The 131,627-nt window shown below is 41.1% G+C and overlaps 2 protein-coding genes across 3 annotated transcripts; both read left to right on the top strand.

Moving 5' to 3' along the window:
- The first annotated feature begins 10,598 nt into the window (after positions 1-10,598).
- On the top strand, positions 10,599-82,840 carry adcy3a (adenylate cyclase 3a). 2 transcript variants are annotated; one of them, XM_076736190.1, is made up of 21 exons: positions 10,599-10,829; positions 11,781-13,022; positions 17,894-18,043; positions 21,314-21,444; positions 36,057-36,168; positions 40,441-40,568; positions 40,951-41,109; positions 42,097-42,262; positions 42,424-42,543; positions 42,993-43,135; positions 45,469-45,630; positions 45,918-46,005; positions 55,410-55,526; positions 55,820-56,088; positions 56,297-56,378; positions 59,943-60,101; positions 60,492-60,638; positions 60,878-60,991; positions 61,285-61,411; positions 71,624-71,748; positions 79,798-82,840. In XM_076736190.1, exons 2-21 carry the CDS (start codon positions 12,348-12,350, stop codon positions 79,975-79,977), a joined length of 3,354 nt encoding a protein of 1,117 aa, XP_076592305.1. In that variant the 5' UTR covers positions 10,599-10,829; positions 11,781-12,347; the 3' UTR covers positions 79,978-82,840. The 2 variants fall into 2 exon arrangements, with proteins under 2 accessions (XP_076592305.1, XP_076592304.1); XM_076736189.1 differs by having other exon boundaries at positions 42,097-42,271.
- A 2,090-nt stretch (positions 82,841-84,930) lies between these two features.
- Positions 84,931-120,339, top strand: wdr26a (WD repeat domain 26a). The gene is made up of 14 exons (XM_076736653.1): positions 84,931-85,604; positions 86,788-86,887; positions 87,060-87,116; positions 87,647-87,783; positions 97,241-97,338; positions 99,359-99,515; positions 99,812-99,950; positions 100,072-100,212; positions 101,850-101,969; positions 108,906-109,051; positions 111,797-111,875; positions 112,024-112,153; positions 112,630-112,824; positions 117,270-120,339. The coding sequence occupies exons 1-14, from the start codon at positions 85,312-85,314 to the stop codon at positions 117,290-117,292; spliced, it is 1,815 nt and encodes a 604-aa protein (XP_076592768.1). The 5' UTR covers positions 84,931-85,311; the 3' UTR covers positions 117,293-120,339.
- The last annotated feature ends 11,288 nt before the right edge of the window (positions 120,340-131,627 follow it).

Raw genomic sequence — 131,627 nt, 5'->3', positions numbered from 1 at the left:
GTATTGCTGAATGTTTTTCATGTTGCAGTCTGTTTTATTGATCACAGCAGAGTGTTTACATCTGAAGATGATAATCTGATCATCTGCTCTGTCTGCCGCTCTGCACTGATAAACACTCCTACTGAGCAACATAGCTCCCATTGGATTGATGCATGGTATATGTATCTGAAAAAAAGGAGTTCAATCACTATAATTCTTTTAATAAAATAATTTTGAGTCTATATGCATTGGGAGAACATCAAGCCTTTCCAAGTCAAAAGGCTAAATTCCAAGTGAAGAAAAGAGTCATTGGTATTAAAGTCAAAGTCAAGTTGTATGTCTTTTCTGACTTCAAATCAAGTCTGAAGTCATCAGATTCGTGACTAAAATCCTACTTGATTCCACGTTGCTCAAAATACACAGTGTATTAATTAATCCATTCATAAACGTTACTTCACTCCAGGATGCACAAGATGTTGGTGAGATAATACGGCAATTTTTCTCTGATGAAAAGTGAAGAAGAATCTTCCGTCGTGTTGGCAGTGCCAAAAAAAGTTGCTCTTGGAAAATTGTTCATGCTTCCCATAGAGTCAGCGACAGATTAGAAAGCAAGTTTTAATTTATTTCCTGATGTTGCAATCTAATTTGATTAGACTACTATGTCAGCACAAGCATGATGAAATATGACTTATCAATAATAAATGGGAGAAAAATCTGAAGGAATTGTTTAACTATTGCAGCATTTCTCTCCTCAAACACAAACCTGTCCAATCTGTTTGATTTTAAATGATGAAACGTAATTTAATCCAACAGGTGATCTGTCTTCACTGTTAGTAGTCCTGTCTTGTCATATTGAAGCATACAGTTTATTGATTATAGTGCAGGCAGTCCATCTCCCACAGTAACATCAAGCTGTAAATAAATTACTGATGGTGCATCCACAAGCCTGGCAATTCTCTGTGGAATACAGCATGTCTTGGACAAAGGTGTCGTCTAATCTATGAATCCACAAGCTCATAATGAAGTGTGTTTCTGTTTTTTTTTGCTCGTATCCTTGACAGTTGGTTTGGGACACTGAAACTGGGAGATGATGCTGATGAAAAGTTTCTGATCAATAGCCAATTGCATAATGATCAGAGGTTCACAGCAGGGTTTCAGTGGAACAATCAATACAGGCATAGCAATGTGGTGTCATTGAGGGGAGTTGGTGTCAGATAGGTTCCACATAGACACACCAATGTACTGGAAGTGTTTTACAGCATTCGCTACAAGGTTTAGGTCTGGAAACAGCCACTGGGGAATTGACTCAGCCAGGTCATAAACATGCAGGCAATCATTTATTTGTAAATAATTTAAGTGATGTATTTTTCAGAAATTTGACAGTGTCCAGAACTGCTATGTTTTTCCAGATGTTCGACAATCTTAAGCAAAGACTGATGACAGCCCAGGAAGTGATGTTTTTTAATTTGTTGTTTTTCATTTTAGCCACCCATTTGGCTTCATTTCACTTTTGCTTACAAATGAACAATATAAGTATTATTTACTGGAGGTTACAACAAGATTCATGTGCCTCTGTGGCACCTGCCTTATTAGGTGTCAAAAAATGGCAAAACAGTGACCATAATTTTGGATCAAGATGACTTTGAAAAATTTTTTAAAGCTTACTGAATGACTTGATGAGTATGAAAATGATGTGAATCACATGCTATGGCCTTCATTGTGTGCACATCTTTTTTTTTTTTTTGTTTTGGCAAATATCGAATCAACTGGGCAGGCTAAAAGTTGAACTGCCACCACCTTTAACCGAGTTGGTCCGGTGTCAGAGACCTGAGAACAAACACACGCACAATGCCACAACGTATGAAAAATAAGCTCTTTATTTAACAAGTAATTCATTAAGTCACAACAATTTCTCTGTGAGAAGGGCAAAGAACTGGCCGAACCTTAACACATCCCTCTCCACAACCCCCCCTCCACCAAACCAGCCAACCAACCACCACCCTCAGTACCACAGCACGCCAAATCACCAAATACAGATAAGCACACTATGACATGCAGGTGATGTCACATAAAAGGAGGCAAGTGCACCCTGAGCAAAACGTTGTTCATCACACAATTTCACTCTGGATTACTGCACACTTAATTTCACCCAACAAGGGGCCAGGTGATTAACTGGGCGGGACATGTATCACCACCTGCCTATCAGCTAACTTCTTCCCAGCTCCTCTCCCTCCCTCACAAACACACTGCTGTGGTGGTTCTATTAAAATGTATAAAAGTTAAATTTAATCAAAGGAAAACTAGGCAAGGACAATAATGCACAGGACAAATTACATAACACCAATTTTAACATTTAAAATATATCATCCACTTAACTTGCCGGTTGGCCAAGACCCTCCCCCGGGGTCGAGGCTTGTGGCGCTGGTCCAACCCGGCTTGTATGCAGGAAGAGCCCGTGGGGGAGTTGCCGGTCCAGCACTGGAACAATGGAGCGGCTGACGGCGTGGTAGACGCTCGCACTCAAAGCTGGGCAGCGGTAAGACACTCCTAATTCCCAGTTCCCAAGCTATCAACAGCCCTATCACAGGAACATCTATTGTCTACTCTACCTGTCTTCGCTGCCGGCAGCCCTAAGCAGCTACAAACGGCCCCCACCCTCCTACCGCGAGTGCAACAGTTGGATGGTCGGGAAAGCTGCCCCGATGTCCTCAAGCTCTGCTCCTCAGACACCCACTCCCGCTTCTTCTGCTCCCTCTTACCAGTTAACCTCCCTCCTAATCACCTACAGCTGAGAATCATCAGTTCACAGCCACTGACAGCAGCCACAGTTTGGAGCAGGTGAGACTCATCTGTATCTAATTGTTGTCCCCGTCTCCCAAGACAACCACAACCTCAGTTCACTACACTCGTCCCCCCCTTAATGGGGAGGACTTGCCCTCGAGTCGCCTTGAGCCCATCTCATAGTCCCGAGACCACACAGGTGGCCTTTGATGGCGTGCAGGGTGTATCTGTGGTGCTGATCCTCCAACTGCCCCTTCCTGATCCTCCTCCTCCTCCTCTGGTAGCTGGTTTCTGTCTGGGCTTGTGATTTTCCCATCTTGTTTTCTGTATATTTTTTTACTTTCCTTAAATTTGAAAGTTTTAATTTTTGGCTGAATTGGACATCTAAAAACATATTTTATGGAAAAATATTTAAAAGTTATGGATGACCCTTGCGACCTCTGATATTTCACGGATACACTCTGCTCTGGCCTACTGACAGAAAAAGCCTGCTACAGCCTACCAACAGAAAAAGCCTGCTGGCAGCTAAACCTAACTAACTAGCACCAGGATGCCTCCTTTCTCCACAGATGACCTCTACAAACTTCTGCAGCAGGTTGCAGTGTTGGAAACTAAAGTTCAGCGTCTGGAAATAAACACAGAACTGAACGGACCTTATGGAAATGACAGCACTTTGCCACTGACTCAAAACAGCGGACTGGAGAATGCTAACATCCAGCTAATTGGCTCTGATACAGCTGCCACGAAACTAAAAGGCTGTGTACCGGGTAATAAATCTGCCAGTATTAGTCCTCCCTGGAATGCTCTCGGGGAAAAGCCCAAGAGTAAATCAGCTGATATGGGGAGACGCCCAACAGGTAGAACCCAGCGCCCAGAGATCTGTGATGCGACAGGCTGGCCTGCGATATCATCCTCCTCAACACCTGTGCAGATTAAGACACAGCTGTGGATAAAAGCTAAAGGGAAGATGAGCAACAAAGCTCCCAAACCAGCTAGTGTGCAGTTACAAAATCGGTTTGCTCCACTACTGCATGACCCTGGATCTCCAACTGAAAACCTGGATAACTCCTCGGAAGTCAGAAGCTAGAAAGCTACAAGGAAAGCTACTGACTGGTCCTGAGACTCTGGTTGTTGGTGATTCTGCTATTAAAGATGTGGGAAGCATGCACAGCAGAAACACAAAAGTGTTGTGCTTTCCTGATGATACAGTCTCCAACATGACCGACAGAATCCTCAGTATTGTTGCAGAAATTCCAACTTTGAAATACCTTGTACTGCACACAGGGGCAAATGATATTGCGAGACGACAATCTGAAGTGCTCAAACGAGATTTAGGTAAACTGCTAAATGCAGTGAGCTCTCTGAATGCCGAGGTTTTCTTCAGTGGGCCTTCACCACCAGTCAGAGGAGGAGAATAGAGATTCAGCAGATTATTGGCAGTAAACAGATGGCTTTCAACTGCATGTGATGTCCACTCAGTGCATTTTATTGACAATTTCAACTTTTTCTGGGACCGCAGACATTTTTTCAAAGGAGACGGACTTTCCCTAAACAAGTCATTAGTAAAACTTTTTGCCTCCAACCTATCTTTCTTCCTGCATAACACTGTTCCAACTCCCAAGGACAAGAGACAAGAGGAATCCAAACAAAAGCAGCAAACAGCAAAACATGAAGGAGAACCAACTCTCCCCCCGCCTGTATGCTCTAACCATGAAGGACGCCAGAGCAAAAAAGGGGATGCCTCATGTCCTCCGCCAGGGGCCACTGCTCGTGAGGATTCACCGACTCCAACCATTAAAACTCCACCTAGGTCACCATCTCCAACTGCCCAAACGCCATCTAGCTCATCATCTTCACTGGGTATCCCATCACCCTCCTCCCCCCTACTGGAGTTTACTGACCAAATGAACAAACTTGTCAGTGCTGGTATCAGACTTACTCCTCGCCCATCTGAGATCCTGTCCCCAAAATTCCACCCCGCCCCCTACAACCACCCTGTCCCCCTCCACCACCACAGCGCCGACGGGCATCACCTCCACCCCCTCCACGGCTCGATCTGAACCTACTCCACTCCCCCAGTAAGAGCCCAGCACAGCCATTTATTTGTGTTGGTAACTGATGTGTTCCGGGTCCAGCTTTTAAGGCAAATGTTATGCCTGACTTTTCAAAGGAAAAGCCAGGGCCCATTGTGCCGGAAGCTTCATTGATTCATGTCTCAATAGGTAGGAGGAGAAGATCGGCCCATCTCTCCAGAAACATCACATCATCGAATTTAACATGTATTCCACGTCAGCCACAGTATGTTCTAAAACATGGGGATGTTGGACTTTTTAGCACATTTATGTTAGCTCTTTTAAATGTTAGGTCTTTGGCAGGCAAATCATTCTTAATCAATGACTTTATCATCAAGCACAAGCTTGATTTTATGTTTTTAACTGAAACTTGGTTAGGACAAGATAACAGCAGCATTTCTCAATGAGTCAGCCCCTCCGAATTTCAGTTTCATAAGTGAAGTAAGAATGCATAAGAGAGGAGGTGGAGTCGCCATTTTGTTTAATGATAGCATTCAATTCAGTAGAGTCTCTTATGGTCAGTTTGAATCTTTTGAATATGTTGCCATTCAATCTAAGTCTCCCTGTCGATCAGTCTTCATAACCATCTACAAGCCTCCAAAATATAATGCAAAGTTTTCCGATGAGTTTGCCAATCTACTGTCTGTTGTTTGTATTGATTTTGACTGTGTTGTGTTAGTGGGTGACTTCAACATTCATGTTGATAATCTCAAAGATGGATGTGCTAAAGAACTTTTAAACATCCTGGATCATTTTGGCCTATCTCAGCACATAACACATTCAACAGATAACAAAGGGCATATATTAGATTTGGTTATTTCCAAAGGGCTTAATATCTCTGTGGTTGTGGTGACGGATGTTGCTCTTTCCGATCATTACTGTGTGTCATTTAAAATGGCCACACCTGCTATTCTTAACAAAAGTGGAACAGAGGTAATCAAAAAGTGTTATATTAATGATAACACCTGTGCAGTCTTCACTCAGTACACCATCACCAACACTGCCTTCAGCTTCAACTGATGACCTTGTAAATAGTTTCAGTTCCAAAGTTATGACTATTATTGACTCCATCGCCCCAGTTAAGACAAAAGTTTTATCAGGAAGGAAAAAGACACCTTGGAGAAACACCACACTGGTCAAAGTCTAGAAAAGAGTCTGCAGACAGGCAGAGCGCAGGTGGCGAAAAACTAAACTCCAGGTTCATTATGAGATTTACAAAAACAGTCTCCACACCTATAACCATGAACTAAAGAAGGCAAGGCAAGCATTCTTCTCAGAGATTATCAACAGAAACTGTAATAATGTAATCTCTTCAGTCTGGTCACTTTCCCCAGGCCTTGAAAACTGCAGTAATAAAACCTCTCCTAAAAAGACTAATCTGGATGCTTCAGTAATAAGTAACTACAGGCCAATACCAAATCTTCCCTTTCTAGGAAAAATTATTGAAAGGGTTGTTTTTCAACAAATGCATGCTTTCATGATGCAGAACAATCTTTTTAATGCATTTCAGTCTGGATTTCGTCCACACCACAGCACTGAGACTGTACTTATCAAAGTTTTAAATGACATACATCTGAATAATGATGCTTCCAAAACCTCAGTCTTAGTATTATTAGATCTCAGTGCTGCCTTTGATACAGTTGATCATGACATACTTCTTGACAGACTGGAAAAGTGGGTGGGACTTACTGGCACTGTACTACACTGGTCCAAATCTTATTTACAAGATAGAAACTACTTTGTGTCAATTGGTGAGCATGTGTCTGAACGAAAAAAGATGATGTGTGGGGTGCCACAAGGGTCCATTCTCGGACCACTTCTTTTCAATATCTACATGTTGAGTGAGTGTATTCATCAAATCAATGAGTGGATGTGGCAGAATTTTCTTCAGCTTAATGCAGATAAGACAGAAGTGATTGTATTTGGCCCCAAAAATGAAAGGTCAAAGATCAGTGCTCACCTTAATTCCATGTCACTGACAACAACAGATAAAGCCAGAAATCTTGGTGTAATTATTGATTCTGACCTGAATTTTAACAACCATTTAAAGCTCATTACCAAATCAGCCTACTACCACCTGAAAAATATAACCAGAATTAAGGGATGTCTGTCCAAAGAAGACATGGAAAAACTGGTTCATGCATATATTTTCAGTAGGTTGGACTATTGCAATGGAGTCTTTACTGGCCTAAACAAAAAATCAATTAGGCAACTACAGCTGATTCAAAATGCTGCTGCATGAGTCCTTACAAACACCAGAAAAATGGACCATATCACACCAGTCCTCAGACCACTACATTGGCTTCCTGTGAGTCAAAGAATAGACTTCAAAATCTTACTGTTGGTCTACAAAGCATTAAATGGTCTACGACCGAAATATATTTTAGATTTATTAACTCCATATGAAGTATCCAGATCTCTCAGGTCATCAGGGACAGGTCTATTGTGTGTTCCCAGAATGAGAACCAAACAAGGTGAAGCAGCTTTCAGTTATTATGCTCCTCACCTGTGGAACACTCTCCCTGCACACCTGAGTTATGCACCAACTGTCAGCTCATTTAAATCAGGGTTGAAAACATTATTATTTGCTACAGCTTTTACTTAAAGTAAATATATTTGCTCAATGACTTTAATCATTCTTAATGCTAAATTATTGTCTTGTACTGGCTTCTGTTTTTAATTTTCCTTTAACTGTATTTTATTTTTATTTTTTATTCTCTTCTAATCTCTTTCTTTCTTTCTTTGAAATGTATGATTTTAATGTACTTTTATGTTTCTGTAAAGCACTTTGAATTGCCTGGTGTATGAATTGTGCTATACAAATAAATTTGCCTTGCCTTGCCTTGCCTTCCTTGGTGGGATTTTGTGCCAAGCCCCCTTGGCTCTGAGGAGGGGCTGGAGCATTCCCCGAGCCTGGGGCTAGCCGGGGCTGCGGCTGTATGCAGCCTCCAGATGGAACACTTCTAGTCGCCTCCATGGTCCTGGATGTAAGGGCAGCTGCAGAGTGGCACTGCCTTTCCGATGGCCCAGGGGCTGGGGGTTCCGCTCCTCTTCTCTCCACTTCCATCGGGGCAGGCTGTGCATGCCGATGATGGACCCAGGTTGAGCCAAAGGAGAGCTCAGATGGACCCTGGGAGTGGGATGGACCTTTTTGGGGTGCGCCATCTCCCTCCTGGGCTTCTGGCAAAGAACAAAGATATGGTTTGAGTCTGCTGAAATGCACAACTAGTTCTGGCCCTCCTTCAACCAGCACAACTCGATATAACACTTCTGTCACCCTTTCTAAAATCTTATAAGGGCATGGAGGAGTCGCTGGTCCAGTGCTGGAACAATGGAGTGGCTGACGGCATGGCAGACGCTCGCACTCATTTAATCAAAGGAAAATTAGGCGCGGACAATAACGCACAGGACAAATTACATAACACCAATTTTAACAATGGAGCGGCTGACAGCGTGGCAGACGCTCGCACTCAAAGCTGGGCAGCGGTAAGGCACTCCTAATTCCCTGTTCCCTAGCTATCAACAGTCCTATCACAAGAACACCTATTGCCTATTCTACCTGTCTTCACTGCCGGCAGCCATAAGTAGCTAAAAACGGTCCCCACCCTCCTACCGCGAGTGCAACAGTTGCTTGGTTGGGAAAGCTGCCTCGACATCCTCAAGCTCCGCAGACACCCACTTCCGCTTCCTCTTACCAGTTAACCTCCCTCCTAATCACCTGCAGCTGAGAGTCATCAGTTCACAGTCACCAGCAGCAGCCACAGTTTGGAGCAGGTGAGACTCATCAGTATCTAATTGTTGTCCCCGTCTCCCAAGGCAACCACAACCTCAGATCACCTCAGTATTTTAGACATTGCTCTCCAGCAGCATCACTAAAATGCCAACTGAGAGAATAGGAAGAATGCTGCTCATCCCTCCAGTAGAGCTTCCGAGACTTGTAGTTCTAGACTTGTAGTTCTTGTAGACTGTAGACTTGTAGTTCTACAAGAACACCAGAACAGCTGCTCTGGAGGCTTGTAGTGGAACAACACCCTACTATGTTTTACTTTCCTTTGTCATCCTCAGGTCCAAATGGAATCAAAAACAACTATGATGCAGTCAACTGAACTGCTTTTATGATGTCATCAAATTCACAATGATAAACATACTGTATGTACACAAATATCTCAAAATGAATGTGTTAACCTCTCATGTCAAATTGCCCCTGATTTCTCTTGGTCAAACACTTTGAATCGGACCTGTGTGTGTGTCTGTGCAGTCAGAGTCAACTTGTGAAGTCTTTAGTGCTAAGATAGGAAAGTACAATAGTATAATACACTGCAAAATTATACGCTGATTGAATTGTCTTATTGTGTATTTAACATATGTATGCAGGACTAATGGGGTATTTGCACATGATGTCACGTGACTCTTTTGTTGTTGGTGGATGGCCACAAGTTTCTGCACATGAAGCACTGTAACACACACTCAAAATGCCGATGTTTTGCATCGTTTACGGTTTCTCAGATCGATCAAACCGAGAAACCACACGGAGCTTTTGTCAGCACTAGAACTTGGGTGGAAAATGCAAGACATTGACCGGAAAACGCCGGATGGCTTGTTAACTAAACTCTCAGTTTAGTTGTAAAATCGCTCCTCTTCATAATCCAACATGCGTTCTGATTTTCTGTTCATAAACTTCTCTCGTGATTTCCTCTAAACTAGCCAAGTTAAGAACTTGACTTCATCTCGTCCATTGCAGTTTTCACTTCTGAATCTAACGTAACGTGACTGCAAACAACTATTAAACTTTTTTTTATAGTAAACAAATAAACTCAGAAATGACAAGAAATTAGCAAACCCTCACTTAGGAGTGGAGCTGCAGTGGCTACCACTGGTGGCTAGAACAGCTAACCAGTAAGCAGAGAGACTGCCATTCTTCTACACATGGACGTTATGCGTGTATTATTAATAATTAACTTCCCTACTTACACCACTGACGACAGGGAATTTGATCACAAAACACTTCTCGATCCGATTCTAACCTCCAGACGGAAGGAGGCGGACATGGTTGAAGGGGGCGGAAACCTGAGGAAGAAAATGTGGAAATGGATAGGTGTTCTGCTAAAGTTATAAAACAGAAAACGGGGGAGTAAATACGGAAGCTTTTCCATATTTTCCTTCAAAATAAGAGCACGATAGTTGGCATCAGTGAATTGAAACATCTATGGGTTAAGACTTTTATAGAAGGAGCATTAACTGTGATTTTATTGTAATTATGTGGAGGGGCTGTTTGCCACTGAAATGATGCAAAACAAAGGGCTATTAATAGAGTCATAAAATAGAGGCTATTAATGACGCACATTGAATGGTACATTACATAGACCTGTACTGAGAAGACCCCCACCTTCCAAAATCTTAACTCAACGTCCATTCACCACTGGATGAAGTTTGCTCACTTATCATGGACATGGCTCATTTGTCTTTATATCATCTCCATGACAAGTGAGCAAGCTCCAGCCACTACTAAAGGTCATAAGAGAATCATAAAAGATTAAGTCACTACATGTTAATTGTAACTGTAGCCTGTGGTATCCATCTTGCTATATTATGTGAAAGGGCATTTCTCAAGAAAATGATAGGTCTAATTCTGTTTTACCAATTCACTTTAAAGTATGTTTAAATTGATATTTATATGTCCCTTTACTCTACCCTAACTCAAAGGTTTTCAAGGGCACGTTAATAAAGGTTTTACTTTGAAAATGACCAGAAATCTTGTGTTTTAATGTCTGTGGCTTGACGGTGAATCCGTTCGCTGTCTTCTGCGGAAAACAGCTAAGTCCATGATGGACCGAAGCGGTGGTTTCTCTGCTCATCGAGGTGGCTTTCAGTGAGCCGTTTTTTTAATTTCATGGGTTGAATATGTGGGCTGCTGTGTTGCAGGCGGACTGAGGACACCCACATCTGTTTGAAGGGAATAATGTTAGCACCCAAAGGACAAATCCGGCTTTACACACGGTAAGCGATAAAGATGCATCAGTATAGATTTGTTCATGATTTTCACAGCATCGGAAAGAAAGGTGATAAAAGACCAGCTTCCACAGCACAGTAGATGAACGGAAACTAGACACTAGCCATTTGACAGAAAGAGTCTAAGTAAAAATCAAATTCAGATAAAAATCCAAAAGTCCAAAAATCTTAAAGATGCTAAAGAAGCCATTTAAATAGGTTTGTTAGATAACAAAGTGGCCGTCATTGATCCTCCGTATTACCCGGGAGCGGGTAACATTGTGGTTACTATGAAAGTGGAAATATCTTTTGACGACATGAGCGTAGTGTTTTGAATGTGGTTTTACAACCTGTGTATTTGACAAAGCGCAACATGTTGCTAGGTAGGCCTACAGCAGAGAGCCTGGCCCCATGTCGAGAGACCCAGACGCCAAATCCGCCAATTTAATGATGCTTTGCTTTATCGGTAAAAGTGCAAACCCTGCAAAATAGTACTCATGCATTTTTCAAAGCTTAGGAGCCTGTTTTCAATTCGGCATGCATATGACATACCAACTTCAAATTTTCAGCTTGATTTTATTTCATTCAACCAGCTGCTAGTCACCGCAGTAAAGGGATATCTTGATAAATGATGGTGAAAACGATACAAGGCAAACCCTTTCAAATTTCATGAAACAATGTTAGTGGGCTTGGATGTAGGTGAAATGTGTTAAAAAAAAAAAAAAAAAAAAAAAGTCTTATTCTGCCAGGAACAGAAAATTTGTAATAAAAAGCTAGTTTTTGACATGGATGATGACGGGGAGAGGAGAGAGCAGCCAGCAGCTGCCAGGTGCAGGAATTAGGGACAGTACCGTATCTTACGTACCCTCATCATCAGGTCTTGTTGAATAGAAAATAAATGCCTCTGTGTGTTTAGAGATTAAGCCATGGTTTCTTCCTCGTGTGTTCCTCTTTATTCAGGCCATGTGAGGTGGGACTGTAGAAGGCCAAAATGCAAAAAGCTGTCCAAACCAGTGGAATGATGGAAACAGAGGAAGTCAGGCATACATAAACTTATTTGATCCAATGTTAAAGAATCCAACCATTCTGACATGGTATACAGCCGTGGAGTACAAAGGTGGAAGGGAGCTGGCGAGCCAGTCACATTTATAAAGCTGAATGAGGAAACAAGAGGTGCACATTCTTTGGATCACGTTGCTAAAGAAGTGTGGGCGTGTTTGAATTGTGCATATGACACAGGACTAACTAAGTCAAATGACCGCATTGGATGGAGTGACCATGGATGCGGCTATGTAAGAGGACATCTCTCCAACGAACAGGTCCTGACAATCAACACACTGCTGTGATTCATGTCACATATGTGGGCTCTCAGTGGAAAAAAGTCGTTACTCAGTGGAAGAGAAACAAGCAGATGATGTATACCTGAGAGTTATCTCAGCATTTGCTTTACTCCTGTAGGGCAAGAAGCAGCTGTCTATTTTTTCATAGAAAGGAGAAGGAAGGAAGCAGAAGCTCTGCTTGTTCACCATGCCTCGGAACCGAGCCTTTTCAGAGCCAGAGTACTCTGCGGAGTATTCGGCGGACTGCTCAGTGACGCTGCCCTCTGACCCTGGGCAGGCAGTTGGCCGAACACATGAGGTCACCGTTCGGAGCTCAGGATGCTGCCTCTGCCTGCCTCGATTCATGCGCCTAACCTTCGCACCTGATTCTCTGGAGAACCTCTACCAGACCTATTTCAGACGGCAGAGACATGAAACCCTGCTGGTGCTTGTTGTGTTTGCCGCTCTCTTCGACAGCTACATCATCGTCATGTGTGCGGTGGTCTACACAACTGACAAGCTGCCTTCTGTTTTAGTGGCATCAGTGGGCCTGGCAGCAGATATTATCCTCTACTTGCTGTGCCGCTTCGGACTGCTGCCAGACCGCATCTCTAGACGGGTGGTACCCTACGCCCTGTGGGTGCTCATAGCAGCTCAGATATTCTGCTACTTGGGTCTGAACTATGCTCGCTTCCACCAGGCCAGTGACACAGTGGGCTGGCAGGCTTTTTTCAGCTTCTCCTTTTTTTTGACTCTGCCTCTGAGGCTGACACCCATTGTGCTCATCACTACTGTATCCTGCGGAGTCCACACCCTGGTTCTGGGAGTCACCATCGCCCAGCAGCAGCAGGAAGACATAAAAGGGGCAGCACTTGGCAGACAGGTAAGAGAAGGAAGAGATGAAGGGAGGTGAGATGGAGGGACAGGTAAATGGCTGTCCTGAAATTTATTTACTTAGATGTGTGGAATCTTATGTAGCCTGACCTCATCAAGCTTAAAGAATTCTTTTGGATGTTAAACACAACAATAGGTTCCTAAATGCAGTAGGACAAAAGCCAACCACAGCTGCTTTCAGTTTCCAGATGCAAATGTTTTCAAACTCACAACCAATCAAACTGCAACCTCAGGATTTCCAAAGGGCACGGTAGGACTACAGTCTAAGCTAGGGAATTGTTATTGCACATATGATACCTGAGTTTTGGTATTGATAAAAAACCACCTAGAGAACCATCCACATTGACCCCAAGTTTCGTCGGACAGTTAGTTCTTGACCCTGAAACCTTGGTCAACTCAAAATCCACCTATCATCCCATTTTGGGGCTTTTGACCATTATCACAAGTTCTTTATCAATCTTTTTTTTCATTCCTGACTTAAAGAAATGTTTTTTTATACATATATTTATAAATGGAACTATCTGATCAAAGAACAAGCAAGCAAAATGAAGGATTTGACCATACATTGATGCTGAAATTCTGTGCTTGACAGTATTCTATACTAATTTTTACAGGCACATTTCCATTTATATCAAAAAAGTAGTGCGGTTCAATACCCAACTCTTTTCAAAATATCTCAAATGGTAACAAAATATAGATTTCATTAGGATTATAGAGCAAAAATTCCATTCAGAAACTGTAATTTTGTTTATTGAATATACAGTCAGTTGCCAGCTAAATTAGCTTAACCTAATGCAGTGTAATCCAACAGTCTCGCAGTAAGGTTCAATATTCAGTTTGTGTTGAAATGATGCAACTGTGCCATCATTAGGGCTGTTATCCCAGACTTACATGGCAACTACATCAAAAGTAAGATGTGAGTACACACCTAAAGCATTAGTTCACTCAACACTTACTCCAACCTCTGTTCTGCCAACAGCATTGCTTGCATTTACTGATTCGTTGATTTTAATATCCCACCTACCATAGCAAGTATGGAAAATCTACCTTTCATGAAATCCCAAAGCTCAGAGCAGGTCTTGAACCGCATAACCTGCTGGTTGGTTAGAAGGCATGGTCTCTTTCAAAAATTACTCCATGTATCATTGCCAGACACTGTAAAAACATATATCCGATGGTCCTTGAACATATCATGCACTACAAATGCTTCCTTCAGGAAAAATAACCAAATCTAAACTTGAAATAATGATTTTTCATTAAGATCACTTTATTTTTCATGTGTCATTAATTTTTTTTTTAAAAAGTAACCATTTGTACTAACCAGATCCTGTAAAAACCACGAATGACTACACAGAGAGGTATGTGACTGCAATAGGTTGTTTGCAGTCATGTGACATTAAATCCAGATGGAAGGCAGGAAGTGATAACCGCAATGGAAGAGATGGAGGAAAGTTCTAACTGCACTAGCTTAGATTAAATTACGAGAGAAAGGTATAAATCCAAAATCAGAACTTTTTTTGGATGTGACCCTTACGGTATGAAGAGGAGTGGTTTTTCAGCTAAACTGAAACTGAACTGCTACTGAGGCAGTAGATATAACTAACTTCCTTGTCATTGAGATGTCGTTCTGCTCTGGAAACCAAATGAAAGCATACAATTCAAATTAGTCGTTTGACAGACACTTTTATCCAAAGTGACGTACATATGAATTCACACACCGATGGCACAGCATCGGGGGCAGTTTTGGGGTTCAGTATCTTTCCCAAGGATACTTTGATATGTGGACTTCCGAGGCCAGGGATCGAACCCCCAACTTCCTAATTGGTGGATGACTGCTCTTACTCCTGAGCCACAGCCTACAAAAGTATGGAGACAGACAACTTATTGTTAGTGGTTCGGTCCATGACCTGCGTACCAAAGTGCTCTGGGATGACCGTCGTTTGTTTTTTTCAAGGGTGCATAGCTTTTATTGTCCTGTGGATTAACCAAACAACAAATGTTCAGTGCCACGGTGCTGAATATTGACGTCACGGTTGTTTGCTAGGTTAACCACTCTCAAAGGTATGGTGAAACACAGCAAAACAAGACAGGGTATGTTATTTACATTCACCTTTCTTGTGCAAAACTGTTAATGCCGATTTACTAGTGTTAGTTGTGTTGCTTGTAGCTATTACTTTAAATCTATCACAATAGGTTTAAAACAATAGCTAATGTAGCGCCATTTCCACCATTATGCAACTCTGGTACTTTATAGAAGCTTCTCCTGGCTTCTCAGTTTGATTGATTTGAGCAACCGTAAATGACGCAAAACATGAGTGTTACAGTGTTTCTTATGCAGAATCACGTCCTGCCCTCCATCTGCAGTTCACACCACAACAAAAGAGTGACATGACGTCACATGCAAACAACCTATGCAGTGAAAAGTTGAAAAACTGAAATGCAAGAGGAGGAGGAGGCAAGAGTCAGAGGGAGAAAACAAGAGAGATGTTTTGTAGAGGCTGTAAAATCTAAATATTTTATTATGTATAGTGTGTGGAGCCCCCATTTGTTTTGGTAACACTTGTGGGCACTTGAGAAAAAATGTTGATTTCTAGATTCCACTGTTTTCAGTTTTTGGAAAACAGATGATCATGGAATGCAAATTGGATTTTTTTGTGGTTGGTTATAACTTTGTTATACTGCAAAAAAAAAAACCTTATGAGATCTCCCTACCTTAAGCCATTATTGCACCATCTCCATGGAGGTGGAGGACTTAAATATTGCAGCGGAAATGAGCCCACAGCAAAATTGTTACAGGCGCAAAAATTGCTCTTTGGTATTACAATTAACTGAACATACCAGAAAAAAACTAACTCGGAGCATAAAGGGTGTCTCTGAATCTGTTGCATATCTGTCTATGAATCAGGTGATTGTTGTGCAAAACAGATATTTTTATGAAGTTCCATCATCAGCTAGTTTAGATTTTTTGTTCATTCACTTTGTGTATACCTTAAATTGATTTAAATTAACTGATAAATGATGACTTGAGGGCGCAGCTTGGGCATTTGTTAATTAATAATATTTAATTGCAAAAGTCGATTCTGCTGGCGTAACTCAAACACAAGATTTTCATTAAGGAACCAAAATGAGAGATGTGGCTTTTTCACATTTATAATAATGTTATGATAAACTTAATTTATATTGCACATTTTGAAACAATGCATTTGTACGGTGACATGTATACATGCATCCAAAGCTTGATATATCTTATTCCTCTGTGCCATAGACCCCGATTGTTGTCCAAAAACTATTAAAAACACATCAGTTGGCCACACTGCACACTTGCACTTGGTGACATCTTCCTTCATTACCATGTACACACACACTGTAGTTTATATTGACTCAGTCCCACATATACCGTTCTATTGCCCAAAATACTAAAAAGATGTAACAAAATGTGGATTAATCCGCGCCTGAAAATAGTCGTTTAAGAAATGCCACAATGTTTTACCTGTGATGGTCAAGGACTCATGGGAAATGTTTGTTAATGCTAAAAAACAGAAATATAGGGTTGGGCTGGACTTGTAAGTTGTAAATTTTCCTTATTGCAGATGAAGATTTATTTTTGCTGGATCAGAACCCGGAAGATCCATTTCAACTTCAGCTCACTATTGAGAGACGGACTAACACATTGTGGCTTTTGATCTTTTCATGGGATTTGTTGACAGTAAGAAAAATGTCTCTAAAGGGGTTTAAAGGGGGTTTCAATAAAAACAGTGGAGGGGTGGGGGCAAGTACTTCCCATCTGAAAGCAGCTTAATGATTAATACTGAGTCATGATCCATAAACCTGTATATATGACAATAGATATCAGTAAGTATAGAGGGACTTTTCTCAAGTGTTTATACTGAGCAGGAAAAGAAACAATGGCTGTAGAAAAATCTTAATGGTAAGCAGAAAACACTGAGCCCTTGCCTGCTGTTAAACAGTTGTACTACATATCTAGAGTGGTCACTGTGTTCATGGCCATGCACTCATTGGACACTGGCATTTCAGGATTATTTCCAGCTCTCTCCCTCACAGTGTTCGGTTGTTAATAAGCTACAGTCCTTCTCATCACTGTTCAGCTTTTATCCTTGAGAAGCTCTTCAGTAAAAGGTCAGACATCCCATCTGAACTTCCTGCAGTCAGAAAATCAAAATGTTTACATCCACACAAGAAATCAGATTACTTTTAGAAATCAGAGTAAGGTGTTTAAGGTAGGTAATCAGATAACATGTTTGGACCAAGCGCAACAGTCACTTTATTGTAAAACCCTTGTTTTACTTTTACCTCCTTTACTGCTGATGACGCAGTGCTCTCCCAGTCCATGGTCTTCATCATAAAAATGCACACTTAATGGTGGCAATAAACTGGATAATCACAGTAAAAATAGTCCTAACCATGTCATTAGTTCTCATTTGTGGCTAACAAGATGAGCTTGTATAAGAAACTGTATAAGAAACGTCCCATATTTCCCATATTTCCCATATTTCCATCATGTTTTCCACATTTGTGCTTTGAGTAGAGCTCATTTAATTGGTGTCATCTCATTGTGTCCTCTTCTTCTGCCATGGTTTAATGGCAGCGACTGGAAAATTAGCATCACCGATTGCCATGAACCAAATGCTAATGTTCACATAACAGTAGTAGATGGAAACACACACTCATTTGCATTTTCTCTTGGTGCTTTTGCTCCAAATTTAGCTGGAACCTTGACTGCTATTCACTCTTTTAAAACTCCATGAACTCTATCAAAACTTTCTATAGTGCCCTATTATGCCTTTATAGTGCTTACATTCAATAAATATTGATCCATAACTGTCCTTTTTTGTTTTCAAGCTGCTGGCCAACATTGTGATTTATGTCTGTGCCATTGCCGTGGGAGTCATGTCATACTACATGGCTGACAGGAAGCATCGGAAGGCCTTTCTGGAAGCAAGACAGTCACTGGAGGTCAAACTCAACCTGGAGGAACAGAGCCAGCAACAGGTCAAACAGTACAACATTCTGTGTTTATATGACTGAGGTTAGGGCAACATTTTCACTTTTAGGGAAATATACTTGAGTGCCAGAGTAAGGACAGTGATTCCAAGTCATTACCATCTTAATTTGTCCTGTAGTGGTTGACTCATGGGTGAAACTGAAAAAAATACCAATTTTTAGAGAGCAGGGCTGCGGATAGCGATATATAATGTGTTTTGTTTTGTTGTTGTATTAGATAAAATACAGCAAATTGCTAATAATAACAAATGATACAACTGCTGAACTGATATTTATTTAACACAAATGTTATTGTCTGCATTGTCTGTTTCCTTAAGTAGCACTGCACTCATTGACTGTCTGCAGTACACTTATTTAAATTTAAAAAATTATGAACTAAATAAATGTCAACAGGTATTCAAAAAACTAAACTGTAAAAAAAAAAAAAATAACTGAAGCAAGAATAAATAAAGTTTTAGTGCACTTAACAGCATTTATCAGCAAGTAGCACCATCTCCTTGATTCAAAACATATGAGTATATTTTGTTCACTGGCGTATATGGCCACAGTAGTGCTGGTGCTAACAGGACTTTTTACATGTTTACACAGAAATATACAATTACTGTTTCACTTTCATTGAGCGACAGAGGTGTCAAAATACACTATGGAACGCTGTCACAACACAGACCTTGTTGCCAACATCACTGGTTTTGGTTTAGAACAAAAGAGGAAAAACCCTGGACTATGCATGCTATGCTATGCTTTAACTTACAGAAATACATAAAAAATAAATAAACAACATTAGTGCAAACAGTAGCACCCAACAACATCTCTTTGTTTTTGGTCCCAATGAACATTTATTTAACACTAATGTATTATTCACTTGAACACAAAAATATTTGAAAATAAGAAATGTGCACTGTCTCTGACATGTGTGCAGACTTGTGATTGCAGACTTTGGCTGATGCCAGATTAACTGGCCGACCAATTAATTGGTCTACCACTGGTACAGAGTTAGCTGAAGCCCAAATTGTGTGAAACATGGCAGATATGGCAATATTGGTCTGAAAGCCAAGCAGCAGCATGTATTTTAATCTGCCAGTTATTGTAACTCTGGCTAAGCCTGAGGTGAAGCTAAATCTGAAAACTAGCCTGACCAGGATGTCGAATTTTGAATCCTAGTATGGTGAAGGGATGACCTGCCTTACTCTGCCTCTGACTGGCTTGTACTCATTACCTTCATTAGTTGGTTTGGTTAGGTTTAGGCATGAGGAGTGATGATTGGTTAGGGTAAGGGTAAGGATATCAGGGTAAGGCAATCAGAGGCAGAGTAGGCCCAGTCATCCCTTCGCCATGGCAGGATTCGGAAGTTCATGACCAGGATCAGGCTAGTCTTGGGAGGTATGTTTCCATGGTAACTTTGGCCAGATTTATTTCAGTTTTCTTAATGAGATAGGATTACCTAAAAGTGAACTAGATTTAGTAAAGTAAGTGTGTTTGAACTGGTGGCCATTCTCATTTATGAACCACCTGTCAAAGAGGTCAGATGGTGCATCTGCAGTATAGTTTAGTTTAGTGCAGTGTAGTGTATGAGAGAGGGAGAGAGATAAAGAAGGACATAGAATAGAGTGAAGGTGTTGTAGGAAGTGGAAGAGGGGGAAAAAGAATCCAAGAGACAGAATAAAAACACGAGTGGACTAAACTCCTAGAATACTAATGGAGAAGCACTGGCTGCTGGGATACAGGGGCCCACCAACCAATCAAGGATCAACCGGTCGTTGCTGGGTACCATGGCAACTGGCCTCCTGAGATGGTGTCAGCTGTAATCACAGAGCAAGCCTCTCAGCTGTTTGTTGCCTGTCTGCCTCTCTGTCAGGTTTTGATAAGAATATTGAAAGCTGGCACACTGCCGCTCCCCCTCTTCTCCCTTCCCCCCTCTATCTACACTGTGTGTATATATGTGAAGGCCTGTTTTACTGTATTCAGAGGTCAAGTACGTGTGTCTATGTATAATGGAGGCTTTTTGTTTTCTTTGACACATCAGCGTTTGCCTGTCTGTGTGGGTTTGGGTCACTGTGTGCGCAATCTCTGCAGCCACACTGACTGATAGTTTGAGGCCATTTAGCTCCCTGCAAACAATGCTCTCTACAAAGACAGCTGTGTACACAATGTGTACTTTCTTCCTGTTGTAGGAAAGCTTTATTCATTTCCCCTATGTCCTACTTCTGATATACAAGTGTATGAGAAACATGGCCAGATGACCAGTAAGCAGTATCATTTCCAGTTGTCATCTTTTTTGCTCCTCATTCTAATCAATTGAACGGCAGAGGTAATATCTCTATCCAATAGGGTTTCTGCTACCTATTGTTAAGTCTGGTGGTCTTGGTGACAGCAAACTAAGCAAAGTAACCCAGGAGCCACCTCTCTAGCTGCATCCTCCAGCTTTACTGGCGGGCCTTGATGTAGTTTTATAAGCAAGTGCCTGTTTGCTTGTATGTCATGCAATGGGGTGCACATTCAAGCACGCAAGTGCCACAGTGCAACTTGCAGCCAAAAGTTTTAGGTGATCGCAATAAGAGGTCAAGAAATTCAACAATGTGCCAACCAAAGGCACGGAATGAGAAGACTGCTAATAATGACACAAAAATACTAATAACTGTGGGGGTTTTTTCCTTTGAATTTGGTGCTCATTGTTCTTGAATTGGTCCAAGAACTGCTTACTTTATCTGGAAAAGGTCTTCTGAATGAAGCTCAAACAACCAGTCACAAACCATTGCCTTAGTATGACATATCTTTGCCAGCTTGATGTTCAACTGTAAAATGGCTCAGCAGTCTCATAGCGAGTGCAGACTACCTTGATCCCTGACTGCATAATGATCCAAGGTGATGAACAACTTACAAAAGGTGATGAAATGCAAACCCTGTCATGATAATAGTACAGAAAGTATTTGCAATCATTGCCAACCCCCAAACCTCCAAATGTTTCAAATAAGAGTCAAATAGAATTCCTCTACTTCTCAGCAAGGCTAACCACGTCCTGATTCCAGCTCTGTACTGAACACACAAACATAAGAAAGATGTCCATCTGAATAATTTACTCACCAAAAAAGTTGATCTGCTTCTTTTTGTCAACCCTTGTACAATAGATTACAATAGTCATAATAAATCAAGTCCATCATATTCAACATATCAGTGACACTGACATGGCAGATCAGATCTAAGTATATCGATATAGTGGCTGTGTATAATGTCCTCTGCATCTGTCATTGTCCCCCACAGGAACGTCTACTACTCTCCATCCTTCCCAAGCACATAGCTGATGAGATGCTTCAGGACATGAAAAAGGAGCCCAGTCAGAAAGAGATGCAGCAGTTCAACACCATGTACATGTACAGACATGAAAACGTCAGGTAATTTGGTACCTCTGTTGGCTTTTGACATTCAGGGTGCTCTGTGCCTGTCTGATCTGTTTAACCGCCAGAACAGGTTAGTTTTTAGCTGTGCTTTCATATCTAACATGTCTTGCATGTTTTGATTTTTGTTCATCATGACAATTACAATTAGTCATTTTACGTTTTTATCCAAAGCAACATACATATGAATTCACAAACTGATGGCACAGCATCAGGGGCAGTTCTGGGGTTCAGTATCTTGCCCAAGGATACTTCGGCATATGGACTGCCAAGGCCAGGGATCGAACCACCGACCTTCTGATAGGTGGACAACCACTTTATTTCCTGAGCCACAGCCGCTATAGTGATTATGTATACAGCAAGGTGATTTCTGCAACTGGGGTCGAGCTATCTATGCGGATCCCTGAGAGCTTTTAATGTTAAACAAACAGAAATATATTTTCTAATTTGTTTTCAATTCTAAAAACAAACATTGATCACGATGGAGACATTTGCTCAGTTAAGAAAATTAGAATCTTTGATTTATTGTCGATGAGTTACATCACTTGAAAAAGTAATAACCCGTTCCTAAAACAAAAGCATAGGTATTTCTAACCAATCAAACCAAACACACCCGGGTTTGATTAGTGAACTAATCTGAACATATGCTATTGTTCATATATGAAAAATCAGATAGTTAGATGGGAGAGATGAGTGCTCCCTCTGGAGAAATTTGCTTGTGCTGGTACAGAAAGCGACTGCACTGGTAACAACTTTACTTGAAGGGGTGTGCATAATGCTCCATTCACATGGATTCAACCAGATGATAGACAGGAAATCGGATATCATTTTATTGGATGAGAGTAAGATGGTAAAATTAGATGAGGTACACAAGAGAACTGGTGATGGTAGATGGAATAGCTGTCCAAAGTTGAAATAGTTTAACTTTTTTTTATCCTGCATGACAGAATTTACAACTGGATTCTGCAGAGCTCCCTGCGCCATTGAATAAGAGAGTTGTAACACTTCCATAGACGTCTGTTGTAATAGGAGACTGTGGAAATGATGTGTTGTGGGGCAACCAATGGTTCCAAACACTGAATAGTTCCAGCAATGAACTTCAATTGTTAACATTGTTTCCCAGGCATGCCCACCGGTAAGTTGATGAAATGACCATTTTTTTTACATTTTAGCCCATTATCTGACCTCTCATGAATCTAGTCAATAGTGGTATTTTATGTAGCCAGCTTTAGTTAATGTTTATCAGAAGATAATAGCTAGTTAGATTCTAATTCAGTTAGTTAATGTGAGCAAAACTTAAGTAGCTACTATGACCACATGTCAGTCAGTTTATATCCTCCTGACTACCAGTAGTTCAAATTTGTCCTCTGTGGAGGACATTTGTAAACCTGAATATCTCCCACCCACTGCATACTACTGAATTAACTCCCTTTGCTATCTACAGAGAACTCTTTCTCATTAAGGAAAATGGCGTCCATCAGTGCAAGCGCATTTTATGGGAAGAGGAAAAGTAAGTGCAAAATGCTTTTGTTGAGTAAATTTTGGCTTGAAATGTTGTTGGCATGTTTTAGATAAGTCTCTCAACAACACATTAAAACGTTGTCTGAATTATTTTAATTGTATTTTAGCATAGTATTTAAGTGTTTTTTAAGTGTATATTTAGCAGTACTTTATTATAAAATTCAAGATATTACAAGACAACAGTATCAAACAGGATACAAACCAACACAGTCAGTAAAACAACATTTACAGAATCCAGGCCATCTCAGTACACTGCCAAAGATCAGCTCATCATCCACAACACCGCAAAGCACATCTTTATATCACCACTCAAACCTAAGTGAGCTCTCCATGGAGTGTCAGTTTTACTGTTTAATTTGTCCCTGTGCAAAATTGTAACAAATATATTATACACTGACTTATCCCCACATTTTAAAAAAGGTCCTGCACAATCCTTAAAATCTGCAGAAATGTTCACATGTCCATGTCCATGTTTGTACCTGCGAGCTGGACCACATGTCTAAGAGTCACCATGTTAGACACACACAACCATCTGAGCAGAGTCGGCCCCACCTGACAGACAACAAGGCAACCTAACCCTAACCCTGCACTGAAACCAGTCCCATATATGACTCCACGGTAGAATTCAGGTAGTCCACTGATGTTAAACTGGTTCATGTCCATCAGAAACAAAAGATCTGTCTAGTTCCACTCATCCTAGCTGATTCAGGATGGTACAAGCCAGTGGCCTCTACACTAAAGCAGCAGGACGACACAGAAGGCAAACTGAGTTCCTCCAGTGTACCTCCAACTCTGTGAGCTTCACTTTTGTCCCAGTTAACTTTGGCAGAAAATATTTAGCCAAACAGGATGACATTCTTTACCAAGACATCCTGCTGGCTGTTCACTTGAACAACCAAATTATCTGCATAAGCTGACAGTTTTAAAGGGACATTACAACCCATAACAGTCAGACCCTAAAGGTCAGATCTATGTTTACTAATAGCTGAAGAGTACAACATGATAGAGAGGTCACAGTCTTGTCTAACTCCCCTCTTGGATCTGAAAAGGAGCACTCATACCACCATTAATTTTCAGTACACTCTGAATGTCATAATACAAAACCTTTACTTTGTTAATGAAAGCCGGACTAAAACCAAAGGCACTCAATGTTTGCCATAAATATTCATCTTCAACGCAATCAAAAACTTTTTCTTCATCATTGATATGATACCAGGTTTGAGGCCTAACAGCATACAGATCTTTAAACAGTCTCAAATCAAAATAATATTAGCAGAAATCAACATGGCAGGTAGGGCGGCACTCTCAGATAGACATCTAGTGTAGGAATTTTTGCCTAAAGTCGTGTAATAGGAATTCAAAAGTTATTAAATGATAGTCTGATAACAGGATTCTATGTGACGGTGTCATGTGTATCTACGCTCTGACAGAAGCCAAAGTTGTAAGGTTGATTTGGGATTTGTGAAGATAGGTCAATATGTCTTGAACAATGACATAATTTTTGGTTATTTTTGGCTCTGTCCTTCGGAGTTTGAAGTGCAGACTTTCAGCTATAGTATGAGGGTATTTAATAGTTGGTCATCAAATTTAAAGATATCTGCAGCAAACACTAAATCTAAAAATTTTATTTAGGTTTATAGGAACTTGTACAATAACAGTTTACTTGCATCTTACATCTGAGAAGTCCACTGTCATTGTTAAATTTCAGATTCTGTGCTGGAGTGCGGAACCAGAATAACAAATCATTGCCTATGTCCAAACTGTGTACCTGTGTATTCTCAGTATTTTCAACCAACATGAAAATGTTTGGGAAGCATTGGCTTTCGATGTGTATTTAATATACATATACTTCAGTGTGTTAACCTTAACACTGTTTCTTGTTTCTTTCCCTCAGTTCTCTGGAGGAGCAATAAGCTCAGCTGGACTCAAGGTCCGGTCTCCTCTGGGGTCTTCGTGGCATGGTAGCAACAGTAGCATTACTTGTGCCGTGGAGTTTGAATGGTTTTTCTATCATTCTATGGATAAGCAGTTGGCTCTGTGATTCTTGCTTGTGTGTGGAGATGTTTTTAGCAGTGATCATCCTGTGAACTTCACTGAGTGCTCTCTGCCAGGTGTGCAGATCTCCTTTTATTCTGACTGTTGTGATGGAAGAATGCAATGGCTATTTTGAACACTTGTATGCCTTTTGCATCTCCCATCTTTCTCTCCCTGTAGCAGTCTGAATGAGTTTTGTTGACTACACATTCAAGAAAAAATGTGTCTGCCCTTTCCCTGGATATATTATATAATAAAATGTTTTATTGAATACAATTGGTTGCCTTGTTTGTACTTTGTACTTTTGACCAAATTTCTTTCTTGGCTTAAATTAAGCAGTTGCTTGCATTCATAGCGATTCACTTCTTGTGCATGTTTACATAAATGTCTCAACATTAGGATCTGAGTAATAATGACCATACAAGCACAAGAAAAAAATTAATGCATACATAAATCAGTGGTAATAGAATTGCTCGGATTTTTTAGCCAAAGTAACAATACCACAGTGTAGAGACACTGTTGTACATGTAAAAGTTCTCCATTCAAAATTGTACTTAATTAAAAATCTAAACGTAATAAAGCCGTAACCGGCTATTCTGAGTGTAAAAGTTATCTTTCTGTGCTGTCAGTGGCTCATTGAACATCTGATGTGGTGCACATTTAAACACAGGATCCAGGAAAGCCATTTCAGTGGTTTATTTGCCAGCAGAAATGATTGATGGATGATTTTGTCTGAACAGAGGATTAAAGGAGAAGTATTACTAATGATACAAATGATGTCATGAAAACAATTAATGGTCAAAAAAGGGATGGTAATTTAGGTTTTGCTGACTTACATCATTAATGCATCCACAATCTGGTGTTTCAGGAATAAATGAGGTATCTAACATAAGGGATATATAAAGTGTGAACAACATGCTGTGACAGCCAAATTTATAATTATTGAATGCAAAGTGTCCATGGAAACTCACATCAGGTGATCCTTTGTCCTGTCTGGAGTGGTTTGGAGGGAAAGAGGAAGACAGGCCTACAGGGTGGCGTTTTATAACCTTGGAGGGAGTGGTCAAAGCTTGAGTGGCAGGCTGTGCTGAAGGTGCAGCTGAGTCAGACTTTTAACACTGGGTTGAAGCGTTTTTGCGCTGAACAGAGCAAAGCTGCTCGATGGGCCAAGATTGAAGACGTGAGCAGCAACAATTGTGTTTCAGGGTTGGCAAAGGTGAGCAAATGTGAAGTTGATCTGATTAATTCTTTAGGAGCAATTTGTTCAATTACAATGTCTGTAAATGGCAAAAACAGTGTAAGAATTGCATAGTAGAATCAAAATGGCTTCCTTCGAAGTCTGGACATAATACAGGTGCCTACCAGATTTGGTACACTTAGGTGGAATGTACCATGTGTTGGGCTTTGCCTGAGAATTTTGTTAGGACCCAAAGATGCAGACCAGAGACAGAGATATAAGAAATCACACAATTTATTTTAACATAATGGACAAAATAGACAACGCACTCATAAGGAGTGGATGCAATAAACAAACAAAAGGCACACTCTAAAGGAGTGGGGAGAAACTAAGGGAGAAGCAGAAGACACTGAAACACAAAAAGCACACGTTAAGTGGCAGTCCAAAAATAGTTAGCATTAGCAACTCTACAGGAGAGGAGATAGTGTAGTGTAGTGTAGTGTAAAGTAGTACTCACAATGCACGAATGAAGACACCACCAGGGATTCAGAACAATCCAGCACAGGGGGGAGAGAGCTCTCCCCTTTTATCCTGTGCCTTAAAGGATCATGCGTGTCAGGTGTGCACCTGAGGAGGCGGAGCTGGCTGTGTGTAGGTGAACACCGAGCTAGACAGACAGAGGACAACAGACAGGCAACAATAATACTGGGGAACAGGAAAAAGGGGATATATTAGGGATAGAACAGGTCTGTAGGATCCTAACACCACTTGGGCTACTTCATTGAAATTTTGTAGGGTCACTATCAAATCATTCTGAGACACACACAATTCTGAGACCCATATCAGATATCAATTTGTGGCAATTACAATGCGTGTGCCAGTTTTACTGAGTTTTCGAGCAACTTCCTGTTTCATGGAGAAACATTGCAATTCACCGCACGGCCAGGACAATGTCGACAAAAACTTGCAATCTTCACAGTAAAGGATCATCGAGGTCTTAGGGCTTTTCTGACCACATTTGAGGTGGAATTGTTCAACTGCCTAGGAGGAGTGCATCATAGTATTAAACATGTCATTTCCTGTTGTTAGTTGGTGGTGCAATGACTACAAATGAATGTTGGGATGTAGACATCTTCAAGCCAGGACATTTACCACATTTGAAATTTAGGGTGGATTGGAAAATGTACATTCATGGTGAAATATCGTAATTTGCTGCACCACTGCCATGCTTTTAACAATTTTGATTCAAAGGTGTTAAGGTTGAACAGACCGAATTTGAAGTCCATCTGATTAATTCAGTAGGGGGAGTTTGTTAAAGTACAACACCTGTAAATGGCAAAAACTGCAAAAATTGCCAAGTAAATACAAAATGGCTTTTTTGTAAGTCTACACATGATACCATGTGTCTACCAAATTTGGTACATCTAGGTGAACTATACCATTACATTGTTGAAATTTTACAGGGAGGCTCTGTTGAGTTGCACATTCATGTGCAACATAAAGTATGTAATTTTGGGAAAGGTTTTGTGAGTTTTTGAGCACCTGTAGCCTCTCACAAATGCAATTCACTTTAGCATAGGATAATAAGTCCTTGCATTACAGTAGCGTCCTTGCACCAGTCAGTGCTTGAACCCGAATAAACTGGCACAAATATAATGGGGTTCTGACGTTTCTACGCTTGAACCATAATTAGCATCAAAATATATACAGTGCAAACAGTAAAAGAGCTCATTAGGCAGAATGGCCCGTTTCAGAATAATGTACATTATTGAATTCATTATTGATATATTAATTTGTACATTACTTTAATGTAGCAGCTGGTGAAGGTGGAGCTATCTTTTTTAATTAAATGTACTGCTGAGAATCTTGCAACTTTCACACTGGAGATCATCTAATTCATATCATTATATCATACTTTATTTGTTGGTTATTTTGTATTATTAATCCAAATCTGCAACTAAATATAGTAAGGTCAAATATCCAAAATATGTCTCTGAAATGTACAGTATTAGAATGTAGAAGTAGAATGTAGCAGAAAATGGAAATACTCAAATGAAGTACAGTGAAATTGCTCTTGAGTCCACCACTTGAGTAAATGTAGGTTACAGTTACTTTCCACCACTGTAATCTGTCACAATCTCGGTCTCTCACTCCCTCTGCTCCACTCTACCTGCCAGCCACGCCCACCTCATCAGCTCTACTCTGCTCACCTGCCGACACAGCTGCAGCTCATCACAATCAGCTCTGCATTTAAGTCTCTCCAGCACTCTCACCCGTTGCCAGATCGTTCCTCTGCAGCATGCGAGACTTTCCAGCGCTTTCCAAATTGATCACCCGTTGCCGACCTTGCCTGTCCCCGACCTGCTCTCCTCGTCTGCCTCCCGGTAAACTTACCTGCCTTCCGTCCCTGACCTCGTGCTCTGCCTCAGCGTTTCTGGTGTCTGACTGCTCTGCTGGTAACGGTTCATCCGCCTGGCTTCGGCTTTCCTCTTGCCTGCTCCCCCTCGGTACTTCTGCTTCCGTGGACTGCTCATCTGGCTTCGACCCCCCCGCCTGCCTCCGACCACCCCTCTGCTCTCTCCTCCCCGGCACCGCTGTCCGATCAGCTGTTTCTTCAGGCGGCGGAGCTCCCTCCTCGTCATCCGCGGCTGAAGAAGGTTACTCCGCTGCACGCCGGCTCGATCAGCTGTTTCTCCAGGCTGCGGAGCTTCCTCATCATCATCAGCGGCTGAAGAAAGATACTCCGCTGCGCGCCGGCTCGATCAGCTGTTTCTTCGGTGGCGGAGCTTCCTCCTCGTCATCAGCGGCTTTGGTAAGCCACTTCTCGTTCCCTCGCTTGAGCCCCAGAGACATTTTGAGAACGCTCAGCCCGGAGAACGAACTTACTCTGATCCATACCTTGTTTCTGGTGGTATTCAATAAAAGTCATTACCAACTGTGCCCGCTCTCCGTTGTACTGCATTTGGGTCCAAAACACACCCGTAACAGTACGATCTGGCCTGAAATGGACCCAGCAGATCCCGCCTCTCCTCAGTCTCGCCTAGCCCGGGTGGAGGGAATGCTCCAGCAGCATGAGGCTCAGCTCGCCTCCAGCGCGGCGGAGGCTCGTCAGTCAGCTTCGGCTCTGGAACAAGCGCTATCTGCGCTAGCCACGCAGGTTCAACAGATGGCCGCCTCCATGACTCAACACGCCGCCTCTGCTTCAGTTCCAGCCCCTCCTGCTCCTCCCCCGGGGCCATCTTCGAGCACCACATCCGAACCCCGGGTGGGGGCGCCAGAACGCTATGCCGGGGACCCTGAGGGCTGCAATCCTTTCCTGACTAACTGCTCTATTCTGTTTGCCCTGCAACCCCACACCTTCGCCACAGAGGGAGCCAGAGTCGCCTTCGCCATCAACCACCTCACTGGAAAGGCACGTTTGTGGGGAACGGCGGAGTGGGAGAGAGGCACGCCAGCCTGCGCCTCTTTCCAGGCTTTCGCAGGGGAGCTCCGCAAGGTTTTCGGACCCGTTTCCTCAGGTCCTGATGCTACTGGGGGACTCATGAGCCAGAGGCAGGGGGATCAGACTGTTGCTGACTATGCCATAGACTTCAGAACCCGGGCTCGTCTCAGTGACTGGAACACTGCTGCCCAGTGTGACGCTTTCCTCAACGGACTAGCTCCTTACATTAAGGATGAGCTGGTCTCGTTTGACCTCCCTAATTCCCTGGATGGACTCATTGAGTTGACCACGAGGCTGGACAGGCGTATACAGGTGAGGAGGAGGGAGCAACGACAAGAGGCAGCAGACCATCGACCTCCCATCCGTCAGCGTGGGTATCCTGTTGCCCCCATCCTTCCCTCAGAACCTGCTCACGGGGGGGTGGAGCCTATGCAGGTGGGACGCACCAGTCTAACGCCTGAGGAACGAGAGCGACGACGCCGAGGGAATCTCTGCCTCTATTGTGGCCAGGCCGGTCACTTCGTCTCCAGGTGTCCAGTAAAAGGGAGGGCTCAGCAGCAAAGAGGGACATCCTGCTGAGCCGATCCCAGAACTCTGTCCCCAACTCACGACCACAGTTCCATGTTCAGCTCCTGCTGGCAGGGGGATCCCATACCCTCGCCACCTTCATTGACTCTGGGGCAGACGTCAGCCTGATCGACGAGGAACTCGCCCGTCAGCTGGAGATTGAGCAGGACCCTCTTCCTCGTCCTGTGCCGGCCAGCGCCTTGGATGGTCATCTTCTGGGGACCGTCACCCATCAAACCACTCCTGTCACCATGCTCCTGTCTGGCATCCACCAAGAAACCATCCGCTTCCATATCCTGAGGTCTCCCAACCTTCCGCTGATCCTCGGCTACCCCTGGCTCCGCCGCCATAACCCCCATATTGATTGGGCTACGGGGTCCATCCTGGGATGGAGCCCCTCCTGTCGCCAGGTCTGCCTCAGACAGGCAGGGGCTCCTACTCTGCCTGCCAGTCCCTGTGCTACTCCAGACCTCTCCAGGGTACCCCCTGACTACCACGATTTCCAGGAGGTGTTCAGTAAGGCGAGGGCCACCTCTCTGCCCCCTCATCGGCCCTACGACTGCGCCGTCGACCTCCTGCCCGGCTCCACACCTCCCAAGGGTCGTCTCTACTCCCTGTCTGCACCTGAGAGGGAGGCCATGGAGACCTACATCAGCGACGCCTTGGCTGCTGGGATCATCCGACCCTCCTCGTCTCCTGCTGGTGCGGGGTTCTTCTTCGTCGACAAGAAGGACGGTTCCCTGAGGCCCTGCATCGACTACAGAGGCCTGAACGAAATCACGGTGAAGAACCGTTATCCTCTCCCCCTCATTGCCTCAGCTTTCGAACTGCTCCAAGGGGCTACCATCTACACCAAGTTGGACCTCCGCAACGCCTATCACCTGGTACGCATTCGCGAGGGGGACGAGTGGAAGACGGCCTTCAACACCCCCACAGGACACTATGAGTACCTGGTGATGCCGTTTGGACTCACCAACGCTCCAGCTGTTTTCCAGGCCCTCATCAATGACGTTCTAAGGGACATGCTCAACAAGTATGTGTTCGTCTACCTGGATGACATCCTGATCTTCTCCCGGTCCAAGCAAGAGCACATACATCACGTCCAGACTGTTCTGCAACGCCTGCTGGAGAACTCCCTGTTCGTCAAGGCAGAGAAGTGTGAGTTCCATGCCTCCTCTGTCTCCTTCCTGGGGTACATCATTGGCCAGAACCGCATGGAGATGGACCCCGCCAAAGTCTCAGCCGTCACCTCCTGGCCAGTCCCTGACTCCCGCAAGCAGCTGCAACGTTTTCTGGGGTTCGCCAATTTTTACAGAAGGTTCATCCGGGGTTACAGCGCGGTGGCTGCTCCCCTCTCTGCTCTCACCTCCTCGAAAGTTCACTTCCGATGGACCCCAGCCGCCGAAGAGGCGTTCCAGCACCTTAAGGGGCGGTTCAGCTCGGCCCCCATTCTCCTGATTCCTGACCCCGAGAGACAGTTTGTGGTGGAGGTGGACGCTTCTGATGTGGGGGTGGGGGCTGTCCTCTCTCAACGTTCTGCAGAGGATCAAAAACTGCATCCCTGCGCCTTCTTCTCCAGGCGTCTGTCCCCGGCGGAGAGGAACTACGACATCGGTAACCGTGAACTGTTGGCAGTGAAGCTGGCGTTGGAGGAATGGCGCCATTGGTTGGAAGGAACCAAGACCCCCTTTCTCGTATGGACCGATCACAAGAACCTGGAGTACATCCGCTCTGCAAAGAGACTGAACTCTCGCCAGGCCAGGTGGGCTCTGTTCTTTGCCAGGTTCAATTTCACCCTCTCCTACCGACCAGGCTCCCGCAACGTCAAGCCTGACGCCCTGTCCCGACAGTACATGGTCGGGGAGGAGAACCCCTCCCGTCCGGACAACATCCTTCCCACTTCCCGCCTGGTGGCCGCTCTTACCTGGGAGGTGGAGGAGCGGGTAAAGGCTGCCCTGGAGGATCAGCCGGGGCCCAGCTCTTGTCCCCAAGACCGCCTGTTCGTCCCTCAGGAATTGAGGTCTGAGGTCCTGCAGTGGGCCCACAGCTCCCGACTCACCTGTCACCCGGGGATTCAGCGTACCAAGGAGGTTCTGCAGCGACGGTTCTGGTGGGCCACACTAGACGAGGACACCAGAGACTTTGTTAATGCCTGCCCAGTCTGTAACCAGAGCAAGGCCCCACGTCGGGCCCCTGCCGGTCACCTGCAACCTCTGCCTGTTCCTCATCGACCCTGGTCCCACATCTCGCTGGACTTCGTCACCGGGCTGCCACGGTCAGGTGAGTATACTGCCATTCTGACCATAGTAGACCGGTTTAGCAAGATGGCTCACTTTGTGCCCCTGCCTAAGCTCCCATCGGCCAAGGAGACTGCTGAGCTGGTCTTGCAGCACGTGTTCCGGCTCCACGGCCTTCCATCTGACGTGGTCTCAGATCGAGGCCCCCAGTTCACCTCAGCATTCTGGAGGGAGTTCTGTCGTCTCATGGGAGCCTCCACCAGCCTGTCCTCTGGGTTTCATCCTCAATCCAACGGTCAGTCCGAGAGGATGAATCAGGAGTTGGAGACGGCACTCCGCTGCATGGCCTCCAAGCACCCTGCCACCTGGTCCAAGCAACTGCTGTGGGTCGAATACGCCCACAATACCCTCACCAGCTCTGCCACTGGGCTCTCTCCCTTCCAGTGTGCCTACGGCTTTCAGCCTCCCCTGTTCCCAGCCCAGGAGAGGGAGACCGCCTGCCCGTCTGTGGAAGCCTTCATCCGTCGCTGCCGCCGAACCTGGACACAGGCCAGGTCTGCACTCCTTCGGACCGCAGATCGGTATTCGACAGCCGCCAACCGTCGCCGCTCCCAGGCTCCCCCTTACCAGGTGGGCCAGAAGGTGTGGCTGTCGACACGGGACCTTCCGTTGAGGGTGGAGTCAAAGAAGTTGGCTCCCAAGTTCATTGGACCTTTCCCCATCGAGAGGGTCATCAACCCTGTGGCTGTTCGGCTCAAGTTGCCCCGTACCATGCGGATCCATCCCACCTTTCACGTCTCAAGGGTCAAACCCTTCCGGGAGAGTCCTCTGCTGCCTGCCTCTCGGCCACCCCCACCTCCTCGCATCATTGACGGGGCGCCTGCTTACACGGTACACCGCCTGCTGCGCTCCCGTCGTCGTGGAAGAGGCCTGCAGTACCTCGTTGACTGGGAGGGGTACGGTCCGGAGGAGCGGACATGGGTTCCGGCCCGTCAGATCCTGGATGCACGGCTCATTCGGGAGTTCCATCGCCAACACCCTGACCAGCCCTCTAACATCGCCTTGGCACAAGGGCGGCCCACCACCAACCCTCCTGTATCAGGGACATCTGGGTCTGAAGAGGAAGACGGGGAGTCAGCCTCGGAAGAGGACGATTCGCTCTTGGAGGGCGAGGAGGCTGGGACAGAGGCCTCTGAAGAATTTTAGCCCTCCTCCAGGCCCCCTCCACCCACCCGGCTCCACTAGCACTGGTTGGGACGTCAGGGGCCGTCCCTTGAGGGGGGGGTTCTGTCACAATCTCGGTCTCTCACTCCCTCTGCTCCACTCTACCTGCCAGCCACGCCCACCTCATCAGCTCTACTCTGCTCACCTGCCGACACAGCTGCAGCTCATCACAATCAGCTCTGCATTTAAGTCTCTCCAGCACTCTCACCCGTTGCCAGATCGTTCCTCTGCAGCATGCGAGACTTTCCAGCGCTTTCCAAATTGATCACCCGTTGCCGACCTTGCCTGTCCCCGACCTGCTCTCCTCGTCTGCCTCCCGGTAAACTTACCTGCCTTCCGTCCCTGACCTCGTGCTCTGCCTCAGCGTTTCTGGTGTCTGACTGCTCTGCTGGTAACGGTTCATCCGCCTGGCTTCGGCTTTCCTCTTGCCTGCTCCCCCTCGGTACTTCTGCTTCCGTGGACTGCTCATCTGGCTTCGACCCCCCCGCCTGCCTCCGACCACCCCTCTGCTCTCTCCTCCCCGGCACCGCTGTCCGATCAGCTGTTTCTTCAGGCGGCGGAGCTCCCTCCTCGTCATCCGCGGCTGAAGAAGGTTACTCCGCTGCACGCCGGCTCGATCAGCTGTTTCTCCAGGCTGCGGAGCTTCCTCATCATCATCAGCGGCTGAAGAAAGATACTCCGCTGCGCGCCGGCTCGATCAGCTGTTTCTTCGGTGGCGGAGCTTCCTCCTCGTCATCAGCGGCTTTGGTAAGCCACTTCTCGTTCCCTCGCTTGAGCCCCAGAGACATTTTGAGAACGCTCAGCCCGGAGAACGAACTTACTCTGATCCATACCTTGTTTCTGGTGGTATTCAATAAAAGTCATTACCAACTGTGCCCGCTCTCCGTTGTACTGCATTTGGGTCCAAAACACACCCGTAACAGTAATCTACATTAATAGAATATATTAGACACCTAAATATTGCTGCAGATATAGTTGCTGCTGGTGTGTGTCTGGCTTGAAACCATTACAAATTTAAAAAATACAATAATTTTGGTTATTTTTGTTGGAAATGAATGACCCTAACCTTTTGGAGGGAATTTAACATTCATTTAAAGTTTGCAATAGAACAGGCATGTCAAACCTATTCCACAAGGGGCCGTGTGGCTGCAGGTTTTTCCTCCAACCAGTCAAGAGCACGCAGTCTGACCAATCAGCTGTCTGAAGACTGAGATCAGCTAATGAAATGATTCAAGACTGGTGTGCTGCTGCTTGGTTGGAAAGAAAACCTTCAGCCACTCGGCCCTTTGTGGAATAGGTTTGACATGTGCAATAGAATATCAATGGAAAGCTCAATTTTATAGCTACATCCACGGATAAAATAGTTACATAAAATAAGACACAAAATGATTTTACTTAACATTATTTATTCCATTATTTGTAAACAATACAACATCACCTTAGCAACATATCATAGTGCATTTAATTTTGCTATGCTGCCATTCCGTCGAACTGTTTTTTTTTGTGCCATCCAAAAGTTGTGCTGTCTATCTGCTGTCAACTCTCTGCTTTAATCCATGTGAATGCAGCATCACATGCAGGAGTCTTTCTGATTGTTTATAACTGTTGTCATGAAGTGTCAATCAGTCAGTTTTGTCATTGTAATGCAAAGTTGACATTGTGTATGGCTGACAATATGCCTTTGTTATGAAAACTTATTCACCAAGACTTCGTTATTATGATGTGACATTAACCAAGACAACATAACCATAACCTTATCATTACGTCATAAACATACCAGTGCAGGCCAACAATGTCATTAAATGTTATAGGCAGGTTTGATGACAGAGAATACAGTAATGTTACTGAGGTGATTTACTTGTTGCTAAAGTAAGCTAACCGCTAAGTGCTGTCAACTGTACCAGGCTCAGTAGCCCCCAGTGAACATGGCCAGACCCGGAACAAGCACAGCCACTGAGACTGACAGAGGCCAGTTTGATGAGACGAAATACAGTACTGAGGTGATTTACAGGCTACCTGATGGGACAGATGGCTTTACTTACTATCAACTCGGTACTATGATCCCTGTTGTCAAACTGCCCTCTGCCTGTCTCTTAAGTACAACCATGTTCACAGGAGCTAGGAGAGCACAATTTGATTCTGCATGTTTCCTGTAGAAACATGGAGCTACGGAGGGACTTGTCACATTGATCAGCGTAGTCAGTGGTGCTGAATGTGTGTTATGTCCCCCGGCATGTAGCTTGCGGTCCTGTTTGCTGATTCTGTTCAGAGATAGACTCTAATTCTGACTGTAACAATCTGACATGTTGAAACAGCGAAAATGTGCATGGAGAATACTGTTAATGTGACTGCAGCATGATGTCAATACTAATCTGCTGTTTTGTATCTGTCTCTTGTTGTCGTACAGTATTTTGTTTGCAGACATCGTTGGCTTTACCCAGCTGTCCTCATCATGCAGTGCTCAGGAGCTGGTCAAACTGCTTAACGAGCTGTTTGCTCGCTTTGACAAACTGGCTGCAGTGAGTTTTACACTGTCACTGAACAACAGTGATCTCATGACATTTACTTGTTCAGTACAACTTTCATGATGATGTTGATCAGGAAATTGTCAAATATTCTGACTGTTAAATAGACATTTAGAATTAATATCCCTCTTTCATTTGAATTATTATCTCTGCCACGTGTAAGCCTGAAAGGGATCATGCATTTTGTCATGTGTGTCTATGAATGTGTTGCTATATGTATGTATATATGTCAGCAACTAGTACTACTGGACCCATCAACCTAATGTTTTTTCTGCAGATATATGACTGTATGGTCAAGAACCTCTCATGGTTGCAGTGATTCACATTTTTTGAAAAACGTATTTTATTGACTTGTTTTATACCACTTTAGACTGCTGTATGGACCCTTTCACAACATGCTAGGTGATCTGCTACAGGAAAACAAGCCTTACCTACTTTTACAGATCACCTTATGGCCTTTGTCTTGCCTCAAAAAATTATATACAAAGAAAAGTTAGGTCTCATCTTGAACCAGAGCATCTGCAGATAAATTTCATACATGTTATGATCCACTTAAGTCATTCACAAAAAGAGACAAATACGTTCTTGTTTTTGTTTGACACCATCTTGTAAGCCAGGAGAGACAATTGAGTGAGATTCAACTCTTTTTTTTGTTTTTGAGGGGAAAGGGAGGTGTGGAGGGCTTTATTTTCTGTTGGGTGTTACACCAAATGTTCTAAATAAATAACAATGTTATATAATATATATATATATATATATATATATATATATATATATATATATATATACACACACACACACACACACACACACACACACACACACAGTGCTCAGCATTAATGAGTAGACTCCCTTTGAAAAGTAAGGTTTTAACCAATATCTCATTGAACACAAGAACAATTTCCAAAATGTTGACAAAACCAAGTTTTATAGAACATTTGTTCAAACTCATAACATGAAAGAAGGTTAATAGTATAATTTAGATCACAAAATCTTCAGTTTTACTCAAATTAGTTGATGCATAAATGAATACACCCCACAACAAAAACTACTACATCTAGTATGTTGTATGACCTCCATGATTTTTAAGGACTGCACCAAGTCTTCTAGGCATGGAATGAACAAGTTGGTGACATATTGCAACATCTGTCTTTTTCCATTCTTCAAGAACGACCTCTTTTAGAGCCTGGATGCTGGATGGAGAGTGATGCTCAACTTGTCTCTTCGGAATTTCCCATAGGTATTCAATTGGGTTCAGATCAGGAGACATACAGTGCTCAGCATAAATGAGTACACCCCAACAGATTTGTCAGAAAGCCTTTAGTTTCCTTTCAGAGAAAAAAGCGCTTTCTGATGAGAAGTGTTGAAGAAAATTGACATGCAAGTTCACTGCAGTTACCTAAAGAAGTAGAATGACAAACTGGGGTGACTGTTTCCCATGACGCAGAACACTGCAGAGGAATGGCATGCATGGGTGTTGTCCATGAAGGAAGCCTCTTCTAAAGCCCATGCACAAAAAGCCCGCCTAGAATTTGCCAGGACTCATGCTGAAAAAGATGAAGAATACTGGGACTCTATACTCTGGAGTGATGATACCAAGATAAATGTTTTTGGAACTGATGGCTTCAAAACTGTATGGCGTCGCAAAGGTGAGGAGTACAAAGAAAAATCCATGGTGCCTACAGTGAAACTTGGTGGTGGCAGTGTCCTTATGTGGTGCTGCTGGTGTCGGGGAGCTGCATTTCATTGATGGTGTCATGAATTCACTGATGTACTGCTCTATATTGAAAGAGAAGATGCTACCATCACTCCATGCACTTGGTCGTTGTGCACTTTTCCAACATGACAATGATCCAAAACACACATCTAAGGCCACTGTTCCATCTCTGAAGAAGAACAGGGTGAAAGTGATTCAGTGGCCATGTCTCCTGATCTGAACCCAATTAAACACCTATGGGGAATTCTGAAGAGACAAGTTGAGCATCACTCTCCATCCAGCATCCAGGCTCTAAAAGAGGTCGTTCTTGAAGAATGGAAAAAGATAGATGTTGCAATATGTCACCAACTTGTTCATTCCATGCCTAGAAGACTTGGTGCAGTCCTTAAAAATCATGGAGGTCATACAAAATACTAGATGTAGTAGTTTTTGTTGTGGGGTGTATTCATTTTTGCATCAACTAATTTGAGTAAAACTGAAGATTTTGCGATCTAAGTTATATTATTAACCTTCTTTCATGTTATGAGTTGAGTTATGAACAAATGTTCTATAAAACTTGGTCTTGTCAAAATTTTGGAAATTGTTCTTGTGTTCAATGAGATATTGATTAAAATCTTACTTTTCAAAGGGGGTGTACCCCATTTATGCTGAGCACTGTATATAGAAAATTGAGAAGTTTGGACTAATTTCTTTAAATTTGTGTGGCCATCTTGTTTGTGTTGCGGACTGAGTTTTGATTATGACAAGTGGCTTTGGGTTTTTGTTTTAATGGCTACTGTATGAATGAACAGACTGCCATGTGACCATCTTATTTCAACTTTTTGTGCTGATGCTTGATGTCAGAATAACTTCAATTATTATATGAATAATTTAAAACACTGACTTCTTTGTTTCTATTCATCAACTAACATAGGTTATTTATCAAGTTTGGAAAGTGAACAAGCCTAATGGCTGCAAGAGATACACCAGTTGTTAGTGATTATGCCTTCTTTTCCCTTACCTGGAAAGTTCCAGTAGATGAGTTCCTTCACAGAAGTGCATAAGAATAGGTGTAAATGGCAAGTTTATTTCAAAAGTTTAAAATTTATATATACATGTAGTTGCCTACATGCAGCTGGACAGTGTCTTTTACAGAAAGATAGAAACCTAATACAGGTTTTTACAATTGCTGATTTTACAAGAGCTACAAGAGGCATAGCAAAATCACACATCCCGTTGAACAAATGCACAGCGGCACTAATTAGGCTACAGTTTCTGTATATATGCAAGCAGTAAATGGCTGGATTAAACTTTTTGTATTTTGACTCAGTGGGACGCTTAAGAGGACAGGGGAGGGGGCACGGGTGGAGATGCACCATGCAAGGTCCCCAGTGCCCTCGGCCTTGAACCCATTTTCCTAGTACAGCTGGTAGTGCAAACCATAATGCTTTTCATGCATTGCCCGCAGCCCCTGTGGGGCATGAATCTTAATGATAACAACAAGAACAACAAGAACAACAACAATAAATATAGCTGTAAGCAGTGATTTGCAAGTTCACTCAGTTAACCAAATTAACTTGAACCAATCAATATTGCATTTCAGATTTTGCTTAATACTTGCCCCATGAGCATGTAGACTTAAATTGGTGAAAGTTTGAAGTATGCATTTTTGAAATCTGTAGTGCCCCCTATTGATCAGGCTCAAATGGTTTGGAACTTTTACCAAACATGGCTTAAAAATATGTTCAAAGATTTATGATGACTAGACAAATCATTAATGAGTTATGGCCATTTTCCTGCAAAGCCCTGCCCATTGATGCTGGCCATGTTTTTAGACTGATCTCTGTCATTTATGACAGACAGGTATCTTAATTACAGCCACGAGCATCCACAAGTGGGTTTCAGGCTTCACAAAAGTGAGCAAAGTCACTTCAGCTAGTTTCATTTTGTCTAAACAAGGAGGGAGATCAATCACACATGCCATCATTACAAAATCTGCAACATTTCAGTAGTTGCACTCAAAGTTCTGCCATTCATCCCCCCTTCATTGCATTTGAAAGGAACTCAGTGGGAATGTTCAAGAGATAGCACAGAATTTCTCCTGGGAGTTCAGTCAGTATTTCTCAAAGACATCTTGAGTTATGAGGATATATGTGACAAGGCTGACTTGCACCAATCAATATGGTACTTCAGATTTTGGTAAATAATTGCCCCCAGAGTATGTATCCTTAAATTGGTAAAATTATGAATTCTCAATTCTTAGTAATTACCAGTAATAACAATAATAATATTTTTTCTGAATTTCTACTACATTTATTTGAAACAAGCTATATTTATGTGTGTTTATATTTATGTGTGTTTATATGTGTTTTTTATGTGTTTACTTATATGGTGATTTGTTTTGCATTCGTGTGCATTGAAAAGTATTTATGTGCAGAGACTTTTACTATGTATATGAATACCAAAATATATTTAGAAGTCTTAATGTGTGCATTCATTGATTTTGAGATTGATTTCACTCCATAGTTCCTTGGTCCATCTCTTTAATGAAACTTTATCAACCCCATCAGAAATATCACCAGCTGAGGATCAAGATCCTTGGAGACTGTTACTACTGTATCTGTGGACTGCCAGACTACAGGGAGGACCACGCTGCCTGCTCCATCATGATGGGCCTGGCCATGGTGGAGGCCATTTCGTAAGTACAGTGATGAGTGGGTCAGGAGCTTAACGGAGCAGCCTTAGGTAACTCTTGATGATGCTGGACTGTTCAGTCAGATCAGTTGGTGTCAGCTGCATTTGATGTGATGCTATTGAACACTGGTTGACAATGAGAGATCATTAAGCTCAAATCCATTCTGGTGCAACTTTTTGGTCAGACTGCAGGCAAGCATGCCTGGATTTACTTTAGTTTTGGAGTCCCTTAAATGAGATATATCAGAGACAGTGTATTAGTGGTTCATGATAGTGAGGGTTTTGAAACAGGAAAGAGACAGATTGAAGATTCTAAGAAAAGCAGAGGCTAGCTGTTGTTCGTGCTGCTTTTTATTTAATGCAATTGCTTTGTAAACTAACCACAGGTACGTCCGAGAGAAAACTCAGACAGATGTTGACATGCGGGTTGGAGTTCATAGTGGCACAGTCCTTGGGGGAGTGCTCGGTCAGAAGCGCTGGCAGTATGATGTCTGGTCCACAGACGTCACTGTGGCCAACAAAATGGAGGCTGGAGGGATACCAGGGTAAGAGCAGACATCAAGTCCATACACTACCTTTCTTTTGGTCAAGTTTTTAAAATGAAGTTACTTCTATCAGTTGTTATAATGTTTATGTCATTCTTTCTTTGCTTTCATTTTGTTTAAATTATAAAAAACATGCAATTTTAGACAAGATATACAGTTAAAGCATAAAATCTGGCCACATCAGCTGTAAACATCACAAACGTGTTATCAACCAGTTGTCTGTCTATACATACAGCAGACACAGAGCAACATTGGTATTCATTTAGAGGGGTGTCTTGTGTCCACCCAACGAATCTAGCACCAGTATTTACTCACTCATTCACAGTGTTTACCAGCTAGTCCGTAAGTGTGTCTCTGCTGTTTGCTGCTGAGCAGTTAGTGTACTATGGGTTTATCGGAGCTTTTTCACTGAAAACAACTGCCAGCTGCGATGAACGGTGTTTGTGGACCATAAAACCAATACATTTAAAGGTGAAAGAGGTGAAAGGCTCTGTAGATCTGAGGTGAACTTAATATGAAAAATTGTGCATTTAGTGCAGCATTAAAGAAAAAACCAATCCAAAACAAAATAACACATTTGATCATGGATGTTCATTGTACACCAGTTTGACAAAAAGAAAAAATCTTAATTCAGCATTTGTTTACCAGCCTTTTCCAGAGTTTTTCAACCACATTTACTGCCACAACCAAAAATTTCCACTCTGCTTTGTTCTTATGTCTAAAACATTAGCATTACTCTACTTTGCAGTGGTCATTAAGCAAAATATAGTCTACTGTTGCAATTTATCGCTGAGTATTATTAGAAATTCATCAACATGAATTTGATGATTTGAATACAGCAACAATATACCATATTTTCAAATGATTATGAAATGATGATGTTATAAAGACTATTCGCCTCTCAATACAGTTGAAAGTAACACTTCAGTGGTAGTTGGTAGATCAATGACCTGTCTTATCCTTGACCCCTCTCTGTGTGTGAAACAGTCGTGTCCACATCTCACAGAGCACCATGGAGTGTCTTCATGGTGAGTTTGATGTGGAGCCGGGGAACGGAGGTGACCGCTGTGACTACCTGAGGGAAAGGGGCATTGAGACCTACCTGGTCGTTGTTCCTAAAGGACCTGTGGGAAAGAATGGCATCAATGGTGTCGTACGTCAAGTGTGCCACACACCCACATTGCAAAATATTGAGATATTCAAATGTTGGTCTCACATTTAGCCAGCATTCAGAGTACATGGATATGTTCAGAAATGGAAGAAATAAAGCCTTTTTCACAGTAATCACTCAGTACTTTGCTTGTTTCATATTAGAAGCTATCTGTAACCTCTTCCAATGGAAACTCCCCACTGTTGATCAACACCACTGAGTGTAACGGCAGCGTTAATACAGCCTGCACCACACCAGAAGAACCAGAAGAATTGGATACAAGGGTAACCAAGAAATCATTGTTTAGACTTGTTCAGAAACATCTTTGTTATCTTTGGGCCTGGTCACAACAGCATTTACATGAGTGAAATTTCAGACCAAAAAAAAAAACATAAAGTAAATCTTTGTGGATTTTTGCATGGAGTTCTACGTTGGTGAAGTATGACACATGAATCTGCTCTGTTGACCTATTACAAACCGTTTTGGCAAGTGCTAGAATGTTCCTGTATAGCTAGCATGTTACCAGCTACAGTAGCTCACCAACTAATAGATACTTCACTTAGTTTTCACCATCATGTATTTCATGAGGACACGCAATTTTTTTTTTTCACTATATAGTCTCTCAAGCCACTTCAGTCATAGTAGAGCTAAAAATGCAAACTGACATTACAATTTCTGAGCACATTAATTACAACATATTAGACTGAGACAATTTTTCTTTGTGGGACTACAGGTGGTGAATCCATCTTTCCCTAACCCTCGCAGAAGGCTGCGACTGCGGGATTTGGCTGAAAGAGTGATTGATGCTCAGGAGAATGAACAGGAGCTCAACAAACTACTCAATGAGGCCCTGCTGGAGAGGGAGACAGTACAAGCGTAAGTGAACACCTGCACTGTTTGAACCATAAAGCACCACTTCTTTCTCGATGCAAAACACCTAATGATGCCACTTACCTCACTATTAGCAAGCACAAAGCCTGCTTGCTGAGCAAATTTTATTCTTGTCATGGGAGATTTCAACTTGTGCAGTCTCTCACATGAACTGTTGAGCTACAAACAACTGGTTATGTGCACCGCATGTGACAGTAAAATACATAAAAAACATATACCAATCCAATCCACATGGGCCCCTTGGACACTCAGATCACTGCATAATACAGATGGTCCCGAAATACAGACAGCAGCCAAGGAGGGCTAAACCATCATTCTTCAGGACTGCATGGAGTGCAATGACTGGAAATCTCCAAGAGGCCCTGAGAACAATGCTGATGCTGTATGGTCATATATCGACTTCTGTGAGCAGGTCTGCCTCCCAACCAAAACCATTATAAGGGACAATAATGACAAGCCCTGGTTCTCCAAACAGCTCAGAGAACGGCACAGGCACACAGGCAGGCACAGGCAACTATGAGAGGTGACGCGGATACATTCAGGCTGTATAGTAAAAACCTCAAGAAAATCATCAATTCTGCCAGAGAGGAATGCAAAGCCAGGTTGGAGTGTGATTTACACACCAACGACCCTCCAGCCATTTGGAACACACCCAGGACAAACACAAATTACAATAAGAAAAGTCCTGCTATGACCCAAACCCCTAAACTAGATGATGAACTCAACTCTTTTGACATGTTTGAAAGGTTGCCCACCACACACCCTGATGTCGCACAGTACCACAATAGCCAGTGACCTGAATTGGGAGACGCATTCATCTCATGTCATCTAGAGTCTCACCAGGTTGCTCACAGGACAGGATCAGATGCCTACGAGTCTTTGGTATGATATTAGGGCGACAAAGGACCTGTAGAATATTGGCAGTCCCATCACACTCACGCTCGCTGCCTCTTCAGAATGAGTCCATATGGCTGCGGGTTCAGCTGTATCACCCATCGTGCATCGTAGCCAATCCCAGCAAATGCACGCTCCCATATGCACTTAAACACAGACACACACACACACACGCACACACAGTTTGAGACAGTACATCCTCCTACTATGGACCGTGCAATATGTGCAGTATTTGCCAGGACTGTGTAATATGTTCAAATGTAGTATAATGCAGCATATTTGTTGTATTATTCCTTACATGTATAGAAATGCCAGCATACTGTGTATGTAGCTGAATGTAGCATATTTTCTAAATCTCCACTATATATAATTCTTGTTTTTAACTTTTAACTATATATTTTTTTTTTTTACTTTCTTCACGTTTTCATTCACTGCACTATGTCACCAAGTTAAATCCCTGTGCACATTGTACATTTGGCAGTTAAAGCAAATCTGATTATGGTTGTCTGAGGACCTGGCATTGACACTGACACACACACACTCCTTGTTTTCAGTTATGACACAATGACATACACTCATTACACAAAGGAATGAGACTATGGTGGAAATAGTCGATAACATACTGTATATTTCACACAATATTTTTGAAAATTTAACCCTCCACCTAATTACTTCCTCAGCAACCTTTCCGTTCCTCAGTCTTTTACGTAATTTAAGAGTTACATATTTTGGATCAGATAATCCTTATATCAGGTGACACGGTGGCGCAGTAGGTAGTGCACGTGCCTCACAGCAAGAAGGTCACCGGTTTGATCCCCGGGTCGGGCAGGGCCTTTCTGTGTGAAGTTTGCATGTTCTTGCGTGGGTTCTCTCCGGGCACTCCGGCTTCCTCCAACAGACCAAGAACATGCTCATTAGGTTGATTGGTGACTCTAAATTGTCCTTATGGTTGTTTGTCTGTATATGTTGCCCTGCAATCAACTGGCGACCGGTTCAGGGTGTACCCCGCCTCTCGCCCGTTGACAGCTGGGATAGGCTCCAGCCCCCCCCGCAACCCCGAAAGGGATAGTCGGGTATAGAAGATGAATGAATGAATGAATAATCCTTATATCCAGAATTTGTCAGTGCTGTACATACCGCAAGCTTTACTTTTGTTTGTTCTGGAAAAGCAGCACCATCTCTCTCTTGTGAACCTCAAATTAAGAGAGCTGGTTTTTGCTGGAAATTTTTTAGTGTTTGCGAGACTAAATCAATGTATGCTTATTATGGTAAATCACTTTGTGAAAGACAAAGTTTTTTCTCAAAACTGTAACAGTGTGTGTCTTGTTGCTTAAAAAAATATTACAATATCTGATAAACTGTAGATAATGTAATACTGATGTTTTACATCTGATGTGTGTGCTGATTTTCTCTCGTCTATTCAGTCTGAAGGGGAAACACACCAACAGACTATCTCTGAGGTTTGTGGATCCAGAGCTTGAGACCCGTTACTCAGTGGAGAAGGAGAAACAGAGCGGAGCGGCCTTCTGTTGCTCCTGTGTGGTCCTGCTCTTCACTACAGCTATGGAGGCACTCATAGACCCCTGGTCAGTTCAGACGTGCCAGTGTGCAATCAACTCACACTTTTTTATTCACACTGTGGCCTTTTTGATTTATGTCCCTCTCTTGCTTGAGAGACCTACACAAACAGTAGAAGAAAAGATTACAGTATTCATATAATCATTTACTCTGTACTGTGAGGGATCAGCACAGTTCACACAGTTCACTCATTGTAACATTGCTCTCTGGACGAATGAATCTGGACTTGTTGACTGCTGCCAGTGCTGTATATTTCTCTTAAGGTTTTTTTGTGTGTCCATGTGTTGTGGAGCAGGCTGATTGCAAACTACATCACCTGTGCAGTGGGAGAAGTCCTGCTGCTCATCCTGACAATCTGTTCTCTGGCTGCCATCTTCCCTAGAGTGAGTTGCAACACCTTTACACTAAAATGTTTTGTCATGTCTTCACTACCATGCTCTCAATAACCGATGGGACCAGGTACCAGGTCGCAGCACCTTCTCCAGATATGGCAACAGCCAACAACTGTGTCAGGTCAATCTGACCAAAGCCCAAAATCAGCAGAATGTGCATCCATTTTGCTGCTGAGTTTCCTTCTAGAGGGCCGGGAAACATGATTGTGAAGTCTTGTCATTACAGTCAGTTTATCAAGTTTGGTACCATTGTGCCTGTACAGCAACCAAACCAAAACCTGTGCTCACAGACCATATCTGGAAACCTGTACTATGGCTGGGTTGATATCAATCTCTTCATCCCATTTTTTGCGTTCATGTTCAACAATTGTATTTCAAATGCGTATATATTTGTTTAATGGTACACAAAAGTCACAGTTTGGTACAGTTGCTTATTGGTCAAAACTCTTTCAGTTCCAGTAAAGGCACTCATATACTGGCATATTGTGAAAAAAATATGAAAAAATAAGAAGTAGGAAAAAATAAATGACAAAAATAAATAACAATGTCAGTTATGCGCTATCATAAGACTCTGACTAGTTGATAATTCCTGAACAAATGCAGCTTGTGCTCATTTATACAGATCAGGCACAAAAGACAAGGCACATTGTAGCGGAGCTCTAACACTTTGACCATATGCTTTAGTCCTGTATTCTCTACAACCTAGTATGGTAACGATAAACACTCCTAGCATTAGTTATTGCTTTAGCTCAGTCAGCTGAGGCTGCTTGAACACTGTGGGGCAAGGAACTTGCCTTCCAGTCTGTTCTTGACTTGTTCTGGTAATTTAACACATTCAGGTGATGGCGTTGTAAATGACAAGTTTGAAGTGTTTCCACAGACATACCTTACTTCAGGTCTCTCATTTGTGTTTGCCATTCGAAAGGCAGCAACACTACATGATCTTGGCTAACTGGGCTAAGCCAACTGCTGTTACACAGCTGTTAGACATCAACTGGTGCACTGCAAAGACTTTTCTGTTCTGAGTTTCTAGAATTTCTGTTCTGTGCTTGTGAGTAGTTGACAGGCTATTTTGACATTAATTGTTTGGGCCACAGGGCACATGGAACCAAGGAAGTCACATACCAACCCAAACATCCTGGACTGAAGGGTTTAGGAAGAATACACATACAGTTACACCCCTAGTGTTTATATTGTTGACATTTAATCACAGGGCATTTATTGTGATAAAGGGTTGCATAGTGGTGTACAGCATGTGTACTTGTGTGTATGTGTGTGTGTTTGGCATGGAGCAATAATTTTGATTCCACTTCGTCATGGAAATTCAGATTTATTGATAACCAGCTGGCAGGCCAGTATTGACTTCTGCTGCCACGGGCGGCTCTCAGACTAAGTCAGTCAGCAACATGCACACAGTTAGTCAGTCACATGGACTGAGAAAATACAGAGTAGGTGAAAATAATGCTCAGGGCTCTTCAGTACTAATCAATATCACATGAAATATCACTATGCAAAAAGCCTACAGTACCATTACCATGAACACATCACAGTCCATTAACAGAGGCACATGTGTATGAATGTGATCATCCTCACTATATAAGGTTATCAGCCACAGAGCTTTGAAATGAATGATGAAAATAAAATTTGTTTTAATTTTTCTGAATCCTATGTTTTGTGATTTAGCCATATTTTGTCATCAGAAAGAGTGTCTAATCATATGGTGGATGAATAAAACTTCAACAATTCAATAGCAATATTCAAAATTGAATGAATATTAATGAATTTGATGTAACAACATTATATTTTATCAAATAGATCTTCTGCAGGACAGCCTTGATAAGCAGCTCCAATACACCGGGTAAGTGGGTCTGATGGAAGCTATTCACACGTTCAGGCGTTCGTAACAGAATATCTGACACCATATATACAGCCATCAAGTCTTCCACAAACTTGTGTCTTGCATCTGTTGATGAGAGTTTGTTAAAGTGTTGAGGTCCTTCAAACGCACTGCCTCTCTCTCTCTTCTGTCTGTATTTTCTGCATCACGGAAATCAATAACATAATGGCTGCATTCCTGAATCCATTTAGTTTTCCCATTCTGGTCTGGTGTAAGGGTACAGAGGCATCCAAATACTGTGGAGGCATCGTTCATGTTATTAGTGCTGCCTGTGCTTTCCATGCAAAGTTACGTCAAAATGTCTGCTGGAAAGAAGGCCTATATGTGCCATACACACTGAACAACCACAGGGAAGGCCGATCAAAAAGTAAATTAGTAAATAACCAAATAAAACTGCATCTTTTTAGTAAATAACCAAGTAAAACTGCATCTTTCTTTGTATGTATGCAAATACTGCGTGGTGAATACCAAGGTTTTTTGCTTCGGTATTGCTACCGTTTGTACTATTTGCATGCGAGTGACATATGTTGTGGCCAATGTGTATGTAAATACTGCCCCCTCAAGACTGTGCTGGTATGTTGTATGGTGGTTCTAATTTGTAGCAGAGCAGTGTTGCATTTGCTGTGGTTTGTGTCTATGTGTGGGAGACAACAGCAGCCAACATCACTAAAATTGAAATTACAAATTTTTCATTAAAAAAACAAGCACAATAAAAAGTGATTTTGGTGACACTCATGACGTTGATGGTATTCACTTCTGGGCACAAATGGGCGAAATCATAAATCGCAGCATGTAAGGTTTGACATATTAAATAGCAGCTGAGACTGTTTTTGCATTATGCTGTTTATTTGTCTTTTTTTGACGACATGTGTGTCTGTCACAGTAGAAGTAATATAAACAATGTTAATGTGGTTAAGGAATTGGTGGACTGTTAAACTTTTGACGGGTAATTTGAAGGATTTTAATTGTACCATACGTCCTAATTACAACAGTAATTACACTTAGTGAGAATGTGTATAATGTCTGATCAGATTTTGACACTATGCAAAAACATGCTTTATTGGATTTGAAGATGAATGTTAATGAGCTTAAATAATATGCAACATGCTGAAAGGTTTTTGTTTTTTGTTTTGTTTAACCATTACTGAGCACACATTTATGGCTGTCTTAAACAACAGAAACTGAACAGTTGTAAATTGACAAATTATAGAGCTATTCACAGTAAACAGTCAGTCAGCAAAGAGAATAGTGGACAGTAGTTCTCTTTTGTACAGTATAAGTATATGTTTAATGAGTTGCTTTGTATTTTTACTTACAAAAATTTTTACACCCGTACTTTTAATTTGGTAGAATATTGGCAAAGTAACAGTACTTGTACTTGAGTTGGAAATTCTCCTAGTCTTTCCACCACTGTCTACACTAATATATTAAACTATCAATTTGTCAAACCCATCTGTGCCAGATCTTTGTCGGACATAAAAAAAAATTTGGACTGTATTTTCTCTGAGATATTAAGTGGAACTATACATTCATATTCATAGGGTAGGTAGGTAACCCACAGAGAAGGAAAAAAGCAACTTGACACCTGAGATTGAATGGGTACATTAAATAGTAGGTTTAAATGTTAACGTCACTGTATTGATAGGTTCAAATGTCAGAATCAGAGCCAGAAATTCTTAATTGATTCCCAAGGGGAACTTGGGTCAAATTACATTTGCTTCATTATGTAACAGTATAGACAAATTCTAACATATATAGGAAATAGAGATTAAGAAAAATAAGGGTATGTAAAAAATATTTGCTGACTGAATATTTACTACAACATATAACAACATTTTATATAGAAAATAGAAAAACAATGTGTGCATCAAGTTACACTATATACAGTGTAAATAATGACTGAGTAATATTGGAAATGTACAGTATGAATGCCAGAATCTAGATTCTGGATTTATGGAGTCAGTGGCAGAAATTGTGGATTGTTCATCACAGCATGCTATTAACCAGCTTTAGCATGTGGTTACCGAGCCAGTAGCTGAATAGTGGACTGCTAGCCATGGCATGCTATTTACCAGCCTCAGCATGCAAAGTTAGGAGCCAAGCCAGTACCTGATCAAGTGGGTTGCTAGCTTTGGGCTGATAGGTACTGGCTTTGGAAAGCTAATGACCAGCCAAGTCAGTAGCTGATCCAATGGATTGCCAGCCTTGGGGTGTTAGCTCACCAGCTATTCTACACAATGTACCATCACAGTTTGGAGACAGTGGTAATCACTCTAGACACTGAAAAGGCCATTGACCATATCAAATGAAAATACGTGCTGTCTACTTTAAGGCATTTCAGTTTTTTTAATGAGTTTATTAATTGGATTGATATTACCTATGCCCAACCTTGAACTATTAGCAGCAGACTTCCTGCTCTCCTACAGATTAAATGCATCTCTTGCTTGCTGTCTGCTTTGTTAACATTCTTTTGCTGATATTCTTGTTTTTTTCTGACAAATGTTTCGGAAAAGTGGATCCTGAATGAAAGAAACAGAACCCTATATTTTAATCACTTCTATTATTTCTCACTAATGTGCAAGCGTGACCTCCAAACAACACAAGCCTTTTTGCTTTTTTGCCGTGTCTATGACTGGAAACCTAGGACCAGAACAGAGACAAGATGGAAAAATCTGTGAGCTGTGTAGAAAGTGACTGACGGATAGAATTGCACAACTTGAAAGGAGGATTGCATCAACGCTGCATCAGATATGTGAGAGTGGGCATTCACTGCTGAGACTTTTACACACAGACTTTTATAAACGGGATTACTTCAGCTGTTGAGCATTCTGGCATAGATTTGGCGGACATGCTGCCCTCAACATGTCCTAACACCACTGGATCAGATGTTGAGGCTTGCAAACTAGCTTTCCCTAATGACACTTCATACTGGCACAACACCGGCGCTAGGCCGAAAACTCCACCTCCCAGTTGTCCACTGCAATGGCAAATCTAACAGAGATCAAATAAGAGGGAACCAGTGTTTGCTTAACCACCCGAATTCTCTGTGCAAAACAGGTATGACCCACTGACCCACTAACAAAAGATATGATAATACTAACAATGTTGAAGCCAGGAAAACTAATCACACCACCTGCATTAAGGCTAGCCAAAAACCAAGAAATGGCCCCAAGACCACTGCTAGGCCAAGGACCAGGAGAAATATTGCTAATTCCCCATCTGATAAGATGAGGGCCAGATTAGCAAGACATTATTTTGATTGGGGACACTATAACCAAGTATGTAAGAATGGCAAAGACTAAAAATCTAATGATGAATGATGAATCTGTAAGGGAGCTAAGAGAGCTGTTGCCAGTTATACTCTCTACACATCTAAATGAATGGAAGATTATTGATCACATTGAATCTTTGACACTATGCGAAGGACAGCTGGCTCTGTGGTCCTGAAAAAGAGTTTCAGCTGCTACTGGAGAAACTGAGCAACTGTCAGTCACAACATGTATTCTTACCAGACCCCATTCCAACCTTGGGGAAAGGAATAGAATCTTTTAGCAGTCTCCTTGCCATGATCTTTTGTAACTGCAAAGACCACTTTAAGCCTGATGGGTACACCCGAACATTACCGCACCCATCTTGCCCCTCTTCATCACATTCTTAGTTTAAGCTCCCACACTGAAGCTCAGTCAAATTGGTAAACTGTTAACAGTAACCACAGCCAGCATCACTCAGGTGTCTATCAGAAATGAGACAGAAACCACACCACTTCCTTAAAAATACTGGTGATCTTAAACAGCTGGTGGCATGGTCAAATACATCACAATCACAGACCATCTGGCACCTGTCTCAGTAATCTTAAATTTGTCAGTGTTCAGCCACAGCTTGTCTGCTCTCCTCCCTGAATCTTTACTGCTGAAATGAGCTCTTTTGCAGAAAGAATTTGTATTTTATGTTTTTTGTTGGGATCTGGCTTAACAGCACTACTGGTGTGGCAGTGTGGTCGGTGTTTATGCAGGAATTCTCAGAGCTGATCAAACTTGGTATCACTATGTCTGATTATTCCTTAATGGGGCCCTTATTATTCATATGAACAAAATGAATGACTCCAAAGCTGTGGAGTTTGTGAATTTCCTGGACAGCTTTGAACTTCAGAATTAGATTTACCCATTTCTGACTGTCACTATGTGTTTTGTGAGGACAGCCTAATCATAACAATGCCTAAAAGGGAATTTTTGGTTCAAAACAGACTCCTAGATGCAGAAGCAAAGTTCTGTAATATTCTAAGATCATTTGAGTCACACAGTTATGACTGCTCTTAAATGACATGGTTGAACATTTCAACAATACCATGTCATCTGCTTTACTGTTCCTCCACTAAAGGTTAAAAAGAAGTCAACTGACAAAATCTCCCAATTGCTAATGAATTACAGTGTTAATGAGAGTAAGAGAATCTGCAAAGTAGCTGAAAGAAAATGGAGGAAAATAGAGGCTCACAGTTCACTGTAATATACACAATGAAGCCATGACTGTCTATAACAAAGCAATACATCTTTCAAGAAAGGATTAATTTTCCAAGATTATTGCAGAGAATACTGGAAAGTCTAGAATATTATATCTCCACTATTGACCAGCTACTCAACACCACCCCAACATGCATCATTATTCAAAACAAAATAATCTCAATTAGGGCCAGCATTGCTGATGATGTAAACACAGATAACCTCAACAAACCCTGTAAAGACCCCTGTAACCATGGGAAAATTTACCTGTAACTGAACTTTGCAAGACTGTCACTAAGTCTACCTCATCCACCTCGTGTTGACCCTGTACCTCTAGCATTTTTAAAGCAGGCGTTTGCCGTGTTTCAGGTCATGTCGTGAAGATTTTAAATACATCACTGCAATCAGGCATCTTTCCAAATGCCTTCAACGGCTCATATAAAACTTTTACTAAAGAAACTGAACCTAGATGGTAATGTACTCACCAACTATAGGCTGATATCCAACCTTCCTTCCATCCATCAGTAAGATAGTGAGAAAGTTTTTCTGCAAATTTCTGTGCAAATTAACTCCTTTCTTAAAGAAAATAACATCTCGGAGTAATTTCAGTCAGGCTTTAGAACACAGCATGGCACTGAAACTCCTCATACTAAAATAACCAACAACCTCAGACTAAATTTGATGGAAATAAGATTTCAGTTTTTGTCCTCTTAGACCTAAGAGCAGTGTTTGAGAAGATTGACAATGATCAGTCATCTTCAAAAGTGGGTTGGTCTTCCTGACTGTGTGTTAAACTGGAGACCATGTGTTTGAGCAGCATGACATCTGTTTTGGGGTTGCACAAAGGAACTGCCTTAGTCCATTACTGTTCTCACAATACATGGTGCCATTTGGTGACATCATTAGAGAGCATGATGTATTTTTCCATAATTATGCAGATGACACACAACTGTGCATCTCTGCTGAGCCAAATATTGCTTCAAATGAACTGAAAAAACAAAACATTTAGTCAAAACAAAACTGAAATCCTGCTTCTTTGCCCTAAAACAAAAAGAGAAATGCTGTCAAATAATCTGGGGAATTTACCAGGTTAGGTTACCAGTCTTGGTGTTCTCCTAGTTTCAGATTTAAACTTCAAGTCCCACATCAAAAAGGTGACAAAACGTTGCTAAAGCACAACCATTTATACATGAAGAAAATGCTGACAAGTGAGATTTCAGCTGATTCAGAACTCTGCAGTTAACTTGAGCCAAGAGGAGAGAGCACAATAGTCCATTTTCAGCTGCTCTGCACTGGCTTTCTGAAACATTTAGAATTGATTTTAAGGACCTCCTCTTTATATATAATGCCCTTAACGGGCTAGGACTGAGCTACATTGCCCTTGTTCTCTGTTCCCAGCAACAGCAGCAGAAAAACTGGGGATGCAGCCTTTGTCAGTTACACCCCAAAGCTCTGGGTGGAATTGAGCTCACTGAATATTTTTAAAAGAAAGCAGAAAGAAAACAAATTTCTTCATATTAGCCTTAAACTTGCAATGTCTTTCCTGATAAGGCCTGAAACTTTTGCGATTTGCCTTGCACTTGTGCACTGGTGATTTTGTACATTCTTTAAAGTGGGGCTACTCTTGAAAAATTATCTGCACCATTGACATAATATTGTACAAAAGGGTTCCCTTGAACTTGTTTATTTGTTTTCTAGTGTGTATATATAAGTCTGTGTGTGTGTGTTGTAATTTTTAATACCTTTCTGCGAGTAGCTTTATTTTATCGATATAACACCATTTATTTACATGTCATTCTTGATTATTTTCCTCCTACCTTTTCTTATTTTTTAACTCTGCTTTAATTTTTGTCCAGCTAAAGTTGGAGAAATATGATCTCTTTTCCTTATTTTTGCCAGAACGTGTGGCACAGCACTCTGGATCAGATGGATAGTATTCAGCAAACGTATTGGGGCAGCCTGATAGTAAGGAAATACAATAATCCAGCCTGGAAATAATAAATGTGTGGATTAGTTTTTCTGCATCAGTTTGGGACAGGGTGTGTCTGATTTTTGCAATGTTATAGTGGTGAAAAAGTGCAGTTCTTGAAATTTGTTTTGTGTAGGAGTTAAAGAACACCCATAACTGCCATATCATCAGAAAGTGAGTTTGTAAGGTTTTTAGGGCCTAGTACTTTAACTTCAGTTTTGTCCAGATTTAGTCACAAAAAGTTGCCGGTCATCCAGGTCTTAATGTCCTCAAGACATGCTTGGAGTTTAGTTAACTGATTGGTTTCATATGGCTTCATTGATAAATATATATCTGGGTATCATCTGCACAGCAATGAAAATTTATGTGTGTTTATGTGAGTGTTTCCTGATAATAGTGCCTAGAGGGACCATATTTAGGGTGAACAGTATTAGTCCAAGCACAAAACCTAGTCACTCAGTGACTAGCTTTAGCATGCACATCATTAACGTGTACAAACTAAAATCTGGCTGTAGGATTTAAAGTAGGATTTAAACCAGTTTAGTGCAGTTCCTTTATTGTCAATTAAGTGTTCCAGTCTCCAGTAGTAGGATGTGATGGTCAATGGTGTCGAATGCAGCTAACGCTATGAAGAAAGTCACACAATAGATTAACAACTGCTTTCTCAAGAATTTTAAAGAGAAAAGGGGAGGTTAGATATTGGTCTATAGTTGGCTAAAACCCCTGGATCAAGATTAGGCTTTTTAAGAAGAGGTTTCATGACTGCTACTTTAAATGTGGTACGTAGCCTGTTGATAATGACAGGTTGATCATGTCTAGTAAAGAAGAGCCAATTAAGGATAAAACTTGAAGCAGCTTAGTTGGGATGGGATCTAAAATTTTTGATGAAGAAAATATTAGTTGGTGAAAGTTGTCAGGAGAAAGGTGGTATACCATGTAGCTTAGCTCCACTGTTTATTACCTTATATAGATTTCTATTATCATAGTAGAAATAATGTGCTATTTTAATCCAAATTGGAATGGTATTTGTCAGGTCTTTCCCAAGAAGCTGGTGTCGTTTTCCACTTGGATTGACCACACCCGATGGGCTCGTAACACCTGGGCCATGGCAGCCATCTTGATCCTTACTATGGCTGATATCATCGATATGGTGAGCTTCTCTCTGCTGTTTCTACTATCAACCACAAAAAGGCCAAACCAGTGTGGGGATTTGTATTTATTCTATGAATTTACTAAATTTTGTGTGGAAAATAAAATTTCTGCCAAGTTCATCCAATTTTCAGTGAGCTGTATGCAACAGAGAAAACACAGTCAGAAAATTGGACTGAAAATGGTCTAAATTCTATATGTTGCTGCTGAGGAACTGCTTACCATAGATGCAGCTTTAGAAATAATAGTAGTAATAGTCCTGGGCTCATGACTCTGTGTCTCTCCATTGTCTAGCTGAGTTGTCTGCCTCGAGTCCCAGCCTCAGGCAGCTCCACAGTTGCTCCCTCCTCCTGGACTGGCCCTGATGGTTGCCTGGACAACCCAAAATATTACAGCTACATCGCTGTGCTGGCACTGATGGCCACCACCATGCTGGTTCAGGTCAGTCACATGGTCAAGCTCACACTGATGCTGCTCATCACAGTCGGCAACGGCATTGTTAACATCTACAGTTGGAGGGACATCTTTGACCGCTACGACATGGTCCGCTTCCAGGACTACAGGTGAGGCAATAAAGAAGCCGGTTCACACCCAAACCTTGTGAAATGATAGATAAGGCTAAGAATCAACTGAATGAACACTCCTGGTTGCATGCCATGCTTTGTGTTTTAGTTTCATGTTATCATGTGTTCAGTAACTTAATATACAATAATTGCTGCGATCAAACACTAGTATCAGCAGAATTTGTCAGTATATCAATGTTTTTTGCAGGTCATACCTGGTGCCCTCCAAGTTCACAGTGACAATTATGATCTTCGTTATGATGGTCAGCTTCTATTACTTCTCCCGACATGTAAGTTAGTATCTGCGGTGTTTGCTATACTTTTAACATAATTACTACACTGCTAAACTTCTTATCTTTTTGTATGCTGTTAGAGTACCCAAAACAATCAGAAAATAGTAAAAGAGAAAAAGAGTGAGAGAGACAGAGTGAGAGAGAGAGGTTACCCATGCACCAAGCTATAAGTAAATGTGTAAGCAACAGATATACTGTATGTACCACTGCTATTTCACTACCAGACACCTAGGTGAGGCAGTGTTCCCTGTTTTTCTCTGTGACCAAAAAGAACCAAACAGGCCTAAAACTACCAGCTGGACCAGGAAACAAAGAGAATGACATTTAGGAAAAGAAACAACACAAAATCAATTCACTGCAATTGGTGACATTTTTAAGAGCTGATGGCAAGACTACGGACATAAGAAATACCTTTTAGACTACAGATTGCTGATTTTGAGTTTCCTGTGCTGTACAGCAAAGCGATCCATGACTAATTTGAGAGGTGATCAAGGAGACATGAGAGTCACGGACATGCTAGACTGAGGAATATTAGGCTAAAGTAAGTGATGTTACATTGTTGGGTACAACAGAGAGTGTTAACAGACAGAGTAAAGACCCAGAGGCAGCTGTGAGTGAAGGTGTTTAAGTGCAGTAATTTAAGTTCTCTGCCAAAATATGGCAATAAAAATATTTTAAAAAACCCTCTGAATTTGATGATGATGTGGACAGAATATTGACTTTGCAGTAAGTCTGTCTTAATAATTGATTTACATTGGTTTACATATTATTTAAATGCCAAATGCCAAATTCTTAAATGTATTTCATCTTTTGAGATAGCCTGACTGTTCATCACTTGTATGACAGGACTTCAACACTCGTCAATTTCATTCGTACTGCAAAATATGAGAAAAGTGGTGAATGCTACAGATTCTCTGAAATCACTTGTTACATTCCACTTTGAATTGGTTTGTACCAGTGTTTGTTACAAGTTTTCATCATGTTACAACATAATGCACTATATGACAGCACATTAGGTCAATAAAAGAGCATTTGACAAAGCAAACAGAAATAACCCAAGAGCCTTATCTGCTTTCATTGATTGAATGGCTTTTCTAATTACCACCTCTGTGATTGGAGCATCCAAAATTTCTACTTTGTCAGGCACCAGTTTAGGAGATCAATTCTTGAGAGCCATGCATTCATTTCTTCCTCATTAACATGAATGTCTGAGGCATACAATTATGAGTAGAAGTTCTTCCTGAGATGTAATCACCACCACCAGATTTAAGTTTAATACCTGATATAACATGCATAGTTTTCTTTTTCTTTAACTGCCTTGCCAATAATTTTCCTGTCTTCCTCTTTCATAGAAATTTGATTGTGTCTAAATATGGCAAATTCAGCCTTCATGTTAAATATCTCATTTAACTCATATTTAATATCACATATCTCTTTTTATTAAGTCTCACTATAATACTCAGAAATTCTCCTTTTCTTTTTGCTTTACCTCAGTTTCCAATTCACTGACTTTCTCCTCATTTTCTTTCTTCAGCTTTGATGTGTAGGCAATGATTTTATCCCAAATAAATACCTTGGAGGCCTCCCAGATAGTACCTATCATTTTAACAAACCCAAAATTTATTCAGAAAAAATGCTTAAACTTCTCTGATATCAACTGTTTAAATGCTCAGTCTTGAAACAGGGAAGTATTAAGTGTCTATTCTGTTCACTTTTCCAGAGTATGATATTCTATCCAATGCATCATCTAAAATTTGATTAAAGACCCCACCCACTGTGATGTGCCACTCTTAAACAACCCCAACAATCTCATTAACTTAATGGAAGAAATCTGCATCCTCTTGGTTTGGCGCATATATATTACAAAGGTTGATTCTCACCCCATTAATTATTGTCTCCAAAGAAATTATCCTCTCTCCATCCATTGACTAAGCAAATGCTACTCCCCTTTGCTTACTATTAGATGAACTAAATACTTGTCCAACCCAGTCTCTTTTAAATTTGATAGTTTTCAAATTTGTCATATGCATTTCCTGTGTAAATGTGATATCCGCTTGTCATGACTTAAGATGAATCAATCAAATCTCTATTAATGTTTTTTGGTATATATAAATAAAAGGTTACTGCCTGATAGCGTTCTCATCTGCCTCCCAAAGCTCTTTTCATCATGTGCTTCCTATATCCTTAGAAATTATGATGTGTGCTTTTGTCACTTCATTTAAACAATATTTTATCATATAACAACTTGAACAAACAACATATAAAATGCAGATCTACCCATTCCTAGACATGAAACTTGAAGCAGCCATTTTGAACCGCCTTTCTCAGGGGCAATGCCAATGGCAAAATCGGAGTTTAAATTATCAAATTTGAGAGTAGGTGGTACCATGTTACTCCTCCATTGTCCTTCACTTAAGATGACAGCTATGATACAGTTTGACTGATCATATTGAACATTATTACACTGTATGCCTATTATTTAAACTATGGTAGAAATTCTCTTTGAAGATATATTTTCCTGACATTATGTCACCTGCGTTGTCCTTTGCCTGAATTGAAAAATAATAAAGTGAAATCATTCACTTTGTCACATGCAACAGTGCAAGTAAAGAATAAGCAACAAAGGAGCACCATACATGAGACCATAGGCAATTAATTATGGCCTAGCAGTCCGTGGGAGACCTTGGGGGGGCTTGAAGGGGTATGCTGCCATGGGGAGGAAAGAGGTGGGTCAGGCAGGTCTAAAAACATTTAATTTGCTTTTATCTGTCATTGTCTTCAGCATTTGCAAGTAATGATCAGTACAGAAAAGTTGGTAATCTTCTGAAAGCTTCCCCAGAAATACACTTCTGATTAAAACACTGCACACTTTTTAGCACTAACGATCATCATGTTTACATGCACAAAATATTAGGGATTTTTTCCTTATTCTGAAAAAGTCAATATTCTTACTAAGCTGTTTTTTAACATTTGCCATGAAAATGAATATTCCACTAATATTCCTTTTTACATGCAGCCATGCTTACCATGATTAACATAATGATACACTTGAAAAGGTTGCCATTTGCGATAGTTGCAAAAACCTGTTGATATTTAAGTCTTTTATAATACTTAAAAGTATGTGTGTTTCTCCCTCTGAGAGGTTTTCCTATGTGCATTCATCTCTACCCCAGCTTTGCAAACCCTTGGCTAGTTGGTTTGTTTACAATGCACAGAGGTAACAGGCAAGAGGTAGTGTGTCGCAAATGGCAGTAAAAACCTCAAATGAGACACATGTTCCAAATGCTCTGAATACATGTCGAAAGAATGCTACTAAAAACCTGAATAATATCAGCATGTCCAATGAGGCCTTATTTGGAAAATCCAAATGGAACATGCTGTTCGCAAATTCGGTATATTGTCATATTTGGAATAATAATTGAAAAATTAGGGTGCATGCAGACATACAGTAGTCATTGTAATCTAACTGTATCAATTACCAAATGAAGAACAGAAGTCATATCTGCTTTCAAATCCACATACTGGTCAGATGCTAACATCAGTCCCTGTTGTTAACTGGAGGTGGAGAAACTCGCCCGCACCCTGTTCCTGTGGAAGATTGAGGTCCATGAACAGAAGGAGAAAGTGTATGAGATGAGACGGTGGAATGAAGCACTGGTGACCAACATGCTGCCTGAACATGTCGCTCGACACTTCCTGGGCTCCAAGAAAAGGGATGAGGTAAGATCGTCACATTCACAGACACCACATCCTTACTTCTCTCTGTATGTAAAAGAGATGTATCACTCATCACTAATCCCAAGAGTCATGTTATTTTGTCTTGCTTGTCAATTTGAACACATTTCTGTTACACTACTAAAACAGTTAGGAAAAGTCAGGATGTCTCTTGTCTTTCCTGGGAATTATGGAAAGGAAAATGAAGAATGAAAAGTAAAAGGAAACGTATCTTTATGTGAAACATTCTTGTCAAAGTTGTATTTTATGAAATTATATTATCGTAGTCCTTGTAACATTCAAGGAGTATTTCATCAAGATTCAAATTTGGTTTCACAAACTCTTATGATGTCTTGCTCTCCATCTTGTTTATATGACCTTGTTAATCTGTTCCAGGAGTTGTACAGCCAGTCTTATGATGAGATTGGAGTCATGTTTGCCTCAATCCCCAACTTCTCTGACTTCTACACAGAGGAGAGTATCAATAATGGAGGGATAGAATGCTTACGGTTCCTCAATGAGATCATCTCAGACTTTGACAGTGTAAGATGCTTTCCTCATTCTTCTTCTTTTCTGTGTTTTAGTAGCTGTACTTGCTGGGGACAGTGTGAGGCTGTAATAAGACCTAGCATGACACAATTAACTTTGCCTATATTTGAAAGTCATTCAGATGTAAAAGTCATGAAACATGCTGCCAGCTTTAGTGCAGGGGATGTATGTGTGGTCGGAGTTTGAGTCCATCAGTCTGTGTAAACACAATCTTTTGCCTGTATTTATGTCAGCTGCTGGATGAACCTCAGTTCCGCTGCATCACAAAAATCAAGACCATTGGTAGCACCTACATGGCAGCATCAGGCATCACCCCAGATATCAGCAACGGCTACACCTGCATGAAGGTCAGCATGGTCACATGACTTCTCCAGGCTTCATTGCATGTCTCTAACTGATTGTACTAATATGAAAATGTCATGTACCTATAAGTAAATGGTTCTGCATTGCTTTGCTGATTTTGAATTAGAATAGAATGTGATGATCTATCCATATAATAGGTTCATCATGATACAGTATACATGTTATCTTTTTCTTTCTTGGATTTCTTAAATGATCATGTCAGTTGTGCTAAAATTCTCATTATTTTTGCCAGTTATGATAATAGTGTATTCTAAACTGTTTGTTTTTTATCTGACAGAAGGAGGAGCAGTCTGACAGAGAGCGCTGGCAGCATCTGGCAGACCTGGCAGACTTTGCTCTGGCCATGAAGGTCACACTCATGAACATCAACTACCAGTCATTCAACAACTTCATGCTTCGCATTGGTATGTGCTAACCTTTTCACCTATTTCTGAGCGTGTGTCTGTACTGTGGTGCTTCTACACACTCTAGGTTTTTGGATTTGGATTTGAATAAAATTTGTAGTGGCTTTTTTTTGGAAAATACAAAATATCCACCCAACAAGGCGGTTACACAAGCTAATGCCCGAAGGCTTATCTCATTGTGATGGTCTGTAAAGACAAAGATAGAAAACAAAATACAAATAAATGTGACTTACTCCATTGGAGTTACATTCAGGAAGTTGGGGGTTTACAGATTAGCTCTTACGTAATCTAGACATGGTTTTGAAATTCTGTCAATGTTATCAGAAGAGCCACATATCGTGAATGCAAGTTTGACTTGTGCAGCACCTCCCTCAGCTACTTAATCCAGCTTGGCGGATGAGCATTCATCCAGTGCAGAAAGATCAATGTCCGTGCTAAAGTAATACATTTTGTTAGTTTGAGTTTACTTCCAGAAAGACTATTATTATTATCATTATATCAAAAATGACTATCACGGGATCTGGCTGAATTACCATTTTAAAAATATCTGTCAAGGGTTTGAAAATTAAGACATTGCCAGAGAGAGTCTGCATCTGTCACAGGTAGAGTCTAAATCTGGGAACACTTTAGAGCATTTGGCTTTAAAGAAATGAAGGCGATGCAACACTTGGAAATGAATGAGGCCATGCCGGGCACAGGTGGAGACCATATGCAATTCTTTCCAGAGCTTTTCTCACCTGCCCTTCCATCAAAGGAACCACCAAATTGCCTTCCAATGCAGTACTAAGAATCTCCAGTGACTGGTTTTGTAGATAAGACACAAAACATATATAAAGATATTGCACTCCTTTTTGAATGCTCATGTTTTTTTGTTTTTTTTTTGCAGTCTAGTGGCGATCAAATATTTGTTATGTGTAGATGGCCATGATCTTGATTTCCCAGGTGGGTTTCATTTTTTTGAGATGTGCCAAAACTCAATGCCATTCATTCCCTTTGTGTTCAAGGTGGTAAGTTGAACCAAGCTGTCCCCAGCATTGTGTGTAGTAACATTGCATTTCTAACTCCAGATAAACCAACGTAGCCACATCACATCAAACAATGTAAATAAAACTGCAACTGCCGCAATAAGAAAAAAAATAACACAAATAAAGGGAAATGTGAACCATCCAGCCTCCCTTACCTTTCCCCAGCCAAATGGCACAAAATGTACCCACACTTGTTTCAAATCTAGTGCTACAGCTCTGTCCTGCTCAACTAGTTGTCTTAAATTTGCAAAATCTTGTACCGCTGAACATGAAAAAATAAGTGTTCTAACTTTCTTAATACACTGAGTGCCTAAGTGATAGTCAAGCAGCAATGCTGTTTTGAATGTTACCTTTTTAAACTCAATATGTGAAATGTGTATTCTGCATGTAGGAGGCAGCGGGTATATTTTGTCCATATTTAAACATGATGTAACGGGTCTGGGATTAAGTCATTTTTAGGGCGAGGACACTTTGGCCTATGATGCATACAAATTTATTTGGGCGTGGCAGACAAAATGTAAGGCCAAATTTAAACAGAGAGATATTAGCTTTTACTGGGTCTGTAAATGTTAATGTTGCTCAAAGAAGGGAAGCTAAAGAAAGGGAAACAGGAATGCTGAGCTTTCAAGTTTCATCTGGAGTCATAATTAACAATGCCAAGCACATCATGTTTTGGTAAATAGTTTAAAAAATACACACAAAGGGTAACCATGTACTGCATATTACCATTAGAAAGTATAATTAGGTGATGATTATACTTTTCAGCCACCATCAGAAATCAGTATAAATGCACATTAGACTGAAACTAATAACTTACCACAGTCAATGAATGTCTGACAACCTTATCAAACTTTAGCAGTTACCTAGTGTTTTTGTGGTGGTGACGAAATGTTGAAAAAATATATAAATATATTAAAAAATACATTGTTCTCGAAACCCAAGATAAAAGGTGTCATATAACAACAGTCTTCTTGTCAGTTTGGCATCAATATATAATCCATAAAAATAAAGCTGGATTTTGTTGCCTCAACTCCCTACCATCCTCCTCTGGTTAGCTGCACTATTTCAGTTGGAGAAGACTGTGGGAAGGAGAGGCAAACTGTTTCAAAAATTAAAATTTTTCACTAAAATGGTGGTTTGGTAGATCAGATACATGCTGAATTAAACACCGACTCATAAAACTGTTAATACACTGTGTCAGGGGAAAAAAACAGGGTGTCCCCTGGACATGTATTTGCAAAGTCATCTCAAATTAGGGTAGAAGTGTATTGACAACAAACACTAAGACAGAATAAATTCTGTATGAGCAAACATTGGCAGCAGGTTAGCCAGCAAATTAATCCAGGCATCAGCATTGATTGATGGTGAAGTTGGAGACTTACCACTTATGAACTGCAGTCATACTTTGATGTCCAACATGGACTGGATACATTAATCAGGCATAGGCAAGGCAAGGCAAAGGCGAGGCAAATTTATTTGTATCGCACAATTCATACACCAGGCAATTCAAAGTGCTTTACAGAAGCTTAAAAATACATTAAAATCATATACATTTCAAAGAAAGAGAGAAAGAAAGAAAGAAAGAAAGAAAGAGATCAGAAGAGAATATAAAAATAAAAATAAAATACAATTAAAGGAAAATTAAAAACAGAAGCCAGTAAAAGACAATAATTTAGCATTTAGAATGATTAAAGTCATTGAGCAAATATTTTTACTTTAAGTAAAAGCTGTAGCAAATAATAATGTTTTCAACCCTGATTTAAATGAGCTGACAGTTGGTGGAGACCTCAGGTGTGCAGGGAGATTGTTCCACAGGTGAGGAGCATAATAACGGAAAACTGCTTCACTTTGTTTGGTTCTCATTCTGGGAACACACAATAGACCTGTCCCTGATGACCTGAGAGATCTGGATACTTCATATGGAGTAAATAAATCTAGAATATATTTTGGTCCTAGACCATTTAATGCTTTGTAGACCAACAGTAAGATTTTAAAGTTTATTCTTTGACTCACAGGAAGCCAATGTAGTGATCTGAGGACTGGTGTGATATGGTCCATTTTTCTGGTGTTTGTAAGGACTCATGCAGCAGCATTTTGAATCAGCTGTAGTTGCCTAATTGATTTTTTGTTTAGGCCAGTAAAGACTCCATTGCAATACTCCAACCTACTGAAAATAAATGCATGAACAAGTTTTTCCATGTCTTCTTTGGACAGACATCCCTTAATTCTGGTTATATTTTTCAGGTGATAGTAGGCTGATTTGGTAAGGAGCTTTAAATGGTTGTTAAAACTCAGGTCAGAATCAATAATTACACCAAGATTTCTGGTTTTATCTGTTGTTGTCAGTGACATGGAATTAAGGTGAGCACTGATCTTTGACCTTTCATTTTTGGGGCCAAATACAATCACTTCTGTCTTATCTGCATTAAGCTGAAGAGAATTCTGGCACATCCACTCATTAATTTGATGAATACACCCACTCAGTGAAAGTAAGGGACTGGAGTCATATGATGACACAGAAATATAAAATTGTGTATCATCTGTGTAAGTACGATAAGAAATATTATGATGCTCCATAATCTGAGCTAGGGGCAACGTGTAGATATTGAAAAGAAGTGGTCCGAGAATGGACCCTTGTGGCACCCCACACATCATCTTTTTTCGTTCAGACACATGCTCACCAATTGACACAAAGTAGCCTCTATCTTGTAAATAGGATTTGAACCAGTGTAGTACAGTGCCAGTAAGTCCCACCCACTTTTCCAGTCTGTCAAGAAGTATGTCATGATCAACTGTATCAAAGGCAGCACTGAGATCTAATAATACTAAGACTGAGGTTTTGGAAGCATCATTATTCAGATGTATGTCATTTAAAACTTTGATAAGTACAGTCTCAGTGCTGTGGTGTGGACGAAATCCAGCCTGAAATGCATTAAAAAGATTGTTCTGCATCATGAAAGCATGCGTTTGTTGAAAAACAACCATTTCAATAATTTTTCCTAAAAAGGGAAGATTTGATATTGGCCTGTAGTTACTTATTACTGAAGCAGCCAGATTAGTCTTTTTAGGAGAGGTTTTATTACTGCAGTTTTCAAGGCCTGGGGAAAGTGACCAGACTGAAGAGAATTATTTATTTTCTGCAACACATCTGGAGCTATGCAATTAAAGACATTTTTAAAAAAGTTTGTTGGCAGTGTATCAAATCAGCATGTTGTGGATTTAAACTGTGATACAGTTTCTGTCAGCCTTGTATGATCTAGAAGGTTAAAATGTCCTAGATTAACTGCAGAACAAGAAGGCACAGATGGACTTATCATTTCGCCTGAGCTGGAGCTGCACACTGTTTGTCTTATCCTTGAAATTTTATCTGTAAAAAAGGCTGCAAAATCATTGCATGACTTGTTGGATAGCAGCTCAGGAGGGACTGATGCTGTGGGGTTTGTCAGTCTATCCACAACAGAAAACAAAGTGCAGGCATTATTACAGTTTCTGTTGATAATCTCTGAGAAGAATGCTTGCCTTGCCTTCTTTAGTTCATGGTTATAGGTGTGGAGACTGTTTTTGTAAATCTCATAATGAACCTGGAGTTTGGTTTTTTGCCACCTGCGCTCTGCCTGTGTGCAGACTCTTTTCTGGACTTTGACCAGTGTGGTGTTTCTCCAAGGTGCCTTTTTCCTTCCTGACAAAACTTTTGTCTTAACTGGGGCGATGGAGTCAATAATAGTCATAACTTTGGAACTGAAACTATTTACAAGGTCATCAGTTGAAGCTGAGGGCAGTGTTGGTGATGGTGTGAAAGACTGAGTGAAGACTGCACAGGTATTATCATTAATATAATGCTTTTTTTGTGATCAACTTTTTTATTTGATTTTGTCAGAAAAATATAGAAAGGCATAGATCCATAGTAAACCAATGAGTCAAAAAATATCTATTCACATAGACCCATACCTGAACATATGTACAAATGTGTGGAAAGTGAACAACAAATCTAGAAAAATAAAAAAGCAAGAAGAACAACATAAAAGAAAAGAAAAATAAATTTTTTACTACCCCCAGAAACATCCCACCCACTCCCTGGATCCTGACTCCAAGCTTCCAACATACACTACAGTTGAAATGCGTGGAGGGCAGTCAGAAGTGAGTACCAGGCCTTTATTGTGGATTCTTTGGCTCCATGTACTCGAGCTGTTGACAGCTCTAAATAAACAATGTCCAGGTATGTTAAAAACCATGCTTGGAAGGAGAGTAAGTGTGGAGGTTTCCAGCGTGTGGCAACTAGTTTTTTTGCAGCTTTAATTCCCGCCAGCAATGCTCTCTTCTTGTCGTGTGTCAAACCCAGCCTTGACAAATCATTTAAGATTAGTGTAGCAGGCGAACAGGGCAACCTGATCTCGAACCACTTGGATAAGTTAAATGCAACCATCTTCCAAAATTCCACCACAGGGGTACACTCCCAAAACATATGAAAATAACTGCCGATCACTTGGGAAGAACATAAAGTAATAATATAATGCTTTTTGATTACCTCTGTTCCACTTTTGTTAAGAATAGCAGGTGTGGCCATTTTAAATGACACACAGTAATGATCAGAAAGAGCAACATCCGTCACCACAACCTCAGAGATATTAAGCCCTTTGGAAATAACCAAATCTAATATATGCCCTTTGTTATGTGTTGAATGTGTTACGTGCTGAGATAGGCCAAAATGATCCAGGATGTTTAAAAGTTCTTTAGCACATCCATCTTTGAGATTATCAACATGAATGTTGAAGTCACCCACTAACACAACACAGTCAAAATCAATACAAACAACAAACAGTAGATTGACAAACTCATCGGAAAACTTTGCATTATATTTTGGAGGCTTGTAGATGGTTATGAAGACTGATCGACAGGGAGACTTAGATTGAATGGCAACATATTCAAAAGATTCAAACTGACCATAAGAGACTCTATTGAATTGAATGCTATCATTAAAAAAATGGCGACTCCACCTCCTCTCTTATGCATTCTTACTTCACTTATGAAACTGAAATTCGGAGGGGCTGACTCATTGAGAACTGCTGCGCTGTTATCTTGTCCTAACCAAGTTTCAATTAAAAACATAAAATCAAGCTTGTGCTCGATGATAAAGTCATTGATTAAGAATGATTTGCCTGCCAAAGACTTAAATGTGCTAAAAAGTCCAACATCCCCATGTTTTAGAACATACTGTGGCTGACAATGGAATACATGTTAAATTCGATGATGTGATGTTTCTGGACAGATAGGCCGATCTTCTCCTCCTACCTTTTGAGACATGAATCAATGAGGCTTCCGGCACAATGGACCCTGGCTTTTCCTTGGAAAAGTCAGGCATAACATTTGCCTTAAAAGCTGGACCCAGAACACATCAGTTATCAACACAAATAGGTGGCTGTGCTGGGCTCTTACTAGGGGACTGGAGTAGGTTCAGATCAAGCCATGGAGGGGGTGAAGGTGATGCCCGTGGGCGCTGTGGTGGTGGAGGGGGACAGGGTGGTTGTAGGGGGCGGGGTGGAATTTTGGGGGATAGGATCCCAGATGGGCGAGGAGTAAGCCTGATACCAGTGCTGACAAGTTTGTTCAATTGGTCAGTGAACTCCATCAGGGGGGAGGAGGGTGATGGGATACCCAGTGAAGATGATGAGCTAGATGGCGTTTGGGCAGTTGGAGATGGTGACCTAGGTGGAGTTTTAGTGGTTGGAGTCGGTGAATCCTCACGAGCAGTGGCCCCTGGCGGAGGACATGAGGCATCCCCTTTTTTGCTCTGGCATCCCTCATGGTTAGAGCATGCAGGCAGGGGGAGAGTTGGTTCTCCTTCATGTTTTGGTGTTTGCTGCTTTTGTTTGGATTCCTCTTGTCTCTTGTCCTTGGGAGTTGGAACAGTGTTACGCAGGAAGAAAGAGAGGTTGGAGGAAAAAAGTTTTACTAATGACTTGTTTAGGGAAAGTCCGTCTCCTTTGAAAAAATGTCTGCGGTCCCAGAAAAAGTTGAAATTGTCAATAAAATGCACTGAATGGACATCACATGCAGTTGAAAGCCATCTGTTTACTGCCAACAATCTGCTGAATCTCTCTCCTCCTCCTCTGACTGGTGGTAAAGGCCCACTGAAGAAGACTTCAGCATTCAGAGAACTCACTGCATTTAGCAGTTTACCTCAATCTTGTTTGAGCACTTCAGATTGTCGTTTCATAATATCATTTGCCCCTGTGTGCAGTACAAGGTATTTCAAAGTTGGAATTTCTGCAACAATACTGAGGATTCTGTCGGTCATGTTGGAGACTGTATCATCAGGAAAGCACAACACTTTTGTGTTTCTGCTGTACATGCTTCCCACATCTTTAATAGCAGAATCACCAACAACCAGAGTCTCAGGACCAGTCAGTAGCTTTCCTTGTAGCTTTCTAGCTTCTGACTTCCTGTCAGGCCTTACCCTTCTCTGTGAGTCTGAGAAGTTATCCAGGTTTTCAGTTGGAGATCCAGGGTCCTGCAGTAGTGGAGCAAACCGATTTTGTAACTGCACACTAGCTGGTTTGGGAGCTTTGTTGCTCATCTTTCCTTTAGCTTTTATCCACAGCTGTGTCTTACTCTGCACAGGTGTTGAGGAGGATGATCACAGATCTCTGGGCGCTGGGTTCTACCTGTTGGACGTCTCCCCATATCAACTGATTTACTCTTAGGCTTTTCCCCGAGAGCATTCCAGGGAGGACTAATACTGGCAGATTTATTACCCGGTACACAGCCCTTTTGTTTCGTGGGAGCTGTATCAGAGCTAATTAGCTGGATGTTAGCATTCTCCAGTCCGCTGTTTTGAGTCAGTGGCAAAGTGCTGTCATTTCCACAAGGTCCATTCACTTCTGCGTTTATTTCCAGATGCTGAACTTTAGTGTCCAACACTGCAACCTGCTGCAGAAGTTTGTAGAGGTCATCTGTGGAGAAAGGAGGCATCTTGGTGCTAGTTAGCTTTAGCTGCAGCAGGCTTTTTCTGTTGGTAGGCCGAAGCAGGCTTTTTCTGTCAGTAGGCCAGAGCAGAGTGTATCCGTGAAATATCAGAGGTCGCAAGGGTCATCCACAACTTTTAAATATTTGTCCATAAAATATGTCTTTACATGCCCAATTCAGCCAAAAATTAAAACTTTAAAGTTTAAAGAAAATTAAATAAATATAGAAAACAAGATGGGAAATCACAAGCCCAGACAGAAACCACAGAAACCAGCTACCAGAGGAGGAGGAGGAGCAGCTGGGAGACTCCTGAATAGTAGCTGTCTAGTCACCCTGCTGCTGTCTGTCCCTTAGCGAGGCCTACAATTCTCTTTTTCTGTGCATAATAGTATAATCAGATGATAATGGTTCTTGGCTGAGCTCCCTTTTTTGTTTCAGCACTAGCGATCATGAGTATGGTTAGTCACTACTGGAAAGGGAAAGTTCTTGGCACTCATAATCTTGGAAATACACTCTGTCATGAATTTGATGGTTCAGAAGCCCTCTGCTCCCTCCAGGATGCGGATAAACATGTTTTGTCAGAATAAAACATTTGTTCTTCAAACTATTTTGTTTCCAGTTATTTGAGGTGATCCAGTTGAACTGAATTATAATTGAATATACAGGTGAAATTAGGAATAAAGGCCTATCTTTACTATAAGCCTGTCTCAAATGAAGGCCTACTTCTCTCTGCACTTGAGGCACATGTCTGAGACTTTATCAGTTCCCCTGCCTGACTCACTTAGACACCATGGATCCACCTTCTGGTGTCAGTATGGTTAGACTAGGGTACTCCTCCACACAAGTGATCAATTTCAGTGTTGGGCTGTGAGCTGATTACATAGTGTGGCTTTAAGGAATCTTTTTGTTTTTTTGTTACTTATTGGGTCTTTTTTCCATAGTCTTGTGCATCACTGTGATAACACATTTAATTTGCCAACTCAAGTGCTGAAATCGGGCTGCACGGTGGCGCAGCAGGTAGTGCCCGTGCCTCACAGAGGTCTCTGGTTTGATCCCCGGGTCGGGCAGGGCCTTTCTGTGTGAAGTTTGCATGTTCTTCCCGTGCATGCGTGGGTTCTCTCCGGGCACTCCGGCTTCCTCCCACAGAAGGTGACTCTAAATTGTCCATAGGTGTGAGTGTGAGTGTGAATGGTCGTATGTCTGTATGTCTGTCTGTGTTGCCCTGCAATCGGCTGGCGACCGGTTCAGGGTGTACCCCGCCTCTCGCCCATTGCCAGCTGGGATAGGCTCCAGCCCCCCGCAACCCTGAAAAGGATATGCGGGTATAGAAGATGAATGAATGAATGAAGTGCTGAAATCTTGGGAATGATGACTCATGCAGAGTGAACAGAAAGAGTACACAAGGCAAACTCACAAGCCAACAGAGAGGTTTTTGAATGTTGAAGTTATTACCCTTATTCAACTTCGACGTTTGACAGTACAATGGATCCAGACATTTCGCATTGTCACTTCCTGTTTCACTTCTGCATGTTTCTTGTTTTAACTACAAGCCAAGTTTACTTACATGTCTGCTAAACATTTTCAAGTGCTGTATAGTTTTTGATTTGTACAATTAATTTCTTAATTTTTATTTTTCCAGCCATTCATGAAAATCAGTTAACCGACTCCTGACATTTTCTACAGTTTCATAATGCACCACATTGTGATGTTCAATGTGGTGCAATGTGGTGTGGTGTTTGTATTTCTTTTTGTCAGAGTTGCATTACTGCTGTGGGGTAATGCAGTGCAGACCCTTCAAAACAAATTGCACTTAAACAGCACTACCAAGTTTCAAGAGTCTAATTGATTTTCATATGATTTTCATCATTTGCTAAATGCATATCTGTTATATATAGAGAGTAGATATGCTAAAACCTGTAAAATCAATGATATGGTTCTTTTAAAGAACAGAAGGTCTGTCTGCTAGTCTGACTGCTGAAGTTGCTTGTCCTACTGGATTTTGTAATAAAGCTGTAATACAGCTGTAATATTCAGCTGTAAAACTGCTGAATATGTTATTGTAACTGAAAGATGCACTATAAAATAAAAGGATAATAAAAGGAATTAGGTTTAGAGCTACATTACAATTAAAACCCAGGTTGGGTAAATGATAAGCCAGGCTCTCACAAGTATAGTCTTAACAGTTATAATCTTACATGTCATATGTGTCAACACTCTCCTCCAGGTCTGAATAAGGGCGGAGTGTTAGCTGGAGTGATTGGTGCCCGAAAACCCCACTACGACATCTGGGGAAATACTGTGAACGTGGCCAGTCGCATGGAGTCCACAGGGGTTATGGGAAACATCCAGGTACAGCACAGGGCTTTACTACAGATATCTTGGTTACTCAACACTGTTTATTTTATTTGTTTCTAAACACTCAAAATGAATTTTTTGAGAGTGGGTTTAAACCTTTGCTCCAACAAAATGTTTTCATCGAAGTTTATCCTCTGTAAATGTATCCAAGCTAGAGTGTTTTTTTGGAGAGACAGTCTTGTTATTTGTGTAGAGTTACATATAATGACCAGATGTTGTTCACCTCACTCTAGTTTCCCCCATAGTTTTCTTGTGCCACAACTGTTTGAAAATGTGTAAAGTTTGTTGTTTGTTGTTGTTTGTGAAAGAAGATCATGAAGAAACTCAAGAAACATATGTGTCAGTATAAACTGCAATGGGCAAAATCCAATTTTGTATTTAAATGACATACCTTGAAAAGCATTTGCCCCCTCCCTGATTTCTTCTATTTTTCACCCAGTTGGTTCAGATCGTCAAACAAAATTGAATGTGAGACAAAGACAACCTGAGTAAACACAAAATACAGTTTTTAAATGATGAACTTAACATTTCATTTATTGAAGGAAAAAGGTTGTGAAAAGGTAATTGCCATCCATCACTCTTCATTCCAAAATTGCTTTATAATTCAGGCACACAGCATGAACTGGCCACAGAATCTCAATTGGATTCAAATCAGGACTTTGGTCGAGGAATAGGTCACTCCAAAACCTTAATTTTGTTTCTTTTGAGCCATTCACAGGTGGGCTTGCTCTTGTGCTTCAGAACATTGTCGTGCTGCGTAACCCAATTGCATTTGAGCTTCTTATCACGGACTGATGAACAGACATTCTCCCTCAGAATTTTCTGGTTTCTATACTTTGTTAGCTTAACACCAGATGTAACAGGTAACTTCAGGATGTAACTTCAAAAAAGTTCTACTTTTGACTCAGGAGTCCACAGAACATGATCCCACAAGGCCTAGGTGTCATCAATGTGTTGTGGACAAATGTGAGACAAGCCTGTATATTCCTCCTGGTTGTGAGTGTTTCTCCTTGCAACTCTCCCATTAATACAATTTTTTGTCCAGTCTTTCTTATGGTGGAATCATAAACAATGACATTAACTGAGGAAAACAAGGTCTACAGTTCCTTAGATTTTCATGTAGGTTCTTCTGTAATGTCCTGGATGAGTCGTCAATGTGCTCTTGGAGGAATTTTGGTAGGCCGGCTCTTCGGAGAAAGATTCACCACTGTTCCAAGTTTGCAAAATGACATTTTCATTAAAAAAAAAACAAAAAACAAAAACACAAATAAGACAGTTCTTGCTGGGCAAAGACACAGCAGGTCTCTTGCATATACTGTACTGAAGGACACTGTTGCCACAAAGGATGATACTGCCTCCTATGTTGTTTAAAGAATAAAAAAACTACTGCCCCTCCATCAGTACAGACAGTGAAGCATAAGAAGTACAGGCAGCTGTTTTCAGTGAAAGGTCTCGCTCTCTGCTTTGCTTACATTCTTTTACTGATATCTTTGTATTTTCTGCCAAAGGTTACAGAAAGTGGATCCTGGATATTTATAAATCACTGTGACTTAAATTTCTGAAAGAAACAGAAGGTTACCACAATATTTTTATCACGTATTACTTCTCCATTATGCCTCTGTGATTGGAAGCCTGGGAGCAGGACAAAGACATGATTGCAAAATCTGTGAGCTGCATAGACTGTGAGCAACTGACTGAGACAATTGCACAGCTTGAAAATAAGATTGAAACACTGCATCAAATGTGTGAGAATGGCAAAGTCATTAGTGATGGGAATTCCGGCTCTTTTAAGAGAGCCGGTTCTCACGGCTCGGCTCTCATAAAAGAGCCGGCTCTTTTGGCTCCCAAGTGGCTCTTCAGATTTTTTGTTGCTTAAATTTATTTATTACCAAAATAATGTAAAATTTTATGTAAAATTAATTACTAATGTGCAAAACATAGTTTATATCAAATTTTACTGCATTTCCTCTCCTTTCCACTCCTGCTCAGTGCGTACACACAGAAGCCACCACACATCATGTAGTTGACCAATCACGTGCAGTTTGAATGGAAAAAAAGTCGAGAAAAAACAAAAAAAAAAAACCAAAGCGGCTCCTACTCCGGCTCCCAAGCAGGAGCCGGCTCCGATCGTTCACTTCAAAGAGCCGGCTCTAAGAGCCGTTTCGTTCACGACCGACACATCACTAAAAGTCATTGACTCTGTCGCAGCTACTGAACAGGGTGCTAAAAATTGCCGCTACAGATTTTATAGATGGGATCAACTGTGGGGCATCCTGTCATGGACTTGGCTGACAGGCTGCCCAGAATGTGTCCTAGCACCACTGTATCAGCTGTTGAGGCTCCCAAACCTGCCTTCCCTAATGACATTTCTTACCGGCACAGCACTGGCATTATACTGAAAGTATCAACTCCAGCCAGGACTTGGCCTCTAAGAAATCAAATCAGATGGCATCAACGCTCACTCCACCACCCAAACTTTCATTGTAAAATGTATGACCCACTGACTCTTAACAACAAACAGCAAATACTAATTATGTTGAGGCCAGGGAAACTAATCACACCACTAGCGTTAAGGCTAACCAAAATCCAAGAAATAGCCCAAACCACTTTGAGGTCCAAGGCCATTTGATAAACTGAGGGCCAGAAGTAGTATGCCCCAACTATGGGATGCATTTTATTGACAATTTCAATATCTTTTGGAACTGCAAAGACAACTTTAAGCCTGATGGTATACAAACAAACATCACTGGCTACAAACTGCTCAGCACCAAACAGTGTCATCCTCTTGGCATGCTGTACCAAGACAAGTATGCACAGATAAGTGCCAAGGATAGTGGACATCAGCAGACTGCCTGTATTTCTCCAGCCTCACCTGCTTTCCATCACCCCAGGCATTCAGAAAATGTCTCTGTCCCAGTCAGGGATCCATAGTCCCGCTTTCTGTCTTCATCACATTCTCCAGGGACCCAACATCCCCCCTCCCCACCTCCTCCACAATCATCCATCAAGGAGTCAGTTAAACCTGCCACACTGAAGCGCAGTTAAATCAATGTACTATTAAATAATGGTAACAACAGACATCATCAGTCAGGTGGTTTATCAGAAATTAGACAGACCCCATGCCGCTTCCTTGAACACACAACATCAAACAAACAACAGATATGACAGATTAATCCTGAATGGAGACCTCAGTAGTCATATCAGCAAACAGCTTTGAATTTACCCTACATGTAAATTAAGCTACTCATAAGCATGGAAACATTCTGGATTTAGTCATAACAACAGGGTTAAACATTGACAGTTCAATAATGTGTCAGTATTAGAATTAACTATTTCTAAGGCTCAAGGCTCAATTTTCAAGGCTGAATGGGGTGGCTGTGGCTCAGGAGGTAGAGTGGTCATCCACCTATCATAAGATTGGTGGTTTGTCCCTGGCCTCGCCAATACTTCTGCAATACTACTGCAATACTTCATGCCTAAGTATCCTTTGGCGAGATACTGAACCCCAAAATTGCCCCCTGTGCTATCGGTGTGTGTGTGTGTTGTGTGTTTGAATGGCTAACACTTGTAATGAGCAGGTGGCTCACAACTACTGTACAAATGTTTGTGTGTACGGGTGAATGCAGATTTGATTTGTAAAAAAGCGTTTTGAGTGGTCATCGGACTGGAAAAGCGCTAAACAAATACAGTCCATTTATGAGATCAAAAATTTAAAAGAGTCATATTCATAGATGCCTTCAAAACAGCTGTAATAAAACCCTTACTAAAGAAACTGTAGGGGAATCAAGTCGCTAAACCCGTGGGTCTAATGTTTGCACTCATTAATATGAAAAGGGACACCAACCTTCCTCAGCTCAGAAGGATCTTATTTATTATTTTCTTTAAATGCTGATTTAATAATAATTAACAAATTAATGGAAAATCAATCTCATCAATTGCTATTTGACCCAGACAGATGGGTTAAGGTTGGCTGCAAGACTTCGGCCCAAAGAGATTGACGGCCGTAAAACTTCTCGGTTAAAAATAAAGTTGAAAACACTTCTGATGGACTGTTGAAAGTATCAATAAAAATCTTCTTACGTGATTCAGCTTTAATGGTTAAAGAAAAAAAGAGATTGGCTTTAACTCTGAAAAAAGTTATGTGGTTTAATGCAGCGAAAGTAGACAGAAGATTAAAATAACATGCCAACAAAGAAGAAGTGAGAGCTTGATGCACACTGCAGGGCGTATAATTTCGGTGCTCCGGGGTGTGTTTTGTGACGAACAGACCTTGGTGTATGTAGAATGATTTACAGGTGAACGCGGTGATTTCATCTTATAGAAAGAAAACATTAATTAATGATTGCGTGCGATGGACTCATCTGCTTCTCACTATGGTCAAACATATATATTTTAAATGATCAATTTTTCAATGACATTTCAACATCGTTCACAACATGCATCAGACACCTTTTGATGAATAATGACAACATTCTTCAATACTCATACTTACATATATCAACTAATAGCATAACTAACTAATAGAACAAAGAAACAAGGAAAGGCAGATTATATTTGCCGAATTGAGCACTACTAATTATAATTGTCTAATGTCAAATATCCAAAACCTAATCGCGACTAGACTCTAGATGGCAGTATGGTTCCCTGGTAGAAACTCAGAAAAACTTTCTAGGAGAACTAAGATCATAGATTTGTCATTTTATAAGCTAGAAACACAGGCAAAACATTGATACCATACAAATTCTGAGTTTAGTGCTGTGGGAACATCTAAAGTTGAATCAAACATGTAAATTGCATTATCCTGATGTGATAGAAAAGAAAGCACACAGACATAGAAGCAGTTTGCTACAGGAATGTCTGATTTACAACTTGTCAATGTTATCTGATTGTTGGGGTCTCTCTGAGGCCTGCAAACTGTCCATTCAGGCATTTTTAATGCCTGCATCTGGTGTGGAGCTGTAAAAAGAAAAAAAAAGAAAAAAAAGAATAGCATCTCCATGAGAAGAGTTCAGCTGATAGGCAATCCTTTCATTTCCAGTCCTCCTGAAGGAATGGGGGGAAGGAAAGCTTCAGGTCCGACATCACCTCCCCTGCATTAGTGCCTTTCTGTAAACAGTCAAAATGATAATTAACTCCTTGCAGCTGGAACTGCAAGGGAGAAGGATCAGTTAGATGGCAGTTATGCGACAAAACCTAATGTAGATTGTAATGCACTGACCAAGGCCAATATCTAGTCTTCCCTTCATTGGTAAGATACTTAAGAAAATATATATATTTAAAAGAAAGTTTCACTACAAATCAACTCCTTTCCTATAATTGAAATTTAAATCCTATTAGTCCACTCTAAAACAAGAAGAGATATGATGGTCACTAGTCTGGAGAGATTAACTCCCTGGATTACATCCAAGGTTACAAATTTTGGTGTTATCTATATTTTAAAAATCTAAGATTCAAGTCTTTCGTTGATTCAATTAGTAGCGACACTGCTAACGCCCTGGTTCATTATTTTCCTTTAAGAACACTGCAATCCCCTGTTTGAGATTCAGCAATGTTCCAACCACATTCCCCACATAGTTGTGGAGGTAAAACATATTCCAGCCTTCAGTGATGAGCGCCCTCAAACGTTAAATTCTCCCTCTGTTCTCTAGCATAACATGCCTCTGCCCATTCTCACACTGACCCTCTTAACAGCCCTATTACATATTGGATCTTAGAGATGTCAGAAGGAAAGTTTAATGGTCTCTGACTGAACATCATGTTGCATTGGAGAAGGAAACCACAACATTTACCAAACTTCCAGAAAATGTCTCCAGGTCCTTAGTGTGGGACTCTCTGACAACAGGCAGGGCCGGGGCTGAGGCTGCCTGAACTGAGGACTGTGTGGGGGTCTGTGTGGTCGTTGGAGAGGGGGCTTGATTGGACGAAGAGGGATTGCATTGAGTTATTATGGTTCCATATGGCTTGTTGCTAGGCATGAAATGACTCCAAATGTTGTACATGTTGCCCCAACAACCATCAGTGATGGAGCAGGGCTTGTTGTGTATTCACAATCTCTCTATCTGAGCTGGCTGGGTCCATGTTGATAGAATTGTGCCTTTAGGTTTCAGAGCATATAGCACCCAAAATACCACACTCAAACAGAAGACAGGAGACTGATGAGAGGTTAACAGTTTAATGGATATTGAAAGATTGTGTAATGGGTGAATCTAGATTAGGCAGAGAATCCAGAGTGACTGAGTCCAGGAAGTGACAGATCCAGTTTCTTCAGTGAGAGCACACTGGCAGGGCACAGATGAGGACAAGGTTAGGATTTGGCACGTGAGCACAGACACAAAAAAGGGAAGGTCAGGAAGGCAGGTAGCAGACAAGGTAAAACAGACAAAAAAGTATGTAGCGATTTTCTTGGTCTTGGTCGTTACCACGAAGGAAAGCAGATGATTTGACGAATACTGGCTGAAACCCTGGTGCTCATATAATGTGCAGGCAGTTGAGTCTTGATTGCTTGATTGAGCACAGCTGTGCTCAGGAGGAGAGGAGGCTGGACCCAACCTGTCGGCCACACCCTGCAGGGACAAAGACTCAGACAAGGAGGAGGAGACTGCAGATCTCCACAGGTGCTCTACAAATAAAGTTTATTATTATTATTATTATTATTATTATTAAAAATCCCTTGTACACTAGCTGCTTATCAGCAAACACCAGACAGACACTGTTAGAGGATAGGTGGTACGCATAGTGGAGCATTTGGCAACTTAAGCCAAATAATTCCCTCAGGAGACCAAAAACAGAGCTAAAAGGGGGTGAGTATTGGATTTATATTCCTCAGATGGACACAAACATGACTCAAAAGAATGCTAATGTTGGTCTGTGTCTGCTAGATGTGTAAATAGGTAATTGTTTGCTAATGCATTTATCCCAACAACTCTGTAAGATACTATTTTAGGAACGTGTGTCCCTCAGCTTGTTGCAGCTTTTCTGCCTCTTAGTAACAAAAAGCTTTTCCAGTTCTTTTACAATGGTTAATTCCTTTGTAACATGAAAAATCTTCAGCCTGTGGGACCTACCACAGCTTCATTCAAAGATTCAACCACAAAAAGACTTTCTTTTGTTTTTTATAAACAGAGTACAAGTACAGCAACTAAGGCCAGTTGCCACATTTAAAGCTGCAGTAGGTAAGATAGAGACGAGAGCAGACTTAGCCTGTAAATTTGAACCAACACAAGTTCCACGTCACTCCCCCTCCCTCTCCGCTGCACTTATGCCCTGTCTCCAAGCCCCTCCTCCCTGCGGCATCTGCGTGGCTGCCGTGACAACCAGTGACGTTAACCTTAGTATCGGAAGCAAGCTAACTCTGCCCAGCCGCTACATCACAGTCGCTAACATACCGTACGCGCTGCAGAGTGTTACTGTAGCAATCACCATATTAGCATTATGGTTATTTGTTGTCTTGGCCGTATATGCTATTGTTGGCAGTGGCGGTATGGGCAGTTTCTCCATTGCGGATTGTTCCGCCATAGCTTTCGCTAGCCTCCTGAAGCCAGATGTCAGACACTCTCTCAGACGCTCCTCTGGCTCTGATTGGTTGTTTTGTGTCAGGTGCGGTGGATTCTTGCAAATCGCAGTAGGAGCAGTAGGTGGGACCAATGGAGCCAGTTTTTTTTTTCACAGATTACATTTTTCATGTACTGCTGTCTAGGCATAGGGACAATTTTAGCAAATATGACAAAAAATACTTTTATACAAGTCACATACTGCAGCTTTAATTTTCATATCAAACACAGAGCTTTACCATGTTGCAGCATGAATTCAAAGCCGTTTCTTTTCTAGAGGTATCTAAAGGGGGTTGTCAAAAATCCAGTGTTCTTCATCTCCTCAGTGCTGTTTTAGTTTTCTCTCTTTTTTGTTTTCTGCAAACACAAATACAATTTTGCACATTCAATTTTCTTGTAAGCAAATCTGAAAGCCTTGGATGTACTCTGTGTGTGTGTGTGTGTGTGTGTGTGTCTGTCTGTGTGTACGTATGTATGTATATATTACCCCCAGGTGGTGGAGGACTGCTACAACATCCTGAAGGAATACGGCTTCCGCTTTGTAAGGAGGGGGCCCATCTTCGTGAAGGGGAAAGGGGAGCTGCTCACATATTTTCTGAAGGGAAGAGACAAACAAGGCTCATTTATTAATGGCTCGTCTGTCACATTGCCACACCAGGTGGTGGACAGCTAAGGGCCACACTCACAGACACACACAAACACACACACACACTACTCTACACTACACTGCACAGTAGTCACATCTGGTGTGTGATGTGTGATGAATGCAGAGAGGGCAGGGGTGAGAGTTTTTGGCTGAAAAATTATCTGGAAGCTACTACCAGCACACTTCATACATACCTGTGTCAACACACCACTCATTACTGAGCGCACACACATGTTCATTGTCTATGAAAAGATATATTTACCAGTGCAGATTGTATTTAGGTTTAACTGTCATGTTGAAGTTGATCCACAGAACCCCAAACATGAATAATGATAATTTTAATGATCTGAAAAATGTGTGTGATAACAAAAGAGAGGAGCATCAGACATATAGATACAGACTATATAAGATTAAAACAATACAGATAAAAAATAATTAGACTATATAAAGGCAAGTCTAGACAGGATAGGCTGGCAAAGTCAGGGTCAAGAGTCGTCATGCCATGTGGTTGAGTGAGGCCACATTTTTTCTTCTTGTTCATGCACATCTGCTCATAAATACTTTTTTTTTTTTTTGTAAAAGCGCTTTCTTGTAATAGAAACCCTTAATTTGTACCAAAATGAATCATTTGTCTTGGCCCATGACTTAACTTTTCACAAAATGTAATTAAAGTGATAAATCCTGCTAACTAAGAAACAGAGGGGTATGACATGTAACAAGTTGGACTCTAACCAAGGATGTTGTGGTTATGTGGTATACTCTATGACCATTCAGTTATCAAAACACCCCATGTCATACTAAGTTTCAACCACATTCATTTTCATTTACAAAAGAGATAGAATTTTTTGATTCACTTAAATTGTGTTTTGAATTCAACATTTCAAACTGATGTCATTTCAACACAATGATGGGCTTTATCTCTTTCCAGAAATGTCTTTCAGATAAAAACAGAACATTGCTGACACACTGACAGACAGACCGACACACACACACACACACACACACACACACACACACACACACACAAACTATCCTGCAAACACAGCATTTTTGATGCCATTTCCTCAGCACAGTAACACTGTTGCATTTGGATGCCCAGCCTAAGTTCTGGACATTGCTGTCAGTTACAAAATACTTCCATGTATGGAAAGGCAGAAACCTGATTGATGAGGAAGAGGATATGAAAGTGGACCGGTGAAATGCAGATCGATCTGCTACCTGCTGTTGCTCATGGGTGTTTATAAGAGTGTGTGCATCAGTCATAATGTGTTTTTCCACAGTTGAAGCATTCTTTCTCTTTTATTCTAGTCTGGGAGTTACTGTGCTCTCCCCTTTGATCCTCAAGCTCCTGCAGAACACTACACCGCCTGCTTTTGGATGTTTGCGTCCCTCAGAGCTATGTTGAACATGAAGGATATCAGATGCAATTTTAGGAAAAGGACTGGTGACAGTGTTCAAATGTCTACATGGCAGAAATATTTTTGACACTGATTGTGGATTGATGGAAGTGCCTATCACTGCTGTAATCGCAATGTTTTCATTAATTTGAAGAATTACATGGTCCTCTCCAGGCAGGGAAAATTCTACAAGTCCTTTCACGTTGCTGTGAAAGAATAATTCCAATTTATTACAACTTGGTTTTTATTTTTGTACCTCAAACAGGTTAGTCTATAGCTGGTCTCCAAATATGATGGTTTAAATAATTTGATTGAAGTGTTGGTTTGTATCCACCCTGTCTGATTGTCTGACTGCCCATTTTTCTTGACCTATTGTAGTGATGGTACTGTGACAAATCATCTTAGCAATTTACTTGTACAGTGTGTACAGTGTCAGAGAAATAAACTGAAACTTTCCTTTCACTCCATGGTGGTCGTGGAAAAAGAAAGCTGTAACAAAAGAATTTTGAGTAAATATTACATTACACGTTACGTTACATGACATAAAATTACGACTGAAACAAAAAGATAAGGTTGATAAAATCCAGTCCAGGAAAGTTGAACTTATTGCAGCCTTTCCTTGTTGTTTGCACAAGATTTGCATCAATCCCATGTCCACCTGGTCTTCGCATGCGATTTGTATCTGGATAGTGATATCTGATTTTGAAGGTATTTGCATTTACACCTGGAATTCATGTGTGCTCCCATTATCTCATCACTGCCTACAAATGTGGTCAAATCTCAACACTCCGTTTAGGTAGGTGAGCCAGCCAACTTTCTGTAGCAAATGTATAGTCTTTTTTTGAGAGTGCTGTGCACCCACAGTGCTGTTAAGGAGTGCTTTCCATTTTTCTTCATGAACAATTGTCACCAATTTTTAAGTAACAAAACTACCTGTAGCTTTTTTTTTTCTTAAGAATGTGGTTAAACTATATAGATGTTATTTTCACCTGGCTAAGATCTGATCACAATGTGAGCCTGACGACCCCCAGATGTGAACCCTGTGTCGATTTACATCTGCCTTAACCTGTGCTTTCCCTCACTCAGAAAAGCTATCCAGATATTGATTTCATGTTCATACCAGGTAGAAATGTTGATCAGCTTGCCAATGAATTCTGGCCTGAAGTTTTATTTTGTACTTGCGTGGTCATGTAAAAGGCTGTATTTTCCAAAAATTGACATGGATCTGTACACAGGGTTCTGCATATGTGTTTAACCACATGTACTGTATAGTTAGGGAATGTGGTCTATGTGGTTAAAAAAAGGGTACAGATGGAAATCTGCAAACTCTCTAACCTGTGTGGCCATGCAGACATGGACACGTCCTCTCGCAGTTTCAGCAGGTCTGACCTCCGACTGAGTCATTTTGGTCCCTGTAGCCATGGTGGAAGTAAAGTGCAAAGGCTTAACACCTTAATTGACACAAAGTGTATCAAGGGTCACTTGAAGCTTGTAAAACAACAACAACAACAACAAAAAAAAAGCAGTTGACCTAATTGCATGATATTTTGGACCAATTGCAGGTAAACACCGTGTTGGGAGACATTGAGCAGGGCTGCATAAAATCTCTCAACAGGTGTGACTTGCCAGCCTGCTCACATGCAGGGATTGTGAGTTGTCACAAACCTGACATTTCACTTGGGACAACACACCAAATTTGATTGCAAGCTCTGACATTATGTCCACTAACTTTTTATTTTGGGTGTATTGATATGACAGCAGTGGCATGCAGGAGAATGGGCACACTCATGTGGCAGGAAGCAGCTGTACTGTATATGTGTCTTGGTGGAAATATTTATGGAGCCACTGCTGTTTCCTCTGCTGCTTGTAAAGCCCATTAATGTTTCTGTAGAATGGGATTGAAGTGCAATAGTTTCTTCTACAAACCTGATGCTCTCCTCCCTTAAGGAAAGGTTCAATCATTCCTTCCCCTTTAACTCATATTTTTATAATGCAATGTACAAGTTTTATTCTATTTAAAGAAAGGGGAAGAGGACTGAATGTGTCCTTGTTGTACATAAAGTTTAGACAGTGTTTATTGGTCAGATTATTTATTGGAAATGAAAGGGACATTGCTTTTTTTTTTTTTTACACACATGTGAAAGTGCCAATGATGAGAAAAGGTTTCAGATGTAAAAGCCAAAACATGTACCATGGCTGATTCCTGATTTGTATATTAAAAGAATCTCAGGCTTGGGAATAAAATAGCACTTTGAATAATGTGTCATGACTTCAGGTTTTGCTTACAACAGAATTTTCTGAGCTAAATACCAACACAAGAACACTAAAATGCCATCTGGAGAGCCCATGCCAGCAGGGCCACCTGATGGCATCAAAAGGCAACAAAATGATTCAATCCTGTGGTTGTAGTTGTTGTTGCCATTCAGCTTTTGTCTGAATTTGATTCAGAACTTTGATTTGTCTTCTCAGATTTTGTGGATAGAATTAGACATACTGTAAGTCTACTTAGCGTGTACTGAGCAGTTGATCCCAATCTTGATTTTTAAATTGAAGAATTTCTCAGTCAGCGTACCTGTTTCATTTCGATTGTTTGTCATCATAATGTGAATTGATTAAAAAACTCTCATATAGAAGAGCGTCAGTGTCATGATTATTGCAAAGTTAATGGATGCTACAACACATTGACGTCAGCTCTGCAGGTTGACTTGAGTTCTGCTGACAAGTGCACTTTGCTTCAACTGTATTAAACTGTAAAGGCTAGAGCTGTTGCATTTATTTTATTTGGGTTCGACTTGAACTGTCATTCATTTGCACATTCTTTTAAATTGAATACATTTAGCTTGAGGCTTTGAAAATAGGGGGCTTCGAGAGATCAATAAAGAGAGAAGAAGCAGATTACTGACCTCAATGTTAAAAACTAAGCCAGGTCACATAAATCATATAGTAACCAACACAAGGACACAAAAAATGCATAGCTAATGAAAAATAACAAAACAGCATGAAAACTAAACAAACTTTTAACGAGAAACTGAACTAAAAATTACAACCATACTCAAACTGTAGCTACATGTGATGACAGTACCTTGTCATATGCCATACATACTGAGCTATATAATCTAATCTTCAAGGACATAGTAATTTCCAGTGCATGATATTGAAGGTGCAATAATGCCTTGGTGAGATTTATGTCATCTTTAATTCGTATCTGAAAAAGTTGCACCTTCGCATTAAATCAACTATTCTTCTGTATAATTATTACTGCAGAAATAATAAGAATGGAAAGAAACAATTATAGCCTGAGAAATTAAGCCTTTGGTGTATGTTTCAATGAACATGGCAGGAATGGTGATAATTGCAGTGGTCTAACGGGCTGACAATGGAAATCATTAAACACACACACACACACACACACACACACACACACACACACACACACACACACATACACACACACACAGAGAGAGAGAGAGAGAGAGAGAGAGAGAGAGAGAGAGAGAGAGAATATCAGTATGTCTTTTGAAAAGTGAGACGAGCTCCTCCTATCGGCGACGCAGCCCGCGCAAAAAAACGTGAAGGAATTTCCGCTGACGTCACTGCGTATGCCCATAACAGGGATGCAGCTGTCTGAGAGCAACAATAACAAGCTCTACCAAACAACTTCAACGCGGCATTAACGGTAGCTGACAGTCCCAAATACCACCGAATTTTACAAAATGCGGCTGTCGAAATAACTCTAACTTCAATTTGTTCGTCGTCAGAATTGAAAACCGGGTTATCGTCGCGGCCGCCGCCGCGAAACAAGTACGGGGGCTCGGCCGCAGGAGGAACAGGGCAGTTCGGTGCTGCATCTGGGTCAGTGGGCCTGTCGGTGGCTGTAACGGTGGTTTTGTCATCTCCACAGTGTCCCGTTGTACCTGTCATTAGTTTGTAAATACGCTGTGTCACCGGCATAAATCGTGGCAACATGCAGGCTAACGGGGCAGGACAGGACCGAGATTCAGAACTGTCCTGCCGAAACGGTGCGCGAAACAGTGAGTCGTCCTCCACCGGGGTAGCTCACTCCAACGGACTTCTGTCAGTCACAAACAATGGAAACAGTGTCAGCAACAACAACGGAGTCTCTTCTCAGCCAGCGTCCAACAACGCCAACAACGCCTCGGATGCCAACTCAAGCGTCAAAAAGAAGAAGCGACTGTCTCAGTCTGAGGAGGATGTCATCAGGCTGATAGGACAACATTTACACGATTTAGGTCTCAAGTAAGTGGGCCAGTTTAGCTACGGTGTCATCGACCAGACGAGCCTGTACAGCCAGCTGTCAGACGAATTATCTTATTCAAATCCATGATGCAGTCGGAATGGTCAGGATGACCTGTGGACATGTTTTCTATCTGGTTTAAGGACGAAAACCTCCTAAACGTCCCTCGGCAAACTCAGGCAGTTTGTATTGTACATATCACGTTACTAAAAATAACCGAAAAATGTTACCAATCTGTAGGCCTCGTAGGTGAATTTGGCCTATATAAAACCCACGTAGGAAATCCGTTTTCATTGCTCTTTTTGGAACGGTGGAGTGAATTATTTTTTGGATGGAATTTAAACAGGTTTTCTTCCTGTCGCACGTCTTTGTTCAATAGAACGTTCTGGAGGACAGTAACAGTGATTGTGTCTTGACAATCAAGTACAGATTGGTGGAGCATATGTTCGTCACCATGAAGACTTGCTCCTAAACATTAAGAAACAATTATCAAGTTTGGACAAACAGCAATTCGGCTCAAAATTGTTTGCTTTTTGTGAGTTTGGCCTGGGTTCCCCCAAATCACCTTCCCTTCATGCCATTGTATACTGTTAGTGCATACAGTACTATGTAGTGTACTGTACCACCAAAGGAGTAAGTTTTGTAAGAGGAATTTTTTTTTCAATTATCTAATTGTTTTGTCTATAAAATGTCAGAAAAATGTGAAAAATGCACATCACCAGTTTGCAGTAATCAAGGTGAATATCTTTATGACAGTCTAAAACCTAAAGATACTTTACAATGAGAGAAAAAAAGCAAAGCACGTTAGTGAAGCTGTAGCCAGAGAATGAAAAATTATTAATAAATAATACTAATCAATTCCTGTTAATTGAAAATCTAAATTGTTGATCATTAATATTCTGTCATTTATATAGTTAGTTCTTGCTGCTTATATCCATATGCTTACAGATATACTTGGAGTGTAGATTGTATAGATAGTGAGATAAAAATTAAGTCTGTGGCTCGGCCCACTTCATGCATAGTGTCACGCAGTCATTAATATGATATGTTATCAGTTTTTGTCATGACAAGACTATACATGTTTAAGTTCGACATTGTATTAAATGATCATGAGTGCTGGGAAATTCCCAGGTTATTGATCATGATGTTAATTGATTTTTATTCTGCTGTGTACATTGTTTACAGCCAGACAGTGGACCTTCTGATGCAGGAGTCTGGCTGCAGACTGGAGCACCCCTCTGCCACCAAGTTCCGTAATCATGTCATGGAAGGAGAGTGGGACAAGGTGGAACCAAATTATGTGAAATACAAATCCATACTCTTAGGAGTCTTGTCCTACAGTAATCTGTGCACTGTATTTACACCAAGTTGAGGAAATTATGTGGATTTAATTTGGCTAAAAAAAGACTGTGCTTGAAACTTCTGTGTGTTATTTATTCTTTTTCCCTCTTATTCAGGCTGAGAGTGACCTGAATGAGTTGAAGGCATTGATGCATTCTCCAAGTGCTATAGTGGTAAGTGTCAAGCCTAGCAATCCTAAAACTACTGACAGTTTTTTCTCTCAAATTCTCTCAATCAACAAATACACAAACACGGTAGCTGTGAGTACCAAGCTCTGAATATGGGGACAAAGTAAATGAAACCATCAGTAATTAGCTCTGTAGTTCAAACATTTGTGTCAGTTCAACAGAATAAAAAAGGGAAACCATCAAACTGTCTCACAGAACAACCACTGAAACAGCCACAAAAAAAAATGTAACTCGACTTGCATTCTTACTTCAATAAGTACTTCATGTCAGTAGTGAGAACAAAATCTAAACATATTAAGGCTATGCAAATCATTAAACTGGTGGAAGGCATCCTGTTACTTTAGTTCAGTGGTCTGAGACACATACCGTCATTATCTCTCTCAAATAAGTTGTGTGTCATGTGATGCTCAGAAAAAAAAGGTTTCACAGTTTTATTGACTGGTGGACACAGAACCTGTGATGACAAATGTTATGTTGTTAGTTTTGGCCTTGTCCTCTACTTTCTTCCTGTACAGCGGATGAAATTCCTGCTGCTGCAGCAGAAGTACCTGGAGTATCTGGAGGATGGGAAGGTCTTGGAGGCCCTGCAGGTCCTCAGAGCCGAGCTCACTCCTCTCAAGTACAACACAGAGCGTATTCACATCTTGAGCGGGTCAGTTCACTAGCAGACAGGAATGTTGATGGATTTTCATTTCACTACACTTTGAATATGAAATTTGCTTCTTGTTTTTATGTTTAAGTTTTGCTTTTTCCATGTTGCCGTAGAATGTGTTGAATCCTTTGGAGTTCTGTTAGAAATGATTTTGGTAGCCTCACAGTTGACTTTCAGATCAGCAGTAGGGATTATAATGTGTGCTTTGATTGGCAGGGTTTTTTAAAGGCTATTTTCAAACAGTACTGAGGCTGTCAATAACCTCTGTGAGAGAATTTCAAAATAATAAAAAAAGGTCCCTCAGAATTCCATGCTTGTTGGATGGAGAACCGTCTGAAACAACAAGACCATCACAAAACACTAAAATGCAATCCACACAGACAGTGTTTCTGATGTCCATCACTCTTCCATCTCATGGATCTTTCATTTTGTCAAATGTAGCAATAAACACAGACAAGACATGCATATGTGATGCTCATCACTACTGGATCCCCAGCATTTCTTTTATGCTGCAAATTTCTTTTTCTTCTTTTTTCTTGCATGTTTGTTGAAGCATAATCAAACAAAGCACCCTTACAAATCATGCACATCTGCTAATCTGTATGTTCATTCTCATATTGATGGTATCAATGATTTGCTTTGAGCTTCCTAGTTTCACTTTAAACATTTCCTTGCCCACTAAGGTGGGGTGTTAATTCAGTTCAGTTTATTTTTTATTGGTCATATGTAGGTTAACACTGTACAATGAAGTGTGTTGGACAGGGATAGAGAAAAACAGGTCAGCTCAGTAGTGAGAGCAGTAATAAAAGAGAAGAAGTAATTTTTACATAAAAATAAATGTAGGTAGAAGAAAATCTCTCTCTCGCTCTTTTTATATATATACTACTGACAAAAATTTAGGGATATTCGGCTTCGGGTGAAATTTCAGGATGAACCTAAAATGCACTATAACCGTTACAGGTGAACTTAATTTGACCTTCTCTAAACTTTTGAATGCACATGTCCAACTGTTCAGTGTTTCAGTATGTTTTGCACAACTTGCTGTTCTCTAACAAGGAGCTGAACATTCACAACAGGTGTTTAATCTATGAATTGACCAATAAATTTCCTGGTTCAATTAGAATTGGTATTTAAACAGTCCTCTTCATCATGCTGTTGACATTTTGACGTCATGAGACCAAGATGACACCTAACAATTGATCAACCGTACCTTGACATTGCAAGGCTTCAGAGGTTTTCAGAGGGAAGTGGCCACTGAACTTAGAGTGTCACAGAGTGTCATCAGCAGGTTGCAACAGAGATACAGAGAGACTGGAAGAGTCACAGAAAGGCATAGAAGTGGACATCCTTTGGCCACATCCCACACTGATGACCGCTTAATTGTGAACAGTGCCCTGCGGAACCGGATGATGAATGCCACTCAACTCCAGGCACATTTAAGGGAGGTGAGAGGCACCCACCTCATCAAACCATTCGAAACCGTTTACATCCTTGGTTCTGTGTGCTAGACGACCTGCAAGGGTACCTGACCACACCACTTGGTATAGGCGTCATCGTCTTGCGTGCAGCATTCATGCTGGATGAGAGACCAGTGGCCCTCAGTGCTGTTCTCTGATGAAAGTAGATTCATGTTGAGCTGAAATGATGGCTGCCAGCGATGTTGGAGGTGTCAAAGAGAGTGCTATGCATCAGCCACTGTTGTCACCGCCTTTGATGGTGGTGGTGTTACAGTGTGGGCAGGTGTGTCTAGTCAATACAGAACTGCCCTACACTTTGTGAATGGTACAGTGACAAGCCCATACTACCTGAATTGCATCATTAATCCAGTCATTGTGCCCCTGCATGAACAGCACAGGCCTAATTTCATCATCATGGACGACAATGCTCCAGCTCATGGAGGTCGCATCATTAGGGAACGGCTGCCGGAGACTGGGGTACCTCAGATGGAGTGGCCTGCATTTTCTCCAGACCTGAATCCCATGGAAAACCTATAGGATCAATTGAGTTGCTGTGTAGAGGCTCGTAACCTGGTACTCCAGAACCTCAATGACCTGAGGGCCGCCCTTCAAGAAGAGTGGGATGCCATGCCTCAGCAGACAATAAGTCTTGTGAACAACATGAGACGTCAAGCTGTAATTGATGCTCAAGGGCAAATGACAAGTTATTGAGACATTGACATTTTTTGTTGTGGTATACCCACCACTGTTGTTGGCTTTTGTTTCAATAAATTGTTTGAGATGAGGAAATCACCATTGCATGCTTCTACTTATGTACCTACTATATGCCACTTTCATGATATAACTGTAGCGTGAACATTTCCCATAAATTTCACCTGAAAGCCAAATATCCCTAACTTTTTGTGAGTAGTATGTATGCATATATAACACTGTATACATATGTGAACCACTATATATATTTGAGGATTATGTATAAAAGTAAATTGGCAATTGTGTACAAGAGTGTTGCACAATTCTGTGTGGCAGTCCCAGTGCATTCTGTGTAACAGTGCATTCAACAGCGCAGGTAGTATTCCAACATTGTGACAGTCCTGTTTAAGTAGTAGCAGTCATGCTCAATAGTGCAAGATTGGATTTATGAGTTCAGAAGCCTGATGGCCTGGTGGTAGAAACTGTTCTTGAGTCTGATGGTACATGTAGCCATGCTCCTGTATAGTCTGCCAGATGGTACCAAAGAGACCAGTGGGTGGCTGTGGTCCTTGATGGTGCTGTGTGCCTTCCGCATGCAGTGCTGGTGGAAGATGTCCTGAATGGCAGGTAGCCTTTTGCCAGTGTTGCACTGTGCCACTTTCAAAACTGCAGAGATTTGCAGCTGTGAGCAGAACAGCTCTGGTACCAGACTGTGCTGATGCAGTCTGTCAGCAAGCATTTGATGGTGCATCTGTAGAAGTTTTTGAGGATGCTGGCATTCATGCCAAATTTCGTCAGTCTCCTTAGGAAATGGAGCTGCTGGCGAGCTTTCTTGACCACAGTGTCTGTGTGTACTGTCCAGGAGAGGTCCTCAGTGATATGCAGGCCAAGGAACTTGAAGTTACTGACTGTTTCAGTTTAACCAATGTGGGCTGGGGTTGTCCACCTTGCTGCTGTCTCCTGTAGTCCACAATCATATCTTTCGTTTTACTGACGTCGAGAGAGAGGTTGTTATCCTGGCACCAGCTGGTTAGTGCATTCACGTCTTCTCTATAGGCTGTTTCATAGTTGTCAGTGATGAGGCCTGGGATGGTCGTGTCTTCAGCAGACTTGATGGCATTGGAGTTTTGCTTTGTAACACAGTCATGAGTAAACAGGCAGTACAAGAGAGTGGCTGAGCATACAGCCCTGCAGTCTCACTAAGTTGAGGATCAGCAGGGAGGAGGTGTGGCTGCCGATTCTCACCACATGGGGTCTGCCTGTCAGGAAGTCAACAATCTGGCTGCAGATGGAGGTCTCCAGTCCAACATCAGTGAGCTTAGATACCAGTTTTGAGGGAATTATGCTTTGAATACCAGGCTGTAATCAATGAAGAGCATTTTTACACAAGTTTTCTCTTCACCATGGTGGGGGTTCTGGATGCCTTGAAAGAGGTGGGGACTATGGACTTACTCGGGGAGAGGATGAAGATGTTGGTGAACACCTCTGCTACTTGATCAGCACATGCTCAGAGAGTCCAGCCTGGGATACCATCTGGGCCTGGAGCTTGTGGGGTTGACCCTCTTGAAGGTCCATTTCACTTCAGCTGTTTCAAGGGTCATCTTAGCAGCTTCACATCCACTTGTGGTCTCATGGCATGCACTGTTTTGTCCACATCAAACCAGGCATAAAAGGTGCAGATCTCCTCCAAGAGTGATTTGGTTGGCAGTGTCCTTGTCTTTCCCTTTGTAGTCATTGATACAGCATAATCCATTCCACATGTGCTTGGGATTGGAGCTGTAGTGCACTTTGGTCCTGTAATCCCTGTATTCTCTCTTGGCACCCCTAGTGTCAATCCCTGATGAACTTCTGGAGGTCATATTTGGGTGCTTTGTAGGCATCAGGATGCCCTGAGTTGAAAGTGGTGGACTGCGCTTTGAGTTTGGCACAGATGTCCTAGCTGATGCAGGGTTTCTGGTAGGGGTAGGAGCAGATGGCTTTTGGAACAACATCATCAATGCACTTACTGACGTAGCCTATGACAGAGTCTGTGTAATTGCCAATGTCTCAAAGCAGTCCTGTAAGACCCCCCCCCCCCAGCCACTTTGTGCCATTTGTTAATGACCCTGGAAATATATTTCAGTTTTCGCCTGGCGACAGCAGGATGGAGCAGTGGTCTGCCTTTCCAGAAACAGGATGGGGAAGGTGTTTGTAGTAGTCTCTGAATGAGATGGGGAAAGTCATGTTGGCAGTATACAGGGAAAACTTTCTTCATGTTGGCTCTGTTGAAGTCTCCCAAAACAATGAATGCAAAGTCCCAACTTTCTGACCATTGTAAATCCAGAAGTATATGTCAATTAGGGGTGTCAACATTTATAATTTTTTTACACATCTACACAGGGCTGTTAAACAGCGTATACTCAGTTACACGTTGGGGATTTGTGATTTCTTTCTGATGCAATTGTGCTATATCACCACTAGAGGGTCTCCATTCAAATACCTCCCAATCCCATTAAATCAAAGCCATTCCAGTAGTTATCAGACAGAAACGTTTATTAAAACTATTCAAAGCGAAATTCTTATACAGAAAATAAAATGAATAAATCTGCATACTATCCTAAGGGATGCCACAAAATGTAGTCATTGGTGTGAGCAGTGAGCACTGCATCGTTCCTAATGCACCGCATGCATGCGCCGTTTGCGCACATCCTAATCTGACAAAATACACAGATCATTCAATAAAAACATTCTCAGTGACATGGAATTTAACATGTAGACCCACTTCAAATAGGTACTAAATTATAGCCTACATAACAGTTAAATCACATAACTTAACAAGTAGGCTACCCGTCTCACCATTTTAAGGCTTAGGCCTACTCATGATGACAGAAAGTAAAATAAGTTGAAAATAAAATCATCTATCATTTTGACAGACAAGAAAACGTACAAGTGAAAGCTGTAACAAGGTTTAGCCTTATTTTTTAATCGCTGTTCTAACTATTGCACTCATTTTTGTACAATTTGTTTTTTAAACTTAAAGTGCAAACTGCATCCCTCTCTCGCAACAGGAGCTGCGTCTGAATTTCAATATACGTCTCATAGTAAAAGTAATCTGGAATTGGCAAGAGAAAGCAACTCAAAAAGAAGCCAAAGTAAGCTCAAGTGAGAGGAAAAAACTTCACCGTTATATCCACAAAGCTAAAAAAGGAGAGGGGGAATCTCACAATTATTCACTAAAATTGGCAAAAATAATTTATTTTCTTCCTCCTCTTTCATCATAGAGACGCAAGGATATGTGATCCGTTCGTGAAAAGCCGACAGAACACCAACCAACAATATAATGTACAACTACACGCAATTAATAATATGTAGGCTAAAATAACAAGCCATTAACAGTTTTTTTTTTCAGCAGCACCACATTTGCGCATGGAGAAGATGATGAGCGCCGCTCTCTTTTTTAAAAAAAATTTGTATTAATGGCCAAGAACGACATTTTACCGGTATGCAAAATAAATCACTGAATGCAAATAGAATAGCTCAGATCAAAACAATGATGGAAATCAAATTAATATGGGTAATAGGTTAATAGTGCAAGAGAAAAATAATTATATAATAATTAATTACCTGCGCAGGTTTTTGTTGAGGAGTATGAGCTTATTGACATTGTCTGGTAGTAGCCTGGAGTGTAGCGTGGACATCACTTGGCCTGCTGCAGAGAAAACTCTCTCGGATGACACCGAAGTGGCTGGTATGGAAAGGAACTTTCTGGCCAGCCTTGACATGATGGGGTATTGCAGTTCATGGGCTCTCCACCACACAAGGGGGTCTGCCTCAAGAGGAATGGCCGGGTCAGAGAGGTACTGCTCCAATTCAGATTCGGTGTTCTCCTCGTCCTCTTCCGCACAACAGGATGCTCCTAACAGAAAAGCCATGGCACTAGTCCCTGTCTTCTTTGTTTTTTTTACATCTGGTTCCGGATCTTCATCTTGTCTCCCCTCCTTCTCTTCATCAGGTCTTGCTCTTGCCTTTTCTTTGCTTTGCTTCAAATATTCCCTACATGTGCACCTTTGCCGCAACTTGTACTTGAGGTGAGAGGAACCTCAGCTTTTTATGTTGGGGGTCGAGGACTGCAGCCACCACAGCAGGTTTTGATGCCGTCTCAGTGTCCAAAGGCAGGAATCTTTTGGCGAGTGAGTCTCGTACCGTGTTCACAAAAGTTCTGATCCTGCCATCCCTGCCATGCCAGCAGATGTTCGTTCATGAGGCTACACACCACCGGATACACATCTGAAAGTGAGACCACTTCCTCGGCGCAGGAGGCTGTGGTAGCCACCTCCAATGCTTTCAGTACCAGCTCAATCTCCTCCATGATCCTCCAGTAGTCATCTCTCAGCTCTAGGTTGCATGCATCCCCAGGTTTGATGACAGGTTTGATGATTACAAGTGGAATTCCACTGGGTCTTGCAGCACTGAGTAAGTGGATGTTCCTTGTCGGGTAACATTTGTTTTGCTTTGCACGGAGAGCTTGTGTTGCGATGGTACTATGATGGAAGTGCGAACCAACTTGCTGCTGGCTCCCATGACAAGCTCCAGGATCTGGACAGCTTTGAACCTGTCCTGTATTGCCAGCTGAAGAGTATGGGCAAAGCAGCTGACGGACTCCCACTCACAGGCTTGGTTGGCCATGATGATATTTGCTCCATTATCGTGAACGCATGCACTCACACGGTCACTCTCCAACTCCCACTCTGCCACAACACGTTTAACTCCTTCTCGAGGTTTTCTCCTCCTGGTTTTGCGTGGCTAGTACATACGCTTGCATCTTTCACTCCTTGTCGAGGAAGTGACAGGTCACTGTCACATATGCTGTTGTGTTCAACGAGGTCCAATAAACGAGGAGGAGGAGGAGAAGAAAAATGACATGTGCACGGTTATTGATTTTCCTAAACAGTTATGATTTGTTATCCGTGTACCCATTTACACATGTAGATGTTGACACCCCTAGTGTCAATCATACTGAGTATGTGATAATACTGAGTATGCAAAAAGAACCAGTAATAAAAGTAAAACCACAGAAATTTGTTGAATCGACTCGGAGCTCTCATCAGTGCAGGCATCTCTCGGCCCACCACGTGCTATTTATCTATGAAAAAATGAGTGCAATGCAGTTTTGTCTTGTATACTCCCCATGATGCCCACTGTAAAACTATTTTTGTCTAGAAAATTTCTGATTTTCCACAGCTGGTTGAAGACTATGTCTTCTTGTCCTCTCAGCTACTCAGGAGCTCTGCTGCTGACAGGAGAGCTGCTTCTGAGGATGTACAAGACTGACAGAGGTCTGAGTCACTGTGGATTGAACAAATAGATGCTTCAGTAGTTCTTAAACACTGCTGGCATCTTGCTTTTGATGAGAGATTACCAATAAGGCTGTTTTCAGATCACCAACACTGTATCATAATCTGAATGCTCCTTGTGCATGTCATTGAAACCACTGTGTTTTAGCAGTGGGGGTGCATCCACAGAAGGCTCAAAAATAGCAGTTCACAAAAGCAAGGTTGATCCTGTCTCATATTTTGTTGCTGTACAGGGTAACATTAGGGTCTGCAATATTCATCATACCCCACAATATGAAAGTGCTAATGTGTTTCAAAGAACCATCCTGAAATTTAGATTTAGGTGAGGGTAGAAAACCAAACAGAATATCAGCACTCACAGATAAATGGATAACTGATTTGTTGTGGGAATTCCAAATAGATACAGATATAAATAAAGCTGGTTTATATATGCCAGTTTCACTGATGGCTTTATACTTTTCATGGGCAATAATGGCAATAGTAAGTAGGAAAACAAAGTGATACCGTGTTGGTTTACTATATAGCTGCGGCCAAAAGTTTTGAGAACACAAATATTCATTTTCACAAAGTCTGCTGCCTCAGTTTTTATGATGGCAATTTACATATACACCAGAATGTTATGAAGAGTGATCAGATGAATTGCAATTGATTGCAGAGTCCCTCTTTGCCATGAAAATGAGCCTAATCCCCCATTTCAGCCCTGCCACAAAAGGAATAGTTGACATCAGATCATCAAGAACTTCAAGGAAAGAGGTTCAATTGCTTTGAAGAAGGCTTCAGGGCACCCAAGAAAGTCCAGCCAGTGCCAGGACTGTTTCCTGAAGTTGATTCAGCTGCGGGATTGGGGCACCACCAGCGCAGAGCTTGTTCAGGAATGGCAGCAGGCAGGTGTGAGTGCATCTGCACGTACAGTGAGGCGAAGACTTTTGGAGGATGGCCTGGTGTCAAGAAGGGCAGCAAAGAAGCCACCTCTCTCCAGGAAAAACATCAGGGACAGACTGATATTCTGCAAAAGGTACAGGGATTGGACTGCTGAGGACTGGGGTAAAGTCATTTTCTCTGATGAATCCTCTTTCCGATTATTTGGGGCATCTGGAAAAAGGCTTGTCCAGAGAAGAAAAGGTGAGCACTACCACCAGTCCTGTGTCATGACAACAGTAAAGCATCCTGAGACCATTCATGTGTGAGGTTGCTTCTCAACCAAGGGATTAGACTCACTCACAATTTTGCCTAAAAACACAGCCATGTTTAAAGAATGGTACCAAATCATCCTCCGAGGGCAACTTCTCCCAACCATTCAAGAACAGTTCGGGGATGAACATTGCCTTTTCCAACATGGTGGAGCACCTTGCCATAAGGCAAAAGTGATAACTAAGTGGCTCGGGGAACAAAACATCCAAATTTTGGGTCCATGGCCAGGAAACTCCCCAGACCTTAATCCCATTGAGAACTTGTGGTCAATCCTCAAGTGGTGGGTGGACAAACAAAAAACCCACAAATTCTGACAAACTCCAACCATTGATTATGCAAGAATGGGCGGCCATCAGTCCGGATGTGGCCCTGAAATTGACAGCATCCCAGGGCGAATTGCAGAGGTCTTGAAAAAGAAGGGTCGACACTGCAAATATTGACTCTTTGCATAAACTTAATCTAATTGTCAATAAAAGCCTTTGACACTTGTGAAATGCTTGTAAATATACTTCAGTATAGTAACATCTGACAAAAAGATCTAAAAACACTGATGCAGCAAAATTTGTGAAAACCAATACTTTTGTCATTCTCAAAACTCTTGGCCGCGGCTGTGGAAAGTTAAGCATGATTTTCTGACTTCTCTTTTATGTAGTAATTGTGAAGGCAGAGCCTGTATTATATGAGATGCATGACAGTATAGGCCCAGACTATGCCATGCATTTGTGTAAGATGACTGTAAAAGTAATTGTGAATGTGTCTGAGAAAATGTCATCATGTGTCTTGAAGGTACCTGATGTGCAGTCATGCAGAGGACCTACGAACCAAAGCAGAGTGGGAAGGCAAAGGCATGGCATCCAGAACAAAGCTGCTGGATAAGCTCCAAAGTGAGTGTAGTCTGACTCACACCCCATAGTTATTGTACTACATGTAGTTAACACTCCCTTTGTATGGCCATTGTCATGCACTATGAATGTCAAGCAGCAGCATTAACAGCAGTGGGTAATTCTCATGTAAGGGATGTGTTTAAAAATGTTGCGTCTCTCTCTTCCACTCTGAAATCCTGCAGCTGCTTCCTACATGACATTAGCAGTTGCTTCCTGGCTAGATTTTATTTATTTATTTTTTTTAAACTATTTTTATTAAACATGGAAAAACACAACACAGAACATTCCTTGACAACATCACAGAGTATGTATAACAGTGCGAGAGAAAAAAAAAAAACAAGACAAAACATTAGGGTCCAGAAGCTGAATAATAATAATGAATGAAAAATAAGTGAATAAATAAATGGACAGTTAAGATAGGATATTACAACACAATGTGGGGTTCCCTTCAGTTAGAGAGGTATCTTGCCATAGGTAACCACCTCCTCAAAAAGATTTCAGACCTTAACTGTAATTGAGCAGTTAAAGCCTCCATTCCATACACCTCCCCCAACTTCTGTTGCCAGTGTGCCACTGTAGGTGGCTGTGAATCCATCCATTTTATTGTCACCATTTTCCTAGCAGTCATCAAGAGCATATGTAACAGGTGCTTTTGGTCTCTGGTGTACATGTCTTCAGGAGTTAAGTCGAGAAGAAACTGACTTGGGGTGAATATTAAATCGATTTCCAGAACTTTATCTATCTTGCTTTTTACCCCCTTCCAAAAAGGAAGCATGACTGGGCAATCCCAAAATATGTGCAAGTGGTCGCCAACCATTCCACATTCTCTCCAACAGTATATTGCAGTTGGGTTATCTACAAATTTGGAAATCACCGAAGGTGAATTTGTAATTCATCTTCCAATCAAACTCCTTCCACATGTTACTATTAATACCCTTATGACATCCAATGCACATTGTTTCCCACTCTCCATCCTCAATTATAATATTTAACTCCAGCTCCCATTTATTTTTGATATAAAAAGTATTGTCTGGTGTATCCAGTAACAGATTTCTGTATATATGGGAAACATGCTTTTTGCTGGGTAGCTGATGTTTAATTATATTAATAAAGTAAGTTTCTGTGTTTGTTGGAGCATTTTTAATTGTATTCTAGTCTTTATGGCTTGTAATGTAATGCCTAATCTGAAAGTACCGGAACATATCACTTTGAGGTAGAAAGAATTTGTCTCGGAGATATGAGAATGGCTGTAGAACATTGTGACAAAAAAAAAAGGTCAATAACCCTTAGTTCTTTGCCTGCCCATCTCTTAAAAGTGATATCTGTTATTGAGGGGGGGGGGGGGGGAGATCCGGATTTCCATCAATCTGCATAGCCCGTGAAAGGGCAGCTGTCCCTCTAATTCTCTTTTGGACTGTTGACCATACTTTTAAGGTGTGTTTCACCCATACTTTTTTGATTTCCAATTTCGTCTGGGACTCCTGGCTAGATTTTATGTAGTTATTATTCATTTGGGTTTTGATATTGGGAATCTCTTTGTACACTGAAATCAGAGTTTTGCCCATTTTCCAGAACACAAGTTAAATCTCCACCTGTACAAATAAGAACATTTAGTATGCTAATCTTGGCCAAAATACAGATAAGTGTGGACATATGTTGAGAAGGTTGTTATGGGTAACTAGAGGTCACAGATGCTCACAGAGGATCAGTTACACACACACCACACAAATCTCAACAAGGCGTTGTGCAGATCTTCACGTCAATCAAATTGTTGTTGATTCAGCTCATTCTGAGAAATGGGTCCAAAATAGTAACCAAAAAAAAACCAAAAATGCATTATTGCTTATGTTTGGCCCAATGAAACAGAATTGCTGCCTAAGTAACTATCAAATGCTCGATGTGAGTCAAATTTGGTTTTACAGTTAATTCCATATTCTGATGTTTGTTACAGTAGTTGGTCACTAAATGTTCTTAACTAATTAGAGCCTTTTTGTGTGTGTATGTATGTGTGTGCGTGCAGCGTACCTGCCTCCATCAGTGATGCTGCCTCCTCGCCGCCTGCAGACTCTTCTGAAGCAGGCGGTGGAGCTGCAGAGGGAGCGCTGTCTCTACCACAACACCAAACTGGACAGTGGACTGGACTCTGTGTCCCTGCTGCTGGACCATGCCTGCAGCCGGTAAGACCCAACACATCTGTACCACATCAGGGCTTCACCCAGGCTGGTGGGACTTTTCTCTGCTTTAGAAAGCAGGGCTTCTATAATCCCTTCCATGAAGATCTTTTCATATATATTACTAGAATCAGGAAAATGAATGTATTGTTGATCAAGTCTGCAGTAGATGTGTAATCATTCAAACTATGTCATATAACATTTTTTGGCAAACAAATGTATTCGACCATAATCACGGTTATGTTTTATTTGCATAGTGAATGTTGATGTCTGCTCGATTTGTGTGTGTTCCTAATCTTTAGGAAACAGTTCCCTTGCTACACTCAGCAGATTCTCACGGAACACTGCAATGAAGTCTGGTTCTGTAAGTTCTCCAATGACGGCGCAAAACTAGCAACTGGGTCCAAAGACACCACAGTCATTGTGTGGCATGTTGACATGGTAATCAATCATTTACTTATCATGAATTTCACTTTGGAACTGAAAAAAAAGCAGAAAAATTAGTCAGCCCGTGAGAGTTGAAATAACTGGATTATTGACTGTTTTGTTGGTTCATCATTAGGAAACCCAGCAGTTGAAGTTGATGAAAACTCTGGAGGGTCATGCTTATGGTGTTTCATACCTGGCATGGAGCCCTGATGATGCCTATCTGATAGCCTGTGGTCCTGATGACTGCTCTGAACTGTGGCTGTGGAATGTACAGGTACAATATGTCTCACATTGGTGCAGAATGGGCATGTATATCAGCTGGCCATCAGCCGCCTTCTTGTTTGACTAAACTGTGATCCACCTTTTTGAAAAATCAAGCAAGTAAAACAGCAATGAAAGTAACTGAATGACAACTACTGGTCAGCTGTGTGGTGAACATACTGTAAATCAGCAGCAGGTCACTGGCCAATCACAACTGTGATGCGGCAGCTGGGATCTTTCGGCATGATTTTACTAATGTTTTTAGTTGTTTCTCACAAACTACCTGACATTTTGAATGCAGGCTTTAAAAAGCTGGTTTGAGTCCATACAAGAAAAGGCAGCATTTTATAATAGACATCAGTTATATAATAGTAGGAAAAAGTTTATTGAGATTTTTGTCTGTTGGTATATACAGTTTATTGCCTGTGATTTTGGGTATTTTTCACTTTTTATTTGTTTACTTTGAATGAATTTTGTTGATAAGATAAAGTTTAAGAACAAATCTTTTCAGCATTCAGTGTATAGCGCACTTCCACCATATATGCTCTGTCACTGTATGTCATTCATCTCCTGCAACTGAGTGAAGATAGTATTAAATGTATTTTTTGTTCATATTTAGAAACAGCCACCAACTTCTCCATGACAACCAGTTCTCACAGGCTGTCCATCTGTCATACACTTAGTACAAACTGTATTCCTAGCTGAGTCTTTGTGGTCCAAGGAACAACTCTTACCAATCTTCGTAGCACTGCTTACTGTCTTTTTGTTGCTGTTGTCACCTCCCAAATTACAGTCCTTTTAGTATAAAATTTGAAAAGGCAGTGTTTCCTGGTTGATCTGCAGTGAAGAAATAGTAGCACAAAGAGAGAATTACCTACTAAGAAGAATGTAACTTTGAAAGATATGAATTTAATTTGTGCACATAAGACTGCTGAAGTCTCATGTTAGTTTCGTTTGAACTTTAGAAGTCATTTTTACACAGATGAAGGTCCATTAGTACCATTAAGAAGGATTGTCTTCACTGCCAGTATAACCAGAAGGAATGATAACAGCTGCCTATAACTCCCTCAGTGTACATATATGTGAGTATTGTATTAATACAGAATTGCAAATATTCTATCAGTAATAATAACATTTTAATTACCAACTAAATTTTTGGAATTCCTGAATACTGGTGGTGGTGAGCAGTTAGTGTACAGTGGGCTTAGCAGAGACTTTTCACTGAAGCCAGCTGCCTGCTGCTGCTGGAAACCAGGCTGACGAGAGAAGAGTTTGTGCACTGAAAAACTAAAACAGTGAGCTAAAAGTATATAAAATATAATATGTCTCCTTTCATTCTACACTTCAATCTTAAGCTGCACTACTCAATAAAAATATTGCTTAGTCTACCTTCAAACAAGCCCGGCTCAGTGCCTTACCAAAGTAGCCATGTTGCTGCTGCTCCAGTCACTTTCATGTAAAGAGGGATCAGGATCCTCCTAGTGCAGACAAATTGTATTCTGTTTAGTATTGTCCAAACCCATTCAAACCTGAAGGGAGAACAGTATTGCAGTCAGAGATGAAGGAAGACTTACAGTAAGTGTGTGTTGTAGAGTGTGTAGTGTCTGATGATTTCAGTCATGTTTCTCTCTCTTCGGCTCTGTTGTTTAGACGGGGGAGTTACGTACAAAGATGAGTCAGTCTCATGAGGATAGCCTGACCAGCGTTGCCTGGAATCCAGATGGCAAACGCTTTGTCACCGGCGGCCAGAGAGGCCAGTTCTACCAGTGTGTGAGTATCTTTCACAGAACACACACTGTGCTATCAATGCCCACAGGTTCACAAGTTCTGAGCATTACATACAGTGCATTTACATCCCACTCACTTACATCAAACCAATTTTACAGAAGTGCACTTGAAGCCGTAGTTCACACTTTGCTTAATAAGCTCTCCTTATATTGAAATTTTGATTTCATGTACTTTGAAAACATGCTATGTACAACAGGGCTGTCAATGAATATTCTAAGTATTTATATTCGCATTACAAAAAAATCCATACATTTGAATGAAAAAAAAAAGTCTTTGAATGTGGAAAAGAAAGCAGCATAGCCTGCATTTAAAGCACTGCATGAAGGACAGTATAAAAAAAAACAAAAAACAAACAGTTTCTGTTGTCCAGTAATTACCGTTTTTTGTTTTTTGTTGGCAAAATTGGTTGCAGTCTAACATATTTAAGTCTGTGCAGATGTGTAAATGTAGATGTGAAAATATTCTTGAACCACGCACTGTTTCCCCCACTGCTTCACTGATATCCACCCTCTCACTGCTCTACTGATCCGGTGAACTAGGAGTTTATTTCAGCCAATCCAGAATTAGTGATGATTGTTGGAACAGTGGAAAGATAAACCAAGAAGATTTTGTTGAGTTTTATTTTGTTTTTGTCTTGTTTGAATGATGTGTGTTTTGTAATGATAAAATCTTACACTTTTTCTACAAAAATGTGTTTCTATAGGGATCCTTTCCATATTGTTTCCGGACGCTTATAACAATCCGTGCCTGTCAGTTGCAAAAGCAAATGCTTTTAGTCGACACGTTACAGCACCAGGAGGGATTTAATTGCACTTTGTTTTGTGGCTGCCAGCTGCAGTGCTCTCACTCAATAGTGAAAAAAACTTCCTAAAATGTTACTTTCAGTTTTCTTAAAAGGTCACTTTCATTGATTGAAAATCTAATTTAGGTCAAGCTGAATGTGTAGGTGTGTAGATCCTTTGAAAGATGATTATGTTCTAATTATATACAAATAATATGTCTCTCATATTGGTTTTCCCTCTTATGGATGTAATATACTATAATAGATATTCAAATAGTTCAAACCTATGTGTTTTTTAGAGGGAATATTTTAATGTATATCCATTATATATTATCTATTTTGTCCTGTCATTTACCAGATTTTAGTGCTGAAATGCTGCTTGTCTGTTCACAAGTGGCAGACTTGTTTGATTTGGGTCGTATGGGCTTGTATGTAAAAAAAAGAAAAAGTGCAATTTTTATGTGTGGAGTAGCAAGATTCCTCAGGTTATGAGTTAGCCCTGAATCACATCAAACATCATGGTTTCATGCACACCTTATCATGATGAATCCTTACTCATTGAGTGATTGTGAAACTTTTCATTCTCTTTTTCCACCTGTTAACACAAAACATTAAAGACATTACAGATTTCCAGCATCATGCAACTCAAACGAACATCGCCAGGGTTAAAGTCCATCTATTAGTCCACTTTGACCAGAACAAGTTTGTAAAGTATATGGTCCCACTTCACCACAAAGGGGGAGATGATGGGGCAATAATTAGGCCAGTATCTCACTTTATCAGAAAGGGTAAACTAGGTTAGTTTCTGGGTAAACAAAAGCACCTTGGAGGAATGTGGAAAGAGTGAGTGCACTGAAAAGAAGCTGCCTCAAATGTGAGTGCATGTCGCATAAGACCAAATAACAGGTTAATTATAAAATCTAAGTAATAAGTAAAACTAGAAAATTTCCCCCCGGCGGGAAATTTTGAGAGTGATACAGTGTGCAAACGCCAGGGTGTGTGGTTAGTGCTATAGAGGTGAGTGTCCAGTACTAAAGACAGAACACTGACCTCTATAGCACTGCAGTGCTGTTAAAACACACACACAGAAACACACACATCTCAGCTGTGTGTGTTTGTGTTTGTGTTAGTAAACACCACAGACAACACTGCATGAGATCCTTGTAAATGCTATAGAGGTCTACTGGGCCACATTTGAGGATTTTAACCCTGGTTACATGTGTGTTGGCGTTTTTGTGTGTCTCTGTGTGTGTGTATCTGTAATCACACGAAGCTTCATATGTGTGTTTGGGTGTGTGGGAGAGGAGTGCTCAAAGAAGTACTGAGGCTCAGAGGTTGTCACGGCAACTTGAGCTGGTTGCCATTGACGATAGGGGCCCCCCAGGCAGACAGACAGGGGCAGACAGAAAAGTGGAGAAAAAGAGCCGTTTTCTGCCTCTGCACTGCTCTCACATTTGGGCTTATCCTGAGAGAACGGTAGCTCCTATCAGAAAAAAACACAGACCATCATCGCTGTAAGGACTTCCTGAACGCTTTGTTGTGCTTTTGGTGTTTCTACACAAAATATTTTGCAGACACTTGCGAGTTTAAAACAGGGGTCCGTTCTGCTTCTCTCAGAAAACTAACTTTTTGGATGTCACAGCACACACCATGTTTGGAGGAGATGATGTTTTTTTTTTCTTCAGCACACGGTGCTGGCAGACTTCATATAATTGAAGGAAGAATGAATGGAAAAATGTACAGAGACATTCTTGATAATAACCTGCTGCCATCCACCAGGATGCTGAAGCTGAGGCGAGGGTGGACATTTCAGCAAGACAATAATCCCCCCCCCCCCATCCAAGGAAACCAATTGAGGGTTTCAGAAAAAGAAAATAAAGTTGCTGGAGTGGCCCAGTCAATCACCAGACTTACATCCAATTGAGAATTTGTGTGGAAGAATGGGCCAAAATTACACCTGAGTAATGCATGCAACTGATTTCTTCAAACAGGAGGCGTCTTGAAGCTGTCATTACCAACAAAGGCTTTTCTACAAAGTATTTAATCATTTTCAGTTTGAGTGTTTGATGCTTTTTGCCTGTGTCATTCCACTTTATTTCACGCTTCGGTGTGTTTTTGGTGTTTCTGCACCAAATATTTTGCAGACACTTGCGAGTTTAAAACAGGGGTCCGCTCTGCTTCTCTCAGAAAATCTTTGTATTGGAGTCAATGAGGAGCAGAGACAGACGTGGCTGCGCTTAGAGGCGCTAATTCAAATTCTGTAAGTCTCACAGATTTTTCGAGCACATTGTGAGAGAGAGGACAAGTTTGTCTACAACTGTGGAAAAAATCTTGCCTGTAGAGTGTAAACTGTGGCTGGGAGGAGCGTGGAAAGACAAAAAATCTAGACGTTTTTATCCGCTCTCTCCCACTCTAGCAGTGATGTCACCCACTCTAGCCTCTAACAGTCCACCCAATACACACCCATTGAAATCTGAGAATTTCTCCAAAAACGCTCATGGTCATTGATCAGGGATTACTCAAAATCTATATGAGCTATCAAAATGTGGCTTAATAGACAAGACTTGTGTCTACGTTTTAAAGTTGGAATGGCGTCTTTAGGTGAACATATGCCGGAGCAGTAGTCCTTTGAAAAAGGTGGAATTTTTTTCACTTTTTTTGCCTTGTCCCCATCACTTTGAATGGGAATTTTTCGTGTTCTATGGAGATAAATAATAGCACACCGAGTCTGATCAAGCCACACGTTTTGGTGTATCATGTGCCTGGGTGCTTGCTATCGTTTTTGACGAGTAGCGAATCGAAATTTGTACGGAAGATGAATAATAAGAAGAAGAAACGCACAGAATAACAAGAGTGTTCAGCGCTCAGCACTGTATCACTAATAAGAAGAAGAAACTCGCAGAAGAACAAGAATGTTCAGTGCTTTGCACTGAATGTTCAGGGCTCAGCACTGTATCACTAACTAGAAGAAGAAGAAACGCGCAGAATAACAAGAGTGTATCACTAATAAGGAACTGCTCTGTAAGTATAACAAAGACATTAAGAAATACAGACCGCGCTACTTTTCCCAAATTATTACTGACAGTATGAGTAATTGTAAGTTTTTGTTCAGTACAATTGATAAACTGGTTAATCATCTGAGACCAGTACCTGCTGAGCTCCACTCTTAAGAGAAATATAAAGAATGATGATAGACGCTAATATTTTTAACCACTGGCCCTACAGCCACCAAGCCCCCTAAATGTGATGGCCAAACAGAAGGGCAGTTTAACACAACTTAACACAGCCTTCCTTAACTGTGACACTTCAATTAATTAAAAGCCATTTACAGAATGATACCCATTCCTTTTTAAAAAATATTTTTAAAATGAATAACAGCAAAGTCAGTATATAACAGGGTAATATGTCACTGGAAACAAATCTAAAAGGTAAATAAAATAGATCATATTCCTGACATCGCAATAGTTAGTCAAGTTTAAAAAGAATGAAGAACACAGACGTCAGTCATTCATCCTGTCATTAGTCACACATCATATATATATGTTGATATATGAGGCCTTTTCTCTTGTGTTTCTAGAGTAATGTGTTGTTGCGCACGCATAAGGAATTATCAGTGTGTCATATTTCTTAAAGGACATTTGGCGTAACATTTCCTCTTCTTCTAGCTTCCATTTAATGGAAATACTGTAAAGTTATGTATATTAATAACGTTTTGTCACAATCACAGAAACACCAGGTAACTGCTGAAATATTATATTGTCAGACAGTTATTGACAGCGATTAGTTACTGGTTTGATGAATGGTTTACAGTCTAATAATGTGTGTTTGTATAGTTTACTGATGGTAGCTGATCAGGCTAATTGTTTCAGTGTAAACAGCTGTGTGTGTGACTTTCCTAAACATGACTTGCTTGATTTTGATATTAATGACTCCTAATGAAACTTAAGCCACATTAATATTTAATAACCCAGAACAAGCTAATATTTCTCTGTAAAATATGACCTCCTCTTTCTGTCAGCTGCTGTGTGTCTGTGTATCTAGTGACAAGATGAGTAGTCTCACCTTGAGACGTTTCTCATCAGTATGTTTAATGTTCAACTGTAAAAAGTATTTTAAGTCCTTTTTGTGGTCACTCTTACGATCTCAGACTCAAATCCAATAGTTGCATGGCTGTTGAAACTTAATTAAATTAATCTTGATCACCTTTTATTTTATCATTAAAATCTGAATTTGAATCAGAATCGGCTTTATTAGCCAAGTGTGTGTGAACGTACAAGGAATCTGACTCTGGTTTGAACATTGTGCTCAATGTACTGGCATAAGAAAAAAAGAAATACAGCTCAACAAGGACTAAAAGACAAAAACAAATGACTGAACAATAAGTTAAGGAGTGCAAAAATATAAACTAAACAATGAACTATATATACAGTGAATGGAGAGGCAATAAACAATGTATGCAACAAAATTTACAATGTGTAGGGATTTACGTGGATATGAAATAACAGTAAAAATCATGTGATGAGTTCACATTTAGCAAAACAGCATTTTGTGGAAAAGTCAAATATTCAGGTTCCAGTTTTCATAATCTCAGTACTGTTTTTAAAGACACGGACTCCTGACTGTTGATTGGATACTTTTTTGTTATTATTTATTGTTATTGCATAATTGTTTTCAGCCTTGTTGCCCTACATTTTGCTTTTTATTTATCAAAGGCCAAAGAGGCCTTCCCCTAAAAATGACATTATGCTAGGCCTGGGGTGAACCAATCTTTTTACTGAGCTGGGAGTGACAAGTCCTCATCTCCACTGACTTGCCCTTCCTACATGGTACTGGCTACTATAAATTGCTAAGATGGGGCAAGGCCACGTGTCACTCAGACTATTGTGCAACTCTTATATAATTGTTTTTATAGGAATGTATCAAGTTAATTCCTGTATTAACCTAGCCCTGTGAGAAAAGCAACCACTTTGCTTTTTGCAACTCAGTACTCTCTCTCCCTGCCCTGAGCTGGAGGTATAACTCAGGTTGGACAAATCAGTCACTCACTCAGTACTCTCTCTCCCAATCCATAGCCCACCCTGTGTCCGAGCTGAAGGTCTGACTGCACAAATCCTTCACTCACCTAGTGTGTGTAGGTCAACTGGTTTTGTTTGTTACTGCTGGAGTTTGCTGCTCCACTCACCTAATGTTAGTCTCTGTGTGAGGTTATATTATTTTGTGCATGTGTGCATGCTTGCAAGAGAGAGAGAAGTAGGGAGGGTCAGAGAGGGAAACAAAACAATCAAACAGTCTTTCACAAACACTTGCACATGGTTTATTTACAGTGTTTTTTCACTATTGCACATTATGTTAAAAAAAATGTAGCACACTATATAAAAGAAAAATCTGTATATGCATAGACTCGATACAAAAAAGACAAAAATGTAATATTGAATAAAATATGTCAGAGGTAGGAGCTGCTATAACAAGCTGCCACTCTTGCGGCTCCATCTTGCATCTGCATATCATCAATATATCTTTGAGTTTTGGACTGCCAGTCAGGCAAAACAAGACATTTGAAGACATCATCACTAGTTTTGAGCAAGTTGTCACTATTTTCTGACTTTTAACAAATGCAACAAACCAAATGCTTGAAAAAGAGAGTGTATCCTTTGCAGAGTTGTGGAAACCTGAGGCCTGAAATATTCTTTATTTAAATAAAAATTCTAATCTACTGTCAGGTAATGTAGAAAATAACCATCTGTGAAGGTCATGCCAAAGTAATGTCGTGTTTGCAAAATATCTGTTAAATTTCTGGATAAAATTGAAACTTTTTTCTTAAAGCTCTTTGGAGTAAACTTTTTACTGTGATATTGGAATCTTTTCAATTGTTCTAGTGGCTCAACTTATTGTTTCAGAGAAATGAGACATCCCATTGAAAACTGGCCTTTATGTTGCTTTGTGGCCATTCATTTATTGTCCTCACTAAATAGCATCAGTAGTCTGTCACATTATTGTTACGTTTACAAAAATTTGTCAATATCCAACCTGCTTTCAAGTAAAGGAAAGAAAATATTAGCCACAAATAAAAATGTAATGATGTGTAGTCTCGTATTGATGGTGTTCCTGAATGCATTTTGTTTCATCGTGACTTCCAGGACTTGGATGGAAACCTGCTGGACTCATGGGAAGGAGTTCGGGTGCAGTGCCTGTGGTGTCTGTGTGATGGCCGGACCGTCCTTGCATCAGACACCCACCAACGCATCCGTGGATACAACTTTGAGGACCTGACAGATAGAAACATGTAAGTCACCTCCCTGACTGGGTTGAGGAACCAGAACACCCTGTTTTCCTGCTGTTTCTGCAGAAAGAGTACAAAATGTAACCAGTTCTGGATTTTACTTCATGTGTGCCAGCTCCAGCCTCTAAAACCACCTTTTTCTGCATTGGAATAAGAATCGGTTTTAAATCATATTGAATCATGAGATTCCTAAAGATTCTCACTCGTACAAAACACCCTTCAGTTTTCACAGAAAACATTCACAAATTTGGTTTCTTTAACAAATTAATTGTGCATCCTCTGAAAATGTCAAAAAAAAAAAAAAAAAAGCCAACTTAATAGTTTTAAAGTTGTTGCATGTCCCTTCACCACCGTCAACCACTTTTCAATCAACAAGATTCTTTTCAGAATTTTGGTTGGATCATTACCCAGTTTTCTTGGCTGAACAGTCCTAGTAGTTGTAGTATTAGAAGTAGTAATAGTAGTGATGAAACAACTTGGTTGTCTTGCATGGACTTGTCTTTTGTGGACAGTGCAGATATTCATATTTTCAATGGGGTTAAGGTCAGGTCTGGAAAGAATTTAAATGAAAACTGACATTAGCGAGACATCATAGAATACCACACAAAACAAGGAAGATTGTCTGTGGGTTAGGGTTAGGGATGACCCCACAGTTCTGTTTTTGAAATACAAATCCCCCAGAACTATTGGCTGCTTTACTGTGAGTTATCCTAGATATCTGAAGGAATTGACAGCAGAAGTCATTCAATCTATTGCCATGGACCTTGAAGTAGGAGAGTGATCCAAAACATACTGCAAGGTAGAGTTGGGATCTATTACGTGTTGGAGTGGCCCAATAGAACACATATGGAAGGAACTGATGATCAAAATTAACCAGTGGGCCAACCAGAATCTTCAGCAGTTTCAGTTTTGTATACAGAAATGTTATTTCCTCTGCAGCGGCACAGCCTTCTAACACTACTAAACTGCAACCTCAGCTTACCTGGACATTTTTACACTGACTATTATTACAACTCACTACCTCTTTTACACACTTTATGGTGGCTGCAATAACATGAAGGTACTTTTCACTCACACACAAGAGAGATCTACTTTCCACAACTCCTGATGAATTATGTTGTACCCACACAGGTTAATAAAAACAAGGGAAACATATTTTTTTAAGACAAGATGATAGTGTAAATTATTATCATTGTTTTTTAGAATTTAAAGATGATTCTAAAGATTTGAAGACCATGACCCATCCTACAAACACATCAGATCCCTGAAAGGAAGGTGCAGAAGATACAAATGCAAATGCATATAGCTAAGTCAGCAGTTGTTTACAGCACATAAAGTTTGCATCGCAAACTACCAGAAAGCAGTAAAAGAGGCAAGATCAGCATATTTCTCAGACATAATATCCAAAATAACCTAAGGTTCATCAGTTGTGCTTCAAATACGCAATCATTCAACTGCCACTAAAAACACAAACAAAAAACAGGATCATCCATTACTCAATAATTACAAAAAGAATTTCAAGATTTTCATTTTTATCTAAGTTGCTGGAGAAAATATTTTCAACTTAATGTCTTTTATGACTAATAATATTTTAAATAGTTTTCAGTCAGGTTTCAAGATTCACCACAACACTGAGACACCCCTCCATTGACCTACTTTTAACAGGAAATGAAAGTGACTGCTCCCTTTTTTTTAAATTGTTGTAGAAAATGCCAGTTCCTCATTTGCTCATTTTAGTTGTAGGGTCCATTCTTGGGTCTCTGCTATTTTCAGTATCTCTCTGCCTTCCTCATGGATGTCAAATGCTAGATGTTGCAAAACCTTTTTAAAATTGAATGACCATAAATTGGAGATCATAGCCATGGGTCCAGCAAACTCTACCAGCCTGGATCACAGCAAGCTCAGCTAACTTCCTCAAAATGTGAAGCAGGCTGCAAGAAATTTTAATATTTGATGCAGATTTGTGTTTTGATGTTCAAGTGAATAACATTATTCAGTCATGCTTCCTTCAACTAAAACAAACCCTCTAAATTCAGATTTATTTTGTCTCTTTCTGATTTACATCAGGTTACACATGCTTACATTTTTTCTCACCTGGACTACTGTAATGCATTTTAACCTGGTACCAGCTCCCTTCACAAACTTGAAATGGTGCAGAACATGACTTGTGTTAGGTACACTAGTTGCCCATTTTATTCTGTACTGATTTTAGTATTTTATTGATCTCTTTAAAAGCACTAAATGGCCTTACTCCAAATTGTCAAAAGAATTTATTGACTCCCTGTGTGCCCAGGCATTCTCTGAGATGTGGATACAGCTCTACTATTCGTTCCTGGATCGGGCTTGTGACCAGGCCTTTGCTGTTCAAGCCCCCAAACTGTGAAAAGTTCTACCTATTGAAAACAGACAGGCTAAATCATCAGCATAATTTAAATCCCTTCCTTTTATAGGAAAGTGTATATGAATATTTAATATATTGCTGGATTTTAACTTCCCACTCTTGCCATGTTTCAGTTTGAACTTTATTTAATTTCCCATTGTTTTTATGTTGTTTGATCCTTGTGTGTTTTTTGTTCTGTTTTTTTCTGTAAAGCACTTTGTATCCTTGTTAAGAAAAGGGCTATACCAGTACCAGTTGCACATGTACTATCATGTGTTGTGTGAGATTTTTTTTTCTTCCATTTTTGCCTCTCTGTGCAGCAGTATTTGCTCTGCCTGTGGCTGATGTGTTGTGTTGTGTCATTCCAGAGTACAGGAGGACCACCCCATTATGTCTTTCACTGTTTCCAAAAATGGAAGGTTAGCTCTACTCAATGTTGCCACTCAGGTGAGCAGCTAGTTACTTCCTCACATTTCACATGACAATACTGTATACTTTCCTTTCATTTGAACTTCAGCTAGTTACTGCAGCAACAGCAGTTCTGGTCAATATTGATTTTGAAATGTGTGTCTCAGTAAATGCTGTGCATTTCTAGGGAGTGCACCTATGGGACCTGCAGGACCGGGTGCTGGTGAGGAAATACCAAGGGGTGACCCAGGGCTTCTACACTATCCACTCCTGCTTCGGAGGACACAATGAAGACTTCATTGCTAGTGGCAGTGAAGGTAAGACAACATAATGTTTAGTAGCTCAGCTCAGCTGCTTTTTGTTGTGGACTGAGCCAACAAAAAGAACATTACAAAAAATAAAGATTACAAGAAGTACTGTCAAAATGAAAAGACATTATCAGGGTTACTTTCTCACACTTGAAAAAGCTCCTCTTGAGCCATAGCCTGTATGTGGAATTATGCTTCTTTGAAGAAATACATAAAGACATCTACAAACCCACACATTTCCTAAATCTCACCAAAACATCATGGGGACACGTGTGTCAAGCAAGTTAGAGCTAAATGTAAAGTATAAAGCAAACAGTCACACGATCAGCTCAGAGTGACCCCTGTGTGTGTTGGCTTATGCACAGCCTGAGAAGTACTCTACATTATATATAAACAGATTTTCATTTGTAGAATTGATGAAGTTGCCATTTAAGTCTAATCCAATGAGCAGGTTGTAGCTGATTAAGTGTCCTGTCTCCTGTCAGATCACAAAGTTTACATCTGGCACCGGCGCAGTGAGCTGCCCATTGCAGAGCTGACTGGTCACACCCGCACAGTCAACTGTGTGAGCTGGAACCCTGTCTTACCCGGACTGCTGGCCAGTGCCTCTGATGATGGGACCGTTCGAATCTGGGGACCTGCCCCTTTTCTGGATGTCCAGGATGCAGAAGGGCTCAATGGTATGAACAAACTAGTAACACTAGTTGTTTAGGGTAAAATTTCAAAGGCTGTGCATGTCATCAGTGTATGAAGTAAAAGTATTTAGGGCTGCACATTTCTCTCACTGTTGTATTTGTTAGATTATCTTCAGTTTACATAAGTAGGATGAGAATCCACCGTTTCTTTCTACATTTTTGCAAAGTGAACAGCAACAGTCCTCCTGAGCACAGACATTTCAGGTTCTAAATGTTCATTAAATGGTAAATGGACTGCACTTAAAGAGCGTTTTTCTACCAGACAAAACTTTTCATTCACTTATTGACACACTTGCACATTGATGGTGCCCATGAGTCGAACCACTAACCCTGCAATTTAGTGGACAACCTGCTCTGCCTCCTATGTGTTAATCAAAAATAATATATATATTTGTAATGAAGTAAGATAAACTTAATTATGTAGTATGTGAGCTGTGAACCACAAGACACAAAATAGTTCAAAAGAATACAATGCTAAAATGTCTTTTAAAAGACATTCAAATGAAGAAACAGACCTGGTTTGCCTGATATCCTCTGGTGAGTCAGTGGGCCCTAACTTTAAAGGCTTAAAAGACTTTGTCTCACATGGGGTTAGCAAATCAGAGCAGGGTCAAACCCCACAGAGGCTTTAGAAGTAATGATTAAAGTCACAAGATACAGTATACTCTAAAACATACAGGTAACCAATCTAGAGATGCTAAGATTGGGGTTATTTGCATTGTTGGGTCTAGGGAGAAGTTGTGTCATACAATAAACTTAATTTGTGTAGCACCTTACAAACAGGATTTGCAGCTTAAAGTGCTTTACAACAAAGAAATCATATGCATGAGCTGAATGCTTGACATAGAAAAGACAGAATGGACATAAATCAGGGATAAAAAGTTTCTGTAAAATAAGATACAGATGGAAAACTGTTTCAGACCTGCATCAAGAAGTCATAGCAAGTTAAAGCTAAAGCGAAGAGATGTGTCTTTAGCTTTCTTTTAAAAATATTTAGCAAGATGGCTACCCTGATATCTGTAGGTTGTGTGTTCCAGAACTTTGAGGCGTAATTGACAAATGCTGCATCCCTGGTTTTCTTTTCGGCTGTTGCTGAAAACCTTCTATAGACCAGCATCAGGTGATCACAGTGTTCTTGAAGTCAAATGATAAACAAGGGAGTTAGCAGTGCTTGGTCCTAGGCCATGAAGGGAGAGGACCTTAAAATCAATTCCAAATGCTACAGGAAGCCAGAGCAGAGCAGCTAAAACTGGGCTAATGTACTTTCTCCTCTTGGTTCTGAATAATAGTCGAGCTGCAAAGTTTTACTGAGCTGAAGCCTTGCAGTGTTTTTTTGCGGGAAGAAACAGATTTCATGTTTCTCAGACACATGATCTCCAATTATTTTCATCAGAATTTAGTCTGAGATTGCTGATTATTTTAGGAAGAACAGTTTTAGTGTTGTGGTATGCTCTAAAGCATTCCTCTAGTATGTTATTTTCTTTAAGAAAGGAGATAATTTGCACTGAGACTTTCCGGTATTCTCTGTACTTTCTTTTCTGGTATCTTACTGGTGAATGGAAGGTTGGATATTGGCCTATAGTCTGTGAATACATTACTATCTAGGTTAGGTTTCTAGTAATGGTTTTGCAGCAGCTGTTTTAAACACATTGAGGAGGATGCCTGTTTTAGACATGTGTTTAGGATCTTCAGGGCATGACTTGAAACACTGTCAAACTGTTAAAAATGCTGTAGGTACAGGATCAGCACATGAAGTGGACAAGTTAGACAGTCTTGCGGAGCTCAATGAATGTAGTATGGGATAATTTTTTACAGAATCCTTTTTACAGGGTTTGTTGAGGTCATCTGTGTTCACATCAGCAGCAACCTCTAATTGAGGTTATTTTGTTATTGAGGAGCAATGCAAGTTTTCACAATTTGATGTCGAGAACTGTGAACAGATGGGGGCAGTGCTGAGTAGCTGGTCAATAGTGGAGAATATTCTAGAGTTCCCAGCATTCTCTGTAATAATCTTGGAAAGGTTATCTTTTCTTGCCATACGTATTGCTTTGTTATAGACAGTCATGGCTTCTTTTTACATATTAGAAGATTACTTTGGCATCAAAAAACACAGTGATGGTCAGAAATAAAATTCTAACGCTGAAACATTGTTAATGTTTAACCTTGTTGTCATTACAAAGTCCAGAATGTTACCATGCTGATACATGTTGTTTAAGTTCAAAGCTTTCTAGTAAATTCTCAAGCTTTGGAGTCATTCGTTTTGTTGTTATGAGTATTCAGGTCTTCATTCAGGATCAATCTGTCATATCTAGTGATGCAAAGTGCGATCAGCTCTGAGAATATCTGCATAAACACCAATGAATATCTTTGTGCTTGATACAATGTAATGATGAGCACTGATAATTCTGCTTTCAGCTCAAGAGCAAGGTATTGAAATGATGTAAATTTCCCCAGATCAATGAAATTACATACAACCTGTTAAGAAAGAATGGCTGCAATGCCTCCTTTCCTGTTTTGTCTGACTGACGGATAAAAAGTATAATTTGGAGGACAAGCCTCTATCAGTGTTGTTACACCAGCAGGGCAGTTTAGCCCGGTCTCATCTAGAAACATAAAATGCAAGTTGTTTTCACTTATCAGATCATGAACTAGAAATGATTTGTTAGCCAATGATCTGACATTAAAAAGAGCTCATTTCAGCTGAAGGCCTTCTGTGATAGGACACGGGACTGGCTGTGCATGAACAATGACAAATTTAAGGTTGCTGAGACAAAATACCAAATGGTTTGTAATTGCTACAATGTGTTTGACTATGCCACCGGCTGTTTAAGATTACTGGTATGTTTAAGGAAGCGGAATGGTGCCTGTCTCATTTCTGATAGACACCTGAGGGTCTGTGGTTGTTGTTGTGGTAGCTTTAACTTAATCCTTAATTGGTGATTGTGGTGGAAGTTGGGTCCCTGGAGAATGTGATGAAGAAAGGGACGATGAGCATTGGATCCCTGACTGGGACAGAGACATCCTCTGAATGCCTTGGATGATGTGAGGCAGAGTGTCAGGTGAGGCTTTCTACCTATGCAGGCTGACATTGTCACCTATGTGTGCATTCTTGTTGTGGCCAAGAGCATGTTGCAGGTTGGCGTCAAGTACCCCATGAGGCCTAAAGCGGTCTTTACAGTTCCAAAAGATATTGAAATTGTGAATAAACTTAATTCCATAGAGGCATTCCAATGTCAACCATGTATTTTAGGCAAGGAGTCTGCTGAAAGATTTGATGCCTTTCCCCAAGGTTGGAATGAAGCATGATATGAATATGTTTTGACTGACAATTGATCAGTTTCTCCAGTTGTAGGCAAAAGTCTTTTTTTTCAGGACCTCAGAGCCAGTTTTCTGATCCAATGTGAATAGTTTTCCAGTCACTTGAGGATGCCTGGCAACAACTCTGTTAGTCTCAGTCTTTGCCACTCTTACATACTTAGTTATAGAGTAGCCTATTAGAATGATGTCTGGCTTATGAGGTGTGGGTTTACCAGTATTTTTCCTGGCCCTCGGCTTATCAGATGGGGAGTTAGTAAAATTTCTCCTGGCCTTTAGCCTCACAGTGGTCTGGCGCCAGTGCTGCGCCAGTAAGAAACACCTTTAGGGATGGCTAGTTTGCAAACCTCAGCAGCTGATCCAGTGGTGTTAGGACACATCCAGGACAGCGTGTCTGCCAAATCTGTAACCGGGATGCTCCACAGCTGAAGAAATCATGTATAAAAGTCTGTCCGTTTTCAGCAACGTGTATAGAGGTTGCCTGATTTATTAGGTGAAGCCATTCTAAAATCACACACACCCCAAAATCCAGCAAGTTCTTTTAATATTTTGTGCAGCCCGTTTATGTTAATGAGGGAAGACTAAAATATTAGGAACACCTCTTTGTATACAAAAGTTCACTTCAATAGCAACTAGCCTCCAAAATATTCACAAAGTTGAATTAGGACCTCTCCAAGACAATTCCAACATTAACTGAATATTAAAACTTTCATGAAGGGGGGATGTATTGCAGGATTGGACTAGACTGCCTAATACACTGGAAACATAACATAATAAAAGCAGAGTGGTGTTGCTGGGCTGCTGTCAAAATTTAAACTGGCCAATAAAGTACAAGTTATCGCTAGATGGTTCCTGCCTGTCTTTGACACCATTTGACGCCAATGATATTATTTTCTATCCTGGCAGCAAACCTTTTAGCATTTGTTCTGTTAGTTTTTGATGATGAATGCAAAGAAAATCTTGACAGCAAACAGCTTCTTGAATGAAGAATCTGCAGCTTCCTAAACATGAATGAGTGAGTGTGAATTAATGGGCCAGTTCCATAAGTAGCTTCATGTCCACACAGAGCAACAGGTGATACTGATGTGACTTCTTTCTTTTCCCTGTCCTGTCAGAATGCAGCAGTATGGACAGCTGATGATCTGCTGCTGCTGCTGCTGCTGCTGTGAACCTGAGGAGCATTCAGACTCTGTAGAAACTTGAATGGATGAAGCGGGGATAGCTTTGGTGATTGAACAGCTGCTTCCTGAAGGCAGGGCCAGTGGTGCTGTGTGTCAGGATCTCACAACATAGAGATGTCAGCCTTAGTCACATTACTGAGAGCAGAACTGGCTGGGTGAAGTTGAGCTCCATGACCTCCAGTGTCTGACCCACCTCCTCCTCCTGCCTGGACCCGCTCCCTCAGCACCGTCCAGGACCACCCTCTTCCTCTTATTTATTATCAAATACATTATTTATTCATGGGTTGTTCACTGACTTTTGTTAGGCTGTGATGTAGCTGCATTTGTGGAGGGTGTTTGTTCTTAGTTTTCTTCAGTCCTGTGTTTGAGCTGCTCACATGGACAAGCGTAAACTTTTTCCTCTTTCGCCTCCTGAAACTTTGAAGAAATTTTATCGACAGGAACATTTGATGGATGTAACACCCATTTGAACAGTATCTTTTAAATCCAAAATTCTATGTAATCTTGTCTTTTTTGATGCTGAAAACAGTTTTTCCTTCACCTTTCCTGCTTATAGCTAGAAAGAATAGTGTTGGATGAGCATGTCACATAGGATTGCACAGGACAATTTATTTGATGGCTAACTCACAATATGTCCTTCTATGTCTGTTACCGTACATTGAGTGGTTGGCTGCCTTCATAGAGTATGCAGCAGCTGATGTGTGGAAGCATGTAGAGTTCAAAGGATTATTTGTCAACCCTCACCTCTGCAATATGGATTATCCCAGCGTAGCTTCCTTCTTGCAGTCAGTCTAGACTTCTGCTTTATTTTGTTGATACATCTTCGCTCTTTGGTTTCACTGTTTACTTTATTTCTGGTTTCATTGCAGCGCCATTTCTCCCTGCATAAAACAGCAGTCTTCATATGAATTTCTTTTGGATTGGTTTAGTTGTGACTTGTAAGTTTCATTGATCACTGTGTTTGTTTGATTTTTATTTACTATAAGTTGAGCCGTAACGTTTAAAAAGAATCCCAGCTCAACTGTGAACTGTCTTAAAAGATCACGCTGGTGTTATTCTCTATGTTTGGTATTATCAACAAATCCCATGAAAAGACCAGAACTAACAGTGTGTTAGTCTGTTTCTCTGTTGACTTTATGACTTTCCTGCCCTGTTTGTGACACTCAGTGCAAAACCTATTGGTTCCTTCTGAGGACATGAATCAGCCCACAAATATCTATTTTTTTAAATTTTTTTTTTAAAGGTTAGATAATTATAAAACATCTTTTCACTGTAGTTTTTAACAAACATTACTTTATTGTTTCCAGCAGTGGATTAATCCACATTTTGTGTTCTGGTGAGTATTTGGGGGCAGTAAGGTGGTGTATCTGGGATTGAGTCAAAAAAAAAAACCTTCACTGTGTGTGTTCATGATAATGATGGAATATGTCACTCAGTGAAACACTGTGTTAAAAAGTGGCAATCTGTTGGCCTGAAAAATGGAGCCAATGCAGAAGTGCCAAAAACTACAGTTCCTTCAATCGCCACTTGAGGCTGGCTCCAAAAGCGAGTCAGTCCCCATAGACCCCCATATTAAAATGCATGCAATGTGTTTTTACAGCCTGGTACAAAACTTTTGGTCTCTATAGCTAGAGAGGGGATGGGGGTGAATTTTTATATAACACACACAGGCACAGCTAGCTACTTGGTTTCAGCAAACAGACTTCATTCAGCCCACCTCAGCTCTACTCACACTCCACCTCTTTGCCCATTTTTGCATTAGCTGGGAGTTTGGTGGAGTCAGGCACTGCCAAGATAGCAAAGGCCAGAGCCACTGTCACTGAGCTTCGCTCAAGAGGGTCTTCAGAAGCCTATGGGTGACATCACAGAGACTACATCCATGTTTTGTATGGTCATGGCTTTTAATAGTTTTTGGCCAACAATGGAGCTTTATGGCACAGAGGAATAGGATATCAGGCTTTGATAACACACACACACACACACACACACACACACACACACACACACACTACTTGTTTGTAGGACACATCCATTTTTTGGTCAGTACTTGAGATTTGTTCATCATTTTAAAAAATGTTCTTTCAGGACACTTGTTAACTAGATGATGGAGTGTATCTTTAACAATCAGTGAGTAACACATTTGTACACAAGTGTAACATAAAGTTATTATAAACTTCTAAAATGTGTTTCCTTTTAGAAAGTCAAAACAACAATCTTGCCTGATGTGATGTTCTATGTAACGTGCTGTATATTTGTATGTTATGGCATGTATGTGAGGCTGTGTCCAAATGGCAGACAGGATGATATGTTTCATGGGGTTCCCACACCTATTTTTCATTTTGTCAATTTCAGACACTTTCAGCTACTCTTCAACAACATTCACTGCTAACACAAAGTTCTTTTAGAGATTCACAAACTACAGTGTGGTGAAAGATACATTTCAGCCTGCTTCTTTTTTGACCTTTTTTCAAAGTGCTTCTACAGATTTTATTTACAAATTTATTGGAATGACAATTGCTTTTCCTAAACCTTTCATGTCCTGGACAGTAACTGCAGGAATGTCAGGACAATGGGAACCCCCATTTAGTTAATCTGCCCAGACACCATCACAGCCATCAGCCAGCTTCAACTCTGCCATCACAGAGCACACATGCTAATGATACATAACAGTAGATGTTATGTTACTCGCGCGCGCACACACACACACACACACACACACACACACACACACACACACACACACTTGATTCAATCACAGATTTCGTGTTTTAGTTTCTGCTTCTGTGATTTATTTTAAGTTTATTAAGAGTGTTTCAGGCTTCATTTCTCACTGTATGAAGCCAAAGTAGGAACTTTTGTTTGCTTGCAGGCAGTTTCTGCCAGAAACCATTTTACATTTTAAATGTGTTATTACAAAAAGTGATTGTACTGTTCTGTATTGTTGTGTAGGAGAAGTGTTATGTATGCATATTTTAAATAAAGTATTCAGGGTTTTAAAATGCTATTTGAAATGTCGTTCACTTGATGTCTGCAGTGTCCTATGTTCCTGTGTCTGACTGGTACCTTGATGCACTGACCTACACCCGAGCAGTAAACCTTCCAGTTTGACCAGAACCCCTTCAGACATGACCATGCACAGTGCATACTTTTTTCTTTTCTTTTTTTTTTCCCCATTTATTTTTTCAGAAAATGTACACTCTTTTGACATTTGACTTTAGCCTAATAGGTAGACTTGAACTAATCATTTGAGGTTAACTTGTGGCTTAAAGTACGAGTCAAAAGTTTGGACACACCTCATTCAGTGTTTGTTTTTTTATTTCTATTATTTTCTATATTGTAGACTAATACTGAAGACATCAAAACTATGAAATAAAATGGAATTATGCTGTAAACAAAGCAAGATATTTAGCATTGACTTAACCAGTTTCATGAGGTAGTCACCTGAAATGCTTTTCCAACAGTCTTGAAGTGGTTCCCATACAGCAGGAAAAATAAGTATTGAACACTTCAACATTTTTGTCAGTAAACATATTTCTAATGGGGCTATTGAAATTAAGTTTTCAACAGATGTCAGTAACAACCCAAGTAATCCACAAATACAAAGAAATCAAAACAAATAAGTCCATAAATTAAGTTATGTGAAATAAAGTGGAATGACACAGGCAAAAAGCATCAAACACTCAAACTGAATTATTGTCTTGCTGAAATGTCCACCCTCGCCTCAGCTTCAGCATCCTGGTGGATGGCAGCAGGTTATTATCAAGAATGTCTCTGTACATTTTTCCATTCATTCTTCCTTCAATTATATGAAGTCTGCCAGCACCGTGTGCTGAAGAAAAAAAAAACATCATCTCCTCCAAACATGGTGTGTGCTGTGACATCCAAAAAGTTAGTTTTCTGAGAGAAGCAGAACGGACCCCTGTTTTAAACTCGCAAGTGTCTGCAAAATATTTTGTGTAGAAACACCAAAAGCACAACAAAGCGTTCAGGAAGTCCTTACAGCGATGATGGTCTGTGTTTTTTTCTGAAAGGAGCTACCGTTCTCTCAGGATAAGCCCAAATGTGAGAGCAGTGCAGAGGCAGAAAATGGCTCTTTTTCTCCACTTTTCTGTCTGCCCCTGTCTGTCTGCCTGGGGGGCCCCTATCGTCAATGGCAACCAGCTCAAGTTGTTGTGACAACCTCTGAGCCTCAGTACTTCTCTGAGCACTCCTCTCCCACACACCCAAACACACATATGAAGCTTCATGTGATTACAGATACACACACACAGAGACACACAAAAACGCCAACACATGTGACCAGGGTTAAAATCCTCAAATGTGGCCCAGTAGACCTCTATAGCATTTACAAGGATCTCATGCAGTGTTGTCTGTGGCGTTTACTAACACAAACACGCACAGCTGAGATGTGTGTGTTTCTCTGTGTGTTTTAATAGCACTGCGGTGCTATAGAGGTCAGTGTTCTGTCTTTAGTACTGGACACTCACCTCTATAGCACTAACCACACACCCCGGCATTTGCGCACAGTATCACTCTCAAAATTTCCCGCCGGGGGGAAATTTTCTAGTTAGGATTTGTAATATAGTTCCAACCATTAACATATTTCACCCTAACCCTAGCCCTATTTTTATATAGTTTTATATATAAGAAGTTTCATTTTTTAAAAAGACACAAGTGTATACTTGCATCTGATCTAGGCACTTGTGTCCTGGGGGGTGACAGACTCAGATGAGCTTCCCCCGGGGATGCCTTCAGCCACCGTCGGTCACGGTTTTGGCTGAGGGCCAGCTACTCCGCCTCTGTCAGAGGCAGTGGAGGTGGCCCTCCACCTGTTTTTCAGGCCTCTGCCTTCTTTCTGTTGGCTGAGCAGAACTCAAATGTTAATATTTTTTAATATTTATAATAATATTAATATTAATAATGTTCATGTACACATCACCACATTTTAAATGACTTCAATACGTATAATATAAAAATGTGTAAACATTGTATCAAGTGTTAATCTACTAAGTGGGGTATTAAGTGAGATGACATGTTAAAACAACATTTTGTTAGGGGTTTAAATTACTACTTGAAGTAGCCACTGAATTAATATTTACTTTGTTTAATAGCCTAAGTCAATTAAAAAAAAATAAAATTAAATCATAGCGTAGCAAAATATGCCTTACCTTTTTGAATGATGTTTTTATATTTAATTTTTAGCTGCTTCCAAGTTCATTTCTCCCCTGTTGGATTGCACCTATTTATATTCATAACTGTATGGTATGATCTTAAGTACGGTTAAATGTTAAGTCAATGGAATAGTACATTCAAACTTACACATTGACTCGGGTAGCAATTTTCTCCCATGCCGTTTCTGCCTCCTTCGCTGCTGCGGCGGAGATACATTTACGCCGAAATATGTGCTCATACTCCTCATAGGCCTGCAATAAGACCTCCAACTCCATCGGGGTAAAATAACTTGATCTTTTTTTTGTCAGTTGTCATGGTGACTCATGGTATCAGGGCTCCATTGATGATGGCTTTGTGCACGCGCGCAACTCAAGGTGAACATACCCAGAGTTGATTGAACTAACTCAGATTGGCTGTTCTGGAACTGGATACTCAGAGTTTCCCATTACAGAGTAAATCAACTCAGAGTTCAGGGATAGACTCAGAGTTGGGACTTCGGGTGCGGCGCCATCTGACATAGCACTGCAGTGCTTTTGCTCTGTTTCATTACCGATTTAACACGGCTTTTATGCTTGTTAAAGTCACCAGTTAACTTTTAATCGACATAATTCTCTGAATCTGAGTTCAACAAGTAAAAAAGAAAAAAAATCACCATGCCTGACGCACACGGGACCACCACCAAACAAGCTAATGCTAACCATAGCTCGCTGGCTACTTCAGCCCAGAGCAAGTCCTCTGACCAAACTTCGGTCATACAAGCCATACATGATCTACGACGAACTGATTGCCAAGATCGAACAGAAGGCAGAAATACAGAGCACGGAGCTACGCACTCAAATCGAGTCCTTGCAGAGTGAGTTCAAGAAGGCTAATGACCTGGCCGAGGCCCAGAATGCAGCATTGGAAGGGCGTGTCACTCAACTGGAGACAGCGACCAGTGAGCAGTTGAATACAGTCACCACGTTGGAACAAGAGATGACTCAGATGAAGAAAGAGCTCCCAGCATTGAGAGATAAAGCCGAGGACTTAGAGGCCAGGTCACGGCGGTGCAACATCCGAGTGGCTGGACTTCACCCAGGCCATCAGCAGACAGCGAGCAACTTTCAGCGAGGTGCGCAACCTGCTGCGTACATGTGAGGGGATCCGCTTTGGACTGTGGTACCCCGCAGATCTCAGGATCACCTTGAAAGATGGGACATGGATGAGCTTCAAGGATCCCAGCAAAGCCAAAGCCTATGTGCTGGAAAAGCTGGTTACTACAACCAACTGATGCAACTTTGGTGAGATTGTATTCTTTCCTTGCTTGTTAGGCATAACGGCACTACATGTATGGCTCAAGCTGCACTAATATTGAGTGACTGATCCCGTAGCTAAGGCTAAAATAAAGACGGATACTAGTTGCAGCATATACAATCATTAGTCATTAACGTCGGTATAAACGCCCCCTTTCTTCCTTTTCTCTCATTCATGGCTCGCCTGATCATTCAGTATGCTGTGCCACGTTCTGGACTGATATTTTGGTTACACAATCAGATAACTGTATTTTATTTTTTCTTTATATCCTACTGTATAAATGCAGTATATAACCAACCACTGCCACTTTGTTTTGGACTCTATTCGAGAGAGTTTAAGTAAATATATATGGCATTATTCTCTGTTGATACCTGGCTTAGTCTACTACATGCAGTTCTGGGAGAGCTACTATAATTGTTCATGAATAGTTCTGGTTATAGCTCTGATACACATGGTAAGCTAATTAGTGGAGGTATAGGTTGGTAGTTACTAGTGGAAGGAATAGGAGAACTCCTGTGCTGGAGTTTTCTGATTCCTTTGTTTATTGTTCAGCTTGTTAGAATTTATTGTATTGTATTGTTTTTCTCGTTTTATTTATTTTTTTCATAGTGCTATGTCTTTGTATGTGTATGTATATCTCCCCTCTTCCCTCCCCCTCCTCCCATATTCTTGTGTAGCGCAATCTGGAGACATAATATACGCTTATCATATAATGATCCTTCGGGTCCTAAGACACAGCAGAAATGGCTACACCCAGCATTAGATGTAGGGAAGGTGCAGTCACAAAGATAGCCAGCTGGAATGTTCATGACTTTAGCAATTTAATAAAACGGCAAAAGGTTTTTTCTCATTTATCAAAATTGAATGTTGAAATTGCTTTTCTGCAGGAGACTTATTTACTAAATAGAGACTTGCCTAGGCTTTGCAGGGGGCATTTTACTCAGGTGTTTCATTCAGATTTTAATTGTTAAAGCCGAGGTGTGGCCATTCTACTCCACAGAAATGTGCAGTTTGTTAAGTCTCATGTCATAACTGACAGAAATGGCTGCTATATAATTGTTCAGGGAAAATTGTACAGCACAAGTGTTGTGTTTGTCAACATTTATGCCCCTAATTGGGACAATGTGCAATTTTTTACTGCTCTTTTTTCATTACTTCCAGACTTAAATTCACATAAACTAATACTAGGTGGTGACCTCAACTGTGTCCTTAATGCCAAACTGGATCGCTCCAAACAAACACCAAGCACACTGACCAGGTCAGCATGCTACATCAACTCCTTTTTACAGACATATAAGGTATCTGATGCCTGGAGGTTTAAAAATCTGACATCCCGTAAATATTCCTTTCCTCTTCGGCTCACCAATCATTTTCGAGAATAGACTATTTTCTTTTGGATGATTAGCTGATTCCCCTGCTAAGGTCAATTGAATATGAAACCATGGTTATTTCAGACCACTGCCCGGTGTTGATGGGCATTAGCTTTCCTGATAATGTAGTTCCCCAGTGAACATGCCGTTTTAATCCTCGTCTCGTATCTAATCAAGATTAATTAATTACAGAGTTTTTCAATAATTTAAAGACGCCAACTCTAGACCAGGATGACGTCAAAACGCTTGAGGAACCCTTAACACAGGCTGAAATTGAAAGAGCTATTAAAACATCCAAATCCAGGAAATCACCTGGTCCAGATGGCTATTCCATTGAATTTTATAAAGCCTTTTCTGCTAAATTGGTGCCACTTTTGCGTGAAGCATATGAAGAAGCCTTGGAGAAAAAAACTCTACCTTCAACAATGACACAGGCAACTCTATCTGTTCTTTTCAAAAAGGATAAAGACACGTTTATGTGTGGCTCTTATTGTCCAATTAGCTTGCTCTGTTGTGATTATAAAATTCTAACAAAGGCTCTTGCCACAAGACTTGAACCAGTCATGCACGAGATAATCAACAGAGATCAGACAGGCTTTATGACTAGCAGGCAATTGGCTGGCAACTTACGCCGTCTTTTTAACATAATATATTCACCAAACAACAGTCACACACAAGAGGTAACAATATCACTGGATGAACACAAGGCCTTCGACAGAATAGAGTACAATTATCTATTGGCAGCTCTTAAAAAATTTGGCTTTGGACAGAAATTTTGTAGTTGGGTGAATCTTTTGTATTTTAATCCACAGGCTTCCGTGTGTACCAGTAATTTTATATCAAAGTATTTCCCCATTTTCAGGGGCACTAGACAGGGGTGTCCTCTGTCCCCCCTGTTGTTTAATATTGCCATTGAACCTTTGGCTGTGTCTTTAAGAGAAAATGTTAGCTTAATGGGCATAGATCGAGGTGGTCTCAACCATAAACTTTCATTATATTGTGATGATCTTCTTTTGTACCTTTCACACCCAGATACATCCATACCTGTCGCGTTAGATCTGATTACTGAATTTGGGGCAATTTCCGGCTATAAAATAAATTTTTCAAAAAGTTTAATTTTCCCCCTAAGTGCATCTGCAAAGCAGAGATCATTTGCCATGTTCCCTTTTAAGGTTACACATGACTCTTTTATGTATTTAGATGTCCATGTTACTGAGAAATACAAGGACTTGTTTAAAAATAATTTCAAGTTTGCACTGGAGAGAGCAAAACAGGACTTGACAAGGTGGTCATCCCTCCCATTATCCTTAGCAGGAAGAGTTAACTCCATTAAAATGACCATAATGCCACGATTTTAATTTCTCTTCCAAACAATCCCCATATTCATTCCTAAATTATTTTTTAATGAACTGAATAAACATATCTACCTTTATATGGAACAGAACCATACCATGAATTAGGAGGGCATTTCTTGAGAGGCCGAGAGAGAACGGAGGTTTAGCATTACCAAACCTGATGCATTATAACTGGGCAGCTAACCTTCATGCCCTCTCATATCGGATATCTGACATCACCAAACTTGAGGCGCCGGTGTGGTTACTTATGGAGCATCATTCTAGCTTACCCAGCTCATTGGCTGCCCTGGCATGTGCACCAATACCGATTAGTAAGCGGCGTCACACAAATAATTCAGTAATTGGCGGCTCCCTCAGAATTTGGTCACAATTTAGAGTCCATTTTAAACACAAGAAACCGCTTTTGTCAAGTCCTATTCTAGCCAACCCCTACTTCCCTCCCTCTCTCATTGATCCGGCATTTAAGCTGTGGAAAGCTAAAGGCTTCACATGTGTTAGGGACCTCTTTAAAGATGGTGCTTTTATTTCATTTGAACATTTAAAGGTGCATCACAATATTCCAAATAGTCATTTTTTCAGGTATCTGCAGGTTCAACACTTCATCAAGACACGCGTCTCACCTTCCTTAACTCTCATTGTTGGGATTTATTTCATTTCATGTTTATTAAAAGGAAGTTCTTAATAGTATTTAATAGTTAAAAGAAGATTGCACTGTTGCTACAGTTAAAAATGTATTGAAGAACTATTATTTGCTTACTGCATGTTAAAGTACTTGATATATGGACTATTTGAGTTTGTTTTGGAAGGAATATAAGACGCTTTTATTTTGAAGGAGTTTTTCCAGGAAGTGCCTAGGCGCTATGTTGTTGACTTTAGTGTGTGCCGCGGGTGTGCCGCTGCTAGCTAGAGAGAAAAAGAAGACTTGCACGTAACGTACTGAAAACAAGCTACCTTCTTTTTTTATCACTGTTTTTCCACCGTGTTTGTACATTTTCTTGAAGCTGCAAGAAGTCAGTAAACTTTTCAAAACGTTATTTCGGACTCTTATTTCACCCTTTTAAGAACTTTCAATTACATTTTGGTGCCGAAACCTGGGAAGTGACTTTGTTGATGTTCTGAAGTTGGAGGTTAACGGCTGAAATGTCCGACGACATGGAACGTATGAAGAAAAAGAGAGGAGTAGTGCGTGCTGGAGTATCAAAGCTATTTGCTTGTATGGAAGAAGAAGCAAACAAGGAGGAATACGAAAAGGATTATGATTCACTGCGTGAAATGCTGTCTTTATTAACAACCAAGGAGGGACAATTAATGGAGCTGGACAAAGGCATTGAACAGAAGACGCCAACGGAGGATTTAGACCATGAAATGGAGTCCCAACAGGAATATCAGGACCGCATTATTACGTGGAAAACACGTGCAAGTATACTGATCCAGAAGAGCCCTGGCGCATGGGAGGAGTCTGTGAGTAGGCGCACTAGTGCGGGAAGTTCAAGCTCCCTGGCAAGACAGACTGTTAAACTGCCCAGGTTAGTGATTGAAAAATTTAATGGAGAAATAAGCCAGTGGCAAGAATTCTGGAGTCAATATGACACTGCTATCCATTCAAATGATGCGCTGTGTAAGAAGGAAAAATTCACTTATCTGAAATCCTACCTAACAGGAGCAGCAGCAAAAGCGGTAGCAGGTCTCACATTGACAGACAGTAACTATGATAATGCAATTGACTTGCTTAAGAACAGGTTTGGAAGAAAGGACATTGTGGTCAGTGCACACATGTCAAAACTGCTAACCTTGACACCTGTGAAAAGATCATCAGATACAGCAGCACTGAGATTTCTCTATGATGAATGTGAAATACAGATTCGCAGCCTAGAGTCCCTAGGTGTTCACGGTGACACATACGGCACCCTGCTATGCCCCGTTTTACTGCAGTTGATACCAGATGACCTGGCTTTGGACTACACACGCACATTGGACACTGATGGTGAATGGAAAGTGCCTGAGCTAATCAAATTCCTGCAAAACGAAGTGCAAAGTAGAGAAAGAGCACTACAACTGACCAGGTCAGGCAGCTCCCAAAAGGACAATTCCCAAAGTAACAGAACATTCACAAAACAAGTGTCATCCAATGGGTATAAATCCAAAACTGTTCCCTCAGCAGCTGCATTGCACACAGCCAGTAATGCCCCCCAGACCTGTGTGTATTGTGACAGTCCCAGTCACAAACCAGAGAACTGCTCAGACACCACAGTGACTGCTCGAAAGGAAAAATTGAAAAAAATGGGAAGATGCTATGTGTGCCTAGGCCCCAAACATATAGCTAAATACTGTAAAGTCAAAGGTGTCTCATGTGCCTTGTGTGGTCGCAGACACCACCAGTCAGTCTGTGATCCAAAAGAAGTGCAGCCAGACACTGCTAACAGCAACAGTACAGATGCTGTGGTCTCTTCTGTGTCTAGCACAATGAAACCAAAACCAAATGAACCCAACGCAGTGCTACTTCAGACAGTTAAGGCCTGGACAGAAGGCCCAGCAGGCAGAAAAATAGTGCGTTGCCTATTAGATGGAGGCAGTCAAAGAAGCTTCATACACGAGGACTTGGTGAAGACACTGAAACTGCCAGTATTAAAGCAAGAGACATTGAACCTCCATACCTTTGGATCTGCTGGCCCCATGACAACCAAGTGCAACATTGTCAAAATAGTGCTAGAGAATGTGTGGAATACACAGCAAAGTATTGAAATTGCAGCAGTTGAGACCCTACAAGTGTGCACTGCTGTAATGAAAGTGCCTGGAGAGCACATCAGAGGAGAACTCAAGAGGAGAGGTCTGCAGCTGGCAGATTTCCAGCAAGAAGGTGCTGAGGACACCGAGCTGTTGGTCTTGATTGGAGCTGACTTTTACTGGAAGGTAATGACGGGCAAGGTGGAAAGACTAACAGAGTCACTAGTGGCCTTAGAAAGCACATTTGGATGGACTGTACAAGGGCCAGTCCCAATGTCTAGTGTAACAGACACAACCTGCATGCACATCAGCCTGGATGAGGACACTCAGATCTCAAAACAGTTGCATGCTTTTTGGGAAATAGAATCACTGGGCATTGTGAATGACAAGGCTGAGAAACAAGAAGATACAGAGGCTCTTCAGAGCTTTGAGCAGACTGTAACATTCAATGATGGTCGCTACCAAGTTGAATTACCATGGCGACATGACAGCCCACATCTACCAGACAACTTCAGAGTTGCAAAGAAAAGATTTGAGAGCCTGAAGAGGAAGCTGAGCGCTGATGCCACTCTGTACACAAGGTACAACAATGTGATTGAGGATTACCTACAGCAGGGAATATGTGAGGATGTCCCAGAGAATGATTCAGCAGTAGAATCAACAGAGACTGTGAAATATTACCTACCTCATCATGCTGTACTCTGGGAGGAGAAAGCGACGACCAAGCTGAGAGTAGTGTTTGACGCCTCATCACACGAGGCTGGAAGCCCCTCACTAAATGACTGTCTGTTAACTGGGCCAAACCTGTTAGATGTGCTAATCAAATTCAGACTGCACAAGATAGCTCTCACTGCAGACATCACCAAGGCTCTCTTGCAAATAGCCCTAGCAGACAAAGACAAGGATTCAGTTAGGTTCGTGTGGCTACATGGACCCCCCACCAAGGACTGTGACAACGAGCTGCGCATCATGAGAATGAGTAGAGTGGTATTTGGAGTTTCACCAAGCCCTTTCCTCCTAGCTGCAACCATTAGGAAACACATCCAACAGTATGAGGCAGCCCAACCAAAAGCAGTGAAGGCACTGAGAGAGTCCTTGTATGTAGATGATCTGATCTCGAGCTCATGTGACGTGGAGGAGGCCTATTCAGTCACAACAGGAGCTAAGAACATTCTGTCTGTTGCTGGAATGAACCTGTGCAAATGGGCCACAAACTCACCAGATCTCAAATCGAAATGGGCAGAGAATGGATTCGAACAAGCTATAGAACCTGTCACTTGTGGGAATGTACTCAAGGTGCTAGGCCTAGTATGGAAACCAGAGGAAGATCACTTTGTGTTTGACTTAAATGGACTGTTAGACCTTTTGAAGGACAAGCAAAACACAAAGAGAAGTGTGCTGCAAACCTCAGCTCGTATTTTTGACCCTATTGGGTTCCTCACTCCGTTCACCATTAGAGTGAAGCACCTTTTCCAACAACTGTGGGAGAGAGGAATTGGTTGGGATGACCAGTTACCACCAGACCTGGCAAAAGAATGGAACCAGTGGTGCTCAGAACTGCCACTGCTCCACCTTGTGGCGATTCCCAGGTGGTGCCACATTGAAATCCAACCAAACATGCAGTCACTGGAACTACATGTATACTGTGATGCTAGTGAGAAGGCGTTCGGTGCTGTTGCATACATGCAAGGAAAGAACCAAGATGGGGAAATTGTGAAAAGCTTTGTTGCATCAAAGTCGAGAGTTGCCCCTCTAAAGAAACTGACTTTACCACGTTTAGAGCTGATGGGAGCGCTGGTCGGAGCCAGGTTGGGAAACAATCTGCTGAAATCCCTGAAGATGGAAAAGAATCAGCTCAAGATGTGGACAGACTCCATGATCACCTTGCACTGGATACGCAGCTCAGCACACAAATGGAAGCCCTTTGTGGAAAATAGAGTGACTGAAATCCAAAATCTGACAAACCCAGAATCATGGTCACACATCAATGGCAAAAATAACCCTGCTGATCTACCCACCAGAGGCCAGAGCGTTGACAATCTCATCCAGAGTGAGCTGTGGTGGAATGGCCCTGCTGCTTCACAGTAGCCGTACAGTTTACTAGCACTGACCCAGCTGAACCACTGTTGGACCTTGACAAGTACAGCAGACTGAGAACAGTGTTCAGAATAACTGCATGGGTGAAGAGGTTTGTGAACAATGCTCGCTCAAGCCAAAGGACCCATGGAGAGCTAACTGCAGAGGAGCTCACTGCAGCTGAAATGTACTGGGTAAAGGTGACACAAGAGCAAGGTTTCATCCAAGAATTGAGACAGCTGAAATCAGGACAAGAACTTGACAAAGATTCTAAAATCAAAGACTTGAAACCATTCCTTGAT

This window comes from Chaetodon auriga, chromosome 8 (genome assembly GCF_051107435.1).
Source record: "Chaetodon auriga isolate fChaAug3 chromosome 8, fChaAug3.hap1, whole genome shotgun sequence".
In the NCBI taxonomy this organism is placed as follows: Eukaryota; Metazoa; Chordata; class Actinopteri; order Chaetodontiformes; family Chaetodontidae; genus Chaetodon; species Chaetodon auriga.
The sequence above is the reverse complement of the archived record's forward strand: the minus strand, read 5'-3'. Positions and strand labels throughout refer to the sequence as shown.

Excerpts from the sequence above, each read along its gene's own strand:
- adcy3a (XM_076736189.1), top strand. The coding sequence starts at position 12,348 with ATGCCTCGGAACCGAGCCTTTTCAGAGCCAGAGTACTCTGCGGAGTAT. Across the intron at positions 56,089-56,296 it reads GTCCGCTTCCAGGACTACAG|GTCATACCTGGTGCCCTCCA; the intron begins GTGAGGCAATAA and ends TGTTTTTTGCAG. Across the intron at positions 60,639-60,877 it reads TCATCTCAGACTTTGACAGT|CTGCTGGATGAACCTCAGTT; the intron begins GTAAGATGCTTT and ends TATTTATGTCAG.
- wdr26a (XM_076736653.1), top strand. The coding sequence starts at position 85,312 with ATGCAGGCTAACGGGGCAGGACAGGACCGAGATTCAGAACTGTCCTGC. Across the intron at positions 87,117-87,646 it reads ATTCTCCAAGTGCTATAGTG|CGGATGAAATTCCTGCTGCT; the intron begins GTAAGTGTCAAG and ends CTTCCTGTACAG. Across the intron at positions 97,339-99,358 it reads GCTGCTGGATAAGCTCCAAA|CGTACCTGCCTCCATCAGTG; the intron begins GTGAGTGTAGTC and ends GTGTGCGTGCAG.